Raw genomic sequence first — 144,179 nt, 5'->3', positions numbered from 1 at the left:
AGGCACGAAGCACACAATTCTGGGTATTCAATGCTTGTAGGGAGGAATAGATGAGACCCCTTCCTGCCAGCCTGGAGAGCAGGGATGTGATTCTGCCATTTTATCTGAAAAGAGAGTATTTATGCTTGGTATAAACATTGGGAGGTAGAGCTGGGATGGTCTATCTGGACACCAAGGTGAAAATCACAGGATGAAGAAAAATAGCCAAACTAGAAGTAAAATGAATGCCTGTAATTCAGAGGGGCTGTAAAAGAAGTGGTTTCCTCTGCTAACATGCTCTTACCTCCTCCTCTTATTGGGAGGTAAGAGCATGTTAGCAGAGGAAACCAGGAAGGTATTGGAGATGGTGAGAGAGAAGAGCAGTCCTGGGATGTAGATCTTGAAAGCCAGAATCTGGATGACTTTTTAGAAAGACAGAGTGAAAAGGTGAAATAATGGAAATGGGAATTTAGAAAGTCTGTCAATCACATTCCATTTCAAAGACTGGTTAAATAGGCATTTACTTATACCAAATAGCAGTAGGTGGCTGCAGCCAACATTCAGATAACCCCCAAAGCATTTTCTATCTATAGAAGTGTACAATAAAGTCTATTAAATATGGCCTTCATTTCAAATTGAGCAGATGAATTTAATAGACTGAGGCCTTTTGTCAAAGGACAAAGACAGGGAGATGTGTAAAGCTGAATATGAAATATTCAGGAGTCTACTTCTGGCTGGTACTTAAGGCTCTGTTTTACAGTCATGGACTTTGGAGGAAATGCTCTACGTAAGAAAAAAAAAAGAGCAGAAGGTGCTTTTCCCATATAGTCTATTACTTCCTGCAATTCATGAGAACTCTTTCCTTGTGCATAAAGGTCACCTTTCATTGATGTACATATCTGTTTGATTTGATGAAAAGGGTATCCTGAAAACATATTAAAAATATGAAAGGAAATGTAAAGTTAGGGGCAAAAGGGTGTGTCTCATGGCAGGACATCTATAAATAATGACTATTAAAGAGAGTTGGCCATTGAAACTGCTCGATACAGAAATATCCTCGTGGCACTACAAATCATAGATTCCTGTTACCACACAGTGACTTTAAAACCACAGGCCAACACTGCTGACTGCTGTTTGAATGTCCAAAAAAGATAAAGAAAGTGAGGGTATGAAGAGAGATTTGAAATTTTGCAGAAATGTTGTAACAGACAAATAACCAAAAGGAGAATCAAAAGCCTAGAAAACAAGGGAGCAAAGAGACTAATTTAAAATACTGGATGCATTCAGGAGCAGGTGTTACAGTATATTTGTTCCTGTCCCCGTGTCTTTTCTGTGTATAACTGATTCCATCTGAGGCAGACCCAAGATCTGGAATGACCCCAGCAGGACCCAGCACATGACTGGGTGGGATGATGGTGGTGTCCCTGTAACATAAGTGTATGAGATGCAAGCAAACAGGGAGCAAGGGCATGAGATGGGATCAAAATATCCTTACCTCATGCTCAGCACAGGGGATGTGAAGGGTCTGTCTGGAATGCACAGCAGAGAGAAGCCTGCACTGGCCAGCAGTGGGTACCCCACCTCTAGCAGCAGCAGCCAGCTGCAGAACTCCTGCCTGCCCTTGAGGGGCCATGGGCAGCACTGGTTTTCTTTTGACTGGAAATGAATGATGGTGTTTTCACTCTGATGATGCCTCTTTAGCAATTTTCCACCCCCCCCCCCCCCCACCTCAGTCCTTGCTCTGTGAGGGAAATACGTGATTGAAAGCAGTGGAGTGGTGAGTAGAATTCATAAGCCCTTCCACAGATAGGAGCAAAGAATTATATTTGCAACCATTCCTTGTAAATACTAAAAAAAACTTGAACAAAATATGGCAAATATGGCTTAAAACTAAACCTTCATCAGGTCATTTCCATCAGTGTTGCTAAATGCTGCAATGACTTGTGAACAGAATTATGTATCAAGCTGATGAGCATTGAGATGCTGCCACTGGAGCTGCTGGTCCTGGTCCTGGCTGTCTTCTCATGCACAGTGCACCCATAGGTGTGGGGGTTCTCTCCTTGACTTGAGGTGTACACAAAACTAAAGTGTCCTTCAAGTCCTCTCCAGCTTGCAATCACTGTCCAGAAGACCAGAACACTCAGAAATATTTTACACAGTAATAAACATCCTGATGACCATCAGGAACTGGAGTAGGGCTGGGGTGATGCCAGTGGGGACCTGGCAGAGCAGGAAGAGCTGTGAAGGAGAGCAGATGCTGCAGTTGGTCAGAACTGTGCAGAGCAGGACTCCTGGGGATGGAGGGAAGGACAAAGCACGAGTGGGTGGTGGGTGAGCAGATCTCCTGCACCTGCAACAGCAAAGCCACTCAGGAGGTTGTGGCAGTGTGGATGTGCAAAGGTGAGACTGCTCAAGTAAAACAAGTTAGGAAAAGAGTCTAAACCAGCAAGACCTGTAAAATCAAAATTAATATCAAGGCTATATATTTTAGAAAGTCCTGTGAACTGATTTCTTCAGTTGCAGCCACAGGGAGTGGACGTGGGAAAGCGACTCAGCTATTCCTATAGCCAAAGGTGCTACTAAGAGCAGGCAGCTGAAAGGGATCTGCACAGCAGAAGGATATAGGGGTGTGTCAGCAACGGGAGCAGAAGGACAATGCAGAGCTGCAACTCCCTTCCGCCCCTGCCCCTCTGCCAGACATCCGGATTCCAGGCACAAAAGGGCAAAGCCATTTTTTTCCCCTTGAATAGCTTTTTGGGACTCTGGGAGGCTGCCTGGGCACTGCCAAAGCCCTGCTGCTGCCCAAACAAGCTGCTAGCTCTCAGTTCAATTAATTATGCCCTTGGTGGTAACTGTAGCAGAACTGGAACCAGACGTGGTAGTAAAATATCTTGAGCCTGTTTCCATTTTCTCCCTGTCTCTTATTTTCCTAGAACAGCTGATTTGTCACTTGCAGGTAAAGAGCCATGGCTCTGCTGTCAGGGGGATGTATTTCTAGTGTAATGATGCATGACAGACATGTAACGATGCATGATGTGCATCCTAGCTGCATTTTTGACTCCTCTTGCTTTTTCTTAATGCATTTTCAACTAAAGGTCAGTTTCAAAAGAAAAACCAAAAAACAAAAAACTCAAAAAACAAAACAAAACAAAAAAAAAACACCACCAAAAAGCCACCCCAAAACAAAACAAACAACCCCCCCCCAAAACAAAAACAAAACAACAAAAAAACCAACCCAACCAACCAACCAACCAAACCCAACAAAAAACAACTTTTTTTTCACCCTCCAGTGGAATTTAAACAAACAAAAAAATCCGTGTAATTCAGTTTCCTGTTCAGGATTCCCCAAACAAGCAAATATGCAGCACTTCTCTATGGCATACGTATATGCTTGAATTTCCAACTTCCTGGAGACTGGTGCATGATATGCATGATATATGCATGATATGCAAAAATATTTGCCTGGAAACCATAATATTATTATTATTAAATTAATAGAATTGATAATATTAATATTTCTATATCATTAAATATTATTAATATATTGTAGTAGTATTATTAGTACTCAAAATCTTGTAGAGAATATCAGGTCCTGACCTAGTAGCAGGGGAATAAAACCACAAAGCAGTACCATGCCATTTTTTTTTCTTTACTTGATGAAGCATTTGGATAATAAGAACTGTGCATGCCTTTCTATTTGCTGCATTTCAAATAATCATTCAGCACTGCTTTTATTTTTCAGTTCATTTGAATAAGTTTTATGAGTCGATGTTGTGATGTGAATTTTTATTGCTGTTATCTCATGTCATTGTGTCTTCAGGGTGCGGAATTCCATAGGGAAAACATCTTTTGAAAGTGGGTTTTGGCTGGTTAGTTGACAGGTACTTGGTACTTAGACAGGTACTTGGAGTGCCGTAGCCCAGGGTTTCTCCTGGGCTTTCTGTAAAATCTACACACCCAGTCCATGGTCAGCCCACCTTCTCCTTGGCTGCACGGCCCTGGCTGGAGGAAGCTGCAGCATCCCCAGGGGTGAGTGTGTGCCTGCAGACACCTTGGCAAAGGGGGCACCTTGCAGAGATGCCAAGGAGCCCATTTAGTCCCCTGCTGCGAGAAAAGACAGCTTTCACACAGTTGTCCAACACACTAAAAACAAAGTCACATTTTTAAATAACCATGACTTCACAGTTACTAGCAGCAGAGAACTCGAGGATGGAGGAAGTATAGGAGGAAAGCTAGAGAATAATAAATTTTAAAACCTTTTAAAAAACTCCCATGAGCTGGGACTAGATGGCAAGTCCCAAACTCCTCTTCAGTTATCAAGTGTTGGGTGCAAAGGGAGTTAAGAAGCCTGTCTGTCCTGCTGGAAGGAAGCATGTGATTAAGAGAAATCTATTATTTTTCATTTTCATTTGTACTGGGCTGTGGCCTGAATCCAAGTCAGGGACCAGTTCTCAGCACGGAATTAGAAGGCAAAGCCAATAACTAAGTGCCAGATTAATTCTGCCAGCTCTGTAAGCATGCTACCAGCTATAACTGGGTGAAAACTGCCAGCACACCAGGAGCACCTTGCAGCATCCAAGCTCCAAGTGGAGACACCAGGCCCATGAGAACCAAACACAATAAAACAGGGTGGGTTATTAAACAAGACTTAGAATTACATTGAGCTCAATCAGACAGCTGGGACCAGAGCTGCAGTGAGAAGGCAGTGGTCAAGACAGCTGTGTGCCCTCTGAAAGGACTTCTGTTTGTCCCCACCATATTCAAAGATTGAAATTGATCTTACTGGCTTGAAGATCAGTAAGACCAATAAATCCAACAGAGGTAAAGAGAAAAAACAAGTCTCTCTAGCTCAGAATCAGGACAGTCCCTGCAATTGTCCATTTATGGGTATTTTGTTTGTAGACTGCCATCCTACAAAACTCTGAGGTCCCTGATTCTGATTTTAGGCTCTTAATTCAGGACTATTTGCTGAAAATTACAGGTCTAAACATTCTGATAATTTTGATTTGTGGTACCAAAAAACCAAACAACCACAGATTTATTTTGTTTTCTCCAATGAAAAATTAACTTCAGATAATAATCCTATTTTTAGGGTGGGGTGGGTTTTTTTGTTTTGGTGCTTGGGGTTTTTTTCCCTAAAACCTAGTTGCCTCTGATGGGAGATTCTGTTCCTCCAGAATTTGTTCTTACTCATAATCAAAATATCCCACATTCCATAACCATGAACAGAACAGCAAAGCTTAGCACTGCAATTTCCAACCTCTTGGTCTCATTTACCCACAGACATGAGGGAAGCCTGGGAAAAAAGAGATCTCAAGTTTGGCTGCTCCCCTGAAGCACTTCAACTTACATTTCCTATCTTCACATGTGGCCAATTCCCAAATGGTCAAAGGGGTCACACAAAGGAAACTGAGTACTAAAATAAGTTTCCTGTCTAACATAGCTCTGCACCTTGTGAAAACACATTCCACAGACAGACTAGTCACAGAAGAGGGAACAATGTCTTGGTAATTGTTTTAAAAGCATATCAACTTCCAAGGTTCACAGTGGGAAACCTGTGCCTAAACCTTTAATATTATTCCACGTATTGGCATAATTCACAAAGATTTTTGTCTGCAAAATTTTTCAGAAAATTTCATGGGATTGAACATCTGTAAATTATTTTTGACTACAAGATGTGCCTGGGTTGACCCTAGCTGAGAGGTTCCTCAGCAGTGGACTAGACACAGACCCAAGAGCCCAGAGCCAAGAGCAGCTGGGACAGGGCAGCAAGTGGGCAGGTAACCTCAAAGTACAGTTCACACCAGGGAATTTCAAAGAAAGATGGAGGCTTCTCCTTAGGGAGATGAAATCTAACTCCTTTTCATGTGCAACTGCTGGTGAGCAAAGAAATAAATAATGCACCCTGTTGTGTCCTGTTGGATTGTTCCGTTCCCCCCAGTTCTGTGAAGGTTCTGCCCTGGTTCTCCCTCCCCTCCCTGCTGCTGTCTGTTACCCTGACTCCTCCCCAGTTTCCGTGGCAGCCGATGTATCTTTTTTGTATCCCTCCCCGCTGTCCCTGCCTGTCACTCTCTGCTCCCACCTTTTTCTCTAGAATCTTCCATCTGGAGCAGTGGGTGATTGGCTCGGGAGCCGGGGCCCCTCCTTTATGTTGTTCCCATTGGTGTTTCCCTTATGTCAGCCCTTGGTACCCACTCCCCCTGGAACCCCTATTCGCTGAAGGACTGACTCCTCCTCTGTATCCCTTACCCTTTATAAGTTGTAACAACTGCCCCCTCGCTGTCTTCGGCTGCTGGTTTTCCCCTGGGACTGCAGTAAACCTGGACTGTACCCAGGCTGGAGAGTGCCGTCTTTATTCCTGCTGGCTGAAGCTTTGATGCAGCTGTGTCCTGCACGAGGAGGTGCCGCTGCTGTAACGCAGGGCATCATCCTCAGGCGCTGCCCCGAAGCGCTGCTGTTGGGGCAGTGCCCCCCGAGCTGCAAGCGGTGCTGGCCAGCGTGCCGGGACCTTTTGGGAAGGTCGAGCCTTCTCCATCTAGCCAGACTGCTTCAGCACCCAATGGAAGATGCTCATCTTCTGAGCTACCCTAATCAGCTGTGGCCATGTGCTCAGTGTCCTGGGAACTGCTGAGACCTGTGGAGCCCTGCAGACTGCAGGAAAGAGCAGGGATGAGCTAAAGGGCAGGTCCCCAAGGAGAAATCCACACACCCTTGTAGTCCAGCCCCTGTACTATGTCACCATTAGCACCTCTGCCAATGATCTCCATCTGCATCTTTCTCTCCACTCAGCTTTCTTACTGAAATTCCCTTTCTAAATCCAAAAAATATGTGTTCCTTGGTACCCATATTCTGCTGCCGCTATCACATTGCAGCAAACTGCCTCTCTTTTTAACCCAGGATCCCATTTGAAAAGGACTTCTTGTCCACTCCACTCTGCAAGTTTTCTTGTTACCTTTCTTTGCAGGCTTTCTGCTGCCTCAGCCAGGATCTCTTTTCTCATGGCCATCTCTGAGTGCAACATAAGAGAAAAAGACATATTTTTTCTTCATCTAAACAACACAAGAAAAAAAACTACATCTGCTTGCCACAGGACTATTCAGTGTTGTAACTGTCAAGCTTAAATTTAGTCTTATTTTCAATTGTAACTTGATATTCTGCCTAGTTCTCATATTTAGAAGCCAACTAGCAACCATTGAACAACAAAAAAAAAAAACTATAAGCTTTACAGCTCTGGCATAAATGGCTAATATTTGGGGAGCAAAAGACCTGCTGTAGTTACTAAAATAATTTCCTTTTTCTTGTTTTCTCTCTTGGTTTCTCTCTCCATATTCTGTCTCTTTATTTCCTTCTAGATCTTCCTCTTAATTCCCCTTCTCATCTTTTTAATTTGGGTTCTGGATTAATTTTTCTGAAGCTAAAAAAATAGGGACTTGCAGGTATTTTCCTTTATAAAGGTCACACAATTGTTTGCACTGGACTATAGTTGTAAAGTGAGACAAGTTGTGTTAATCTGACACCAGCAGCAGAATGTAAGAGATATGAACATGCACAACTGCAGCCTGGGCACCTTCCCACGTGGGCTGTGCACACCCATCCTTGGCACCAGCTGCCATCTGTTCCACCTAGGATACCTGCACCATTTAATGGAAGGTTTTGTGATAATTTGAACTCCCCCAAAACACCAGGCTATAGAGCCTCATCCACTGTTTATTTTAGCTTACTTGTCTTTCTAGGCAGTCTTTTCTTGTTCCAGACCAGTTCAGTGACATCACCTGCACCCTCTTAAGGTTGTCATTTCAGCTGCTCTGGTTTCCATGCTGAATTTCCACTTAAAACCCTGCTCCTGAGCTTCAAGATTTCCATAAAATTCCATGAGAAACTGGTCAGTGACTGAAGCTCTCACAGAAATTACTTTCTTAAATCCATTTAGCAGGATGTGATGCCTGTAAACTCTCCAGAGACTCAAAGACAGGAAGAACCTCATTTTTTACAAAAGTAAGGCCTACTGGGTAGATCAAGGAATATTTTCTTCAATCCCATTCCTGAGTAATGAGGTGAATATTAACAGCAGAGGCTTCAGGGACATTTTATGTTTGAATGCTGGTGGAAGAGTAACTCCTCTCTCATTCTAGAGTAATGAATTTTTAATTCAAAATGTAACTGCTCATACTGGGGAGACTTAATAGCTTGGTACATTGAACAGTCACCTGGGATACATATATCATGGAGTTTAGTTCTTTCCCTAAACAAGGAAAATATTTTAATGTGGTAAAGCCATAAGTTCAGCCTGGCCCTTTATTGTCCCAAAAGAGAACTCCAAACACTAGCATAGCATTTGCAAGGCTTTATGACCTCTGTAAAATGAGCAAAACAATAATTCACAGACCATTCTATATTCAATTAATCTTTGGTGGTTAGAAGATGAGAGGAATTGCAGAAAAATAACATAAGGTTATATAAAACAATTGTTTTACAAACTCAGAATTTTACTCTTACAGCTACAAACATTTTATTACAAATGCTGGCAATTCCTGCCAACTCCCAGCTACAACTGCAGTCAGGCATTAGCAACAGCTGGAGCCAGCAAGCATTCCACAGGCCATTTTCACATGTGCCTCACCTGCATGGAGGATGAAAGTGTACCAGCCTACCTAGGCAGTAGAGACTGCATTTCTCCAAAAGCATTTGAAAGGTGCAACCTTCATTCTGCATCAGACCAAAACCAAATGTCAAAAAAACCCCTCAAAAAAACAATGAGAAGTAAGGTTCTCTGCTGTACAACTGCAGGTGAAATACTCTCTCCTATGTAGCAATGCTGAATTTCAATCCAGGAGGTCCAAAAAAAATTGGTAAGTGAAAACATGAAATGGACAGAGAAAGCTATAAAAGAAATCACCAAGCAAAGCAGAGCCATAAGGGCCCAACACTATTACTCTTTCTATAATTGTGTTCACAATAATAAGCAATAATGAAGTACTGGAGCCAATAAATAAGGAAAATTTGTGAAGTCCAGTTTTACTGACACACCTAATTTCCTTCTAACTTTTCTATGCTAATGTCAAGGATGGGGAAAAAAAAAGTTTAGTAATTCTGAATACAGAACTGAAGTCTCTTTCCTCCAGCTAGAGAGAGGAAAAAATGGGATCGGCTGATCTCTGCCCAGCTCAGCTGTGCAGTGTTAAGGCTTAGGTACATGTGTGCAAATGCCTGTGCTGTCAAAACTGCCACCCCTGCTCTGCCAAACCTACCAAGAGCTCATTTCCTACAAATAATGACTGCACACAGTCTGGAAGAGAACGAGCACTTGTGCTTCACCACACACCCTAGGCTGTTTCTGTGCATTTGAGGTATTCCAGGTTTAAAGAGATTTAGCTGACAGGTCCAGACCAGCAGAATAACTTTTTACTGCCCAGTTTCATGTGACAATTAATCAATAGTGAATTTTCAGTGTGAAAAATCTGTGATCATTTTTCTGAGATGCCTCAAGATACTGCTAATTTAAACAGTGGTAGAAGTCCAGAGAATTTTACAAATTATCTGGAAGCAGAGACAAAATTCTTAGAGTGACTAGTGTGCTCGTGCAATTTCAGACACATTTTAGAAAATCATTTCAAAATCTCACTCTAGCATAAAACCTAAAATCTGCAGCAGGGAGACATAGAGAAAAGGCTTAAACCCCCTCTCCATAAACAAAAATGCACATTTCCAAGCTGACTTACAGGCAGTTGCACAAGGGAGCTGGGGTTCACATCTCCCAGCACATTTTTGCTCAGCTGAGCCTTTCTCACAGACATAAGCTCCACTGCAAATGGCTTTGAAGTCCTGTGCACACCTGCATAGATTACAAAGAAGGGAAGGCAGGTCCCTCCACACCCAAACTGTAAATTAACAATGCAACATGTCAAGTTAAGATATGCCCTCCGGGCACCTTGTTTTAAAGTCAGACCAATGGCTGACAGTCTCCTGATACACTTACTTAACCCTTTCCCTGGAATTCACACCCAGTTTTCAGTCTTCTGAAAGAAGAAACAAATTTATAGGAGTAACTGTGTGCGGGTTTTTCAGTTCAAACCTGGGCCATCTGGTTTAATTCAAAGCAGGAAGTTATTTTTTTTTCTGCACAAAACAGAAGAAAGTTCCCACTGTACTGATTTGACTTTTGCAGAGTGCTTTGGACAGCAATAGCTTTGGCTTGTGAATATGTCACAGGCTGAACAGAACCAGGCTTTGCTTTTCCATTTCGTCTGTTACTCCTGGAAGAACCCCCATCTATGGGCAGGTCATGGCAATTACTGTCCTTTATTTCACCAAAACCCTTCAGGAGGTTCTGCTCTTCCACCAGAGAAGTGTTTCACCAGTAACTACAGCTTTGAAACGTACTTTTAACTGAAGCAAGAACAAGTATAGTCACCCAAACTGCAAGATTTCCTAGTCTTACTGTACTCCTCTTCCTTACTTCCTCCACTTCGTCACGGTGGCTCGATGATCAATCACACTCATCTTGTCCCATCACTTCAGATCTAGTTGTAGGTGACAACTAATTCCTGTCCCATCTACAATACTGCCCTTCTCCTGACCTAACCTCCTCTTGACCCTATCTCATGTCACAGATCTACAGCCGTGGGGATCAAGCGTGTGGGACTGAAGGACCCTGCTGACCTCCTTGAAGTGATTTCTGCAGGGAGAGCCCAGTGCCTGCTGTGACTCCATGCCCCAGCTCTACCTTTATTTGGCAAGTTTGCACACAAGCAGACATACAGGCACAGAGCTGAGGTACTGAGGGGCTCCTGGGGCTGGCCAAGGGTGCATCTCCCATCTCTTTAGCCACCAGCACAAGGCCAAGCACATGCCCACTTACAGAAGGGCACAGGGCACCGCTGACTCGGTGCAGCCATCTCCATGTCACCCACCTGCTCTTCCAGGAAAATCATGCAGCCCACTCTGGTCTGTGGTGCTCCCTGGTGGCATCCCAACACCCTCCACCCTGAAGGTGAGAGGCTGGAGGCATTTAGATTGGGCTGCCATTTTATAGTGTGGAGCTGGTGGTCCAAACCATCATTGTCCCAGAAGTGAGCTGAGTGGAGCTGAGCCAGAGAGGGACCAGCCTGCAGTTCATCCCCTGAAGCACCAGAAGTCAGGGATGATTTCTGCACCCAGGTCTTGGTCCTTACATACAGCAAGACCTAAAGTACTCCTGACCAATGATAAGAAAGATCATCCAGGTATCCAGCTGTACTACAAGTGCAGATAAAAGCCAAGGACTGCAGTCTGTATGGTAAAATATGCTTTTCAAATCTCAACTGAAGTTTCCACATTTGGATATTCTTTGACTGTTTGGTTTTGTGGGAAAAATAAACAAAAGAATGGACATTTATTTATGTTCCTTCTCTGTCTCACACACACTCTCCTTCCTTGTCACAAGCCCACAAGAAAGGGATCCAAGCATGTTTTTGAGAAAGTAAGAACAATCTAATAAAATTCAAAAAGCTGATTTTTGGAAGTTTCTTCTTTTGGTTGAAAACAACTGTAACTCTGATAAACATTGTTTCTTCATGTGTCTGCTTTAGGTGGTTTAGTTGAAGTATCTAACTCCAAGCACCTTGGTACATATCCTTATCTGCATCAAAAGGAAATAAATATACTAGGAGTCAAGCAGAAAAGGAAGAAAAAAAATATAAAAAATGGAATGGCAACCACCAGCCGTACTAAAGAATGTGAAGAGAAAAAAGAGACAGAAATAGGACCCAGTTTCTTCAGGTGAAAGCTGAATTGTGTCTTTCATTCAAAGATAACCAGACAACAAGAGTAAACCATCAGATTGCTCAATGAGTGTCTGAAATGGAATAAGGGAAAAAACAGAGCTGATTAATAGGAGGGATGTAAAGAAGGACCACTGCAATGCAATGGTGGTGTCTTCACTGCTTTTAAGAGCATCTTGAATTCCAGGATGTTTCTCCATTGAAGGAACTCTGAATTCAGGTTTAGATTTTTTGTTTGATTGTTTGTTCTTGTATAATTATGCAGCCAAGCTAACAGGAGTAGTCAACACTCTGTTGCACTCCATAATGTTATCACTGTTGGGGAGCAGCTTCTGTAGGGAAATGTGATGAGAATCTTTTCAAAAAAGGACACAAGTGAGCAGCTCCCTAGACTCATGTCTAGGTGATATTGCAGGCACTTTCTGTCTCCTATTAAAAAAAAAAAAACCAACACAAAAGTCCGTTTCCTCTATAAAATGTACACAAAGAATGCAAAGGAGAACACACAACACAAACACCCTCCCACCCCTAGGGAAATCGCAGATAACAAGAGACCCACAAGGTCACACACCCAGATTGTGAGATCAAAAGGAAAAGGGCCCAGATAGGGAACTTCTGGTATCTAGTTGAAAAGTCAGCAAGCCAATGATTTGTTGCTTGTTGCTTGATAAATTTCTAAGACTACAACAACAAAGAATCTCAAAATCTGACAGGATGAGGAATGGCATTTCAGATGGTTCCAGAGGATTGAAGTTATCACTTGTCCTTCATGGGGTGTTAAGTGGATTTTTAGGGTTTTTAATGAGCACACCTTAAAGGCAACAACAGATTAAAAAGGGTGTACACATTAGATCAAAAACAAAATGTAAGATGGATGGATGGATGGATGGATGGATGGATGGATGGATGGATGGATGGATGGATGGATGGATGGATGGAGGAATGGATGGACAGATGGATGGAGGGATGGATGGAGAGATGGATGGGAAGAACAGAACAGAATTAATACAATCAGCATGCTCTTCCTGGTCAAAAAACTTTACTTTTACTTACTTTTAGAAAACATGCCAAATAATGCCAGCACCTGACCTCAGTCACCTTATTTTCCCTGCTTTCTGCTCTGCTTTTCACTTTCATCTCAAAAGCCCTCTATAATCAGCATCTTAAGAATCCAAACTTCTCAATTCCCTCAGTGAGACAATATTGTGCATTAGCCAGAATAAGCAGAACACTGAAATGACTGCCCTGATACTGATTTTCTCATGTTAGTAACATAGAATGCAACCAACACATAAAATTGATTACTTTCATTTCAAAGAAAAGGGGACCTAGATCTAATCTCAAAAGTGATTGAAAATAGCACTAGGGAGTGTCTCCCTTATTGTAATTCACTGAATTCACACTGCTTTGGCTTAGCTGGAAGAGAAACAAAGACTCTGTGAAAGTATTAGGGAATTTGAACTATTGGGAGGAGCAGCAATCAGTTCTACCCTGAGTTAATCTTAAGGGCAGAGTACCTACACACTCAGTACAGAGATACCTCATTAATTCCATGAAACATTGACACACAAACTAAGCAAAATGTAATTACTTTTCCTTTAAGGCCATTGCAAGTAAAGGCTTGGCGTTCCCACTGCCAGGAGTTTCCTTCAAATATGTCATGAATCTAATTGACCTGTTACCTCAGAGGTACAAAACCAATACCTTTTTTAAAAAAACATGGTTCAGAGGAAGAGATTGGCTGCTTGGGGTCCACCAGGCTCCTCAACATCCACTCTTCCATTTTCACTCCTCAGCCAAATTGCCACCCCTTCTCATAATTCCAGATATAAACTCCAGTGTTTTAAAAACTCTTCCTATTACAGAGACACTGAGAAACCAATTGGCAAATGCCCTCCTTGTCCTACAAACATCTCTATTCTGTATTTTAGTCACTGGTTAAATCTCATTCAGCTGCCTCCAGAAAACTAATTTCTGCCACCATTCTGACACTCAGTTGTGGGTACTCACATCCCTTGCTTCATATTTGAACAGAATTACTCTCCTGATCTTCTTGTTCTTCTCTGAGCCTGTCTGACCATGTAGCCAGGGGTTGCTGTAGAGTTAATATTACAGGGCCTGGTATTACTCATCAATACTGCAGAGGTGGCAAAGATCAGGACTTACTGGGCCAAGGACTGTACAAACAGTAAGGAACAGTGCCTGCCTTCAAAGCCTGAAATCTAAACACACAGTGCAAGCAAAGGTAGAGCTCCCATTTCCCTTTGACAGGTGGGAGGGGATGCCACCTCCCTCTGACCACCCCCTTCCCTTCCATCCAGCACTGATGATGAGGTTCTGCTCCATGGAGCTTTCCTGCAAGAACCCCCATCTCCTCTGGCAAGGAGAAATCCCACATTCCTTGGGGATCTCCCTTGACACGGCTGTGAGTTTCTTGCTGTGCAGCTTCCATACCTAGGAAGGGCTGACCCCTGCCCACATCACACACACACAGTCCCCCCCTCCATAGCAGCCCATGGACACCCATGCACCCATACACACACAGACACACAGGCAGGACATTCTGCCTAGCCCTAGGAAAACTCAGGACTGCCCACTTTGCCCTTGGGCAACAAAATTTCCTCACACACTGCACCCCAGCCTGAAACTACATCTGCACTCAGGTCCCACAGCACCTGCTTCTCAAGGGCCTCCAGAGCAGCTTTTTCTCTCACTGCAATATGATGTGATTCACACTCAGATTTGTGTGACATGACACACAATTCACCCATGTTATATTTAACACTAGAAACAGTCCAGTGTCCTCAGGCCCACATGTAGGATGCAGCAGTGAGCTTCTCTGTGTTGGTTAGGGTGATGGCGTCACAGTACTTGAGGTCACCATCCAAACTTGGTCTTACAAGTGACTCCCTCTTCAAGGCAGAATCAGTTCTCCATGTCTATCAGCATCTCACCTAACTGGCCACTGCTACAATGGCAGACAGCCTTTAAATGAGTCCAGTAAAGTCAAGAAAAAAAAAACTATGGATAGATATGAAGTGACTGATGAAGAAAACCAGAAGAGCATTTACCTTTGGGTGCTTGGTGGTACTCCCGAGTCATGAGAGCATGCTCACATCAGTTGCTCTGAAAACAAGAGAAAGCAAACATTAAATTGACAAATAATTAAGGTTAGCCAAGCAGAACTTTAGAATTTATGTCCAGAGGATAAAACCCTGACTGCTGGCAAGCTGAGATGCCCTTAAGGATAAAAAAACTACATTAATTCAACCCTCAGACTGCTATAACCCTTGCTCTGGGATTTCCCAGTTGGAAATATGTGTGAATGAGCTCTGTAGACCATGTGTTACAAGCTCAACATTTCAGGAAGCGTTCAGACTGACTGCACATTCTCTGCACAGAAGATCTGTGGATAATCAATAGATCTGGAAACTCTGGGACATGTTTGGCTTAGCATGCATGCTCAATTCTGTTGAATAACATAAATGAGGAGGGCAAATCTAGAATCCAGAACATTTCAGACTTATACTAGAGACTCACACAGGCAGAACAACACTATCTGAAATCCACAGGACTTTCAGGCTGGCTGTGCATGTACTGGGTAGCTAATCTCTGCATGTGCTGTAGAAACAGTGCAGGTTCCAGATTTATATCAGCTCAGGCAAGGATCAGTCACTGAGCAGGGCTTCCCACTGGCTGGAAACCCTGGGCCAGTGTAAAAACCCTGAGGCTCTGTTTAGGAGCATGTCTGCAAGGAAAATGGGGCATTCTTATGGGCACTCAGATCTGTGGGGGCTCTGTGCTAGCCCCATGGCAACAACAAGGGCTTGCTCCTGTCCACTTGGCCTCTGACATACAGATGCTTTCTTCTTCAGACAGCCTGTGCCTGCTGTCAGTATCCAGAAGGCTGTGCTTGTTTGTACTAGCCCAGATAAGGAGCCCATGCAATGCTAATTATTAGGTACCTGTTAAGCCATTTTACAGACAGTTGTGTGCCTTTATAATTTAAAGGGAGAAGTGCAGTGAGTTACATGTAAATGAGGTCTGGCTTAGTGTCACAGCATCTACAAAGGACACAAGAGAGTCAAATAAACCCGGGAGCCCTTTTCTTCTCTGCATTACTGCAGAGGAGGCAGGCAAAGCAGAGGCTGGTGCTGCCTGCTGATGGGAAACAGGGGTTTGTTAGCACAGCCAGAGGCAGTGCCCTGAAGGAGAGTGTACCTGCCAGGAACAGGGTGCAGCAGAAGCCTCTCCCTGCCAAACCCCAGCCAGCAGGCTGGGATTGGCACTGAAGGGAATGCTAGCAGCAGCTCTGGAGGGAGGGAAAGGCTGCACACAAGCTGTTCCATCCCAAACCCCTGGAGTCAGCTTCCCACCCAGCATCACTGCCTGCTACTCAGAGGATAAACCCAAGAAGAAATGTGCATGAAGGGAAAACCAAGAAAAGGAGGAAAATGGCTAGGGAAGTTCATTGTACCTATGGCCAAGTTCCCAGAGCTATGCAGTTTCCCAGGAGGTAATACATGATACCACAGCTTCAATCCATGAACAAATAAAGTGGTATTATTTTGCTCAGTGCAGTGCAACTTCAGTCATGATGCTTAATGAAGGCAAAAGCCTGGCACACTGACCTCATGTCACAAGACATCGATGATGGAGACAATGAAGGACTTTTCCCAAAAGGCTGGTATTCTTGTGTGTCCTCTCTTCCAGGTTCTTCCATCTTTCTACATTGATATTAGTCATATCTGAAAATCAACGCCAGAAACTGAACCAGAAAATATATTTCTTCTCTCTTAGTTTGGATGCTGATCTGAGGGGGTTGACGGGCTGACGCAACTTAACAGAGCCCTGAGATTTTTAACTCTACTGACTTCAATGAAGATATTCCTGATTTGCACATACAATGTGCTTGCTCACCTCATGGCAAAGTTTTGCTTTCACAGACATCACTTTGCCACAGCATTGGTGATGCTGAGGACAGTTCCAAAGTGGTGTCTGCTGGAGCAAATTACTGGTTCCCCCTTTAGATGGTTATTCCTGATCAGGAAAAAGTCATTTTGGGGAAAGATAAAATTTCAGCTTCTTAACTGGCCCATCTATAAACGTGAATGGATTTATGAATGAAGAGGTCTCTGGAAATCCAGTGCAATGCCAGATTGAGGAGTCAGCTCACTGCCTGTTACCACTGCAGGCAGGCATGGTACAGGAGGTGTTTCACAAACCAGACATGGCTATGGAAAGACCCACACTTCTCCCAGTGCTTTGCTAGATGAGCAAATCCTCCTGAGTTAAGTGCTACCCACCTGAGAAGCCACCCTTCTCTTCCCTCCCTGCTTTCCTTCAGGCCAGAGATACCTCCAGGGATTAGATCATCCCTTGGTGTCAGGATTTGTGCTATGCTCGGCTGCCAGCCATGGGTGGATGTGTTATTAGTCAGATTTACATGTCTAAAACATCATTTGTGCAACCACCCCAAGGCATGGCTATGAAGGAACTCAGGATGAAAACTGCAAAAATAAGTTCAATAAGCAGAAAAAGAGTGTCTGAGTTGATGCCCCCCTACAAGCTAGTCACATCTACTTGCAGCAAGTTACCTAATGTGATTTACTATCAGATTTACTACAGAATGTGTTTGCTATTGAATGCTTCTTTAGTTGCTTCATGTTGCTCTACTAGATGCAGTATGCACTTGGTATTTGTCTCTAAAAAGCAAAAAAGGAAGCTGAGGAGTCCCACACAAGGAGCACACCTCTAGGGCTCCCAAAACAGGCATTAAATCAAGGGGACTTCATAGGCTATGACCATGCAGAAGTTATTTATCTACCTAACCAGGGGCTTGCAGGCTGTCACTCTGTGTTCAAAGCACATCTCTGTGGCACTAGGATGCTGCTGTCCTCACAGAGTAGTAAAATCACAAGGAACTTCAGACAGCAATGGTAAAATATTAACCAAACCCCAGGGGGGTGTAACACATTACAATTAGCTGGCATGGTATAAACCTGTTTTAAATATTTTCATGACAAAAAAAAAGGAAGACTGTATTTTAAAGGATTTTACTCATGCTTTTCATTACCAACACAAAAAATGGCCACAGCCCAACACTCTGGGGAAACCAGGCATTGGAGGATGGGACTAGTGGAAAGCAATTTCGAGTCCTATCAATACCACACCACCAGAAGAGCAGGAGTAAAACAGCCAAATTGAAATAATGTCCAAAATGTCCTCATGGAGTGCCCATCCTCCTTATGGGCTGCCTCTAGATCAGTTGTCACAGGAAGAGCTGTGCTTTCCTCCTCCTGTAGCACTGGGGAGGAATAAAAAGCCAGGGCTGCAGCTCTGAAGGGAAGAAAGAGAAATGTGGAACCCACAAAAAAGTACAGAACCAAGGAACTTCCACGCGGCTTTTGAGGCATCGGGCTGGCAATGTCTGTTCAGATCTCTGGCTGCCATTTTCACACATTTGCTTCTCCTCAACCTCTGTGCACTCTGCAGCCCAGGCCACTGCAGGAACAGGAGTGATGAGTGCTCAGACACTGCCCATGCAAACACCATCACCATCCTGTAATCCTACACCTGGTGCAGCCCAGTTTACCTGATTACATCACTTCTGTTCACACTAAGTGTTCATTGTGAAACTCTCTCAAGACAGGAAAAACTAGATAACAGGGGAAGAGCTCCTCTGTGGAGATTGCCACAGATGATGCCTGTTCTCATTGTTCAAGAAATCAACATGGCATCCAAAATAAAAAATTTCCCTGAGATGTCCTAACTATGCCATAATTTTTCACAGTTAAGCTGTGCTAGGAATATTAAAATCAGACTTTATTTCAGTTTCCGTTCACAAAATGTACACAAATAATCCAAAGCAGGACACAGAGCAATATGCCCCACCACCTCTAGGAATCAAAAGTAACAAAAGACAGATTTTTTAAAAACTGTTTTGAAACAAATTTATTGTGTAAGAAAAAAAAAATTAAAGCAATTCACAGGAGTGGTGGGCACACCTGCTAAATTATTCAGACAAAATCAACAACCCCAAAGATAAATTCATGTTAAAATTCCTCCAGTTGCTACTAGCAAAATAAACTGACTCAACCCACTCTTCATGCCTTAACTCTAATCATAACCTGGGGCTATCCCCTTAGGTCATTTCTGTCCTAGACATGGGCCATTAGCCCTCAACACAGCAGCAGAATTCCAGCCCTGATTCCTGTCTTCTTTATTTCATCCATCAGAATGTCCTCCTCTCCTTCCACCCGGAATTGCATTGGCAGGTGTAGAGCAGAGGGTGGTAACTTGCCTTCCCACCTGCAGAGAGAGAATATTAATCCCTTCCTCTTCCCTGGAAACGTGGGAGCTGCCTACCATGCTGCAAGCAAAATCTGAGTTTATTTTTAAAATAATACTGTCTTGATTTCTGATGTTCCAGGTATAGGAAAGGCCTTGATTTGATTATGTCTCATGCTGTGTTCCTTAATGACCTCAAATTATGAAACTGTGATCCAGAAAAAGCACAGTGGTTGGTATCACTGTGTAGAATAATCTGCTTCAAAATGTTCTTAGATCTACATCCACACACATCACTAAGACTAATTAATTAATTTATTAGACTAAATCAAAACTTTCTGGTAGCAACTATATGTTGTTTATTGAATAAAAATAAACTACTGAAAATAAAGCCATAACCTTTGCATTTTGCTAATCTTTTAAAAGCCTACATCTAATACTAACAACAGAATTATTTGCCTAAAAATTTTCCTATAAAGTACACTAAGATATTTTATTTACCTGGTTTCTGTTGGTTTAAAATAACAAAACCATTTATAAAGTCCCTTTATGGACTCAATGTATGGGCCATATATTACAGTTTTTTCTCTGGTTTAGTAGTGTAAAATTTATAGATTTACACAGCTAAATTAATGACAATGTATAATTTAGGACTCTGATGGTCTACAGATGATTTGCAATTCTAAATTGTAATTGGCCTCACCAGCTCAATGCAGTAACTTGTACACAGCATCTGCATACAGGCTGTGACTTGTAAACTTGCACAGAGCAGATGATGGCCTTTTTATTAAATCACTAAGAACTGACACTGTGTGGTGGAGAGCTTTGATGTGATTTGTATTAAATATCACTCTTGATAGGAGACAGTACTTTTATTAAATAGAATATTTTTCTTGTATCTATGTAAAGTACTAATACAAAACATAGCAAACCAACAAAGCTATGCCAGCAGAAAGGATACTGTTGAAACATATTTCTAATTCCTTGAAGAGTCATGTTTTATTGTTATTTAAGAGGATATATTGGTAGAATTAGAACTGTTTTGAAACCACACCTAGCAACAGTTTAAGGAATTAATTTGTTGAGCAAAAACTTTACTTACAATCCGTGCACAATTCCTCTAAATTTTCAGTATTAAAAAGTTTTCAGTAAAATGTAGCTGAGTTTACTACTTAGATAGCTGAAGTATGCTGCTCTTTATCCTTAGTTACTGCACTGACCTCAGGCAGCCCCAGAAAAATGTCAATGGAGAATTGCAGCCAACAAACCACTAAAGCTCCATCCTGTCCTGTGAATGTCCCATTGATTTCTGCAGTGTGGGACCCATCTGAAAAGCTTTGATGAGAAATGGTCATGTGCACTTCCACTCTAGGATTCCTCTTTTAATTATGCCATCCTCAAAAATTGTTAGTGCCAACAGAAGTGTACACTGGCCTAGGGTTTCCTCCACGCTTCTTTTATCCAAATCTAAGGAAAGCCTTCTGCTCTGTTTCATGTGCTTTCCATGCAGAAAGTTTAACCTATAAAGCATACCTTCCACTGTGGGATCCTAATGCTTTAAAAATTATAAACCACTGCAAACTTCCACCTAACAGAAAGCTGCTATTGTCTTTAATAGGAGTAAGACTGGCACTTCATTAATGCAGTGCAGATGGCTTTTAATATCTTTCCAGGATAAAAGAGAGCTCTATCAGCATTTATAGGACGTTATTGTCAGTTGTGTGTGAAGAGGCAAGCGGGTCTGTTTCAAACTGTCCTTTGATGATTTATGATCCAGAGGGATTTCAGAAATATAATTTCCTTAACAAGTACTGAGCCACATCTTTGATATGTTTTCTCCTGCTAATGACAAGTCTCCCATGAAGCTCATCATACTCCAGCAATGTTTCTCAAATTGTGGATTATGACTCCCTTTGAAGGCCTGAAAGCATTCAAAAGAGGCCATGTAACATGAGCAAAGGGAGAGTTAGTCAGCTCAGTTCTTCCAGGTGAAGTGTTGTGTTTACCTGGCTGCCAACATTCACACCAGCCCAGCAACTATGATTTTCTTCTCATTGCTTATAATTGGCTGGCATTAGTTTGGTCCCTTCAGCACATGGGCAGGATTGTTTACACTTGCAAGCAATAATTACCAGCAATTCTCATTGCCACATCTTAAAAGGACTGACCTGCTGTCAGTTCAGGTGGTTTTACAAAAGATGGACAAACCAGAGAAGGCTGCATTTTCAGAAATTCTTGACATATAATGCTCACAGGAGAACAGATAATAAAGAGATTCCTAATTTCTACAGAGGTAAAAAATAAGTGGGCTTGAAACTGTGGAACAGAGAGAGAAGAGGAAGAGCATTCAGCTGGCCTCTACATCTGCAGAAAAACTTACTTACTTTTAGGAGAAAAGTGCACTGTATGAGGAAGGCTGAAAACTGATAAAAAAAGAGAGTGAAAATGGAGACTCAAAGAACAGTCATCAAAATCAAGATGTTGAGAACAAAATTAGTCATGAGCCCAAAGAATGCAAAAAGAAGAAAAACATAATTGCCTAATCATCAGCACCAAGAGCTGGATGAGGGACTGGAGTTACACAACCACAAGCAATGTGTTACAGAACCCAGCATGATAAGTATGTTAAAGCAAATTGCCAGGATCTGCACAGACACAGGGAATAGGAGAGATGGCCTTGCACATCATGTAAGGTGCATCACTGCCTGTGTGCAGCTCACAAACACTCACAACTGAAAAGCTTGGCAAGGATCTGCCCATTCAGTTTGTGTGCTCAGCCCAGCCACTGCATTCTCTCTGCAACCACGATGATCTCTCTGCAGACCTGTTAAAGGTGTGCCCTCCTACAACTACTCTCCAAGTTGCTGGAACTAGGGGAGAAAATTATTTTGAAAGGCTGTGAATTAACACTGTCACTTATGAAGTTCAAGATAAGTGAAGAGGTGGTCTATTTTGCAGACTGTCAAATCAGATCAGATTACTAGATCCATAATGAGCTATCTGTGGTGCCAGAGTAGAAAAACGCATTCTCACTCACATATTCCAGCTGAATGAAGTAGGCTGAATGTCTTCTGTTGCCACTAAACAAATGCAAAAGTACAGGCAATTTCCTAATTTGAAAATTAAATAAATCTATACTAGAACTGGATTGAAGACAGTTTGATGACAAAACTGTATTTTTGGTACAAGGGATTATATCCCATGAGTTGCATTTAAAGACTGTGAAGTCCAAAAAAGTAATCTATTCAGTTTGTGATACAAAAGGACAAATGTGTAAATGATTCTATGAAATTCTTGAGAAACTGTAGTAGATGTTCAATAAGCCACAGTTTCAAAGTGCCAAGGGCAACCATTCTTTCTCATAGGAAGGAAATATGAGGGCAGTGTTACATTAACTGCTACAAAAGGAAAAGGAAGATGATAATAATAATTACCAACTAGAAGATAGGGACTAACAGAGAAATAAAAGCACAATGACCAAAAAGTAGTATGTTGTGAAGAAGAAAAATTTTCTATAGTGGATAGATTCTACAGTGTCTCTATAACATATTGTGAGATGATAATGGTAAATTATCAGAAGCCGTATACAAAAGGAAGAAGTGTTAACTAAATCTTTCTATTCTGTGCAGGGAACTGTTCCAGTTGGTATATAGTCATATAAAGTAGTGATGAACGGTGAAGTCTTCAAGCTCTATCAGTCCCTCTGTTTGGCAAACAACAGAATTCAAGTGCCAAACTTTCATTCATATCTCAAAATCTTGTTAATTAATTCAAAGATTCAAAGCTTATGTATTTGTTGGGATCATCTACCCTGCCCCCCTACATAGCATAGTCCATAGGATTTGCATGAATCCCATCCTAAGCTACAGAACACCTACAAGGAATACACCTACTTGCAAGAGTAGAACTATGAAACTCAGATGTTAGTTCGTGTCAAAGCTTGTTTTAATTCAGCTTCTGGCCATCAGAGTCTCCCACCTATCTGCACTGTTCAAAGACTATAGCCAGATCCCTCCTTTATCTTCTCCCAACCATGACCATTATGAGGCACATTTGCCATTTCTCAGGAATTTCCACCCTTGCTAATGGAGTAGCATTCTTCCTGTCCTGTGAATATCCAGACTGAATACTGGACACTAGTAGTTGTTAAACCACTGTTAAGCATGAGACTAATGGCAGTGTCTGCATGAGAAAACTAAAGGTGGACACAAGTACAGGCACACATTTGTTCACACTATGTCATGGTTAGTTCCACAGCACATTTCGGGAATATGTGAACCAGCCCTCTGTCAGCCAGTGCCTTAGCACGGTTTGAGGGGTATGTTGGCACAAGTTGTTCAAGTATGAGTGAGACCACTTTGTGCAAGGGAATCCAGGTGTATGGAGGCAAGTTGTCTAGAAAGACAGAGAACTGAACCTGGCTCACTTTACTGATTAGCATAGACATAGATTTTATAAACTTCTCTAATCAATTTCCTCATATTTTTAAGTTCAAGTGTCACAGAAGTTTGTTTTTCGGTGACCCACACCACCAACTCATGCTCAGACAGTTATTCACCCTGTTTACCATGTCCCTCTGAACATCACTATTCCCCAGCCCAGATTTGTCCATGCCATCTGTATGACCTAAGATTTTTGCTCTCTCTCCAATGACTGTATATTCAACCGTGTTAAAACAAGCAATCAAAGGTCACTTGAATTATAACACTACTGATTTAACATTTGTTAGTTTCTTCACCATTAACATCCTCTGAAAATTCCATTAGCACTAGTTCTGTGTGTCATCAGAACAATTTCTCAAAAAAAACTTTGGTATAACAAATCTGTTTAAGGAAGAGGAACTTTCACACTAAATAATGCATTGTGCAAGTTTGCACCTGTGCAGTCATTGCAAAGTCAGAACGAGACCCCAAGCACCTTAATCTGCTGACACTAATACTGCTTTGAGGAAGGGGCTGGACTATATGAACCACAGAGGTACCGTCCAACCCCAAATGATTCCGTGGTCATTCTACATTTGCACTCCAAGACCTGTCAGCTGGCCAGCTTTCAATCAGCCTAACTCGTGCCATGTTAATTTTATATTGCTTGGCATTCTTAACTGCGGTCTCATGTGATGTTAGATCAAATTTGGTCATTTCCATCACACTTATCAAAATAATTTGCCATTTCATAAAAAAGGTGGCAAGTAAGATTTCCAGTATCAATTTATTTCCCATACAGTAATGATGATACAGCATTACTTGTATTTTTCTCCTTTATTTTTCGTTAATTTAGCCCTAAAGAGCTCTTCGTTCTTTTGCCCACGATTTGCAATAGGCCCTGTTCTATCCAGCAAAAATTATTCTGGATTCCTAGCTCTTGCGGAGTTTCAGGAATCCCTGAGCAGGCGAGCAGTTATCCACTCTTCAGAAGGACTCCGCTAAGCAGCTCGAACGCAGTTGGCCGGGTGCCTTGATTTAATGTTTAACTTCTCCTGCAGCTCCTGGGAGCACAGAACAGTTTCCCCGCAGCCCGGAACGCTCCCAAGTGAGGCGCTCCCGGAGCCCTCCGTGCCGGGGCTGGGCCAGGCCGGGCGGGGCCGGCGCTGCTGCCGCGGGCCGGGGCCGGGGCCGGGGCTGGGGCTGCCGGGAGCCGCCCGGCGCGGAGGCACCGCCCGCGCCCTGCCGCGCCCTCCTCCTGCCCGGGAACATCCCGGCCCCGGGGCGCTTTGTCCCTGTGACTGTCCCTGTGCGTGTCGCTGTCCTTGTCCCGCCCTGCCTCGCCCTGCCTCCCCCGGGCGGCCCGGCCTCGCTCGGCCTCGGCTCCCCCACCCGCGGCGGCGGGCGCAGCGTGGCCTCTGTCCTGAGGGCTTCGGCGGGGAAAGCGGCGTGCCTGGGATACTTCCTGCTCTTTCTGCAGCTAAAACCCTCGCCAATGAATAGTATGCGGTTCAGAACGACTTAGCACGACGTGGTGTTAACATGCATATCAAAAAGTCCCATTTGTCATGCATAGCCCAAATCTTATCTGTTTTGCTGGCCGATACAATGCGAATGAATTCCAAGAATTCTGACTTTTTTTCTTGCCTACTGTTTTTGAGTCATCGAGACACCGGCTTTTGTTCACTGTCTCCAGACACTTCCACATACTTTATATTTGTCAGTACCTATGGCAAATCCAGAGCCAAACACCAACATCCCTCTTTCCACCTACACCATCTGCCAGTAAGGCAGCGGACTGACATTCCCAAAACATCACTGAAAAAGGGCAACTGATATTTCTGCCTTTAGCATTGCAGTAAACAGAAGATAAATCTTTCTAGCAGTTTTTTTCCCCTGCCAAATACCAGTTAGTTCTGAAAGAAAGCTTAGTAGCCAGTATTGCATTTTGGTAACTGACCTTAAAAATTTAAATCATCATGCCAATTTCAAACTTGTGAGAAAACTTGTAACTATGTCTCACTACCAGTTGCAAAATCTGCTTTCAATTTTTCACCGTCAATCCTATGGGCTTTCCTGTGGCAAACAGTTCTGCCTTTTGGTCTCCAGACAACCAGTGTGTTTTGACTTCCAGTTATTGTACAAAAAAATAAACTGATTTTGTGTATCAGTACTCATCATCTGTCACTCCCTGGAAGAGAAAATCTACTCAAACCAATCCTTCTACTCTCATTTTAGTTGGTATTTGGAGTACAAAGCCACCCTCCAGAACACTGCTTTTAGGCTCTCCTGATCATGACAGATGTCAAGGAGGGAGCCATGGGGAGTTTTCTCTCTCCCCTGCTCTACATACCACCAGAAGTTAGGTGTCCTTAATACCAAGTTCCTTTTGCCTGAGATGTCTTTCACAAACAGTACTTAAAGACATATGATGAATCCACGGAGGATACACATCATTCACAGCCCCTGCAGCCATGGCTCACTCAATAAATCATTGCTTTTGGCGCTGGGACATCAATCCTCCCCTCCCTAAGAGACAGCCCTATCCTACACAGCCTATCTCCCATCTCATTGGGTTTCTTTGCCACACCAGAAATCTTCGGGTTGAAATGTTGCCCTTTCCTTTGTGAGGGTTGATCGATTGATTCAGGATTGTCTTCAGAAACAGAAATGCTGAAGTTTCTTGAGAAATCTTGTATTTATGATATTGTGTGGAGCAATATTGACTGGCTAACACTAGCTCTGCTTCTGCCAAGTAAAGGTATGTGGGACAACCAAGAGATTACAGGATGGACATGGTAATCAGCCAGCTTCAAGTGAGTAAGAGGCCATATACACTTATTATCCATGGCCCTATCCTGCAAGAAACTCAGCATATCCAGAAGAGTCCCTCAGGTCCTGCTGAAATCAAGATATGTCAATAGTAATAATGGTGATATAAATATGGAACAAAAAGGAAGACACAAACCCTGCCCAAAGGCTTACAAAGGAACAATCCAGGCATGGGGATCTGCTTAGATGAGCACAGGAAAGTATCAAAGATAGAGATGGATCTTCAGAGAGAGAAGAGAGCCAGATGGTCCTCTTTCAAGGATGGGATTTGTAAGAACTGCTAGTAGCAGTTCCCTCCACTTTCAGACACATGCTTTGGGGCTTAGGCAAAACACTGAGGGATAAATATGTAATATCTAGGTTTCATTCTCACCCTGTGGCATGGAGGCACCCAGTGTCTTTTACAAGTTCTTTGTTTGCCCCATAGGGAGATTGAGATGCTTGTGCAGCATGGGTGCAAAGATGCTGAACATGACCTAGGAAATGCCAGGAGAGGCATGAGTAGTAAGTTAGACTTCTCCTAAAGCTCCAATGCCTGACTCCAGGCTGCAAACAGACTCCTTCTTCCAATCAGAGGCAAGTAAACCAGGTCAGTGACTGTACACGGAAAGAGGAGGAGGAGGAGGAGGATGTAGTGCAGAGACGACGCCCAGTAGCCCAGTGGCAAGAGAACTCACCCTGGAGGTGGAAGATTCAGGTTTGGATACCTTCTCTTCTGCCTGACTTAGAGCAGGGATTTAACTTCAGGTCTTCTGTCTCCTAAACAAGAAAGCCATGCAGGCTCTCAGTATCAATGGCACTGCTTTGCACAGAACTTTTAAATGCTTCTTTGGCCAGAGAGGAAAAAACCATACTGTGTCATCCTGGTGTGAGATCATGCCCAGAAAGCACCAATCTGGGATGAACAGTCCAGCCCTCATCTAGTGAATGATTAAGTACTTTATAGAAACTGAGAGCTGAGTCTCACTGCAGAGTATCCTCTACTCTATTGAATTGTGCACTTTTTACAAGAGAACTGGGTTTAGACCCAGAGGAATCAGGATTTAAATTTCTAGCATCTCTGTGTGAGGTTTGGGGGGCTTGGGTTTTGTTTCTTTGGGGTCTTTTTAGTTTTCTGGTATTTTGGGACAGGAGACGCAGAAGATGTAGTCTCAGATTGCATGGCAAGGTGGAGACACTTGGAGCTGTGAATGCACTCAGTAAGCAGGTATTAGCAGCTCAGAGACATTTAGAAGGAAGGATTGTATGCATGCTGACAGCAAAAATGTAGGTGCATTATAGCCTTAACTTTTGTCAGCATCCATGCCAAAGGGCACCAAGTGCCTCTCAAGCTAAGCAGACCTTGTGCAGGGGGTTCTGATGATCTCAGAATATGCCAGGTCAGGTTAGCCAGATACCAGCCTAAATATCAGTCTAGCCCTTAGTCTGGAGCTCAACTCCACTGTGGTACAGCAGTATCACAGAGACATGGCTCCAGGCCATATCCACCTCCTATCCATCTGACTTGCCTGCAGAAGCACCTTCAGGGCATGTTCTAGGCCAGCCCAGCTGGTACTCACAGGAATGAACTTTATGTGCACCCAAACGCATTGAAGTGCTCTCAAGGGCACACTTATTCCCATGCAGTGCATGGCTCTGTGTCTCTGTGAAGCCTCTGCCTGTTTGCCTGTGCAAACATATCCTGTGACCTTTATCAGGTGGACAAGAACACCTGGAGTGAGACAGAAATGTCTCTTGCCACAGGTGCAGATGGGACTTGTGAGCTATCTGAGCTCAGGCCAACTACAAGCAAGAGGAGAACTCAGATGCTTTGCTGTCAGAGGACCACTGCTCCAGCCCACCCTGGAGCCTTGGCCTGGGGGTGCAGTACTCACAGCCCCACTGCCCCTGCTCCACTTGCAGTAGCTGTGATCATCCTCCTACCAGCAGCATCGTGAGGATGAACACAGTGGTGTGGCCTGTGGCCACCAAAATGGGGTATAGGCAGGAAAGCTGATCTGACAAAGCAAAAGTGGAAAAGTAGAAGCTCTTTCCTGGAAACACTTCTGGGAAGCACAGAATGGAGAATGGGGAGGAAGAAATGAACAATCATCATTGCCAAATCCTAGCCACGAGTCAGGTCTCAAAAGAATCATAGGATTGCAAAGAAAAATGACATTTTTGTTCCTTGTATTTTTCATCTGATTTTTTGAGTCTCTAGGGTTCATATGCAATCTTTTCCCTCATTAGAACAATCAGGATAAGATTTTGCCTTTGTCACTAATCTCCAGAAAACGTCTTTGTAAACAAACACACCAAACAGAACAAGGATGCCAACTGAAATGCTGAATTTTAGCTAAAAAAATTAGAATTCAAATGTATAGAATGGATAATCAGTGACATGGCTAATGGGTGCCTTCCACAATCTGTTCTCCTCCTGTGAAACGTAAGGTGATTTGTATTTCTGTCAACTGCAAGTCTGAAAGGAATGGAAAAAGAAACAATTGAGTATTTGCAAATATTGCATTACTTTTTTTATCTATCAGGGTGCTAGTAAGAGAAATATATTTGAAACAATTCACCAAGTTTTTTGTCAATGTGTAGGGCACACAGATGAGGGTGTTGTGGGAAAATGCAATTGACATTCATCTTGTCTTCTTCAGCAACATCTGCCACATCCGTGCTGTTTTCATGTCCCTACATGTTGAAGTGCTGTGCTCCTGTCTGGGAGAAGGCCCCTCAAATCACATAGCTGAAGCACAGATCTGAGAATTTTTATGAATGTGGCAATCCAAATGCAATTGATGGCTAACAGGAAGCAAAAGAGAGTTTTGTGTCTGTATTTACAGTGTGGTGAACAGGTGAGTTCAATATCAGGCATCAAAATAAATCAAAGTCTTACTGAGCTGGAAACAGTCTTTTTTCTAACTCATTTTCTAACTTCTTCCTTAACGAGGAGAATTTGTTCCTGTTATGAAAACTCATATTTCTCTACTTACTTTATCAATTTGCCAATCAAGTTTCACAGTAGAGCACTATCAGAAATTTAATCCAGTTTAAAAAATCAAAAAGGATAAGGTTTTAATAATTAGTTACTGAAATGTCAGCTCAAGTTCCTGCCATTTCAACCAGGATTCAGATCCAACCCTTCTTTCTTTTTGTGTGGTATCTAATACAGACATACTGCAGTATACCTTCTCTATCTACAGGTGAAATGCTTTGACTTCCTAAACTAAAAGATTGTGTGGGAAAATGTTTTGGTACCTTAAAAATACTGAAACAACCAGCTTCTCAGAAGCAGAAATTTTACTTTATTGGACTGCTACAAGTCTTCTGCAGCATGACTGCTAGGCGGTCTTCCCCCACAGAGAACTGAAAAGAGAGAGAACTAAGAAAGTGAGATTTATGGATAAAGCACATAAAACCTTTATGTGCTGCAGTAAAGCTGAGGGCATGTTGCTGGCAGCATGGCTTTACATGTCTGTGTGCATTTCCAGGGAAATGGAGATCCTTGTATGGGAGTCAGCGAGGAGCCACACAGCAGCAGGACACCTCCCATCAGGGATGGCTTCACCTTTGTGCCCGCGTCACCTGAGCAGCTCCCGCAGCCCCGCTCAGCTGGGGCAAGGCAGAGCTCATGCACACGTGCAGGGAGCACAAGGCTGAGAGCACTCACCTCAGTGACCCACCAGTGCACACTGTGCCCCTTTCCTTCACGGCCATTTGACCCATCAGGGACATCAACATCTGAAATTGTTATGTATCTGTAGTGCAAGTTTCTTCCAGCATCCTCACCTGGGAGACAGTCTCTTCTGCTAGGCTGTGACATGCCGGTGCTGCCATCAGTCAGGCCAGCAGGGGAAATATCTAAAAGCTCATCTATATTCACACCAGCTCAAGTTCCCTTCCCTACACCCACTGTAAGAAGGCTTTCAGCTGAAGGAAACCACTCCAGCTCGCACTTGCCTCGGCTCTTTCCCAGCCAGAGCCCTTCCTGACTGAACACAAACATAACTCAGCTTTTCCTTTGAAACAGAAGAAATTTGGTTCTCTTTGCAGTTCCACCGCGGTGTGGTATGACAGAACATAGATCTGTCTTTCATTTTCTTTAGAAGATGTGACACCAGTAGCAACTGTGGATTTAATTATATTTCAGCTGCAAGAGAATCTCAGTTATGTTTTTTATATCTCTTTTTGTTTCTTCTCAGAAAGCCAATTTTAAATAGGCAGAGCATTCTTTAATATCACTGATTGTGGTTGGGTGTGGCATAGGTCCCCATAAAAGAAATTACTACTTACTGTCCAAAATGTTCATTTTGACAGTTAAAAAATGTCTCTTTGACACAGATATATATATATGTGTGTGTGTATATATACAGACATATATATATGCATGTATATTGAATAAATGTCATTGTATAATTGCATCATGAATTGTATAATTAATATTTGAATTTCATAATTAGACTGCATAATGAATGTCTTGGTACATAAATATATGTCATTATCCAAAATGTCTTTCATATACATACACCAACAGTAAAACTTCTCAGTAATCCTTAGTCAGTACAACCATGACAACATAAAAAGAAAGAAAATATATTTATGAAGGCTGGAGTCTCCTAACTTATGTCTCTCCAAAGAAAACCAACTCTGATATTCTTCAATTTTTAAAAACATAATAATTTTACCATATACATGTTTCCTTTAAGCTATTTCTTAAGGATTCATATCTGTGAATATCACTCCCACCTTAGCTTAGGCTCTCTGCTCTATTTCCCCAGAACTATATAAGAGATGTTTTATTTGCTTAGTTCAGAACCAACACTCCTCACTGCTTTGATAAAATCTCCTCTTGGTGTGTGATTGATTTTTTATCACAATTTGTTGACAGGCCTATAAAAACACCTTGGAGCAGGAGGGGCAATGAGCAGCTCACATTGCATGCAGCAATGGAATGAGTGGCACATTACAGTAATGAGGAGGGACATGTAGCTATTAGAAAAAGAGGGTGAATAAACCCAGTTCAGCTCCCAGCTGCAGCAATGCCTCACCTATGGCAGGTATGGGTGGCTGTGGGCAGCTGCCTGCTCCCAGCCCCCCTGCACAGGGCTGGTCAGCACCTGTGCCAGCTTCTGATTTAGCACACCCTGGGGTTCCTGGTCCTCTCTCAACCTCTTCAGCCGCCCTCCAGAACCAGTCTGGGGTGACGTGTACCGCTTCACCACAGAGAGGTAGAGCTTCCAATGAAGTCCAGCAGGCAAAAAGAGCTTCTGCTCAAACCATTGCACAAAACCCAGTCCCCATCTTTCATTAGGAACAAGTTAACTTTTATCCATCACTCCTTTCCTCTTCTGCCTCTTTCCTCCTTAGTCTACTCCCATTCCTGTGTCAGCTGTGTATCTTTTGTGTGTCACTTAGTTGAACATCAGTGGAATGTAGTATACATGAAACATATATAAAACATTTCCTCTGCTGGAGAATCAACCCCCTCATGGGGGAGGTTGTTTTGTTTTCCTTTGTGGTTGTTCTGGGAGCAGTAAGGGAAAAGAGCTGACTCAATGGTATTTCAAAGATATAGTCCCACATAATAAAGATTGAATAAAACGAATAAAAATAAGCAAAAAGGAAATATCTTTATTTCTATATTATTTGTAGTACTTCACTCACAGTATCAAGCAGCAACATAGGGTTAGACTGGTCGGGGGCTTTTTCCTGTATAACCTTGCCGTGGCAGGACAAAGCAATACACCTGCCCTGAGGTCAGAGGGCTGAGAAATACAGCCTTTACACTGAAAGCTGTTACTGCTGGTATGAAAAAAGCTGTGTATATCTGGATTTGAAGAATATTGATTGGGATCACAAACTCCAAAACCCATCTGCAAAGCACTGATGTAGTATAAACTCACTCTGACAATTCAGCCAGTACCAAGAAATCCCTGATGGGTTCACTCGGACTGGTGAGGATCTGCAGGATCTATGCCTGACCTCCTCTAGATTTTCACCAGCCAGGCCAGCATAGAGAGGCAACAGAAACGTGCTTGGGGTGATTACACAGAAATGTGATCCTGCACCACACCTGATCTGAATCAAACATGTATTTCTGGGAGATCCAGTCAAACACGGATCCAGTGTTAGTAGTCATGGATTTACAGCCTGAGAAGTTTCCAGAGAAAAGACTACAGGCCCAGGAAACAGTCACAGATTAATGGAAATTGAAGGTGAAGCCAATCAGTATTGCAAATGGCTTCTTTACATAATAAAGCCTTTAAAATCGCGTTCTTTGAGAGCTATTAATTAAGAAATTTTTAATTGATTTAATGCAGTCAGGTTGTACTGTTTTTCTGTCAGGCACTTTTTAAAATCCATTTCACGGGGAAAAGTACTTTTCAGAAGTCTACCAGTTGTCTGGAGGAGCAAATTCTTAGCCCAGTTTCTAATTTGGAAGCGTAGGGGAGAGATAATGCCATCAAATTGAAATCTAACTACCATACATACCATACAACTTCATGGCTGAGCAGAAGTCATGCAGCTAACCTTTCTGCTCACTATTTGCATGCCACAAGAACCCCTCTAAGATTTTAACTGAGATCAGAGCAGTTTCCTGGCTCGATCTGCTGCAATCGTCAAGCACTAGCACAGATCTTTGCAGATCTCTGCAGGATGCCTGTGTGTGCCGAGTTCAGAGAATCATTCCGACAACTTTAGAATGCTCTGGGGGGAGATTTTGGAAAGTTCAACTTCGCCGGTCAGTGCTTCGCGTCCAGTTGGTCGGCGGGCGCCTGTTGGTGCCCGCAGCAGGCGGAGCCGGAGCGGCCGGGGGTGTGTGCGGGTGTGCCCCGGGCCGTGCCCATCCCGTCCCTCCCTCGGAGCAGCCCCGGGGCGCGCAGCGACAGCTCCGCCTGCCCCGCACGGACTCTGGGCAAAAGGCAGCCGGCTCTGCCCTGGGAGCGGGGCTGCTGGGTACCGCTCCTACGGCCCGGCAGCGCCGACGGCAAGCGCGCCTCGTTGTGCGGCCTGATGGTGATCTGCCGAGTCTCTCTGGGCTGCTGGAAATATTCGTGTTTCAGTGCAACACCCTGGCTGTAGGCTTTGGGAGACTGCTTGCGGTAATTACAGTCTGTCATAACATAAGTTTATTACAATAGTCTGTTCTTGTAATAGGCAGGAATGTTTTTACCCTTATGAAATACACAGATGCTGGAAGATTTATGTGGATAATGCAAACAATAACGCCTTTGCAGATTACAAACCACAGCTAATCTGCATATACTGTACTGAAGAAATAGCAAGAGTGGTTTATAAAGTCATCTGCCTAAAGCCAAGATTTCAGTAAATTATTTACCTTCAAGGAAGCAACATACTGTCTTTCAGTAATGCTTCTATTCATTGACAATTACAAGTTAGTTGCTGGCACTTAAAAACTTGGGGGAAGGGGATTTGTCTTCTCAGGGGGAGGACTTCTGTTGGCATTTAAAAAATACTCAGACCTTTCTAGGGGCCAGGTACAGCATTAGACTGTTGATGTGGCACCAAGGTAAGCAGGTTTTAGTGCCTGAACTCTATTATTACGGCTGCCATGGCTCAATACAGTAGTTGAAGACCTTGTCTGCCATAGAACAGGCAGATCATAGAATACAGCCATAGAACATAGGCAGCCAGATCTCTGCACTGGAGCTTGCTCACAATTATGGGAGCTGAAGGTCCTTAACTCTAAAACTATTTCCTTAGCATTTTCAATCAAAGAATCACCTAATTAAGGGGTGAAAAAATATCCTTTAATCATCCTCAATAGTATATCCACAAAGCTCTTTATAAACAGCTACAAAAAATGAGGTTAAGCTGTTGGGGTTGATTTAGAACATTTTCTCTTACATAACTTGTTTCCCCAGGCTTACCTGTGTGGTAGTGTGCAAGTTAAAAGCATTTTATTTGTTTGTTTCAACAAAGCTTTTTGAAGAGGTGTAGCTCAACCCCCACTCATTGACATGGTCTGTGACAGGCAGGCAGCTGCCACAGGAGAGGCACAGCTTCTCAGGCTGCTTATTTGTGTCAGTGTTATCCAGGAGATGCTCTCTGTGTCTCCTACCCAAAGAGCCAAACTGCCACAGGCACCTCAGCAGTAATAATCTGCACCTAGCCTTGAGAAAGATTCTGTGGCATGTGTAGAAATTCAGTTTCTTTAAAACTGATACGTTTCTCTTGAAAGTTTTTCCATGTGTGTGACAAGGTTTATAGCTCCATGCTGTTATTATAGCAAAATTTGCAAAGATACTTATTTGCATTTGGCATAATGGTTCCCTCTTATTGTACAAGCCCCAGTGACACCTCTTCTGTTCAGTCCCCTCCCTGCACATCAAGATGTCAGCAGGACATGCAAAGAAGACAAGCATAGCAGCAACATCACTGATTCTTGGATCTGCCGTTGATTCGACTCAAGGTATTTTTACTTAAGTTATTTTCCTTCTGAAAACCAACCAGGTACACACCAACCAGGCACTAGTGGGGAGACTAATCAGTATTGCTTATCATTTAGAAAGCACCACAAAAATACTTGTCACTCTACAGAACACCAATTCAGAAGTATTGAACAAACATGCAGGATAGTTCGTGTTCTGAGCAGCTCAATTTAAAAACAGGATGTAGTGGGGTTAACGATAAAAGAAGAGAAAACAGAATAAATGTGTTACTGAAAATGATGTTTAAAAGTTCTGTACTGAATAAATTTAATTGCTTCAGTATTGCTTTGGCTTGCAGTATCCTTTCAGAGCTCTCACTGTACTTGATGCTTAACTTTTTACTTTAATTTAATCTATTTTTGAAATCCCAGAGGCAACCAGTATCGATAATACCTGATACAAATTAATTCTTTTTAATAACATGTTACATGGTTTCATCTCCTTTTATTCATTTGTTTAAATTTCCCACCTGATGATTTCTTTTTATCCCACCTAAATCTTTACCACAAGAAACAGTAAGCAGTTCAACCCACATGCATTTTCTCCCTTCCACTCCATTTATCAATTGCTTGTTTATCCTCCCTCATTACCTCTCCTTGGGTTCAGGGATGTTGGTCTACTTAAGTGTTTCTGATATGAAAGCTATTCCACGTCTTAAGTGATATTTCTTCACCTTCTCTATACCTTTTATGATGTGACTGTACCCTATTTGAGAAGAGCACACTATTCAGAGCAGGGGTGTATCATAGATTTATACAGTGGGGTAGTATTGCTGCAAGCAATTTAGTATCTTCAGTTGCTAGTTTAATTACATTTTGAAAAGATGCACAAAGACTAAAAAGGAAATGTAAATCTTTTTAACTTCAGTCACCTCACACTGACTCTGGGACTGATATTCAAGCTTAAATTTCTGAAGACCAATTACTGATTGGTCTTTAGAAATTTAGAAATTTAGAAATTTAGACCAATTACCAATTACTGACCAATACTGGGGAATCTAACTGTTCTTCTGGAGCTTATAATGCTAAGTATTTTTGAGACTGTAAGAGACTCAGGTGCTTAGATTCTGTTTGAAAACTCATCTCTGGTTGAAAAAGAAGTGTAATATTTTTGTTTCCTTCTTTCTCCAGATTTCTATGTGAGACTGGAGCAGGAATGAAAGCTCCTTATCTTATAAGTTAAAACATTTAAAATCACAAATCTCCTCTCTGTCTCTTTTTTTTTTTTAACTGGCATTTTCTCTGTTTGTTCCTCAAGTATCCTAGAAGATACAACCTGTTGCTGTAACTGGCCTAAAAGAGGTTCCTAGAGCACTCTATAATGCAAATATACATACATATATAATTTTAATGATCACACAGTAAGGAAGACTTTTCTCATTATGAAACTAGTTATAACCTATATATAAGGGTATAATGCATAACTACTGCAGCACTTCTTATCACAGAGCATTTGGGTACTTTGAATAATCTTAAATCATCATAGGTTCTCTGAAGGTACTGGAGCCATAAAGGTTGAAATTAGATGAAATAGGATGAAGAAACTTTCTGACCATGGCAAAATCATATCTGTCCTGTCCCTTTTCAAAGGACATCCAAAGGCTCAAATAGCATGATTTACCTTCCTATGGTCCAGACAGTCCTTATACTGAATTTGCAAAGCTTTTTGGTCACAGCCATACTGCTGACAAAGGCATTATTTACACTGACAGATCTGATAAGAGAATGTAAACACCTTAAAAGTGCCATTCCTCTTGCACAATAAGCTCCTGGCTGCTGAATCAGCACTCTGGGGACAGCCCCTCCTGCCAACCACCCCTCCTGTTGTTCAGCCTGCACCTATCTTTGCTGCCATTGCACCATTCCTCTTCTTTAGGACTCCACACAAGCCTCAGAGAGTCCAGCAGAGTCTTTTGCCAGCCAGCACAAAGTGGTTGTGCCCCTTTTCTAATCCAAATATTTCATAAACTGACAAATTAGAAGATTAGTTGGGTGTGATAACTGGTAGAATCCTTACCACACAGATATTTTCTTTCGGTCAAGTGCACTTTTCTTGAATTACCCAACCAACCCCCCTAGATTAAAAATACAGATATAGATAATCATTGAGTGGTTAAAAATATTTTTTGCATAAGTTTGTAGGTTCCTCCAGAAGCCCCATGACTTCATCCAGATAGCAAACCACAGTACTGTCTGAGCAGAGACAGACCTACTGTGTTTGCAAAATGCACGGCACCATCTGAAATCCTTCATCCATAGTGGGCACAAATCAATTGATTGGAACCACAAATAAAGGTTTATCTTTTATTATCTTGTAAAAGATAAAAGCAGAGCTGATGATATGATGCAGCAAGTGTTTACAATCGTATTATTGTATTCCATAAGCTGCCACTCCACACCTGTCAGCACAGCCCTGAGCGGTAGCTGCTGTGCAGGCTGCAGGGCAGCAGAGTACACTCTGGGTGCAGCTAACTGGTTGAGATGCCCAGTGAAAACAGCAGCTGTTGCATGGGAGTGTGAGAGAGGACAGGATCAGGCTCTCCTTGGAGATGCACAGGGGCAGCATGAGCGACACGTGCTCCAACATGGGACATTCCAGCTAGATACAAGGAAATTGCTGGCACTGTGAAGGGAGCCAGGCACTAGCACAGGCTGCCCAGAGAGGCTGTGGAGTCTCCATCCTTGGAGGTATTTAAACATGGTCTGAGCAACCAGCTCCAGCTGACCTGCTCTGAGCAGGGCAGATGGGGTGAACCACCCAATGTCCAGAGGTCCCTCCTCAGTTACTCTGTGGTGCTGTGAGTTTGTGGCCAGTTGCTGTATTGCAGTTGAAGGAGCACTAATTTACAGGTTTTGAGGATTTTTTACATCACTCTAACTATCCAGGGGAAGTACCAAGAAGAAAATAACCATTACCTATTTAAATAAGAGAACAGAAATGTAGATGTTGGAGAGATGCTTTCCAACCAAATTACCAGCTGGCAGCACAGCTTCTCAGGAAATGGAGTTCACTAAGACATGGGGAATTTCCAGCATTCTAGAGTGTGTTTTTAACCAGATTTGAGATGAAAAATGCAGATCATATATTTTACAGGGATAATTCAAAATATTTCAATTAGTAAAAAATGTTAATAGTGTTAAAAGATCATCACACAATACAGACATGCACATACGTGCCTGAACACAAATAAAATATAAATACATATGGAAATACAACAAGAATACCAACACTAAAAAGTCAGGAAAAGTGATGTACGGGAATCAAAATAAAACAAGGAGAGAATATCCAAGTGGAATATCACGATTCAATTTTGAATTTCTTTGAAATTTTCCTATGGAAAAAGCCATTTGTTTTCAACATTCTTCCTTGTGAAATACCTCTTGTACCCTGTGGAGCAGCATTTTCCAAAGGGAAAGTTCAGTTTCAAAACTTCACATCAGTTCACTTCAGCTATTCCTCCAAGAGCCAGTATCTTTGAGGAATACAAGGAATACAACTATTTTCCTGAGCCACAGTTTTCCTTTCATCACAATAAAGCAGTGAATTCTTCACATTTGTTACACATTTCTGTAATGTTTCACAAAATGGCATCTACAATTTTTACTGCCCTATTTCTTTCCGGACCACCCTAACAAACAACTTCTGCTTTATTTTTAGAATTAGCCTTTCTTGCTGGCTTTTATTTTCCTGTGCCACCCTAGCATGATTTACTGCAATTCAAGTTTAACTATTAGTTTGCTGCACTGCACACCTGACTCTGTGGCACAAATAAAACTTACTGATTTCCCTCCGAGCCCTCATCACTCAGGCTATCTGAGTACCCCAAGTGCTGACAAACAAAAAGGACATAATTAATGCAACTTTCTTACTTCAGAGTATGGAGGAGAGGTAATGAAATTAGGTTCCCAGAGATCCTAGCAATCAGTCCTCACTACATTAAAAGCTGTGACACTATGTCCCTGGGTGTAAGCATATAACATTTATGGATGTGAGTTATGGCCCAGAAAGGAGATTTGTGCTTCCAGTGGTATAATGCCACTAAAGGTTATGGCAGAAGAACTGAAAGTCTCTGTATCACAAGACTATAAAAACCCATGATGTTTCAAACTCATGGTAGTAAAAAATGAGAATGTCTGGGGCGAATGCACAGTCAGTGTCTGAAGCAGCTGCTGCTCCACAGTTGGTCTGGAAAAGGTTAAGATTTTCTGGAAGTGATGTCTCCACAGATGGCAAATTCCTCTTTCTGTTCAAATAAGACTGTCAAAAACAAAACAACCTCTTTCCCAGAGAAAGAAAACTAATTTTCCACGAATTCAACCCTTCTTTCTTCCACCATTTCCTCCGCTGTTGGTTCACTGCCAGCTCACTACATCCTCAGCCCTCACTCCCAGTGGTTCTCAGAAAAGATTGTGTTTGCTGCTTGCTGTTGATTCCCAGCCCTGCTTACCCTACTCTTGCAGTGAACATTCTCCTTCTCTCTGCTCTAATTCCTACTTTTTTTCTCTTACTTGTGTGGTTCCATCCCCAGTTTGCAATATCATGTGCTGCTTGAGCAAAAGATGCTACCTCTCCCTAAAAAATCTGACTCATTCACAGCACTGAACTCTAAAAGTTAATTGCCGCAGGGATTTATTCACTTCAACAGCATCAAGCTAAGCCCCTTTTTCTGATGATTCAGTTTCAAATCTCTGTGTCACCAGCTTTTTTTGCAGATCTTCTCTTGTTTTCCCATGACAGTCTTCATTTGCTTCACTAAGATCTTTAAATTCAGCAAACTTCAAGAGCTGCAGGGATGGTCTTTTTTTCCCCTTTCAGCTTTCCTCCAAGGCTTAAAAGGCTTCTCTTACATTCTTCCTTTTGTTTTTTATCATGTAAGAAGAATCATCTGTACATCATAACTAGTAGGAGCTCAACCATCACAATTAAATGTCTTAATGAAGGCCTGTATTCTTTTGTGAATGCCTGAACACTCATCTGTGAGAATGTGGATGTACAAATTTTCCATTTCTATGACCCTGAAACTTTCTCAGTAGCAGACCCATTTCTCCAGGAGGTTTTGTAGTTCTGTTCATAGTCTATGGCCCAGGGCCATCGATAACTTAGACATAACTGGACTTCCAGTCAGCTTCATACTCTCACATAGTTATACAAATTAGGGGAGTTATGTTCCAGGGATTTATATAAAAATCTGCTTAATAACATAAATAGCCTTTACTAGGTAAACAAGACAGCAGGAGAACAAAATTTTTGTTACCATAACTTGAATGATAATGTGGAAATGTGGAAAAACATATTTATATGAGAGTGTCATATTTTTTAGGAATTTACATGGAATTTTGAAATCCCAGTCTTTCTGTAGGTCTTGGCTGCATGTGCATGCAGATGTTCATTTAGCTTGTGTCTACATACACAAATCAGATGGCAAAACTGAGCTGCACACTGGTGTGGCAGAGGCACTGCTAGTGGCATGGCTGGCAATGTTTCCATCATTTTCAAGGAGTGAAACCTCATATAATTGCTTTTTGAACACATACAAAAACTACAGCAGAACTGAGGAAGAAAATTCCCCAGCTGAGAAAAAAAAATCCCCAGCCAAACTATTCATGCAGATGGATCCCTCCAGCTCTTGCAAGCAGACAGACACCTATTTCAAGCCACCTAACTTCAGTGCTGTGCTAGCCCATTGGATATGCCACTTTCAAGCATATATTCTGCCTGTAATTCCCATGCACAACACTCACAGGGTCTCCTCTTCCAGTCTCTTTCTGCAGGCAGCTATACTGCATGAACTATGCAATGGGTACACTACAAAACCTGGCTTAGCTCTACATTGTTCAGCTGATGAGTAACTTGAGAGAGAGAGGCTGTGTGTGCTTCAGAGCTCAGCTGAACAGGGGAACTGCTCCAAAAAGTTGTACTTAGGTACAACTGTCAGGGCCCAGGGCCAGCTTTGATCTTAGAGCAACTAAGGCACCTGTAATAGAAAGCTCCACTTCTGAGAGAAGAGCCTGCAGAAGACACCTACATTCAGGAAAAGATACTTTCCAAAGGAAAATTATGAAATCCTTTTCTGATATTATCACATATTTTCTAACTATACGGCACACAAAAATTATTACTTCACCATCTATTCCTACTGTCTGTCTCTGCTTTGAACTCCACTTTCACTCCCAGCTAGTTCTAACCCTCCCTAATCAGCACCTCTCCCAAAATCAGTGACCTGTTGGTGCCTGACTGCCCGAAGTGCCCTGGGTGCCATGCCTTAGCTGGTTGGTTCACTGATGTCTGTGCCAGGTACTCCTGATGGGAGGGGCCTTTGTGGGCCAGGGGAATGGAAAGCAGTCTCTCATTTTGCTAATCATAATTCCAATTATCAAACGGGATCCACTGTTGTTTCTCTTAGCCCTGTTTTTATGGTAGTAGCCATGAATTTCCATGTAGCCTTTGAGTAAGCTGTGCTGGCTGCCCAAGTTCTTTCATTATAAATACTATCTATAGCTGTTGACCACTGGGCTTTCCCAACTCAATCAAGGGTAAAATCTGGCTTGCTCAGGCTCAGCTAAGGAGCAACCTGTTTCCCTAGCCCTCAAACAAAGTCAAGCCTGTCAGTTTTTACATTGGAAAATCCTTTAAAATTATGTCTCTAGTAACTCCAAGGAGTTTCTTAGTTGTTAAATCAAACTATCCCATGACAATTTCATACTTTTAAACAGAATACAGTCTCCTAATCCTTGCATTTCTGTAGATAAATGTTAAATGAGGACAATGTGGCAAAATTCCAGATATCTTGCTGGAAAGCAAAAAGGTTAATTAATCCTCAGTGTAGTTTCAATCATGAACAAATAAAAATGTTTAAAGAGCTCTAGGGTTTAGATTTCAGCAGAGGCTGATATGCATACAGCAAGACTGTGATGTTCTTCATCAGTGTCTGGTGCTCCACAAAGATTTTTCTGTATGAGTCCCAAAATTCAGGATTTAAGTATTTTTCACATAGCCAAGTTTAGGTTGAATGGCTGAGCCAAGCTTACCAAGATGTCAGGACATCCTTCTAGTTTTAACTCCTCATTTCTCTTCCTTACCATCCCTCCAGCACCTGATCTCTTTTCCCTTCAGAGATCACAGCTGTCAGTTCCACACCAGAGACAAGCTATGACCACAATCTGGCATTTCTAACGACTGCAGACCCAGGGGTGCAGTCCATGACAGGAATTTGCATGTTAAACTTTGTGTCCTGAGACTATAGTGACGTGAAAAACCCTTATTCTTCTACCATGGTTTCCTGACCTAGACACTGAATTTTCCCAAAGGTCTGACTATTTTATTTATAGAAAAAAAAAAAAAAAAGCATTTTGTGCTGTATTATAATTGGACAAACGCTGAGTGAAAGATCCTAATTTCTACACTGGTAGTTCTGATCCTACAGCAATCAGAGGAGTTTTTTGCCATGATTTTGGTGGGAATCAAATCAGCCCCCAGATCTCATGAATGATGCTTACAGGTGAGTTTGTACTTACTGCTGGCTGTTTGGGAGTGTGGCATATGAAGAATCAGACCTGCAGCTGCTGTGGGTGTAGAGCAACCGTGACAAGCACAGGGAGGTACAAAACAAGGTGGCACACCCAGCATCGTTGGTTAAAGAGCTGAAATCTGATGTCTTTGCAGAAGGACAGAGAGCACTATAAATGTGTATTACAAGGATGTAAATTTGAGCTGTGGAACAGAATTAGGAGATAAGCCACAGCCAAAACTATAGATGTGGGTTTTGTATCTATCTGCTGTGGGAAAATAGAACCTTAGCTACAAGAGCACTTAAATCCGGGGCTTAGGACTTTGGTCTTGAAACTCATTTTTTCATCTTTGTAGGTTTTTCAAAACTATATCCAGATTTGATCTAACATAAATTCAGGCCCAGACCCAAAATCTCAATTCAGACTCAACTCCACTGAAAATTATTTACCCAATTTATGCCATTTAAATCCAAATTTATCCTAATTTCTAGGAAGTTCAACCTCAGTTAAACTGATTCTGAAGTTCTATGGTGATGTTAAGGTTCATATACTGGAAACATTTGGAGAAATTAGGATATCTAGAGTAAGGGGAAAACACAAGGGTGAAAAGCAGAAGGAAAATATTGAGAAGACCAGCTGACTGCCAAGAGAGGAGAAAGAAGGGGACACTATTGCATGTCTGTGTTCATACTTCTATCAGGTAGGACATAGTCTGTTCTAGTGTGGAAGCTGTGGAGATAGCTTCAAATGTCTATATTATAATAAATCTTGGTTTTCAGGTTCTTCCTGGAATGAGAACGTTCCCATTCTAACCAGTGATGCAGATCTGCAACTGGAAGTGACTTGTATCTCTCTTGGAAATGATGGCACCTGACTGCTTTCACATTGTGAGAAGGTATTTAGTATTATAGATAGCTGACACACTGCCATGATGCTGTAGAAATATCATGAATATGGGGTAACAGAACCAAGCAGAAATAACTTAGTACCAGTGACATCTCTTCAATGGTGAAAGACCTTTATATTAAAAGTAAATTCTTATTTTAAATATGGTTTCTTCTAAATTGAAATGGTAAATTTTTTTCTCCAGCCCCTGAAAAGATCACTTCCATAAATGGAGACACATGTGGAATATTACTGTTTCAGTTTTGCTATTCTTGATAGAGAAGGAAACCACAAATCCTTGCTTGCTCTGTACTCAGAAAGACAGAAGGAAAAACACTAAGTGATCACTTGCTGTGCAAGCACAGCCTGAGATGTATGTAAAAGCTAGTGAGAAATAAAACCCTGTTTCATTCTCAGTGAGACCAAAGGTATAAACCTCCTCACACACAGTGTCCCCTTGGTCAGCAAGACCTACACAGACTGGTGAACTTGGCAGAAACTGTTCTGTGTTAGTGCTCACTCTCTCTCTTGTGTGCTCACCATTGAGAAGACCAGCTGACTGCCAAGAGAGGAGAAAGAAGGGGACACTACATTGAAAGTAACTCCCCTAGGTCTGCACAGAACCAAAAAGGTAATTATAATTATTCAGACAAGAAAAGAATACTCAGAGTGATATGCAAAAAGCATCTTGCAACTGCCTTTAGAAGGGCAGTGACATTGCAGAAACCCAACAAAATTATCATGTGACACTCAACATGATATTGTGGGTTTTGTCCTTATCATTATCCACATTTCTGTTTGCCAATTTATCCTGTGCATGTGTGAAACTGTGTGTCCAGCCTCAGCTGCAGTTGTTGCTGTACTGTTTTGCACACTCTGTGCAAAGCTTTGGCACACATGGATCAAGTGCAGATTCCATAAGACCCACACAGGACAGTGATGGTTGTGCTGCAGAAACACTCAGGGATAAGAGCAGGGCCATGCATGGAAAGGGAGCCCAGACTATGTGCCAGAGAAGCCTGATAGGATAAAGAAGTTTGAAATTGTAGGATGGTTGTAAAACTCAGCTAAGACTTGCATGGGACTGCTGTGAACAGCAGACTGAATGGGTTCTCTCATAAAAAAGAGAAGAAATCCCAGCAGTGTTAAAAATTTTTGTGAAAAGGAGAAAGCAAAAGCAGTAGCTACAGAAGAAATTGAGATCAAAGATGGAGATTTTTTTTTAAGGGGGAAAAGTTAAAGACTTGTTTGCATTATGCAGCAAAAAATCCCAGAACAAAGAGAAATGAATGTGGTAAGCAGAAGAGAGCAGAGATGGAGGGGTGCAGCCAGAGATCAGCCCCCAGCAGGGGTATATTCCCTGCTTCTCATGGCACACACTGCTACTACCAGCCATAGGGTGCCTGTAGCTTGAACAGCACCACCATTTCCTCTAGAGAGCTGCTTAACTGATCATATTCCTCTTTAACCATTCTGGAATGTATTTTTAGGACCTTTTGGTTGATCATTGCAGTGGGCCAAGGAGCAATAATGACAAATCTGACCTGAGCTCTTGCACCTGGGAGTGTGGGCACATGCAGACTCTGGGCACGGCCTGTGCTCAAAGTACACAGCTTTTTAAAGTCTGTTTTCTCCAGATTGATGGCATAATCTGGGAAATGAAATCTTGTCTCTGGAGCATTACACTGGGACCCACAGTGCATTTTTAATTCCATGCCTCATACAAAGCAATTTGTTGATGACTACTCACATAGTGAACTGAACAGTTACCCACACAGCAATTGCTGGGAAGTATCTTCCAAGTGAAAACATTAATAATTTTTGACACATATGGAAAAAGTTAAATTAAGATGAAGCTTTCTTGGTTTTCTTTTCCTTTTTGTGAGACATTCAACATTTGTCTCAGCCCCAACGTTATTTAAGTGTACTTGGTGCTCACACAAGAGTTTGGGGCTGTTGAGCATCCCAGAGGGCGGGGTACACAAGTCCAAGGCTAAACTTTCCTTAAGAAAACATTTCAGGTTACCTTTAAAATGATAGGCCAAATGGCAACAATAAAACAGGTAATAAATTACTATCACAACCAGAGCCCTGTATCTCCTCTGCAAGCAAACATCTGAACAAGACCAAACTACCGGCAGTGCAATAAAACACAAAGGGTGTGTGGAGTTTGTGTAACATGAAGACATAATTTCTGCTTCATGAATCTACTTATAGAAAGAGGAATGAATTTCTGGGAAGTAAGCAAGTTCATTTAAACAGAAAATAAACTTCAAAGAGAATCATAAAAAGGGGAGGGCAAACACAGAGATCACTTTGTTTTGGGCTCTGTACAATTGCTCAATAAAAATGTCTGCTATTCAAATTTAATTTTTGGTTTAAACATTGCAGTTTCTTTTGCTGCTCTTGGCAAAATTATGTTCTTATCCTGGAGGCACTTCTGTTATTACTCTCTTTCTTAGCCTCTGAGCTTAAGGCTTCACAGAGACACCAGAGCTCATTCCCACAGACTGACCTCCAGGATTGTGGGTTGCTTATAGCTTATCTGAAAGTGTGGAGTGATATTTTCAGATATGGGCACCCTATCTGCAAAAACAGTACAAGTTAGCTCAAAGTTTGAGAAACTGTATGTGTCACTACAGAAAAAAAATTTCTTCATTCTTTCTTTTCAAGCTACAATATAGATTTCAACTATAAGGAACCTATTTCTGATTTTTAACATAAAAATGCATATCTTTAGAGCAGCAGAGGGTTAGCTGGCAAGTCAGCTCCTGCTTTTTCCCTGTCTCTGATCGCAATTCCTCTTTTAAAAGACTATTTGTGATCCTCTTCAGCAAGGCATATCAAACATTTACCGACAAAAGAAAGATTTTAATTCTTATCAAAAGTTATAGCTATATTTTACCCACAATTTCCCTATTCTCCTGAGTGCCAAACCAGCTGACATTTATGGATTTAACTATTAGCATACTATACATGAAAAATCTTAACTTACATATGCAGTCTTTGTACAGTGACAAGGATTGCTGGTTTTAATAGTTAAATTTCCCATGGCATTTAGTGAACCTAGCGACCTAAGGGGACCTACCTCATTTTCCTGCCTTTGAAATTCCAAACCAATATTAATATCTGACAGTTTTTATAGCAACTCTTTTAATATCCAAAAGAACACAAATGGTATTTGCATACAACAGAACCCAGAGGTCCAAGAAGATAAAGAAAACCAAAATCACAACACAAAGTCCACTGCAGGCAGAGCAAGACATGGTATGACCCTAGGGGCATCAGTATAGTTCTGGTTATCTGCTACACTGAAAGCTAGGGGGAAAAAAATAAAATAAAGTTTCTTATTTACCCATAGGCAAGTCCTTCTTTTGTGAACATCAGACTCACCTGGAGCATGAAATGTTTCTGGAGACTATGGCATTGTTTTGGTCTGGTTAATATTTCTTTTTGTAAGGCTTTTTATCTTGTTTTTCAAACAGTGCTAGCACCAAAATGACCTGCCAGCTTTTCTTTTTAAAGAACTATGACTGGTCAGATTCCTAGGAATAACTATTTATGCCAGAGGGCATGTGGTAGCCAAAGATCCTCCCCACATATAAAGAAGTAGTTTTATAAAACTTTGCTGCAGGCAGAGAAATGTGGCAGATAAGGCACTGCTGGATGACAGCTACATTTTCCTCAAAGTAGGAAAAACAATGTCACAGCTCCCAAAGGCCCCATCTCTGTAGGCTTGAAATAGAGCAAAAAAATTAAAAAGAATGAAAAAGAAAGCAAGCACTCTTTTCCATTTCTCAAGAACTGCCAGTAATAAAAAGACAATGGATAAGCCTTTCTCCCACTGTATGTAATATTTTTGCATCTTTGTTAATGTTATGTGTACACAGCATACACAGAGATGTCAAGAAAAATACTACTATCAGTGGAACCACAGAGTTGAAAAAACAACCATTCAAAGGCAACGAAACACAGTCTTAAAATAAAATGCTATCCCTGAACTTTACCCTTCTATATTTATTCTAAAATATTGGATTTGTTATAGAAATAAAAAGAACTATTGGTGATTCCAAGAGCACAAAAACCATAAAACCATTTTTTGTACAATTCAGCATATTATCCTTCACCAAAAGTAACGTTTGGCCCTTGAACATCCATAGGATGTAGAACTTCACCTTAGCTAGTTTTGTGCAAGCCTGTCATATTTGAATTGCAAAAGTGTATTAATTAAGATAACTTTGGTTAAACTGTGTTATTGCTCAGTTATCTTTGCGCAATGAAGGCATGGTTTCATCAGGGGAAAAGTTATTTAATGTGTTTGTGATGCCTGGATAGGCTACCTGGAACAGAGGCTAGACAGTGCTAAAGGAATAAAGTAGGTATTTATTAAAAGGCCTTCAAAGGATACACCTTGGGCAGTGCAAGAACCTGGCCAGGGCTCTACCCAAGATGGACACAAGATGGACCCAGGATGGACAACCGGTCACAAGTTTCCACACTTTTATAAATTTTGGTCCATTTACATATTGGGGTTAATTGTCCAATTACAGCTTCAGGTTATGAAGTCCCATCCTCCCAGATTGCTCTCCTCAGTTCACTGTTGTTTATACTTTTTGGGCCTGAAGCTGCAAAGGTGTCCTTGGTTCTCAGGCTAGAAAAGTATTGTTTTGTCTAACTAAACTGTGAAGAGAACTTGCTAAATTCTTAATGAAGAATGCAGTAGAAACATTCTCCTTGCTGCAAAGGGACAAACTATAGAAGTCAAATTTAGTAAAACTGTACACCTTTGGTATAAGGATTTAGAAATTTAAACTAAAGATGTCCCTTTAGTACTCAGTATTACTACTACTACTATCCTTTTTTAACCCGACCCTAATTTAATGGTCTCATAAATTAGGCAACACACACTCTGAGTACATCCTTTTTTTTGTTTTCTTGTTTGTTTTAGTTTATGTGAAATAAAAACAATAATTAATTAATTAACTGTCTGCATTGATATCAGTCAGGGACAGTTAATTAAGTACTTTACAAATGCACCATTGAACAAAGTGTTCCTGTAGGTTAAAAATAAATTGAATGTAATATTAATTCCTGTGTCAAGGGATTAGAACCAAGGATTCCTGCAGCATGGTGGAGGTTATCAACTAAAACCACAGAAGAGAAAACAGAGGATACCAAGACCACAGGAAATCCATTAGACCCAAGTGCAATTATGAGCTAAGTAATGTGGTCCTGGGACATTTCAGATAAAATGTTTCCTCTAGAAATGGAACAATATTCATGGAAATATGCATTGCTTCACCTAAATTTGAAGTATTTTGTGTACAATTTTGGTCACTCATTGTTCAGAAGGGATGAATTCAGGATGCAAAAGCAGTGCAGATGACTGGCATGAGCCAAAGAATGGATAGGCTACCATACATGAAAATACAATAGGTTCATTTATTTAGCCTAGAGGAGTGAAGGTCATTAGTGAAAATGGAATCAAGCATAACACCAAAAAGCTAAAATAACTTTTTCAGTTATTTTTCAGTTTGTTTTTTTTTTCCATCACTATTGCATGATGCTGACACTTGATGGAAATTGGGATTCTGACATTTTTACAATAATGTAGATAGTTAACCAGCAAAGAAATACATTTCTGAAACACACTATGTGAAAATAGAAACCTGATTGCTTTACAGAGAGACACATCTTCTGAGGGATTGTATGATAGAGTTGTCTGCAACTGGAGAAACACAGACTTGATCATCCAAAATGTCTTTTTGAATTTTATTATCCTACCTAATAGGTAATAATCCTATAGGTATGGTATAGCCCATAGGTTTAATGGGGTTCAGCCATCCATAGAAGACTGGGCATCACCAAAGTTTCAAGGTCTGCCACAGCTGGCAGGTACTACCACCTCAAAATCACTTTTAAATTCAAATGGAGAGCTCTCAGGCAATGTTTACTCATGTTTACCATTTTCCTGAAATCCCTCGTTTGCTACGGCTACAAACATGCTACCAGTGGCTGTCCCTGCTAAAAGCAGCTTCCAGAGCACAGGTTTCCCAGACTGTGCTGCGTGGGGTCTGTTCCCTGCCCAGGCTCCTCTGCCCAGTGACACAGCCCTGCTGCAATCTGCCTTGCACTGAGCACAAGCACTCAGGGAGCTGGAAACCCTGCATGGAACACACAGTAAACCTAGAGGACTGTGGGAGGGACTAGCAGTGTTGAAGCAGCCAGGATTTGGAAATTTTGGCTTTCGGGAAGAGGACAGTTTGTTAACATGAACTGTGGATCCTGGAGCATTCCAAGCCTGGCCTTTTGACTTCAGCCTGTTTTTATCAAAGACCATTTTTCTGTTGAATGGGGTGGTCCCACCCAGGGGTCACTTTCTGGTGTATCTGCAAACTTATCACCACAAGGTGAAACTGCAGCTATTGTTTAACTGAAAAGAAGTTTTGCCCACCTACACCCATCGCCTGCCATTCCTCCTGCAATCTCATTAAGCTGTTTTGCTTTGCTGACACCAGCACTGCCAAAAAGCTCAGCTGGCGAAGGAGCCTGTGTTAGTAATGTGGCTGGCATTCTGCCTCCTGCAGCTGAGGTCACTGCTGAGCACTTCTGAGTCTCTACTGGTCCACTTGGATGGATGGCCTAAAACTCTCTCCCTCTGTTCAGCTTCCCAATGATGTTGTAGCAGGCTTGCAGTTGGACTATTGCACTGGCCTTGCTCTTTAGCAGTGATAACATCTATAACTGCTGTTCTTCTTGCCTTGTATCTTCCCTAGCCAGCCACCAGAGTTGTTGAAATACTTCATGATCCTGTGTTCCCATTCTACTCAAAAGCCCCAAGCAGCCCTGCAGACCATTCCCCCTAATTCATGGAAACAACTTAGCTTTGCTGGAAGATTTTACTTAAATTGTTTCAAATTTGCGCCAGAATGCTTCTTTTCTGGTTCCCTTGTGAAACACTCATCGCTCTCACTCATGCAGGTCTTTTGATTTCAGAGGCCAGAGATGTGAAGCACAAACTCTGCCTTCTTTGCACAGTTTATAAACAATATTAACTTCTAGGATGGAGTCCATTTCACTTCACCTTAGCCATTGAAAAGTCAGCCTAAGTCTATAATTTAGATTATCTCTATAAGGGTTGGAAAGGAGAAATTTTTTAGAAGGAAAATGTCTCCTACACTGACACATGGGGAGGTCTTACCCTTTGGAAAGGTCTCTCTCCATTAAATGCATGTCTAGGACACCTAACACTCAGAAACAAAAGGTAGATAAGTCTGATGATTGATGGTTTACGTCTTGACAGTATTTTGTAACAAAAACTAATTATTTCTGGCTCTTAAAAGCTAAGTAGAACTTTGTAGCCCATTTCAAAGAAGGTAAATAGAAGCACATAAAGAACATCTGACCTGTCAAAAGACAGACTGGCAATCACTGTCAAAGTCACAAGAAGAAGACAGGAGATCCTCAATCACAATCCTGTGCTAAGACCACTAAACCATGCCTCTTTCAACAAACACCTTTCTACTTGTTGCCTGCAAACATCAACAGCAGTTTTACATGGGTTATTAATTGCTTGTAGTGCCTTGCTTGGAATAGTGTGGTCACACTGAGTGGCCAGGCCATGTCCCTTAACCCCTTCAAGCCAGCTTGAAGAGAGCAGTCAGGTCCCACATCCAGAGCCATTCTAAGTGATACTTGACTGCTTCAGATTCAGTAAAATTCCAGTGGAGACACAGTTGTACCAGAAAAGTGTTGGTTGATTTCTGGGTTTTTTCCCCAGGAAAGAAGGGATATGATCAAAAGCAATCCTTCCTCTGACCTTAACTGTGGAAGGCTTGCCAGCTCCAAACATATTTTCTAGAGTAGAGAAGACCTCAAGCCTTCACAAGTGCAATGTCACCTTCTATACATAAAAGTCAGGCTAGTGAACCTTCAAGTTCTTAGGTTATCCAAGCCACTATGTGTGCATCTCTAATAATATACACATTTACATATATTTGAGTGCACCCACTCTAAAGTGAGTACACTCAAATATACTCACTCTCAAGAAGTGTTTGGATGAGCACACACATAATTTTATCATTTTTAGGAGTAACTCTTGATTCTGAAATACTTGTTCTCACTAATGAAGTATACAGCTCACCAGTAATTTGCATGCACCTGAAGGGGAACTCCAAAGAGATATCTTTCACTTTATCATGCTGGACTTAGCCTTCTGAAAAGACTGACCAGATCAGGAAGGGAGAGGTATGGCTATAAAGCCAGGGTGAATAATTTGTGGTGCAATGTAGTTGTAAAATCACTGGGCAAATACCTACTGTATCTCTAACCCATTGATCTGCTGGATGTGGAGTGCATGTTGTGGAGAAGTTCAGCTGTGTCATACCAGAGGCTACATGGAGTCCTGAATTTTTATTGTCAGCTTATCAGAAAGAGTCATAAGAGAAAGGAATTGCTCTTTTTCAAACAGTTCAGTAGCTGAGAGCAGAAAATAGTAGGTTTGTTTGTGATAAGGACAGCACTACACCCTGCACTCACTCTGCCACTGTACAGAAAGAGAAAATATAAGAATGCAAAGCAATAGCATTTTAATTTCAGGTTGTAAATGCTACACTCTGCTCTTCATGCCCATGCTTCATGCTAAGGAAAAGCTGCAGAATGCCAGACAGGAGCTCTTTTCAAACAAAACTGAGGAAAACAACACTGTTTCTCTGCATTTAACTCCCTTCTCATGGTAAGCAACAGCCACACCAGCAAGCCACAAAGCAAGAGACACCTTAATGGTCCAGGAAGTTCAGAGATCTTTGAGTTAAATATTGAGCAATGCAGGTGCAGGCTGCAGATGGGAGGTTGGGGTGTGAAAGCATGCCAAGTGCATAACAAAACTCGATTGAAAGAAGCCAGTATTAAGATCTCAGTCTGAATTCATTGCACATAGATGGCAGGAATTCCACAGATAGCCTGTGTGAAACAAGAGAGTTTTCAAGGTTCCTCAGTGTGCGAGCCACTGCCATAAAAAAGGACCAGCATTGCTTTGCTCCCTCTCAATTACAATTATCACTACACACACCCAAGGATGTCTTCTGCTAAATATGCAGGGGCAAATAACTTCTTGATGCAACACAGCTCAGGTGACTGTATTCCCAGCATCACTGTTTTTCAAGATTTGTGTCTAATTATTTCAGAATTAAGAACTGAATATTTTGCTGGTCATCATGCTATTTCATCTGTAAACTATAGGAGGTAATAACATTTAATACAGGTATATCTCTTACACATAAAGCTTAGTGAAGAGAAACCCTATCAAAGTAGCCCCTTGCATTTCCTTGGAACCATTGACATACTGGCATTTAGAATCTAGGTCATTGCTCATACAATGGTTTTGATATATAGAGCCTTGTGCCTACACTAACCACTCCATTACTGTTGACACATACTTAAAAGACAGGCTTTATGATTTATTCTTCATGTCTTACATTTCTTTGCTTAGGTTCCAATTCTTCCTAACCTTTACAGCCAGCATTTTAAGTTTACACATTATCAATTATTAGACCAGAAATACATGTAGTATATTAGGTTAGACTCATACACAAGCCTTTGTAGAATGTTGACTTCACAAAGACTGAAATTCTATCTCCTCAAGTATCTTTGAAATCACGCCTAAACTTCTATTCCAGCTTAAGGATGTAAATAGGATTTATGCATGAATTGGGCTGTTGCTGGCTAATAGCACATGGGTGAATTTGGTCCAGTGGGTGTGTATGTTGATTTTCCACTCTAGAATTTCTGATCCTCCCAATTCTTCATTACTACCTGCCAAGATTGCTATTGTTAGGTTTGGTTTTTTTTATACACATGAAGAAAGATTTATAACCTTTATGGTCAAAGTATTCCACAACTGATCCTTTTTCCATTTGCCTTTAACTCTCTTCCCCAGCCCCGATCATAGCTGCTTTAAAAAGTTTAGATGGACTGATGATGTTTTTATTAATTATTCATGTAACTAAAAGCTAGTTTATTAACTGAGTAGGTCTTGGTTTCTGGAGTACTGGGGAAAAAGCATGTCACTGAGGACTTCTCTAAGCTGATGGTGTCTATAGAAGAGGTTCTAACTTTCTAAAGTGCATATTTCTGAGAACTTCTACCTCCAAAGGACTGGTGTTTGCAACAATTTTCTCTGGAAGATTTGAGAGTTTAAACATTTCAGACTTAGTGGCAAATTTTAAAGCATTTTTTTCTTTTTGAGAGAGATGTTAATTTGTGTTTTGAGTTATATAATTATTTCCCTAAGGTAATAAAACTCAGCTGCTTTTGAAAATGAATGTTATTTTACCTCTCTTATTTTTTAAAATAGTATTTCCTTAAGCTTGATAGCTTGATTCTTAAATTAAAGTACCTTTTCTATTTTCACATTGCATCTTAAATAACTGACGCATTTTATGATCCTCTCTGGAACCCAATAAGTAAAGCTCTGATTTGAGACTTCTGCATTATGAATTTATAGTTCTTGCCTGGCACAAGCACACTTCAAAAAGAGATGAAACTTTGTGCCAGAATATAATGCTATTCAAGCATAGAAGAACAAAACCCCAAAAAGTTGAAAATTGCATTAGAAGAGCCATTAATATTACCCAAGAAAAATACCTATATTCTGTACAAAACTGGAGATTCCACAAACCCTAAAATCTAAGTTTTCAGCTATTCATTGAATACCTGTAGCAGATTGTCCAGGCCTTTTATTAGAAGTATGCACAATATATTGCTCTCTCCAGATGTATTCTGCAACTGCTTCATAAAGAGGAGAAATGGCACAATGGAAGAGGCTAAAGGAAGACTTTGGACATTGTTTGCCCTGCAGAGATGACAGAACAGATTTGATGCCTGCAGAAATAAATACAGCTTATGTATTTTATTTGTAAATACAACTTTTATTTATTTTTAAAAATAAGCTTCAGGATTTCTACAGCAGATTTTTATGATGGTATTTCTAAGTAACTGTTCACCAAAGGCTGTTTCTTCACTGATGTGAATCTGCTTTTGCCACGCCTCACTGGTGAGGTTTTGCTGAAGCAGTTCCTTTGAGAAGAAAGGAACTCACTACAGGAATAACTGAGTTATTCCTCACAACAGGAATAACTTTGCTGTTCATAAGGGAAGAAGCCTGAGGAGAGCATGCCTTCAGTGTAGACAGAGGAGAGTAAACTGAAAAGCCATCTTCATGTTCTCCTAATCTTGTTCATCTTAGTCCCATGTCACTCAGACATCCCAGACGAACTCTTCAATATGCACATGATCAGCAGTGCTCTTCCAGCACCAACACACTTCAAAAGGCAGCCATTATTAACATTCCCATGACTCTTCCCACACCCATCCCTACTAAAACCCTCTTACCAAGTTTCTGAAAGCATCTTTGGAGCTTTGGAAAGTGCCACTTGGCTATGCCTGTTCCAGGTCAACTGTCTCCTCTCTAAAGACCTTTTCCTCTCTTCCATCTCTCTTGCATACTGTCAAAGGACACAGTAAGGATAAGGTTTCATCTACAGTTTGTATAGATCCAACAACCCATGTTTTGATGTGACTCAGGAGAGGTAAAATCTAATTTCTGGATAGATTTTAGTAATGTTTTCCTGGTTTGGGAACTGTTTTATTTCTGTTTAAATGTTACTATAGATACTGGAACTTAGCCTTACAAAGTTACATAACCAGCCTCTGCAAGGGTGTCTGGTGGGATATAACACCCTCCTGTGCAAATCTGACACAGAGAGCATTTGGTGCAAAAGTGCTGGGAGGGGAAGGTACCCTTCACACCTCTCTCCAGGTCTGGGAGGCTGTGTGCCTGCCCAAAGGCCCAAAAGGGCCAGAACATGGCTGAAGCATCTGGGAACAACTGGGTGAAACTAGTCACAGCACAGTCATAAAAAATATTGAAAGGGTAACAGCAGATAGTGTTCAGACAGAGAGAGACAGCAACACATTCCAATAGACACTCCACAGCTTGGAAACAGGAATGAAAGTACATTGCATTTGTCTGGACTATTCAGGACAGTGATGTATATAGAAACCAACCTAGGAAGAAGCTAAGTCCAGGCCCAGAGTGTCAGAGTGGCCAAGCACACCAGCTAACTAGCCCAAAAAGCAGAGCTAGTCAGTTGTGTCACTGCTGTCTCTGTGCCCAAGATCTGTGGTGATGGCTGGATAAACATAGTTCAAAAATCAGCAGTTTCCTGAAAGCAAACTGAGCAATGTTACCATGGTAGTATGCTCATGGCCTCAGGCATTTTTCTACTACTCATGAATATTTCTTTGTCATATGGTAGGGGAAAAGAAGTCTCTAAACCAACTTACACATTAGTTTGGCTTTTTCATCCTGTTCATAATTTAGGAAATTGTTAGGAAAAGTCCACTACCCTCAAAGCCCAGAAAATCTCTTGCTCCACCAAATACAACTGAACTCCAAGTGGACACCTGCATGTTAGAGGGGAAGGTTGGTGCATTCCTTTCCCAATGTTTTCAACAAAGCCAGGCTCAGCTCTTGACCTCTTGAAACATTGAAGCCTAAATCCACAATTCTAAGCTGAGATAGACATTTGAACATTTAACAGAATTTCTACTAATTCAGACACTGTAATTTTCACACTTCCCTGCTCACACTACCGGTTTCCTGAAAATGGGGATCATGCTTCCCTGTTTCACAGAGCTGCAGCAAAGAAATTCCCTTAGCAAGTATGTGATGCTTGTCATCAAAGTCTAAAGGAAAGGACTGAAGAAGAGCTGAAATAGAAACTCCCTGCATCCCAGGCACATAAAATGCTCAAATGCTTTTTATTTAAATTAGTGTCCATTGTAATCTTGCCTTTCTTGGCAATTGCTACAAATGCTCCCTTTAAAACCAGTGAAGATGCTGCTGCTTCTTTAGTGAAACAAGGAGAGAGCTCAACCAGACAGAGACGTCAGGCACAGCCATTTAGGACCAGAAGTAAGAATTAATCAACATCACATGGCAATAATATGGGCAAGCAGATTTTGTAAACAGAAACCTCGTTTCACCTTCCCTGCACATACCTGCTACCCCAGTTTTACATCTCATAGCTCTATCTCAATTATACTGATACCAGAGCTTTTAACCCATATGTAGTTTTTAATTAAATAAAGACGATTTAGATACTCTTCACAAGCTATGAGTATAGTGCTGTACTTGAAAGTCTCCAACACCATTTGAAATAAGTACACACTTAAGTTAGCAGATTTTTCCCAAAGCATGGAAAACAGGTCAGACACAGGTCCACTGCCTATGTATGTTTGAAAAACAGGGTTTATGTAAACACAAAGAGGGATAGTAAATGGTCCAGCACTGAGAAGGCAAGCAGGAGGTTCTGACTGCAGTGCTTGTAGTGCATAGATATATATAGATATAGATATATATAGATATATATTTTAATATAAATATATATACATACACCGATATTTCAATTCTATTTCCACCTTTTGTTACTAATGATGAAATGAAATGAAACCCCTCACAAAAAAACCTACAAAACAAACAAAAAAATTTTAAAAGCCTGGTTTGCCTTGAGAAATGCCAATAAAGAACAATTTCTATGATGTACTTCCCTACTCTCCAGGTTTTGGCTGGGATAGAGTTGATTTTTTTCCCTAGTAGCTGGTACAGGGCTGGGGTTTGGGTTTAGTATGATAATAATGTTGATAGCAGACTGATGTTTTAGTTGTTGCTGAGCAGTGCATACTCTAAGTCAAGGACTTTTCAGCTGCCCATCCTCTGCCAGCAAGGTGGTCCACAAGAAGCATGGAGGAAGCATGGCCAGGATAGTTGGCCCAAGGAGGCCAAAGAGATGTTCCATACCATAGAGTGTCACACTCAGTATAGAAACTGGGTGGGGGAGAGGTCAGTCACTGCTCAGGGATAGGCCTGGCATTTGTCAGCAGGTGAACAATTAGTGTTCATCACTTGTGTTTCTTGGGGTTTATTTTGCTATCTCTTTCTTTTTGTTGCATCCCCTTTCATTTAAAATATTATAGTATTATTATTATATTTTATTCCTATGATTAAGCTGGTCTTATCTCAGCCCACAGGTTTTATCTCAGCCCCCTTTTTCCCCCAGTTCTTCTCCAACCACACTGGGGGCCAGGTTGCAGCAAGCAGCTGTGTCATACTTAGTTACCAGCTGGGCTTAAACCATGACTCCCACTTTTTAACAACCTGGTTCCTTCAAAACTGTTTCAAGATGCACTCTGAAAACCTGAGGACTTTAAAAGGACCTGGTCTTTTTTGAAAATGTAGTACTGGTATGAAGTGATGTAGATTAAGGAACAGAAATTATGAGTTTTCCCTCAAAACTTAGACTTGAAGATGTTTTTCTGGTGATGGCTTAATCTGATTCATGAAAAATTTTGAAGCTGTTTGGCAAAACATACTGTACAAATGCTTTCCTATTGCACTGGAGAAGCTATGAGCACAACTGAAAGACTTGCACATATTGTGAAATAGTTTCTTTACTTTCACATCATTTTAATGTCACTCACTTTCTGGATGAAATCCTGAACCATAAACTGAGCTGTAAGCAGGATACCCGTGTAGTAACCCCCCATGTTCTGAATGGAAGTTCTGAATGCCACATACTCTTCTACCTCAGTACTTTTGCTTTTACAATTCCATAGGGCTTTGCCTGAATTATAACTTCTGCTGGAGTATTTCAAATAAATTCAGGCCACTTTAACCGATCAGTTCAGTGTCATTCTTTGCTCAGAAATGCCAGTGTGACCTTACTATTTGCTGACTCTGTAAATAAGTAATTATTTGGCTTACTTATTAAGGTAACACACCCTACCTAGTTTGAAAAACCAGACCTACAAGATAATCCTCATCTCAAGTTTCTGGTGGCTGTACTGTCCCAAAGAATATGCCCATATTGAATAAGTGAAATTTCATCTAGCCTTCATACTGCAGTCAGACGTGTGAGGCACAGTGATGAAAGCAATAGTCATCAAACAGGCATTTTGTCCCATTAATTTATGAGTATAGAATATTGCTCTGCAGATAGAGAGATGTATTTTTCTTCCTGCAGGAACTGCATTGCTAAGCATGCAATTAAAATTTTCAGTCAAATCACTTTTTATTAAAATATGTGGATCAATAATGACATTATTAGATATCTGTGTAGAAGGCAAAGAAATTAAATTTCATAGAAGAGGTCTCTATTTCACACTATAGCTGATATCACCCCATTAATCATTTTTTTATATACACTAAGGTTCTAAATATCATTGCTTTACAAAAGTAGCTTGAAAGTATCATGAAAACAGCAAATATGTTTTAAAAAAGAGACATACTGATATAATTTTCTAAAAGTTTTCAAATTATGTATTTTCTTAGATTTCTTTTTTTTCTTTTTTTGCTTTTAATACTTAGAATATGCAGAAAATTTTAAAAAATATATTATTGCTGGTTAAAATAGGGAACAGCACTTGTTCTCTGTTTTTAACCAACAGATGCCATTCTTGCTAGAGCATATAGTACTACATAGGTAGCCACTGGCTATTCCTTTACTTTGTTCTTAATGCCTGCATTATGATAATTTTAACCTGTAATTTGTTCTCATGAAGGTTTTGTTTTTAACAAGTACAGCATTTTATAGCTAGAAGTTGCCATGAACAGCCTGATTTTAAAGTATATAATGATCTTTATCTTCCCCAACAGTGGTACTTAATGCAGAAGCAAAGAAATCACAGGGTTGGTCAAGCTGGAAGGGACCTCAGGAGGTCAAACTCCTGCTCAGAACAGGTTCTGAGTTTAGAATGGATTTGTCTAGACTTTGTCCAGTCAGATCCTGAAAACCTTTTGAAAACATTTCAGAGTTTCTCTGGGCAACTTGTTCCAAAACTTCAAAACAACGTTTATCCTTGTTTTGGCTAGAACTCCCCTCCCCATTTCCTCATTTTTAGGAAACCACTGTCTCCCAATTCCACGCTGTGCTCCTCAGCTTCAGTTTCACCTCCTCAGTAACCTCCAGTGCTCAGGAGGCTGCTCTGAGATCTCCTGACACCATTTCTTCTCCAGGCTGTCACAGCCTTTACTGAAATACTTTCTTCATATTGTGATATTTTTAATTTATGAAAATCAGCTAAAGATGGCAGCTAGTTCAAACTGGTCAGAGTCTGCAAAGGTTTTTCAAACAGCAAGAGAAGGAACCATTATCTTACCAATTTCAGTACATTCTTCAGTCAAATGTATTAAATTTTACATTTTGTCTGATAAGTCTTTTCAGGGCCTCACAATTCAGCAAAGAAATGTGCTAACTTTTCCATAAGTATGCAATAACATTAAAGAGATACAACATTCTTTGTTCTATATTAACTTTTCAGTTTCTTCTAGTGTATTTTTTTCATACAATACCAGTTTGCAAGGGAAGAATACCCGAAACAACAAACCAAACCAAACATTGTTTCCCAAAATTGCATGCTTTTGGAGTTTGTTTTTGAATATTGAGCATTATGAGTCATTTGTGACTGTGGAAATTCCAGTAAGTCAATGGAGTTATGTCAGACCTGAATTGGACTCTTTAATTCCTGACAGTACCTCCTAAACTACACAAGCAAACAATGTCCCCAAATGTGAAAGGAGTGTTAACATCCTCCATATTTTAAGACAGCTCTCAATCACCCAAATTAGACCCAAAACCTCCATTCTTGCAGGACACATAAAAACCTGTGATCTCTGGATATATGAAATCTCCAAAGATCAATCTGTCTCCTACTCAAGTTATATAAAGCCATACATAATAAAACACATCAAAATGGGGAAATAAATTCTTAAATTTAAAAAAAAACCAAAACATAAAACAACCCAGTAAAACCAAAACCAAAAAAACTCAAGAAAATTCTTAAAATGTATCTATTTTCCCATCAGTCAAGCAAATAAATAATAACTGAAGGTCTAGCAGCTTTAACTATAGGCTACTATAGTTAGATAGCCTTAACTATCTCCTGGAAGATCCAAGACCTGGTTTTCCCCTAGGAGTAACCTGGCATCACTCCACTGAGTTGCTTAACTGAGCAAAGTCAAATGACTTTTACATGATATGGACCCTAAATAGACATAAACTGACACATCTAAATTACTTTTTTGCATAGCAAAGACAACTTCCATCTGTTAACAATTCCACTTTTTATCTAACTGGTGCATTACAAGATTTTCTGAGAACAGCAAAGAGCAGAATTACTTCTCTTGATTTCCCACCTACCATGGACTGATCCTGGTTGGATGCCAGGCACCCACCAAAGCTGTTCTATCACTCCCCTCCACAGCTGGACAGGGGAGAGAAAATACCATGAAGGGCTCATGAGTTAAGGACAGAGAGATTGCTCACCAAATACTGTCACGGGCAAAACAGGCTTGAATTAGAGATGCTAACTTAATTTATTGTTAACAAAATCAGAGCAGGATAATGAGAAGTAAAATAAGACCTTCAAAACACATCTCCTCACCCCTGCCTCCTTCCCAGCTCTACCTCCTCTCCCCATAGCACAGACAGACAGGGAATGGGAGATTATGGTCAGTTCATCTCATGTTGTTTCTGCCACTGCTCAGGGAGAGCAGTCCTTCCCCTGCTCCCTCCCACAGGAGACAGTTCTCCAATGTAGAGTCCATCTCACAGGCAACAGTTCTCCACAAACTGCTCCAACATGGGTCACTCTTCCATGGGGTGCAGACCTTTAAGGACAGGTTGTTCCAGTGTGGGTCCCCAAGGGCTCACAAGTCCTACCAGCAAACCTGATCTGGCATGGGCTCCTCTCTCCATGGGTCTGCAGATCCCTCCCAGGACCCTGCTCCATGACAGGTCTCCCATGGGATCACAGCTTTATCTCAGGCATCCCCCTGCTCCAATGTGGGACTCTTCCATGGGCTGCAGGTGCATCTCAGCTTTCCTGTGGTCCTCCATGGGCTGCAGGGGCACAACTGCCTCACCTCACAGCTGCAGGGGAATCTCAGTTCCAGTGACTGGAGCACTTCCTGCCCCTCCTTCTCCACTGACCTGGGTGTCTGCAGAGTTGTTCCTTCCACATATTCTTGTCCCACTCTTCTCTGGCCACACTTACATCGGCACAATAACTTTCTTTCTTCCTCCTTAGATATGTTATCACAGAGTCACTATCACCATTTCTAACTGGCCCAGGCTTGGCCAGCAGCACGGCTGTCCTGGAGCCATCTGGCATTGGCTCTGCTGGACAAAGGGGAAGCTTCTGGTAGCTTCTCACAGAAGCCACAGCTTTAGCCCCCTGCTACCAAAACCTGGCCATGCAAACCCAACACACCATAATTTCAAGGCTTCCAGAGCACAAACAAATCCTTATACAGTGAAAGTCAACAGAATAACTCACTTTTTATCCATGTGTTTTCCATTGCTATCTGTTGGAACAGTCAATATAGACTGAAAGCAACAGACCTTTTATAACAAAACCACTGACTGCATATATTTTTGTATGAGAGAACCATGTCATCTTTCTGTTTTCTGTTATACACTCTGGAGAGAAATTCCAGCCCCAGTACTGAGGAAAACATCATTATAGAAATAAAGCTCAAGAACAGTATTAAGAGACAAGGCACCTACACAAGGTCATTCTCAATTATAACATCATTTAGACATTGTCTTGAGTTCACATCAGCAAACACTTGATGAAGATTTGGTCTCAAGCCCATCAATCTTCACATAGACGTATTTGCCCTTGCTTCCAAAATTGTTGTTATTCTTCCTGCTATGGAAACTTCAAGTGTCCCTCATCCACATCTTGGACATCACTACTAAATTCAACCATCATTCTACAATTCAAATAATGAAATTCAAGTTTAGCAGACTTCAGTAGTCATTACACCTGCAACAAAATCCTGCCTGTTCTTAAAAACATCAACATATGGCAAGAAATTCAACGCACACACCCCAGTCCCCACACATTGCCTCTGCAATTCTGATTGCAGCAGTGGGCTTGAGGGCTGGCCCTCAGAGAGCTGCTTTTTGTTAAAAGCAGTCAGGTGTGACTTGTTGCTTTTAACTAGAAAGAGCAGCCATCCATCCTTTCCTTGTGTGAGGCATGAAGAAGAATACCACAACAGAAGAACCTTGTGTTGTGGTGTTTGAAATTTGTTTCTGCACAAAATGTAAATTCATTTCAGGGGTGAGGAACTATAGTAATTGTCTTGGTCCATGGGCCACAGGAAGGGACAGGCAGGAGGAAGAACCCAGGCCAGGTCAGGCAGCAAGACTCGTCATCCCTGTGTGGGCAGGAGAGAGGCAGGGAGGGGTTCACACAGTAGCCTCTGCCCTAGGCCCCATGCACCTCAATACCAGCTCTGCCCAAGCTCCTCCAGTGGTTTCCTCTTGTCCACACCTGTATGACAGAGGCAGGAAGCCTGGCTACTCACCCTCGCCTTGCCCTTCCTCCAAGCAAACAAGAAGGACCCAATTATGCAAACACACTGACTCACGAGCTGCTCACGTGCTCACGAGAGCCCACCGTTACAACACAGGACATCTCAATGCCATAAAGTGCATCTTGGGCTGTGCTGTGAGCTTTTTAATACCTGCAAAGGCCTTTCCCATGGACCACTGAATTGATACTAGCCACAGAACTCCCAGAAGAGCTTGGGAATCATTGCCAGAAGACAAGGCTGAGTCACAGAATTCACAGAAGGGTATGTCTGTGCTATAGCCACAAGTGATGTGACTGCAATGCTGTGGACACTCTGCCAGGCAAGCTTTAAATTACTTGTCTAGGGCACTGGTAGTAGTCTGGCCATTGAGTTCAGGCCAGCCTAACCACTCAAGTATTTACCCAGCTTTTTGGGCATGTTTTCCAGATAGCTACAGGGTCCACACTGCCACAGCCAGATTGCTACACAGCCAGTCAGCTCCCCAGCTGACTAGTTTTAAACCAGCTCAGGTATGTACATCACTGCAGTGTAAACATACCTAAGCTTTTAATTCAATTCAATTTCTTACTGCCTCCATGTCTGTATTTTTAACAACTTGGACTTATAGCATGTATCCTCACTGTACTGTGGAGACTAAACATTTGGTGTGCAATAATTTAATAGCATTTTAAGTGTAAATTTTATGGTTCTTCAAAAATATGAACTGTGTTTAAGAAAAGTAATGAGTATTGCTGGCTAGGTGATGATCTCTCCCTCTTCCTTCCAGCAGCTGTTCAGTGAGTACTAGATGTATGAGGTGACTATCTGACCTGAAACTCTGCAGAACACAGTAAGTTTATACACAGATATTGAAATCCCTCAAACATGTATCTGTAGACTAAGGAAAAACCCACTGGTTGCAGTGGACATTTTCCCTGCATAAATACCACTCACTGACTATATTTAGAGTACATTTTGTAACACAGAACAACTTGGAAGAAATGCCAGCTTAACAATTGTACTGCCTGGATCCAGCAAACTACTTTCAATTAGCCTCATAACCTGAAGTTGAATTAAGGACTGAAAAAGTGCACACAATTTTTAAGTATTTCCTTTATTTTTTAACTGATTTTTGGAAGCAGAATTTGTCAGAAATATTACAGAACAGTCACATTTATCGCAATGTCAATTTGGCTGAATGCAGCAAGGGTTCATTTCAACAAATGGCTGGATTTGGTCTTTCAACAGACATCTGAACATATTATACCCATTCATTTAACATTTTAATACTGATTTGTTCACACCAGAGATCCATACCTTCCCCTCAACACACTCTAGGTAACATCTCCTGTCTGCTTATATCAGAAATTTGTAACATGTTGCCAACACACTTCCTAATGCTTGGGATTATGGATCCTCAAGGCCCCATCATGTTAAATGCTCCATCTTGTTGCAAGGGCTCATGGCAGGTGCTACAAACCAAAGGACACCCAAGCAGCATTCTTTCTTTTTTTCAATACCAAGGACTTGCATAGCACTTCTCTTCCTTCTGTTTTGAGACAGGAGTCATTCTGTGGGGATAATGGGTAGAACAGAGATGGAAGAGGTGTTGTGCTGGAAGATGTTAAGGGCTGCCATCAACCAGTCCTTTGATCTAGAAACACTTCCAGTCATGGTTACAACTGCTGGGTCTGCTAACCAGATGGCAAGGACTCTCTCTGCTCCCAGCTTCTCCCTTCTGGTTTTTCAATTCCCACTAAAATCAGTAAGATTCTGCTCCCTTCAAACTTGGACTTACCAAAAACAAATACAGGAAGGCAGCAAAATGCTGAAAGGTATACAGTCTTGACAGTGCAAAAGCATCATTCTCAATCCTCCCTCTCCTCTGCTACTTCACAAGAAGACAGTAAAATTACAGCAGATTAAAACAGGTTCATCTGAGGCCACAGCTAGATAATAGCAAGAAAAGACTTCACCAGGAGCATGCTGGCTACTACTAAATATTTTGGCATTTCTCACGATTTGACATCAGAACAGCTCTGCCTCTGACCTAAGGGTTTCAGTTGCTGTTTAACCTCTGCTAGTTCCCAGAATAAAAGAATGCAAACTGGGACATACCTACTTTATCTTGAGCATGTTCCTGCAAGAAAACTACAGCAGCTCCTTTTCACAGCCCTAATGAAATATTTTGTGCCCATGTGTGTAACACAGCATTCTGTTTATTTTATAGGCTTATAATAAAAAAATGACACTTTATGAGCTACATGATAGTATTTCAACAATACCTTGTTGTGACATGATATGGTGTAATTACTTAGCAGGAGATACTACAATTTATTGTTATGTCACTGAGTCATACCCTTCAGGGCTTCAGATTGGTGTCTTAATTTGTTTTTTTAAAGCCATACAGACTAGCAAGCTAAGTAAAGGGATTTATTAAAACATCCTTGGAATAAAGACATGAATGCACAGCCCTGTGTTTGAAAATACTTTCCCCATCCTTTCCCCTTCCTTCTTTTCTTTGTTTTTACAGCATTACCAACTGGGTATATTAGAATCAAAATGAACAGAAATTTCAACCCAAACATACTAACAGGTATGTTACACTAGGGTCCTATTAGACAGTTATATACATAGACTGGTCCTGCAGAGCTGGAAATACTCGGCCCCTTCCACTGACTTTACCCACAAAACAAAGCATAAATGAAGACCTGACAGGTAACCTGTCTATCCATGAGAAGTGTAAGTGGCTTTTCATCTGTCCATGCCATTAGCACTGGACAGGGGCTTTGCCAAGCACAGCATTTGCCTCTTCCTTGGTTAGGTACCATCAGTACATTCATGGTTAGGTACATCAGTAAGGAAAGAACATGACTTCATATGGCACGCTACAATCGTTGTAAGCACACTGTATTTCAGTGATTAAGAGGAAGCACTTTTCCTTAACCAGTGGAATTGATACAGTCAGCCAAGATACATTTTTTTAAAAAGCACTGCTCCCAGTGAAGTCCCTCGGTCTCCTTCTGTAGCTGTGAGTGCCTCCCATTTTATAGAGGGCGCGTACAGTGCGCTCCGCTGAAAGCCGTCTCGAGCAGCAAGCGCAGTCCCGGGGCAGAGCCGGCGCTCCGCCGCACCCCGCACCCCCGTGCCGGGAGCGGCCCCCGGGGCAGCGCGGCCCCTCCCGTGGCGAGCGGAGCCCGGAGCAGGGGCGGGCCGGGTCACGCACACACACCTGCCCCGGGCCGGTGCCAGACACAAGGCTGGGCAGGCAGGGACGGCACGGGTGAGGGAGGGAGGGAGGGGATCGCCGCCTCTGGCGACGGGGGTCGAGTCGAGGCAAGCTGGCAGCGCCTCTCCCCGCCGGCCCCTTTTCGCTCCGGCAGGAGCGCACCCGAGGCAGGACGGGCTAAGCGCAGCCATAAAATCCACCCCGGCACGGGCCTCAGCCCCGGCGGGCTGGCCGCCAAGCCGGGGCGGAGCCGGGCCGACACCTCTGCCCCACGCCCGCCGCGCTCCAGCCCTCGCCCCGCCCGGCCCCGCCACCTCCCCCGGCGCGCCGGGGCGCGGCGCGGGCAGCCCGCGGCGGCAGGGCCGGGGAGCCGCCGCCCGGCTCCGCGCCTCCCCGCGCCCTTTCCCAGCCCCCGCCGGCGAAGCCGGCTCGGCGGCAGCGGCCCAGAGTGAGCACCTCCCTTCCTTCCCCCCGGGCGCTGGGTGTTGCTGTTGTTTTGCTGCCGCCGCAGGTCGGCCGGGGTGGACGCGGAGGGAGGGGAGCAGGGAGGGGTGCGCCCTGCCGCAGGGCCGCTGCCAGGTGCACGCCTCTGCCTGACACACGGGCGGGGAGGAGGAGCTGGACCGGCAGGTTTGTCGGTGGGGCGGCCCCGCTCCCCTCCCCTCCCCTCCCCTCTCCTCTCCGGGCTGCTGGGGATAATTAGTGTCTGTGCGAGGCTGTCTGCCCCCGGGAGGCAGGGCGGGCGCGCAGTCAGTGCGTGCCCGGCTGTTTGTGAGCGGTGACTCGCCCCGGCCCCTCGGCGGAGCCTCCACCCCGCGGGCGGGGACCCGCCCGGCCGCGCTCCCTGCCGTGACCCTCCCACCGCCACTCACCCCGCCGGCCCGGGGAGCCTGGCAGGGCGAGCGGCGCCGGCGTCATGTGACAGCGCGGCCCGGTGCCAGGAGCCCGGGGGGAAGGCGAGCGGGCGGAGGGCGGGAGCGGGCAGCTCCTCCTCGCACACAGACCCGGAGACACCGCCGAGGCTCCTTAGCCGCGGGGACGCGGGACACGCCGGCCTCGTGCCTCGGTCCCACCGGAGCGCCCCCGCTGCCCACCGCGACCCCCGGCGCTGCGGGAGCCGACGGAAAATCGCGGCGCGCTCCGCACCGCCTGCCGAGCGTAAGTGTGAGGGCGGGGGTAATGCGGGGGCCGGGCTGTGCTGCTGACTGCGGGATGGAGGTGCCGGAGGAGGAAAGTTTTCCCGGCGCTGCGAGCAGCGCGGAGCCCCAGGCGGCAAAGCGATGCCGTGGGAGCCACAGCCACGCCGGGGGTGGCGGGAACTGGGTCTCCGTCAGGCCGCGGTTTTGGGGAGCGGGGAGCAGAGCTCGGGGGGTTCCCCGGGAATCTCGCTGTGCGGCCGGCGGGAGCCGGGGGCGGAGGGCCGCCGCTGTCCGCCCAGTGGGCAGCGCACCTGTGTGGCCGGCGGGGCCGCTCGGGGGGCGCCTTCCCCGCGCCCTCCCCCCGCCTGTCCCGGCGGGAGGGCCCGCGGGCCGCCCGCCCCTCGGGGCCGCTCTCCCGCCCTGCGCGGCCGCAGCCCCTGGCCTCTCGCCGGGGCGGGACAGGCGCGACTTCGGGCAGAGGCTGAAGTGCCATCGGATCCCGGGCGGGATACAGTGCCCGACCAAGCCGAGGTGGAAAGTGTAGCGGGTTCGCTCGGTAGTTGGCAGGGCAGGAGCTGGCGTCCGGGCCGTGTTCCTCCCGGAGGGGATCGGCAAGCGCCATGGCCCCCGTGTAACTCCTGGCGAAGTCTGGGATGAAATCGGCTCCCTGAAGCCTGCCCCTCGTATTGTCACGTCACCTTAGCACCGCTTGGCCGCCATGCAGGCGAAGGTAAAACGTGGGACAGCACGGCAGCGAAGTGTGGAGTTAGAAATAACCTTTCCTTTGCTAGATGCCTTTTGTTGGTGGGTTTTTTTTTGTTTTAGGTTTTTAGTTTGTTTGTTTTTTAAATTTTTTGTGTATTTACTTTTTAACCGAAATGGGAATAGGAGTTCCTTGCCTCGGACCGCTGTCAGGTGAGTGCCTGGCAGAGCGAGGGGAGCCCTGGCAAAGGAAGGCTCAGCAACGCGAGCCTGCGCTGGGAGAGCACAGCACCTATCTGGAGCTCGAGAGAAAGAAAGACCTAGTTCAGAATAGCTTAAGTGGTCATTCAGGAGTCACATTAAAAAATACCTTAAAGATGTTCTGTGCACTTCCCTGTTGCTTCAGGTACTGTACATGCATGGTCCACTGTTTTATTCACTTCCTCACCTTTGAGAATTCAGGAAGTGTCACTGTTTGTGGAACTGAACTCTGAAGATTTAATTGTTGGGAAAAGCTGAATTTGAGTAGCTGATAGGAGAGCTCTGAAGACTTCACTTCATTTAAACTAATATTCATAAATATACATTACCTGTATTGAAAAGAAAGACTTACATGGCTTCTGACTAGTGACTTTCCATCAAATACTTTTAAGATACCGGTGTGATAATCACATGAGCAGCTGGTGCTTGTGTGAGAGGACTTATATCTGGATTTGATAATCTCACCTGACCCAGAAGACACCTATTTCAAATTAGCTTTCACCTTGTATTTTTAGGAATTTATTGTTACTGCCTAGTATTGAAATATAAAAAACCCGAAGCTGACTTCAGTAGCCTTTTTTTCACAACCAGGCATCTGTTTCTGGGTGTTTTTTCCCCTGCACATGCTGTTATAGCTATGGTACAGATCACAAGCGAGACTGGGGGTAAGGGTGAGGGGGTGGGGGCAGGCAAGAATGCTAAATGGTCTTTCCCTGTCCAAAGAATCCAAGCAAAACTTCCTCCAAGTTGCAGAGCTTTGAGGGAGCCATTAGGTACTGTGAACATTTGACCTAGTCACCATCTGTTTAGCCAAAAGAGAAGCCTTCAGATAAATAAAGATGTGTGAGTGAGATGAGTTGAAGACTCAGTGATAATAAAGATGTTATACAATCACCAAACTACCTGTATTTGCAGTTATTCAGTATGAAGAAGTAAGGAGCTGATACTATTGGCATAAAACCCACACCTTGCTGGGTAGGTGCTATACTAGCCAGTTTTTACCCCATGTTCATTATTAAACTCCAACCTTGGAACCCCACAGCATTCATTGGTGTTGCTGTGGTACTCATCCACCTAATTTGCTGTAACATTTTCACATTTGATAATATTAGATGTCCCACCCATGGTGTATAAATAACTAATGCAAGATATCTAAGAGAAGAGAGAGTATTTGAAACCACAGCTGTGAAGGAAAACAAGTGTTGAAGTTATTCTACTGCATAAAATTTAGACACGTTGTGGTATTCCTCTGCTTCAGCTTCACTTATTCAGCTTTTTATGTGGGTGCTTCAAAAATAAAAGTAGTAAATTCGTTGGAAATCAAATTCTGAAGTCTGAGTGCATATGAAAACAGGGATGTGTTAGGCTAAGCATGTAAGTAATGGCTTAGAAAAATATTCTTGGGTGATGTCGGTGCTCAGCTATGGAGCAGTATTGAGCGTGAGTGAGCCACTGTCCAGGAGCAGCCCCAAGCTTTAGAAATCCTTCCTGCAATTCTCATCCCCCAGCTCTCTCTGGGAAGAAGGTGCTTCTGCCAGGCTGGGTGCTCCCTCTGAAGTCATGAGGCCAGAGCTCTGTTTAGCTACTGGCATAAATACAGTAATAAACCAACTGGTCTAAGGGAAGGTTTCAGCAAATCCTCCTGACCTGTGGTATCTTAAAATCTCCTGCTCCCTCATGTTAAGGGAGCCTGTTTGTAAATAGGGCAGGTCCCCTGCATCAGGACACTGTTTTTATTCACACCCAATGAACAAACACCTCCACCCACTGTTGTTGTTTTAAAAGACTCCAGCTGCTCATGAATATAGGGTCAGGGAGGGCCGCCTAAATGTTTCTCTGTGCTTTCTCCCCAGCACAGCCAGCAGAGCTGTTTCCTGTTCTTTGTTTCAAGGCTGGGGTTTGCGTCACACATTCCAAGTGGCATATGTGGTGCTCTTTCCTCTTTCAGGCTGTTTTCTGGCAGTTCTGTAGCCTGTCCAGGCCCCTTGTCACTGCCCCTCAACTCCCAATCCCCACCCGATGAGTTATCATGTCTCTACACACTCAGGATTGCTTAAAATGCCTGTGTTATGTCATAACGAGGTTTCCAAGTTAACCTTTAACACGCCCCTTCCACTCCAATGCACTTCTGGGGGTGAACTGGAGTTTTGAGCTCTGTTCACTGAAAACTTGAACTCAAGTCTCCAGAAAGTTGTGAGCCAGTTTTCTGCTCTCACTTGCTCATCAGCTGATCTGGAATAGCTCCATTAAAGTCACAGAGTTGCACTGATGTATAAAGAGTATATGTGAGAAGAAAGTCCACTTCTGTAGGCTCATAGTTGTGAGAGGGTTTTGACTTCAGCCCTTACTCAACCTGAATGGCTCACTATGAGCACTTTGTATTTCCAAATCTCAAAAGAAGTAAGTATTTTCCCCTTATGCAAGCTAGAAAGTTCATTGTCTTCCAGATGTAATACAGAAAATCAGGCACTGCTGTCTAACTTTTCTTCGGCATTAATAAGTACTGCTGTCCCACATTTTACATTTTTGAAGGCATAAAAGTAATTGTTTTACTCCTGTTTTTATATTTATCTTTCCCCCTCACCCTGTTGCAGGCAGACATAGTGAGAAATTGAGAGGAAATTGAGAAAAACATAAATCTTTCTGTTACTGTGAATCTGACAGAAGAAGAGCTAAAAGGCCAGAGCTCACTGAAATAGAGAGAAAAACTTGCATTAACTTCAGTGTGCCCTGGATGAAAATGCAAGATAGAGTATTTATTCTTCTGTGTTTCTTATGGCCTGGAATATGCATGGTTACTGTACACACAGAATTACTTCCACCCTTTCATTTTCCTCTTTTTTTTTTCCCTCCAGTCATTTTTAAAGTAGTTTTCTCTTGCTCTTCTGGATGCTACAAGTTAGCTATTTGAGATCACTGAAGGTATCTTTAGGAAGTATCTAAGTACACACTTAAAACTTCTTTCAGAGCTTAATTGTATGTGAAAAAAAAATTTATTGGATTGTGTGCACATATTAACAGCAAACTGTTTTTTGTCTGTTCAGAAATCCAGATAAAAAGAAGTATTTGGCTACACTGTTTTGGTAAGTTGTTTATTGATTATTTTAATGTGTTGCTCTCAGCTGTTGTTATTTTGTTGTTATTTCTGTTTGTTTTAGAACACCATGGACGAGTTTACCCATTAGAACACAATTATATATTTTAATTCTTGTACTGTTAATTTGCCAAGATTTCAAACAGTTAATCTTTTTTTCCCAATGACAGAGGAAAAGAGTTGCATTTAACTGTGTTTAATATTGGAAACGGCTGTATAATAAATGCAGTAAATTTTGTGGTTCACACCTCTTTGTAGCCAGAAGTTCTGTAAAATAGGGAACTGAGGTTAAAATTATAATAATTTTTGTAAACCAACTTTTAAATATTAATTAACACCGCTAACAGGAGGTCTTTTAGAGTTCTTTTATGCTGTCAGCATTCAATCTTTGTGTTTTCATTCTGAGGCTAGTTGCTTCCAATCCAGAATATGAAGTTTGGCAGAGCTGGTTTTAGGAGAGCTTTAACTCTTCCCTGTGAAGCAGTCACTTGATGCCAAAGCTTCCTTTGAGGATTTTGTAGCTGTAGGTGATATCTCCCAGGGGAAGAAAGTGTAAGTGTAGATCAGCCAAATAGAAAGACAAAGCTCCAACAGGTTTTAAATAGTAAACTAACTCAGAAGGGAGAAACCCTCCCACCAAACACATGGTCTGTCTGTCATGCAGTCCGTGTGTGTTACCAACCAACCAGCTTGATCCATGAAGACATGACAGAGTTTCCAATTTTTTTTTTAAGAGTCTAAGTGATCTTGATCACTGTCCCATTTGTACTCACTACACTGTCCAGCTCTTTTTCCTGGTTGGTTTTTTGGTTTTTTTTTTTATTTCCATAGGTTCATAGAAGTTCATCACCATTTGCCCTGTATTTGGATTCTTGTTCAAATCTATCATTTAGGCTGTTATTCTTAAATGTATACTTCCTTTTTCTAGGATTAGATTTTCTTTTCTTTGCCATGCTATAAAAATGTTGAATCTCTTTTTCACATTTCCTGAAATAGCAAAACCCTTCACATAAGAGAACAGTATTTTCTGTCATTTTCCCCTCACAATTAAAAGGTTTAATATTTCTCCTTTCAAATTACCTTAAAAATTAACCTCTTAAGAAAAACACAACAAGGAAAGCGAAGCTCAGTTTGGAAGGGAAAGATTATCATACCATTCCACATACTTCATTTGTTTTCAAAAGTCTGATCTTTTATCCTTACTGGACTGTTTCTCCTTCTAAGAAGTAGCTTGAGACAGGAAACCAGACAGCAGTCTGCCCTGATAAAGGAGAATATTGTCTAATGGAGGTGCCTCAAGAGGTTCTCCTCTTAGGTTCAGTGAGTATAGAACTGAAGGTTGAACAGGGTTTACATGGGCTCAATTTTTCCTTGGTAAAGAAGGTATTTCCTTAACAAGCACTTCAAGAACATTTTTTCTCGAGATTTTTGCATACAAGAACGCCATTTCCAGACACATGGTTTCAAAAAGCCTGCAACAGTATTAGCAGAAATTTAATTGAAATACTAATTGGTCAGCTACGTGTCAAAGCAGTCCTAGGTCAAAAAAGGTGACATCAACAAAGTTATGATGCACAAGTTGTGCAAAACCACAAGTTTTTCAGCCTGCTTGCAGTCCTGAAAATCCTGAAAGGATTTTCAAGTCTTTGCTAAGAAACAAATGGAGTTTGAAATACTCAATACCAGAATTCTGTAGAAATGCTCTTTTTCTTAATGCCTATCAATAAAACTTTGAGGAGAAAATTTTTGCCTAGGTACCATTTTCTTTTACAAAATATTCTAACATTTTCAACAATTATTATTGTTACCCAGTGGAAATCCAGCAAATAAACACAGAAAGCTGTTGATCAGTAGAACATTTTCTTGGCATGCTGGTTCTTCCTGATTCTCCTTCCACTCTGTTCCTCATGGTCTGGCTGCTCTGGTCTCTTCCCACAGCACCACGTCTGGACCTTTGGTGCTTTGGCTGAGTCTGACTGCTTGGCTGAACTGGAGAGCTTCTTTGTCTGCTGCTATTTTGGGGTCAAGTGCAGTTAAGCGCTTGCTTACTTCCCATTAAAGTTAATGGAACATTAGAAACACTTTTTTGCTGACTCAGGTCTTGACGAGCAACTGGTACAGTAAAGTGCAAATACCTTATGAGCTCTGGAAATCAGCTTTTCTACCTTCCCCAGGGAATGTTTGTCTCAGAAACTGGTTCCTCTCTGTCAAACTTTTTCGAGGTTCCACTGAAAACAGCTTTTCACCTGGGTTCAGAAAACCTCCCTTCCCTTTTGGATTTCATCAGTGGAGAATCCTCTGATACTATTGTTTCTCCCTTGGATCAGAGGAAGTTTGGGTTGCGGTTCACAGAAATCATAGGTTCAGAGCAACGCGTCTGAGTCCCAGAGTGCTTGGACTGAAGAGCTTCTGCAATGTGATAATGTTTGCTGCAGGATTCAAACAGTGCTGCAAGAGCTGCAGTTCCTTGCAGAGGGCACTCGTGCAGTGCTAATTTAGCAGATACCATTACATTATTCTGTAATTATACTGACAATAACAATCATACCTTGAAGCTTCTAGACTAAAACTTGCTGTGCATGGGGCAGCATTCCTTTGTTTCCCCCGGGCACAAAGATTGAGGAAATAAGCCCTGTATATGTTCTCAAGCAGAGTGAAGAGGGGCAGAGTGTATGGTCACCCCCCCCTGTCTGCAGCAAAAGTCAGTTTCTGGGCTGCTCTTCCAGGTATTTCATGAGAGCACAGGCCTTATATTAGAACAGACCTTTGTTGTTGGATGTGCACAGTCAAAACTGGTCCTCCACCCCACCCTTTCCTTTCATAACAGGTCTGCAGAGTCGGTGGACCTTGAAGGTAGATGTGCAGGGCTGCTGGGAGTAGCTGCACTGCAGTTGCCCTTTTCCAGCTGCTCTGCAGTGCAGATGTGAAGTCTGAGTGCATTCTTTAACCACTTCGCACATTTCATCCAGGGTAAATAATCCCTATTGTCAGAATACACGTTTAAGTACCTTTCAGCTTTCATTTAATCTTAATTATGTCTCTGAAACAATAAACCATACACCTGTCAGGAAGTTAATATTGACAAGTGTTCCATCCTGACAAGGTGATGAGCTCTAATGATAATTAACTTCCCTCCTGGAATGGATGCCTTGCTGTATACTGGATCATAAGGACAGAATTTGTGTTGTTTCTGGCTTGCTGTCTTCACTGGACTTCAGATAGGGGAATACTGAGGGACTTTGCCTGGACTTTACCTTGCACCTGTCCCTATTTGCATACAAAACCCAGTTGCTTCATTTGTCTTTCTGAAGTACAGGGTGTGAGCAAAATCTTATCAAAAGCCGGGTCCTGTTTGGACAAGTTGGACTGACTTGGCAGAGATCCACTGGGTGGAGTGAATGGGAGGAGGCAAGAAAGTAAAACTGGGTGGCTTGTTAGCAGAAAAAAAGAGGGAGAGCAAAAAAAAAAAGAGGGTGGAATGTTTGCTTACCGGATTGCAGTTAATTATTTAGTTTCAGATTACATTCATATTAAATTCTTTTACCTCGCATGAGAAAACCCTTTAATGCAAAATAGTTTACCTAATAAAGACAAAAGTTCTTATTTTTAATACATTTAACATGAATATGTTGTTGTCACCTCACCAGTTTTTCTAGAGCACCTCAGGAATGAGGGATGGTATTTTGATTTTCCAGAAATTATTTGTATATACTAAACAGTTTGCAGGCCTTCATGCAAGTAGATTCTGAAATCACTCTGTAAAGTAGAACCCAACTGTTTTTTCATTCCTCTGTAATAAAAACAGATAAGACTATTTACCTTCCCTATTGCCCCCTTCTCAAATGTTTAGGAGAGAAAGACTGAGAAGTTTTGAGTTAATAGGCATGATTTTACAAATATACTGGGAAAAACTACCTGCTTCTTAGTATAGTACCATGCTTTATTTGTGTGAGTGTACATGCACATATTTGCTCACGAGTGTGGTCCAAGCTATCAATTTGGAGATTATTTTTAAATACAAAGAGGAATCTTCTGTGAGTTTATTTACAGCTTTAGAAATACATCATTTTGAGCTAAATTTTAAATGCCAGATCCAAAGCTGACTTGTATTGACTCTGTAGCTGTCCTACAGGACCAAGTGTTGCAACCTAATTAATTTTCTGTTCATGACAATTGGTTTCCAGTCACTATAAAATGGGGAAAAGAAACCTGCTTAAGAGTAACATGATAAAGAAGTGCTTGATTCCTGTACTCTGATCCACCATAATAAATTTACATAAAAGTAAAGTTTTCCTCTGCTGTTCTTAGATGACTGCACTTGGGAAAGATTGAAAATTACTTTTCACTTTTGTTCAGGGTAGTACACTTCCTGTTGTCTATGTCAGTTTAATTCCTGCACAGTGATTTAGAGCTATCTCAGGAAACACTGAAATCTGTAGCATGACATGTGAAATGTGTATCAAGTGTCTTTTCACACACTTTCTTGGAGCAAAAGGTTAAAATGAGTAATTCTTGAACTGAAGAAAATACGGGTTTAGAATTACAAAAATTGCACAAAGGATGAGCATCATTGTATTTACTTAGGACAACCCTTCCTTCCTTCCTTCCTTCCTTCCTTCCTTCCTTCCTTCCTTCCTTCCTTCCTTCCTTCCTTCCTTCCTTCCTTCCTTCCTTCCTTCCTTCCTTCCTTCCTTCCTTCCTTCCTTCCTTCCTTCCTTCCTTCCTTCCTTCCTTCCTTCCTTCCTTCCTTCCTTCCTTCCTTCCTTCCTTCCTTCCTTCCTTCCTTCCTTCCTTCCTTCCTTCCTTCCTTCCTTCCTTCCTTCCTTCCTTCCTTCCTTCCTTCCTTCCTTCCTTCCTTCCTTCCTTCCTTCCTTCCTTCCTTCCTTCCTTCCTTCCTTCCTTCCTTCCTTCCTTCCTTCCTTCCTTCCTTCCTTCCTTCCTTCCTTCCTTCCTTCCTTCCTTCCTTCCTTCCTTCCTTCCTTCCTTCCTTCCTTCCTTCCTCCTTCCTTCCCTCCTTCCCTTCCCTCCTTCCTCCCTCCTTCCTTCCCTCCTTCCTTCCTTCCTTCCTCTGTTTCTCTTCTTTCTTTCCTTTCTTCTTCTACAGATTGGTGTGTTACTTTATCTATGCACATAGAAGCTAAAAATCAAAGGTTTCTGGAAACCTGAAAGGAATTAGTTCCAAATTCCTGCATAGGAGCTCTGAGTGGCTCCATTTTACTGTAAACTTCTTTCATGTCTAAAAGTACAACTTCTCTGTTTTCACAATGCAGATGAATGTGTGAGAATATGGGTGATGAAGAGATATGTATATATCCATATTTCTGGGAAGTCAGTATTCTGAAATGTTAGCTCTAGCTATGTGACTTGTTGAAACCTGAGAAAGATAACTAGGTAACAGTTATCTAAATGATAACCATTCAAAGAAAATAGTATAATTAATAACCTTCTCATGAACATGCTTAAGGTATTTACGGAATTACCACAACTTTCAGCATATGGTGCTATCTTACACCACTTCTCCCAAACTAAAACTACATACAAAACTGGAAATTTCATTAAGCTGCATCATTTGTTTCACTTCAGTTTTGCAATTTGTTTTTGTCAGGCCTTCAACTTTTATAAGGTGAATTATGAGATACTATAATTTACTCTGAGACTTGTTCGTTTCCATTATTCAAAGTGCACACTGTTGTAATGAATTTCCAAAAGTCTTTAAACTTTATTTATGTACCTGAATAACTAATAGTAGACTTGTAACAATGCATGCTGTCTCTCTTAACAAATTTTGATCTATAAACACATGTTAACTGCAAAATTGTTCATTAGCATAGGCTTATTAGAATTGTTTTAATTTGAGCAGGTACATCTTTAAATGTTCATTTACATTTCTGGGAGAATTTCCCAGCCACAGGTACCAATCTGTTGGTGAGCCTTCAGCCTGTCCTGCTGAAGGGGGTGAATTGCCGGTGCTGGAGTCTGGCTGTATTCGCTTCTTTCCAGTGCCATCTACTGGCCACATTGAATTTGTGTCATTTACTTTTGTCCTCGCTCTTAAAAGAGGTCGTACCGCCCCCAGGCAGGGCTGTGAAGTCTGCAGGGGTACGGTCAGAACTTGCTCCTTTGACATCAGTCATATAATGTATAACCTCGAGTGATTTATAAACAGCCTGGCAACATCTAAATGTCATTGTGAGCAAATTCCCTTTGCTCCCGCTTAGCTTTATTGTGTACCCTTATGGCTTTACCCAGAAGAGGTATCTCCTTTCCCTCCCAGTATCTTTCCAAGATGACCATGGCAAATGTGTAGTATGAGAGCTATGCCATGCTTTATGCTAAATACTTTTATTTCAGGCATTTGGACATTGGCCAAGTAAGGTTGAACACTGTAGGAAAAAAACCCTGAAACTGCACAGAATGCAAGCAGATTTTTTTAAAGTGCTTTTATGTTGCACTGTTAGCACAAATAGTTGTTGAATTGTCAGTAAATCTATTATCCTTAATAATAACTAATATCTAATAACTGATCTATTATCTTGATAATAACTAATATCTAGTAACTGATGCATTTTTTCTGTTAAGTCATTGTAGCATGTTGAATGTAGTCCAAGTAAATCTTGATTTAAATTAAATTTTAGTCTTTTTCTTTGCATTGATATCAGTGCCACTGTATGTGATCTATTGAGTGTTTCTGTTAGGACTCTTAGGAAAGAGATCCTTTCCAGAATCAGTTCACTTGTATAAACAAGATTATTCTGAGGTTGTAATGCTGATGAGAAATGTGTGGTGTAAACTCTGATGTGTTAAAACACTTGACAGCTAATGAAAGTGAAAATTCTGTGGTCTTGGTGTGCTGACATGCACAACAAAAATTCAATTTGCCTTTCATTAAAGTGAAAGGCAAATTGATGTCCCTTTGTTTCAATAGCAATTTGGAAAGAAAAATCCTGCAATAAATTCAGTCAAAGATTTAAAAATCTCTGTTAGAGATGGATAAATATTCACATTAATCTGACAAAATAGTAAATTTTCTACAATTCAGAAAGTTGATTCAGGTATTTCCCGTGGCTTTCTAACACCTTGTCTTTCCCCAGCAGGACAGAACCTCAGAGGCATCAGAACAGGTGAATAAAAAAGATGCTAATGTTTGACCCAGTCCCTATCAAGCAAGAAGCCATGGAGCCTGTTTCAGTGGTAAGACTTTACAAATATATTAGCCCTAAAGATGACTTTAGTTTTTCCACCTTTAAATTCATAATGAGATGTAACTAAGATATGGACTAGGTTAGGAAAGCATGTGAAGCTCTATTTTGCTCTTAGTGCAATCAGATTCACGTTCTAGGAAAAGTTTCTGTAGTTTATTAATTTATTGCCTTAGACAACCTGAGCAGTTGCCTGTGAGAGGAGAGAGCATCCCTGTGTTCCTGAGCCACTGCTCTGTAAATATTATCTCTCTGGCTCATGCTGCTGATGGAGGTGGGTTGAAATTAAGTTGCCACGCTTCATGGTGAAGTGGCAATAGCCTGTGGTTTCAGTGTTACACCCTTGAACTAAGTGAACAGCTTCTTGCTGTGCCTTTTTTTGTTTTTCTCTTGGTTGTGGTGACAGGTGCCTGTGGCTAGCTCTGCTCTAAGCAGCAGGAAATTAATCCTGCAAAAACCCAAACCAACAATGGCTTTTTGCTGGGTAAACTGGTTGCACTGCTTTACCAAGTGAACAAATGAGAACTAGGACAGGGGGGAAAAAAGGGGAAGAGGAGACACTCCTCTTACTTACACTTTTTACTTCTTTAAAATTGGGTTGATTTTCCATGAAGTCCGAGAATAGGGCCCATCAGAGAAGAGTCTGATAAGCAACAGCAGTGGGACATGTAGGTGGGAGCAGTACAGTGAGAATTGTGATGATACAGGCTGAAAGGAAAGGCTTTGACTTTGCCCCCTCCACACCAGCTTTGTGTCTCCTTTGCGTGACTGAAGAATTGTGTGGTCCTAGAATGAGTTGGAACCTTTGGATCAGCTCACTGAATGATCAGAATTGCTAACCCACCAAAAATACTCATCTTTTGGTCAGATCAAGAAGCTGATCTGACTCATTCTGTGCAGCTGCTCAATATTAGAGCAAGGGGAGAGAGGAGCATGAGAGAACCTCCCCTTTCAGCTTTTAGCCTGCAATAACAGATGAAGTGTGACATGAAACCACACCCCTAGAAAGGCTGATCCATTAAAAGGGTGAAGTCAGTGTACGTAACTCAGAGTGCATTAAACTTGTGCTCAGAATGGCATCTTTCAGTGAAAAGTTTGTTTCCTGTTTTATTTAAAATAAAGAGTAATTTTCATAAATTTAAATGCATCTCTAAGCAGTCTGATTTCTTCAGTGTTATTAACAGCACTTCTGGGAGTTAAGTTTATATGTATTTTAAAATTACAGTTTGACTTTTGTGGGGTCTATTTGCTGGAGAGTAATGATAGAAGAATAACTCACTAAAGTACGACAAATTCCAATATTTGGGTCAAGAAAGAATTTTAGTATTGGCCAGCCTGTCACTTTAATTACAGTTACAGTGTAACTGTATTAAGATTAGTGGTGATTATCTGCTATAATCTAAGATTATTCATGGTGTCTGTTGAAATCAGAAAAGAGGCTGGTTTTACAGAAGAAGTGTCATTGCTGTCTTTTGGGCTGCCTTTTGTGCATGTCTTCCTTCATCTCCCAAAGAAGGTTCTGCAATGGTTGGGGCTCTGCACAAGACACACAAGTGCCCCAAACAGTTTTGTGCTTCTGCCAGATGGGCAAGGTCAGTCCCTCAAAAAGCTCACCAGCAGAGGAGTGAGCAGTCTTTCCCAGACCAGCAGAGAAAAACTGCAGTGGGAAAACAAGGGAGTGTTTCTGAGCCAAGTGCATTTCAAGGCTGGGGTTCCAGATACTGGCTATTCTGTACCATATCCTTCTCCTGGTGATGTGGTGTCTTCTATGGCATTGGACCTTTGGAGTCTTCTCATAAGTCAGTGTAATCACTCTGACCAGCTGTTAAAGACTACTCAGAGCATTTTACCACATCTGATGTTTTTCTTTTTGCCATTGCATGAGGGAAGAAAAAGCAGAAAAGAAAAAGCAGAAAGTCCAGAGGAAAGTATGGTTTCTGAATGAAATTTCCATCACTGGACACTACTTCGTTTTCCCTCAGGCTGAGGACCACGTGTGTTTCAGCTTCTGTACACACAGAGGCTGCTTAGCCCCAAACCCTTGAGCTCCCCACCTCTCTTGGTCTTGTGGCTTCCTTGGAGCCCTGGTGCCACAACAGAAACTGCTCTGAGACACCTCTAAAGGGAGGTATGGTGATATGGAGAGAAAATGAAAAAGGATAGCAGCCACTGAGTGAGTTAGTTTTCTTGACCACCTTTTAGGGAGGTGGAGTGAGAGAGAAACTGTCATATTGATGTTGAGAGGTGCTAAGCAGAGCAGACTGGGCTAATGTGACCTGGAAGTCTGCAATCAGGATTATTTGTATTGCATCTTTCATTCTGATAGGATCATTAGAGGCCAAATTAAATTAAGCCTCTTAAGAATATCTCACTCTTCTCTCTGAATGTAGGTGTACTCTTTACACTGTAGGTGTGAAGTCTTTGTGTCTCTAAAACATCACAGTAGTTGGAGGAAAGGAGGAAATTAGTAATGGTTTTGACACCACTGCATTTCAGGGTGTGTGGCTGAAAGGATTAGCTATACTTCTCAGGTGACTGAAGCTTGCACCCACACTATTTCATCACTCTCCCAACAGCTCATGCCATTTATTGAAATGAATTATTGAACATATATTATGATGGTTCCTAATGAACTACTGACAAAGTCATCCAAGTCCTACCTACAGGACTCCCTGTTTGCTGTGAGGACTTCTAAAGGACTTTTTAAACATTTGGACCAGTTACCATTTGGTGAAACAAGTTGATTTTTTGTTTGAATTGGAATAAACAGTTTTTCTCCAGTCTCCAGCATCATTTCTACCCTTTTGCAGGCTGTGCACCAGAATCAATCACAATCATCATCACTCCCCCATCAAACAATGCAGAAGCTATGTGAGCATCCAGGCAGTTGTTCCTTGAATTCCCACTGGGTGTTCTCAGGATAAGGTTACACCTAGGGATGCTTGTTCTTTAGTAGACTCATTGGCCAAAAGCATTCCTGGAGATTTAAATTTCACAGGCTTTTTCCTTTTTAGCATTCTTGCAATGGAAGAGAAGTTCATAGGCAATGACATTGTGATCATCCCTGACAAACCTGCAGCACTGTAAATGCACTGATGCTTAGTGGTGGAATGTTTACAGTTCATTAAAGCTGGGTGAACTCTACTGTAAACCAATAACGGGAGTTTTAATGGAAGTATTTAATGTTCCTTACCTGTTAAAATTATGATGTTTTTGGCTATGCCCATAATTTGATCCAATTTAATAGATACCAAATGCTGTTAAATATTAAATTATATCAATATTTAGTGGTCTCCATCACTTAGAATGCTGATAATTTCATAGCTTGGCTCAGCAGTTCTGGCAAGTCTGCAGACAGTACTTCTTGCAATAATGGCATTTAATAAAATTCTGATGAACCAATTACCATCAAAGATGAATGTTTGTATAGATGGAATTTGTAAGAATAGTCATAAAGAGAATATATAACTTGCAGCGATTTTACTGTAATATTTACTGTCTGGAGATTAATCACCATTTTGTGTGCTGCTTTATTTGAATCTTTAATGGACTGAAGGACTCAGCTTTGTTGTTCTATCACAGTGCTATGAATGCAGGAGGAAAATTTAATATTTTCTAAACTCAGTGTTTCAAACAGTAACTGAAAATAAAAAAATTATATTTGTGTCATTTTGCAAAAATACCTCCCGTTACCATTGACATTTAAAATGAACCAAGCACTCCCTCACAGGGAAGACAGAGGTAGGAAACCAGGAAGATGTATTGACAGCAGTGTTCACCCCAGGAGGAAAAATAATTGAAATGTTATGGAAATAATTTTATAAAAATTCAGTAGTTTTATGCTTCTGATGTTTCACTTTATAGCATTTTGAACATTTTTAATCCCACTCATCAAAATACTTTTGGTGCCAAGGAAGTAATTAGTATTTTATTTTTAGTTTACTTACCTAAAAACCAAAGATAGCATTTTATTTCAAAAAGTTGACAACACAACTAAAAATTTATGTGTATTGCATTTTCTGTGTCTCACTTTTGTGTTAGAGCATCACATCAGTTTCCATTGTGAGTTAGCTGTTAGTGAACAACCTCAGTTTTTAACACTTTTTAAATACAGTATTGGTCTGGATATTTGTTCAATAATACTGCATTCTACAGTTCATGTTAATACTTCTTGGTTTACAAAAATCACTAGATATGTGTGTTTTATAATACAGATGTACACACATACATATATGTAAATATATAAATTATTACTAAATTGTGGAGATCATCACATAGGTCAAGATTAGCTTTGGGGTTTATATTGTAATGGGAACTGCTAGCTACCACTAACAGGAACATTCTTCCAACACACCAAATGTTTATCCTTGTACTCATTTTCCAAAATTAGACTGGCTAAATAGCTGCTTTTTATCTCAAAAAATCATTTAGAAAGGTTTAGGTTTTACCTTTTGCACTCTTGAGTTACTCACCCATTACTTATATAGTTCAGCTGAGTATTTTGTATTGATTGTAGGGTTCAGATTCATAATTTCTTTCTTTAGTGATGATTGGTTTTCAATTACTTTAGCAGTTGATTGGGACCCATTACTTGCAATTCTAAGCCCAGCTGAGCTCCCCTGTTTCCAGAATTGATGATCCTCAGTACACAGTTATATGCTTGGCATAGCAGATTACCTCCCAGGTCAGTTAAGAAATGTACAGGCATGAATATATGACAGGCAATTTTAAAGGGAGAAAAGTAGTTGAATAAGCCTTGAAGATTTGTTTTCATAATCTGTCTTACATTGCTTCTGAAACAGTTAGTGAATCAGAACTTAACTTCCTGTGTGGAGAATCTGAGGCTTTATTTAATTCCATTTTATTTAGAAACTACATCAAAGTGCTTTCTTAAAACTTTTTCATTTTGCCTGTTTTATTGGCTGCCTTCCTTTTTCAGCAGCAGCTGCTTGCATGTGTTGATTTATTATTTGATTTTCTGTATTTCTTTTCCACTCCTTCTGACAGTCATACCCATCCAATTACATGGACCAAATGAAGCCAAACAAATACGGCGTCATTTATTCTACACCAAGTATGTTGCACAATAAGTTCTACTCCAGCCCTGAAGGACTATCAAATGGGATCCAGATGGAGCCAGTAGACCTTACGGTAAATAAACGGAGCTCGCCGCCTTCAACTGGAAGTTCTCCTTCCCCACTAAAATTTCAGACTGTGCACAGGAGAAGTTCACCTGGATTGACTCTGTCCTCCCCCAGCTCACCTCTCAGTAAATTCACACCATCACCCCCAGGAGTGCAGCCTCTTTCCATGCCAATAACAATCCCTCCTGTAATGGCCGCTGCTCTTTCACGCCATGGACTCAGAAGCCCTGGGATACTCCCGGTCATACAGCCTGTTGTGGTCCAGCCAGTTCCTTTCATGTATGCTCCCCATCTCCAGCAGCCCATCATGGTGTCCACAGTTCTCCCGGATGAGATGGAAACTCCAAGTAGCATGCAAGGTTGGTGTTGTCAGAATTGCTTTTTATGCTGTCTCATCCCCACAAAATAAGACAAATATCCAAGCACTTGGTTTCTGTGGGTTGTTGATATTTTAGGAAGTGGAACGTAATTTCTGTTCTTTCAGAATAAACAGGCATAGAATTTGTTGTGTAAATATTTTACCAGACTTACCAAGGTCATAGGATCACAGAATCAATTAGGTTGGAAAGACCTCTGAGATCATCGAGTCCGAGCTGTGACCCAACACCACCTTTTCAACCAGACCATGGCACTGAGTGACACAGCCAGTCTTTCCCTAAACATCTCCAATGACTCCACCACTCTCTAGGCTGCCTATTCAATGTTTAAACACTCTTCCTAATGTTCAAACTAAACCCCCCCTAGTGCACCTTGAAGCCATTTCCTCTTGTCATCTGAGGCAGTTGCAGAGAGTGATGAGGTCTCCTCTGAGCCTCATTTTCTCCAGGATAAACAATCGTGGCTCCCTCAGCTGCTCCTCACAAGACTTGTTCTCCAGACCCTTCACCAGCTCTATTGCTCTTGTTTATCTACATAAACTATTGATCTACTGATATTTGGACTGATAATAACATCGGACTGATAAAAATGAATAGAAATGTTTTGAGTCATAGTTCATCAGGAGATAACTAAAACTGAAAGATTTTGTATTTAGTGTAAGTTGTCACAGTAAATGTAGAACTGATGGATTTATTTTAACTATAGGGGTTTTTTGTATATTATTCATTTCCATAACTCTTCATAATTTTCATGTGTTCCCTTCCCTCTCCTACCCTCTGCCATACAGTGCCTGTCATTGAGTCTTACGAGAAGCCCACACTGAAGAAAACAATCAAAGTAGAGCCAGGAAGTGAACCATCAAAGACTGACTTCTATCCTGAACAAATGTCACCTCCAATGATGACCTCATTGTCCCCTCAGCAAGTAATGTTGCAAGAGTAAGTAGCTAACAGTAGTCCCAAGATCAGCAGAGCAGTGGAAAGCAGTTCATTGCAGCAGTTAGCAGTTCTGAGGAGTGGGAAGGATTGTTGCTGTGCTTTAGAATGTGTAATAAAATACACGTTCATCCCTCCCACCACTGCTACTGTGAAATGTGATTTCAACTTTCTTTCCCCCCTTCTTCAGCAGTACAGGAGTTGATACATATTTATACCGTGCAATAGATCTGCCTTTTCTGGAATGCATTTCTAAAGTGATGATAGGTTACAATTCCACAATTTACTGAAAGTAGGACTCCCAATAAGCCAGTGATAACCTACTTATGTAAAACCAGCAGCAAAATTGAAAGAAACTTAAAAGACAGTTCATACTGATATCTCTATCCATGTTCCTTGAAATACCTTTCTTTAAAATGAGTGTTGTGACTTTCTCTTCTTGGAGGACCTCTTTGTCTTTTCAAAAATTTTGCCTGCTTGGTGGGAAGAACCTCTTCAGCCTTACAAGTTCTTTGTATATAAGTGAACCTGAGGCCATTGTTCTGTTGGTGATTTTTTTGGCACCTCAACTAGTTTCTGAAGCTTTCTTCCCTCACAGCCACTTTTTCCATCCCAGTAGTAACTCATTGTGCTGGCATAGCTGTTACTGGGGTCCCTGTTACTGTTACTGCATGAGCTGGGTCACAGATCTAGTGGGTTTTAAAACAGTGCTGCTTGCAGAAGAAATGACAAGGGCTAGAAAAAGAAATTAGGTCTGGGGCATAAACCTTTTAATTGAAAACATTAAAAAATTCTCAGTTCTCCTCTCATGAGAAGCCATGGGCACCCTTCCATTTCCTGTTTTTCTGGGGAAAACCCTGTCAGCTTGAGTAAGCCATGGAATGACCCAGAGCCAGGCTCATCCTTCAGCAGGCAGTCCCCTGGGTAGGCAGGCAGGCTGCCAGCATGGCTCTGGCAAGAGCTGAAGGTGGGAACTGAGCAGGGCTCACAGCACAGAACCTCAGAATCCATTTCTGCATTTCCCTCTTGCTCACTGTCATCCTTGAGGTGGTTGTGTTTGACCTCACCTCACAGAGTAAGGAAAGAGGGCTTCAAGTCACACACTCAAAACCCAGTGTGAGTATGGTTCAGAGAGAGAAAGAAAAGCATGGGATGGATGGGTGGTCTCCTGTATTTCCTCCAGAACGCTGCCTCTTCCTCCTGCAGGTGGCCATGGGGTTCAGAAGCACACCACAGCACCAGGGCTGGCTGTATTCCAGCTTTCTTGTGGGCACCCCTCCTTGTCTTCAACAGTCTAGGTGCACCTCCTAGACTGCAGGCTCTTGGCAATTGGTTGCCAGCTAGCTTTTATAAACTATATGCTGTTTCTTTTAAATCACCTTATACATGTTTATTACATAAAATAGTAAACATGCTTGTTTACTAGTTAGTAACTTACCTTCCATAATGGACCTACCACACAAGGGAGTAAGGTCTTTATGGAGCTGGAACTACTGCTAGGTCAGGACTATCAAATGGTTCAGTTTATTTTTTGTCTTTGTTAAGTCTCTTTAACAAGAACAAACCAGTAAGTGCTGTTCCTGGCTGGTACCACTCCCTTCCTCCAGGGCTGAGACTTCTGCAGGCTTGTCACCTGCATTAGTAATTTGCATTATTTATTTCCCAATGGGTGTAGTTTCCCCAGCAAACCCATCCACTGAGCAAAGAATATAAAATTTGGTATCATATGCAGATAGCTTTGTTACAGAAAACATTTGTGTGTCCATGTTTCCTAAGCATCAACTCTGCTTGCCCATGTACAGTGTGATGTTCATGGAGATTCTGTCCTTGCACTGTAACAGCTTAAATTGCATTGTAGCTTAAATTGCATTGTAGCTGTCCTATGGAGCTCTAGTTCTTGCTTCTGGAGCCAGCCCTTTCAAGTTCACATTCTGCTGTATCCAAAACAAGTTTATAAACTGTATTTATCATTAAAAAAAAATACATAGACAACTCACACAAGTTACAAGATGAGATACTTAAACCTTTATTTTTAAAGAATACTGTTGTCTCACAGCTTTATGAGCTATGGTTAGGCATTGATTTTATCACTATTCAGTGGTTCCAACTGCCCAGAGTGTACTATTCAGTCACCTAAGCTACATTAAAGGGGCATAGGAAACCTTTAGTCTCACTGAAGTGACTTTAAGTGACTTATTTTGCTTTAGTGTTCGCTTTTGGCAGTACATCTATCTATATCTGGATATTTATATCTATCTATCAAAATAATGTTGGTGGCAATTCTAGGGGGATGGTCCTGGATGGTTTCTAGAATGTTTGATAATCAGTGTAACTGTGCAGTTATTTCTAAAATCAAACTTGAGGTAATAATAATAGTATAAGGAGCCTCATTAACATATTTTAATGCAAGTTTCAAAGTCTAACTCATGCTGTGAACATAGTGTGGTCTGTGGTAAAGAAGAAAAAGCTGTTGGAGTTTTAACGTAATTTTTAGAAGGTACTCTTACCTATTGAAGAGTGCCAAATGGTACCTACATGAACTTACATCTAGTTGTAAAAGAGGGAACGAAAGAATTTGGCACTTACTTAATATTTACCTCTGAGTTTGACACCACCCTGACCATTTTTAAAACTGCCACACCCTATCTAATTATTGATAACATTCTGTTGTCTTGCCCGCCTCCTCTCCCATAAGGGGGAAAGGAGATATTCTCAGTGCTTTTTCCAGACACTTGCAGATTGAAAATCTAAATCACAAATGGTGTATGGCCAATATCCTTTTTCTCCCTTTTCCCAGATGTGAGCGTGTCCAGGACTAGCCTCCACATATAATAATTTAAACCAAGTCTGTTTGCTGTCCTAAGCCTGAGCTTCTCCAAAAAGACTGGTATGCAACTGCATTGAAACTGAGCATTGCTTTGGAGAGCTGTTTCTTTGGAAGCTAGAAGCCTGCCTTCTTATTTAAGAGTGTGTGTGTCTCTAACATTACCATCTGGGGTTTCCTGCCATTATAATATTTTTAGCTAGACTTAATGTGTACTTGAAGAGTACATCACCCAACAGTCACAGAACCACCCAAGAAAGAGAATTTGGTTCCCAGTTTCCAGCTTCCGACTCTTAAGAAAAGAATCAATAACAGAATTCATCTTTTCCCACATTGGTAATCCCCATCCTGCTGCTGTGGGGTCAGAAAAATCTTTTCTTCTTAAGCCACGCACAAGATTCTCTGTCTTCAGCACGTGCCCTTTATTGTGCCGAGGGAAGTAGGAATTCAATGTTTCTGAAAATTAGGCTCTAAAGGAACTTGGAGTAAGTAACCAATAGAACCCAGTGCTACAAAACATTAGTTGATTGGTAAAAACATGTGAAATACATTAACTTAGAAAAGACAGGAGTTCTAGAAAGTTCCTTTCTGTTGCATGGGGGAGCTGGTTTTGCAACAAGGAATGCTAATATCTGCATGTTATATTCTACGCATACCTTTTTGACAAACATGAGTTTTTTAAGATTGATATGGAAGTAAGAGTTAAGGTTGTCCCCAGTTCTACAGTAGAGGTGTCATTCAACAGTCAAAGACTCCTCTTAAGAAGCCTGTATGTTTTCGCACGTGTGAACATTTATGGGTTTGTTTACAGCAGAAGTCCACATTTAGTTCATATATGTCTTACCTGCACTGTACCTGTGGGCTTCTAAAGTGAAAAATTATGTTTAAGAAGGTGGAGGGACAACTTCAGACATCCTGTGGGTGTGCCACACAGGCTAAGCTCTACTTTTAGGAATTGACGTCAGTGGTACAGGGAGGCCGCACCCTGCTGCCAGCACCAAACAGGAAATTCTTAATTACATTCTAAAGGAGTGGCTGGGACAATAAAGATTGAGTTCTGCTTTGAAACCCTAAAGATACAATTTCTTTAATAATATGGAATAGCTGTTTCCAATTACAATCAAATTAGTTGTATTTGAAGGGAAAAAAAATAGTGAACAAATCCAAGAAAAGTTCACTCAGGGTTTAAGAAATTGGGTTTGACTGAAAAACACAAAGTTGAATGGGGTTTTTCCTGTGAAAGTTTTAAAAAAGATCTAGGAAGTAGTAAAAATGGCTACATCATGCCACAAAGTGAGTAAACATTTAAAAATATTACTGCTAAAACACACAAAATTTGCTAAGCCCTTCTGAATTTTTCGACTTGCATGTAATGTTGTTCTTTCTGCCAAGAGACAGAGTGGTAGTGAATAAAAGGCTCTGTTATGAATCATATTAGCTGAGGTTTGCTGTGCTAAATGTTTTTGATTTTAACATTAATTTAACTTTGCAGGAATCACCCTTCAGTTATAGTTCAGCCAGGAAAGAGACCTTTACCTGTGGAATCCCCAGACACACAACGAAAACGCAGAATACATCGATGTGATTATGAAGGCTGCAACAAAGTCTACACTAAAAGCTCCCACCTGAAAGCTCACCGAAGAACCCATACAGGTCTGTGCATAGCTGTGCTTCTCGTTCATCAAGTCTATGGTAAAATAGTAGGCTGAGCTTGTAACTTCTGCTAATGGCCAGGTGACCACAGGTGCAAATAACTAAATGACAGAAGGTAGATCTGGCATTGTTGTGAAAATAATTATAGGCTGAGCAAAAGACAGAGGACATAGTAGGAAAAACCTACAACAAGAGACTGTATGCCAGAACAGGTTCACAGTGCATGCTGATGTGTATTACATTCACTGGCTCTTCATCCATTTTGTGTCCAGTTGCTTGCAGTTTACTCAATCTGCACAGCCTGTAAACACCAAATCAGTTCAAATTGCACTGGCTCATCTATGACATCACTGTTAAATTTGACTGTAATTTCTATGGGAGTAGCCCATTTGCAGAAGTTTGGATTGTGTGCCAAATGAAAACACATCTGCTCTGTGGAGATGCTAACCACTGGTGCAGTGGTGCTTTTTATCTGAATGAGTGTTCCAGTAAACGACAATATCCCCATCTTTGCTCTCCACAGAAGTGTTCATCTTTGCATGCTGAATGAAAATATATACCTCCAAGGTGTTTACAAGGGTACCTCTTTTAGGAAAAACAGAGCCCAGTTCACGTCTGTTGTGCATCAAGCCATTTACCTGTTGGGCAATACAGTGGTGTTAAAGGAGGAGGATGGCATATTAGTAATGATAGAGAGAGAGTTTTAAGTTGAGGTACTTGAGACAGTGATGCCAGTCATTTACACTGCATTACATTTCAGAAATCACATGATTTCTGCCTGTTGTGCTTTATGGTAGCACAGTCCTTTCAAAGCTAGAAAATGAGATCCCAGTTCTGAAAATACCTGAACAAATGCTTAAACCTTCATCCTTCTGGGTTTCATAATACAAAACAAGTGCTAATATGGCAGAGAGAGGAACAGAGACAATAAAAAATAAGTTGTGGCAGGTAGCAATTTTTTGGTCAGTTAACTTTGACTACACAGTTTCTAGCACAGAGTACTCTTCAGCTTTGAGCTGTTTAGAGCTTTTTGAGTAAGCAGTGAAGTACTTACTGAAATTCGGCAAGGCAGTAGAATAAATCTATCAGATTTATGTGTGAACTTACATTATGAGAACTGATGTGTTCACATCTTAAATCCTCACTTCTGTGTTTCCTTTTCCAGGAGAAAAACCGTACAAGTGCACTTGGGAGGGGTGCACGTGGAAGTTTGCTCGTTCTGATGAACTGACGCGGCATTTCCGCAAGCACACAGGAATCAAACCCTTCCAGTGTCCAGACTGTGACCGCAGCTTTTCACGCTCAGACCATCTCGCTCTTCACAGGAAACGTCACATGCTAGTCTGAATGTCTTCTCTCCCTGACTCCTGCCACACTTTTTTGTTTTTTACACATGCATTTTAATTTGGATTCAGCTGGTCTGGATCTCTGAGTTTATACCATTAAAAGCTTACGTATGGTCAGTAACAGATGTTATCTAACCCTTCTATGTCCTTACCACGGGTCAGACCTAAAGAATGTGAACACTTCTTTTATTCTTTGGGGGATGCTAAGCAAACCCTTTCTGCATTCAGTATGTTTATTGTATTTCATTTGTGAATAAGGGAATTTTTAAACTAACAGCTTTTGTTGGTTTCTTCATATAATCAACCCAGCATATACTGATAAAATAGTAAATGTTATTGAATATCCGAAATGCTAGTCCTTGCCAGAGACTATTATTTATGTGCCCCTTAAGGGATACACTCTCATTTTATGCTCAACAATGCAATGAATGGACTCTGCCAGCTGTGTTGATTTCTGCAACGTGGTTCATACAACAGTTTTTGGAAGACACCTGATTTAGAAATCCCCTCTGCCCAAACAGTGAGTAATATTGAGGAAATAAATCTAAACAGTGTAATTACTTTACAGAAAGACTGAGTCATAGTATCATTTACCCCAGTCAAGAAGAAAAATGGGCAGGAATTGGTCCGTACACAATACTGTGCATCTAAACCAATGCCATCTGTCATCTGTATTATAGTGTAGTATATATCCTTGTTTTTCTTGCATAATGCCCCAGTGAATTTGTTAAAGGAAGACTTTGTGTGACTCTGTATGTCTGGTTTCTGTGCAAGTGTATGGATGGAACAGCTTGAAGCTGAGTCAGAGGTTTACCATCAGGAAGTTCTTCACCCAGAGGGTGGTTGGGCACTGGAACAGGCTTCCCAGGGAAGTGGTCACAGCACCAGCCTGTCTGAGTTAAGCATCTGGACAATGCTCTCAGGCACATGGTGTGACTTTTGGGGTATCCTGTGCAGGGCCAGGAGTTGGACTCAATGATCCTGATGGGTCCCTTCCAACTCAGCATATTCTATGATTCTTTGAGTCTATGGTACTCTCCTGTGATTTGGAATTAAATGACATTCATGGAAACCTACTGCACCTCATTTCAGGGATATAGATTATCCCCCTGCAATCATGCCCCTGCATTTCTTCTAAATAATTTATTTGTCTTTGCTGTACTTCAGAAAATAGCAATCATTAAGTCAAAAATGCTCTGAACTGTACTGTTGGGAGTACCACTGTAATACACTACAGGATTTAAAATTACTGATCCACAATATTTTTATGAGAAGATGGCATCAGATATGAAGTACTTCTGATGATAAATTGAGTCATGGATCTGTTTTGGATAAAAGCACATACCAAATCATCCAGTTCTGGTTTGTGCGTCTGGTAGTCTCTCCATGGTAGGTACAACTGCTTCCCTGTGGACATGTCTATTGCATTAAAACCATGCCCATTAGCAAACAGAAGTCCATACCTAAAAGAAACTGAATTCAAGCAACCTGCAGCTGCCCCTAGAAATGTTCCTGTCTGGGATCCTCTGAAAGGAAGGTTTCTGTCTGTATTGGCAGACTTTGTGGCACTGCAAGGAAACAGGATGTATTTCTCTACACTCTCACACACAAACACATTTCCTTCCTTGCCCTGTGTAAGGTAACCACCATTCCCTGTATGTTAAACATACTGAAGTCAGCTTTTCCTTTCCTTTGGAAAAACCCAGTGAACAATGGAGGTGTGGAGGGAGGAAGAGTTTGGTAGAACCCTGCAGGAGACAGGTGGAGTGTCCATCTGCAGGTGGGTAATTTTGAGCTTGTGGAGCAGGTAGGCTGTGCTTCTATAACCAATGGAGCCCAATGCCAAACAGTCTTGGAGATGCAAGAGTGTGAGTGCAAAGAGCCTTTATTTGGTGATAGGACTTTACCAGCTGTTCTGCTGACATCCACATGCCTGTGGAATTAGAGAAGGAGAGGTTTGTACTTCCTGTAGAAAAATGCTCTGACAGCAATTGCTCTGTTCCAGCTCCATACATCCTCACCACCTCGGTAGGGCTGCATCTTGTGTCTTACAGCTCTCCCTCATCTGCTCACCTGTGGCGCTGAAACACCCGGCACATGAATCGGCCTTTTTTCTTTCTTCGTAGGGCAGATTGTTAGTGACATTGAGAAACTTGCAGGAAAGAGACTGATAGTAATGAGTAGCTGTTCCAGAATGTGGACTTCCTATTTTTTATTTTTTTGGTAGCAGAATTTGCTCTAGGTTTTAATGGCAATTTTGTAAATCCAGGCGTGTCACTGGCTGGGAGGCTGTGTGGAGGGAGCTCTGTGGCATCAGTCACAAGTCTACAGATGTTGAGTACCCTGGGATGAAAACAATTCTCTGTTCTGTTGATGAGGGGAAAAACAGATACTAGAAAATAAGCACCTTAATGGCAACTGGTCCCATTTCTACCTTAAAAACGCAAATTTATAAAATTCAGGATATTTAAGGAACATTTCTTTCTAATGCTCTGTTTCTCTTTTGAGGTTTACATAAAATGTTCTCATTAGTATGTTTTTTAATATTTTTTAAATCAGTACCCTAAAAGCAGACCTTTTTTTGTAACTAAGAGTTACTTCAGATGATTTAGTCTAGGTTATTTGCTGTGTTAATTCATTAGCTTATGTACCTTTTTCCTGAAAGTATTTCTGCACTAATGATGGGGTCTAATACAGTGGAAATTGAGCAGAACTTTCAAATTTCATCCATGTGTCTTGCGAATTAGGACAACAGAAACTTCAATATTAAATATAAGTATTTGAGATTATTACATGATAATGCCTTCCTTATAGGATTTTTCAGTTGTGTCTGTGGTGTCTTTGTGGGATGTCTAAAAGGTCACAAACAAATACACTTCTAGCTGAATGTGAATTCACATCTTAACCAGCTCATTGTGTAATTTTAGCAAACTTTGATTTGAAGGATACCTTGCAACTTTGAAATGTACTCAATTAAATACTTAGCAAAACCAGTCATTCCATCTATGCCCTAAAGAAAAGCCAGTTTAGACCAAATCCTAATCCTGGAGAATGAGTATATTTAAACCCCTCCACTTTCTCTGTAACAGTATTGCACTGTGCACTGTGTAACAGGTAATACTGTTTTACTAAAATGTGTCTGTTTAAGCTATTTGATTATAATAAATTACTAGTTAGTAGTACAATTGCAAGAAACGAAGCAGGTTTCTTGTGTGGGTTTATTTAAATATACACATGGCATTCTGCAGTGATACTTCTAATGCCACATCTTGTTCAAATATGTTGTCTCTGCCAAGGATAGCAACATGATGAATACGAATCCTTCCTAAAAAAATTTACAAAGCTTTTTACATCTCTTAAGAGGGCTAGACCATTTTTCATTATATTTTACAGATATTAGCACTTAATGTACTTTAGAGGGTCAAAATAATCTTTTTGCTTAGCATCTCTCACCTGCAAATATAGCAAGGATTTTTATTTACTTTGATACTTCTATAAACTATGCAGAATTTTTAAAATAAAATGTAATATATTTTATAAGCTAATAAGACAAAATGGCTAATTAAAGGTTTCTAGCATGCATTACTATAACTTGCAAATATGGAGACATTTTGGTAATCTTTTCTTACTAAAGATGTGAATGTTTAATGTACTTTCACTGTTTCTACTTTGGTAGTCCAATGGGAACTCAGTAATGACATTTTGTCATGTCAAACTGTGAACATAAAAAATTTGTACTGTACAGTCCTCATACTATATTTAGTATATTTAGTGCACAGTGCATATGTATTATACTTGTTAATAAAACACTCAGAATGTTGTTTGTGGTCATGTTGTCACATGCTGGGTGACAAGAGCAGTGATGCTGTGCTGGGGTCAGAGGCAGGCCTGGAGGAGACCCCAGTGGCTCTGGGTGTGTTTGGGTGGCCCTTCTGCCACCTCCCCTGTGTGCCTGCCCCACACGGGGCCCAGGGCAGCAGCACAAGGAACTTGTGCTGGAGGAGCTGTGTCCTGCAGCACGCTCAGTGGCAAGCAAGCTCATAAAAATGTTTTACTCACCTCTAATTAGGTCATTCTAATTAGGGCATTCTAATTAGCCCATAGGCAGGTGTGGAGCACCAAACACATGAGTTTGCCTTTTTTAATCACTCACAGGATGACTGACTGGGCCTGCTCCCCACAGCCTCTCCCAGAGCAGGGTGCCAGAGGCTGCTGACACATCTCCACCTGAGTCCTGCACACTTCCAGACACACCTGCAGGCTGTGCTGAGATAACATGATGATGATGATGATGATGATGAATGGGGTTTTATTTCTTCACACCTTATCAGATGCCTAAGAAGAGGGAGCCTGGCTGAATTCACTATGCATCTCTAACTCTTCCCATTCCTGCTGAAGTGTTTGCATCAGGATGTTGGTCTCTCGCTGCCTGGGATCCTGCAGATCAGCCTGGTGAGCGCCTGTGCTATGCCATGGTGATGTACAGAAGGGAAAGCAGGTACAGCAGAAGTGAGGCACAAAAACAAAAGCCTGTAAACAGCAATCAGAATATGAGTAAATTACTGGCTTGTATTTCTTGGCCTCCTGCACATTGCAAAGCCAGAGACTGCTCGTTATCATGCTGCTGATTTCTAAGATTTAGGAGGAGGGACCAATGGCAGGGGGAGTCACGGCCACTGACCAGCGTGGCAGCTGTCGCGGGAAGAGCTCATCCTCACCTGCCCTCTCGAGGGCACGCCTGCAAGAGGCTACTCCAGCTGCTGGCTGATGAGATTCATCTCTGTTTTCCAGTGAGTCAAAAAGCATTGCATACGTTCTAGACTGAGTGATCACTTTCAGGCAGCAGTGATAATTTCATCGGCCATTGGGTGTCCCTCTTAGCCTGAGAAAAAGGCACAATTGAAGTTCATGAGATTGTAATTTAAGATAATATTCATTTTCTCGTACTTGAGAAATTAGGCTGTTCCCTATGTTCCCTCTGAGCTCAATCCTGTCATACACAGAAATCTGCTCAAGGATTTAAAACTGATCTCTGTGTCTTTACTGCGATTTTTAGTGATAAAAATGATTTAAATGTATCCTTTACAATTAAAACTCTGGTCTGGCTGAACACTAACTAAGCCAACACAATGTTGCTTGATGAGAAATACTGTCAAATGCTTACTTAGAAAAGAAAACCAACCAACACACCAAACCACGACAAAATGAGTCTGCTTTATCAAAGGAATTCAGTCGTGTATTTTAAGAAGCTGTAGTGTATGGTATGTACGTAACCAAAATATTTGGCATCTGCATGAAAGATCTGTGAGGTGGGAAGGACAGAGTATAAAGGGCTCTTACAGCATTAATATTCCAAAACAATATACATGGCAGACTTGAGAAATTATTTCTTTCACACCCACCTAAAACTTACATTTCAGAACAGTCTTAAAGGTGAGGGACTCCTCCACAGCCCAGTCTGTACATTATTTAGGACATAACCCCCACTTTGCTGATGCATTAAATTTACAGAGACCAGAAAGCCTGAATTAAGAAATTTTACTTCCTCTTTTCTTGTCTAGTAAACAGGATAGACTACGTGTCTTTTAGCCCACTAGCACTAAGTGTGACTGCTAATCACGTTAGGCTGTAATGCCTGGGAGGGGGAGGAGGCTTTCAGGAAGAAGGGTCACAGGATTTCTTGATAGCATTCCCCGCTTTAATGTGTCAAGTCCTAGAGAGGTAAAATTGTAAAATCATGAAATCATAGAATCACAAAATAGTTTGGGTTGGAAGGGACTTCTAAAGGTCATCCTGTCCAACTCCCTGCAATGGGCAAGGACATCTTCAGCTACTTCAGATCACTCAGAGCCCTTCCCAACCTGACCGTCAATATTTCCAGGGATGGGACATCCACAACTTCTTTGGGCCATCCCTTCCAGTGTTTCACTACCCTCATTATAAAAAATTATTGCTTATATCCAACCTAAATCAGCCCTCTTTTAGTTTATAACCAGTACCCCTTGCCTTACCACAACAGGTCCTGCTGAAAAGTCTGTTCTCATCTTTTTTATAAGCCCTATCTAACTACTGAAAAGCCTCAACAAGATCTCCACGGAGCCTTCTCTTCTCCGGGCTGAACAACCCCAGCTCTCTCAGTTTGTCCTAACAGGAGAGGTGCTCTGCCCTTCTGATCATCTTTGTGGCCTCCTCTGGACTCACTCCAACAGGTCCACATTCTTCTAACGCTGGGCCCCCAGAGCTGGCTGCAGCCCTGCAGGTGGGGTCTCACCAGAGCAGAGCAGAGCAGAGGGGCAGAATCCCCTCCCTCCCCTGCTGCCCACGGGGCTCTGGATGCAGCCCAGGACACCTTTGGCTCTCTGGGCTGGGAGTGCCCATGGCTGGGTCATGTCCAGCCTCTCATCCACCAGCATCCCAAATCCCTACTAAATCTTGATTTCTGGGTAAGGTTTTGACATGGTCGCCCACAAACATCCTTCTCTAAATTGGAGAGATACAGATTTAACAAGTGTGGAAATAACTGAGAGATAATTAAGATGTAGTAGGGATTTTGAGCTCTTCTCTCCAAAGCTCAGGAGCCAGGCACCTGGCATCCTACTGCCATCCTACCCAGTTAACCTGAACTGGTAGGTGAGTGCCAGCAGTGTCATCTTTGGACACCAGGAAGCTCTCCCACAGCTTCAATTTCACTGTTTCATCTAGCTACCACTCCTGGTGTGTGCTTGGTGAGCCATCTCAGTGAGTGTTAAGGATCACATCCTCTTACAGTTTGATCACCTCATGTGCTGCCCACAGTTGTGATCTCAGGACTTTACATTTCCATCAAGCTGTAAGTACAATGGCACAACTCCATATCGCCGTTGAAATGACACATGAAATTTAATAACAGATAAAGAATTAGATGTTTATTAGACTCTCGAATCCAAGCCCAGCAAGTGACTAGATGTCTCCTACTAACAAACACCATTAGTTTAATCAGTAAGATTTTAGCAGAGAAGTTATTTCCTAGGGAAAATGACTCTTTTTTCACCTGTGTGATGACCCTCAGCACCTGCTCATTAAATGAGCAAGGTAACAGAGTTCAGTGAAGCCTGGAGATAAAAGTGCTTCACTTCCAAACATCAAGTTTCTAAGTACTAGGAAAGAGAAAAAACATGCAATCCAGTATAGCTTGATAGAATCACAGCAGAAAGGAGCAATTTACAATACTATTTTTAAAATACCATAAAAAATACTATACAATACTATAAAAAATAATAATTAGAGGTATTAACTGTGAATTTGAAGACAGTGAATACCAAATTCTATGAACTCATAGCTTGGCAGGTATCTATCTCTAGGCAATTGGTAATGTTTAATACAGCAAAGGAAGAAGAACATCAAACAAGAATTAATGGATTCAACTTTTCACATACCCAAGAAAGTCTCTCTGTGATGAAAGATTTCCAGGAAGGGAAAACAGGCTAAAAGGGTGTGGATACTGTACACTTAACACCTACTGTACCAACATACTGGATGGGATTCAAACAAGAGTTTTCTTCTTTGTGTTATTTAATGAAAACCAAGAAAGCAGATCCCTACAATCTTAATGTCACAACATTCACATCAGAACAAAGATGAAATGTATGCCTTGGCGGCCTGATTACACTGAACAAACCATATTCTTATTACTTTCAAACATAGCTTTCAATGGGAAAAGTGAAATAAATGCAACCTGAAAATAAGGTAAATGATTAAGAAAATTTCTCTCTCTTTCTCTTTGTTGATGATAGGCAACTGCAGAGGACTTCTGACTACCTGGATGGCTTGAATAAGCAATAGCAATTTCTTTATGTGCCACATTTCGCAACAAACTGGGAATATTGTAAGAAAACAGAAAAAAAATATTAACAGAGTTTAATGCAAAAAAGTCAAGTCAGTTATTCACACACTTATATTACCAGTAGGTGTAACATCACTCTCCTAATCATTTGCTTCACTGGATATTGGCAGGTTAATGCTAATGGCTGCCCTGAGGTTGGCCCAGAATAGGGTGCGCTTGCTCCTCTCCTTCGGCCACTCCATGTAGGTGCGCTTTGCCATGAGAGCTTTCAGCTTGTGATACCTGGCAGGGATAAGGTACGGAGGGATGGGCTCCAGTAAAATCAGGATTAAGCTGTTGGAATTCTCACTGAATAACTTGTGATGGGCAAAGTACAGCTCATAGTGACACCACTCACTCTGCACAAAGTTGGGAGACAACACAAAGATCGACCTGTAGCTCTTCTCAATGCAGTTAATGATGTTCTCCACAATGCTCTTGCCGGGGATAAAGTTTCTCTCGTGCTGGCACAGTTGCACGCTGCCCTCCCCCCTCTCCAGGTTCGGGATCAGCTCATTCTTCACCCACGGCGAATCGCGCTCGCTGTAGGAGATGAAGGCGTGGAATTGCAGAATGGCCTCCTGATCTGCGGGGGGGTTGTGCCAAGCTCTGCGCTTCGTCTGCGTCCACTGCCACGTCATCCGCACATACCACGGCACATCCAGGTAGATGCACAGGAAGGCCACCGCAGCCACCAGCAGCAGTGTCAGCAGCAGAGCTGTCACAAGCAGCAGCGTCGTGTTGCAAGCCAGCGGGCTCAGGTGGAAGTCCTTGAGCTCCGTCCCTCGCAAGCCCTCTGGGTACTCGCACACGTAGGCCGCCGGCCAGCCAAACAGCTTTCCCCCCGAGTGCCTCTCCAGCTGGATAAAGGCTTGCAGCTCACAGGAACACTTGAACGGGTTGTGCCCGGCCTGCAGCTCCCTGACCCTCGGGCAGCTCTGGAAGAAGTCAGCAGATGGGGTGAGGATCGAATTCATCTCCACGTTCAGGAACTGCAGGGACGTGAAGCCGCTGCAGCCCGGCAGGTCGGCCAGCCTGTTCGATGCCAGGTTCAGCTCCTCCAAGGATTTCAGCTCCGCCACCCCGCTGGGGACATTGCTGATCTGATTGTTTCGTAGGCTGAGTTTTTTGACGTTGGCTGGCAAGCACTCAAACACAGCATCCACCAACTGATTGGAGGACAGGTCCAGCTCTGCCAGAGACTCGGCCCACTGGCACTGCACGCCAGCTCCATCGTGGCGCAGCAGGTTGTTGCTCATGTCCAGGTATTGCAGGGATTTCATACGGCTTGTCATGAAGCTTACTTTGCGAAGGCTCTCAAATTTATTCTTCTGCAAAATAAGTAATTTAAGATCCACGAGAGTGCCGCAATTCTGGAACAATTCATCTGTCAGGGCGTTGTGAGAGAAATTTAAATACTGAAATGAGCTTGTCCTATTGGGGCAAAGCATATGTGGCATATATGCATCAGCTATTGTCAAATTGGCAATATTCATCTCTGAAAACTGTCTGTATAGAATCTCCTGGTTGAAATAATAAACCTTATTACGAACATGCTCCAAAGTTAATGCTTTCATGGAGCCATCCAAAGAGATTAATTTTTCCACAGAGCTTAATAAGGGTAGAAATGCATATTCAGTCAGCTCCTCCAGTGGTCCCCTAAAAGTCAAATTTCTCACAGTCAAATGTTCCACAGGTGAATACCAAATAAGCATGAAAATTTGTAGGATGATAGCCCATTGTAAGTCCACAGCATCAAGTATGAGAGTTGTTGTCTTGATTTTCTTCAGGAGCATTAAAGATGGAGAGGGGAAATCTTTGTAACTCAAGGTATATCTTAAGTTAACTATTTCTAAGTTTTCTGAAGTGCTCATTCCATCATACAGGAGGGGGAAAATGAAGTTTTGGTCTTCTGCAAAAGCAATGTGGAGATTCCTTGTAGTCAAGACTGTCAGACTCTGAGGCTCATACAGTGAAAAGTTTCCCAAGTTCAGGAAGACAGTGTGCAGCTGCAAATGTTTGATATACCTGAAGTCTGATGCTCGTATCATCGTAGCACTTAATCCAAGGTACTCCAAATGAAACATGTTCCCAAATTCCTGACAGATGGGCAGGGCAGTAAATTTATTGAAAGAAAGATCTAAATGTCTAAGATATGCAAGAGTTAGACAGGAAACTTTTGAAATGTTATTATGAGATAAATCTAAGTATTCTAAATTTTCATTAAAAATGAAGACACTAAAGTCAAGCACTGCAATTAGATTATGAGAAAGATTTAATACTTGAAGGTCAGAAAGATTAATAAATTCTGAGATACTAAGTCCAGAGATCCTATTATGTGATAAATCTAATACTTGAGTACAGACTGGCATGGTTTTTGGAACATTAGTTAGCAAACTGTTTGAATAATTTGCAATAAATTCATCTTCTACAGTTGGCTGAATATTATTGTACAGTGTGAATGTAAAGGCACAGGTTAAGACATAGATATTTGTGAGGGATCTCATTATGCTATCCAGCTGTATCTTGGTTTTTTGCAGAAACACAGAAGCATATCTTTGTTTTCATATATCTTTGTTTTCTGTTCAATATGTCCCACTGATGAGTCCAGCCCTATAGAAAAAAATACATTAAATTTAATGAAGCTGTTGAATGATTGAAGTTGCTTTTTTATTGTGAAAATAAACTTCAATATAAAATCTATATAATAAACTTCAATATAAAATCTATGTAATAAAAAAATATTTTTACATACTCCTGTTTTCAGTTCTTACCAATTGTCCTCACTCCCATTCTTTAACTCTAATTAATGACTCGGTCAAATGTAAATTAATTCTCTTATAATGGGTGGGATGCCACTGGTATGTTACAAACACATAGATGTTAAGAAATACAAATTTCTTAATCATGAAAAAATACAAAACTGGTACAAACCAACACCAATACATTTATGAGAAGAAACATAAAGGAGAACAAACATCAAAATAAAGGAGAACATCCATCTGCTGTTTCTGTACATTCCAGGTTCACACAAATTTGGAAACAAATCTCCAATAAAACCACCCTCACAGAAACTGGTGCAAAAACAACCTCTTCACTCAAAGAATATTCTTCACACCCCAAAGACCTGGATATTGCCATGATCCTCTCAGGGTCAGATTATCAGCTTTGTCCTTACTATTGCACAGAGATATAAGAGTCCATTTTTAGAATAAGCCAAGAATTCTGAGGAATTATACAGTCCATTGCATTGGGTTTGCATGGCAAGGTTTTGGTAGCAGAGGAATACAGGTCTGGTTTCTGTGAGAAGCTGCCAAAGGCTTCCTCTGTGCTCCATAGAGCAGCTGGATTCAAGGCCAAGCTCATCCACAACATTAGTAGTGCCTCTGGGATAACATGGTGAAGAAGGGGGGAAAAGCCCTGAGAACAGCAACTGCATGAAGTATAAACAACTCATAAACAGTTTCAGGAGACAAACATCCCCGGTTTCATTTTCTGTTCTGATTTTTTTCTGTTAAAAAAATCTAAACCCAAAAGTTTTAAAATTCTATCCCTGTGTAATCTTTTGTTAAATAGAAACCAAAACCCCTTTTATTTCAGTTCTAGTTTATAATGTGTGCTAGGCCCTAATAATTTGACTAATTGATGGTTAGTCAAAACTCAACCCTCCCCATCCAAGTTTCCTATCAGGCTTAATCTATTTTTTTCTTAATTAAGTAAAGCAAAAATACATGCAATTAACATCACCAAAACCATTAAATGAATACATCACTAAAGTATTTCTACCTCCATTGAATCCTAGAGAGGCCCAATTACACCTTCAGAAAGTTGTGCTAGAGGACACAAAAGAAGTGAAGCTGGGATGGTTGGTCAAAGTACAGTATCAATTGCAAGACAAAATAAGACAAGGAAATCTGACCCAGTTCCTTCAAAGTGCAGTTGGCTCTGCTCTTCAGAGTCCAGGCTGATAAACAATCTAACTCTTGAATCAAACAAACTTTGATCTAAAACTACCTGGAGGAACTTCCTCCTGGGCAAAAGGGATGTCAGTAATAACGCAAGAAATGCTCTGAAGGGAGGAAAAACCAGAGATATATTCTCTGTCCATGTTCCAGTGCCAGATGAGTTTTAATTTACTGTAGATGCTATGCTAGATACTGCAACAAGGGACAAGCCACACTCTATTGCCCTGCAGGGTGCCACAGTCAAAGAGTAAAGCAAATATATCTAGAAAAGCAGTAGTAAGGATCAAGGGTTACCCTTCCAATGCTGTTTCAGAATGGCATTAAATTAGAGTCAGCTGAGAATTAAAACTGCCATACCAAATGATTTTTCTCCCTTTCCTCTTTGCTGAAATTCAGATGAGTGTTTTCCCTGAAACATCAAAATGCAAGAGTATCTTCCAACATCAAAAAAACATCAGCACCTGAGATTTGATGAAGTCCAAGATATTCATATATCAAAGAGAAAATTATTAAAAATAATGAAGCAAATATAACCCACCTTTTGTGCATGGAATTCATCTTCAAGTTGAAGAACCGGCAAAAGTCCTCTGCATACTTGGTTAGCATCCTCAAAATAGAATTTCAAACATTTGTAATCTTCAGGCTGGGGAAACTCACATGAGATGCTAATTCCTCAATAATTACCTACCTCAGGAAGCAAAAAAACCAGGTCTTTTTTAAACAAGATATACAATTCTAAGAATTAGTGAAAGCTCCTTACAATGTGGGTATTAAGAGCACAATGACAGGAAACTTTTACCAGTTCAGACTAAAAATACATTTACTCCTGTAAAATTTACATAACCAGCTGGTCTAGGAGGAAATAAGCCTATCTGTAGTGCAGAATATTTCCCTTGGCAAGACTGTTCAATTAATTCTGCATTTCTAATTTCAAGTCTGCTTCTGATGTTACACAGATGTCTAGAAATCCGTCAACTGCATCTCCTCTTTGCACACACAGAAAAGAGGAAGCAGAACTCTCACTGTCAACTTTTGTTCAAGATCTCTTGCAGAATTCTACCCTACCAAATTTTTTTGCTCATCAAGGAGAGTAATTAATGTAATCCACTGATGGATGACAGAAGTTTATATCTCCAAAGCTAATAACAGGGGCAAACTGGCACAGTTAAAAAACCCTTACAGGGCAATCATCTTTACACTAGAATGATTATCAAGGATACCTCACATTGTGGCTTCCTCCAAAAAATTATAAAAATTAACAGTGAATATTCCCTGTGACAAGACAGCTGTAATGAAGCCATAAAGAATATGACACAATATAGGGCAATCTGGAGCTGAAGGATGTCACCGTTGAGCCAGAAATAACACAAATTCACTCGAAGGCAGAAGTGTGTTTAATACGAAAAATCCTCTCTTTTATAGACAGATTTGACACATTCTACTTGATTGGCTAGCTAACAAAAACATTTTTCTTATAAACACTCCTTGAGAAGAACAGAAAAACAGAGCAGAAAAACACCACCTGCAGGCTGTTTATACTAACAAGTTATCATCATTTCTATGACTCCCTAAATAGTCTCACAAGTCCACTGTGAGAGAACGAAACCCTTTTGCTTACTCTCTGACCAGGCTGTTGCATCCACAGAAGGAATCCAAGAAAGCAGCCATTCAGTTAATATTGGGAACAGGGACATGAGCCTGGGAGAAAATCAACATCTGTGACCCAAGATAAGACCAGGGATCATGAATGTTTCTCAATAAAGCAGCAAGAGTGTTTGCCAGCTGATACCATCTAGACTCCAAGTTAAAAGAGATGCTCCTATTGGTAGGCATTAATCCATGATACTGAATAGAGTAAGGCACTTGTTGTCTGAATAATGATAGCACAATTAGCTAAAACAGTGGCAGCTTTATGTTGAATATAATTCCTAGAAAAAAACCTGATGCATGGATAAAATCAAATACACCATCAGCTTTCATCAGAACTGACTGTAGTACACACACAACTATTAAAAAAACACCTTTTATTTCTAGTATGTTTAATTTTTTACCAACCTTCTTTATGAAGCTTTAAAAGACATCCACATAAACAGTTTGCCCTAAAGAAAAATTTGCAGATAGTTAAAATAAAACTCATATTCCTGAATACCTCTAATAAACCATTAGGAACCTTGCATAATTTATTTTTACAAACCAATTCACCGAAGTTTGTTTGGGGCTGGTTTCAGTTTACTGATTCAGTCATTTTGCATGACAGGAAAAACCTAAAAGCAATGTATTTCTGTTCATGCATCTCGAAATGCACCAACTACATACCATCTTTTCCATAGTCAGCTCACACATGTTCATGCAGATACCTTGTTCCATTTCTGAATTTTATACTGCTGGGGTTTTTTGCAGTTTTTGCATCAGTGTTTCATTTCACATTTCTGCCTGTATGTCATCATTATTTACCCAGAGAGGAACCAGAATCCTTGGCCAGGTATGAAAAGCTATTCAGGACCATGCCAAAAGAGTGAAGAATCTCTCTGACAAGAACTGCAAAAGGCAACTTAACATGTGCAAGACATAGGGTTAAAGCACAGTCACAGAAGATGAACTCATTGAAGCACTCATGACAATACAATAATTAAAGGTTCTCAACGTTGGTGTTTGGTCACATCAAGGACTTTAACTGTAATTGTCATTGTCACCTGTATGTCAAGTCGGTGGAAAAAGGCCAAATTCCACCACAAGTCAAAGTGGGCAAATACTGTACCACATTTATGCTCAAGCCAATTTTGCTTTGGTATAAATAGACACAAGGATCAAAGCTGTGGAAATCAAACTGGTAACCCAAAGCCACCTTGCAGAACACACAATTTCCTCACTTATTGATTATAAATACTGTTTTCTCTTGACAAAATAGTGACTACAAATGAACATTATAGTCAATCTCAGCAAGTACTTCCAAAAGAAAAAACAGACTAACCAAAGCCTTGAGTAAAAACACAGATTTCACAGAGGTTTTGAACCTTCCTCTCAGCAGAATCTCCCAGAGTCCCTTTATTTTCCCCTGGGTGCCTTTCCTTCCTCAAACTCTTTGCAGCTAAAGTTCAGTGATGATGTTTTGTAACATTTCTAAAGCTAAAGAAGAGCTGAGCTCTCAGCAGGCAACTCACATTGAGTCAAGTCTGCCTGTCTGCCAGTTTCCTTTATACTATACAATACTTAAATACAAATAAAAACATTTCTGTTTTCCCTCTTGAACTTCATTCTGCACATCTTTTATGTTTCAGAGGGTGTTTATCTCCTATGTTATCAGTTTTGCGTGTTGATATTTTTATGTATGTAAAAATAGCATTCCTGCTAGTCATCAAGATGACTAACCAAATGCCAGGAATCGCTCTGATACAGTATCTGATATCAGAACACATTTACACACTCCTTTTTCCTGATAACTGGAGTGCAGCAGCAGTTAGACATTTCAGTGCAGGACCAAGTGCAGGCACACATCACCAGGCTGCACAGAAAAGCTCAGTCCCTTCCAAACTCCGCAGATAAATTGGCTCACATGCTGGGAGACTATGTATGGCCCCATGAACATGGAAAAATTTCTTCATGGATTAAAGCTGGTTCTATAGAAAGGGTTGAGAGTATGACAGAAACTGAGATAATTGTTTGAAATATTCTAATTACACTTGAGAAATTCATTCTGTCTTGTGGAATCAGAGAAATTAGTTCTAACAATTCATTGCACATTTAGCTGTTTAATCAATTATTTGGCACATATGGAAAAAAAAAAAAGATAATAGTATGTGGGCTTCTGGCTCCAAAGTACAAGTTTTAATTAATGCCCATGCTCATTAAAAGCCACCCTTTCCAATTTATTCACTCAAGGATTTTGGAATCCAGAAACTGTAATACCATAGAACTGTAATTATATACTTCTGCTTATCATAACATCAGCTACATTCCCTGAGGTCACATAGTTCCAGGTTCTTTCCAAAGTGGCAAACAAACCTTGCTTGCCTTGTTAAAACCTTCCACGCCTTAATTTCTGGTAATGGCTATGGCTCCCACATGAGTAACAGGAAGGTTTCTTGGAAACTCTCTGACTTTCAGAGTGTTTCTCTGTCTTCCAGCCAACAGAAGAAGCCAGATGAGTTCTAAAGGTTACACACAAGGGGATGTTAATTGTATCACAGAGGTTTCAAGAGTTACTAAAACTCTTGGCCTAAAACTCTGAGGCTTTTGAAGAACATTTTCAAGCAGGGTATCACATAATCCAGCTGTCCATGGTTGTGAGAAAGGGATAGGCAAACAAGCTGTCTGATCATCTTCAGTTTTCACACTGAAGCAGCAATGGGAGGGGAAGGACGAAGCAGAGAAAACATTTATTTCCACAGTTCTGAATGAAATGTCTGCAATTTGATAACAGGTGTGCTATATTAATTTTGAGGGTAAGTGGGATGAGCGAGCTAAAGGTGTTAAATTTGACCTTTTTTCTACAGGTCATAAACAGTCACTCACAGTTCAAGGCTTCAGGTCAAGAAATCTCAGCCTGCTTAAACCTCAGGCAAAAAGAAGCATCAAAATTAAAATGTTTTGCTAGTAATGGAAGACAGAAATAAGATAAAATGTAGACATCCTATACTACATGAGGATTTCATCATAACATCCCTTTTTCTCTCATATACATGTTGAAAAACATTTTTGAAGGGAAACTTCCTGCTTGATGGTCATCTAGCTCTGGTATTTCAAACAAACTTCCCTTGCTGGGGCAAAGAGGAAGTTTGCTGTCATCATCTTCAGCAGTTGTGAAAGTTTGCCTGAGCCCAGCCATGCCTTCTTCAAGCTAAAACAGTATAAGCACAGACAGAGGGGGCTGCTATGTTTCTGTAAAGGAAAAGCAAATATTGTAAATGTAGTTTGTTTTTCAAACTCAGTGAATAAACCATTAAATTACCATCTGTCTCAAGACCTAGGAAATTTTTTCAGGCTTTGACTGGTTATTGACTTTCTGGCCAGAAGTCATAGCCATGCTACAAGAGATACTGTTTCAGCAGAAAAGGACAGATTCTTTTAATAATAAACATAAAGTAAGATATATGGATGAGAAGACAAGAAGTAGAAAGCTAGGGAGGGAAAAGCATGGTTTAGAGATGTCAGGAGTTTCTCAAAACATAGGCAATATGATGAAAGCAGCTCTGTTACTGCAGATGCCCTCCTACCCCCTCTGGTCAAGGTATCTCTCAGGATCAAAATGGTACCAGGACCATGGTATGAGACCCATGGTCTTAGAGCTCTGTGCTTCTCCCTTGCTGTAATGCCAAGCTAAAAAGTGAAGTACCTCACCTTTTTTTTCCTTAAGAAAAAAACCCCAAAACTTTTCTTCCTTGCTCAAACCTTGGTTTTGGCAAGTTCAAAGTTCACAAACTTCTGTGTCTGGGTTCTATCCTTTTATCCACCAAACCTGAACAAAGACTGTTTAGCAACCATTTTGAGCTCTGGCCTTCAGGCATCTTCTCAGGATCCTTAATTTTCTTTCACATGAACCAATTTTAGAGAAAATCTCCTTTGACAAAGCTGTATAAATTTTGTGATTAAAGCAGCTCTGCAAACTATCCAGCAGATGAAGCACTCTTCCACATTACTATACTAAACTGCTCCAGATTTTATCGTGCTGAGAATAACTCACTATAATATTTCAAGTCGTATTTCAAAATCCACATTCAAATTCATTTGCAATTTGCTATTTCAAGAGATTTGCAATAAGATGAATTGAATTTTGACTACAGTTAGGAAGAGACACAGGCAAGCTGGAAACAAGATTGTGTAACAAAAAGTTAAACACCTTACAATGAATGGAAATCATATTTATTATTTCACAAAGAAAAAACAGATGAAACTCCATTAGAAAGATGCTTCATCTGTTTCCTCATACAAGTTCTCATCAGCTTTTTGCAGGTTAATGCTAATGGCTGCCCTGAGGTTGGCCCAGAATAGGGTGCGCTTGCTCCTCTCCTTCGGCCACTCCATGTAGGTGCGCTTTGCCATGAGAGCTTTCAGCTTGTGATACCTGGCAGGGATAAGGTACGGAGGGATGGGCTCCAGTAAAATCAGGATTAAGCTGTTGGAATTCTCACTGAATAACTTGTGATGGGCAAAGTACAGCTCATAGTGACACCACTCACTCTGCACAAAGTTGGGAGACAACACAAAGATCGACCTGTAGCTCTTCTCAATGCAGTTAATGATGTTCTCCACAATGCTCTTGCCGGGGATAAAGTTTCTCTCGTGCTGGCACAGTTGCACGCTGCCCTCCCCCCTCTCCAGGTTCGGGATCAGCTCGTTCTTCACCCACGGCGAATCGCGCTCGCTGTAGGAAATGAAGGCGTGGAATTGCAGAATGGCCTCCTGATCTGCGGGGGGGTTGTGCCAAGCTCTGCGCTTCGTCTGCGTCCACTGCCACGTCATCCGCACGTACCACGGCACATCCAGGTAGATGCACAGGAAGGCCACCGCAGCCACCAGCAGCAGTGTCAGCAGCAGAGCTGTCACAAGCAGCAGCGTCGTGTTGCAAGCCAGCGGGCTCAGGTGGAAGTCCTTGAGCTCCGTCCCTCGCAAGCCCTCTGGGTACTCGCACACGTAGGCCTCCGGCCAGCCAAACAGCTTCCCCCCCGAGTGCCTCTCCAGCTGGATAAAGGCTTGCAGCTCACAGGAACACTTGAACGGGTTGTGCCCGGCCTGCAGCTCCCTGACCCTCGGGCAGCTCTGGAAGAAGTCAGCAGATGGGGTGAGGATCGAATTCATCTCCACGTTCAGGAACTGCAGGGACGTGAAGCCGCTGCAGCCCGGCAGGTCGGCCAGCCTGTTCGATGCCAGGTTCAGCTCCTCCAAGGATTTCAGCTCCGCCACCCCGCTGGGGACATTGCTGATCTGATTGTTTCGTAGGCTGAGTTTTTTGACGTTGGCTGGCAAGCACTCAAACACAGCATCCACCAACTGATTGGAGGACAGGTCCAGCTCTGCCAGAGACTCGGCCCACTGGCACTGCACGCCAGCTCCATCGTGGCGCAGCAGGTTGTTGCTCATGTCCAGGTATTGCAGGGATTTCATACGGCTCGTCATGAAGCTTACTTTGCGAAGGCTCTCAAATTTATTCTTCTGCAAGATTAACGTCTCCAGCTGAGGTAGGTTGTCACATTTTTGAAAAAGAAAATCTGTTAAATCATTCTTTAAAAAATTTAGGTATCTAAAGGGACTCTTACGTGAAGGACAGAGCATATGAATCATCTCTGAATCAGCTATTGTCATGTCTGCAATATTCATATCTGCAAATATTTTGTATAGGTCATCCTGTGTGAAGTACATGTCCGTGATTATAATTTTCTTCATTGTCAATGCTTTCATAGAAGTACCTGAGTAGTTAAACTTATATCTTTCAATGTGTGACAGCTGTGTTACATTGTTAATATTGAAGTATTCAACGGATGAGTGCCATACATTCTGAAAAATTTCCATGAGATGATTCCAGTTCACTGACACATTTGTCAGTGTCAGATTTTGTAACCTGGATCCTTGTCTGAAATTAGATAATAAAGCTATCAAATTTTTTACATTTTCATTTAGGATTTCTGACAATGACAGGCTTTCTGTTGTATTTTGTATCACAACCCAATCACGATTAGCTTTGGACTGATGACTCTTTGTATACAGGAGTGGCAGGCTTGTGATTTTTTGGTTAGAATCATCTTCTGGAAAATTGTTAGAAACAGATGAAAAGAGTTCGTCTTCCACAGACAGGCTGACATGGTTCAAAAAGGTTAATGCAAACAGACACTTGTACAGAAAAACATTTCTGAGAAAGTTCGTATTTAGTGTCATACTGTTTTCTCTTTCCTTTCAGGTGCTCAATACTTTTCTTAACTGTCCATCTTTGTTCCAATCCTGTGGAAATTAAAGAAACACAAGCAAAAAACAGATTGTATTATTAAGTAGCTGTGCAGGAACCATCAGAGAGAGAGATTTTTAAGGTTCCAATTTATCATTTCTCCATTTGATTCAAAAAGCAACAGTTTTCTTCAATCATTCAGGAGAGACATTCTTTATTAACAGACCACTGAAATTTTTATTTGGCAAATAAGGTGTATTTAACAAATAATGAGTCTGTTTTTTACAAACCATGTCTGATTTCATAGTTGTCCAAAATTTGCTGCTTTCTTACAGAATTACTGCTGTGATACGGTGCATTATGAAAGTTTCCTAAACTGTGTAATAAGCTTTGATTAAAATGTACAATAATTGGTGTCAACACGTCATCCTCTCCTCAGATTCTCTCTTAAGTGACGTGAACTGGCCTCAGAGACATTATTTTAAAATGGTCTTTTGACAGTAACACTTGGATTGAAACATAGGATGGAGATTTCAAGAGCATGAATCAAAAGCTCAATGTCATTAGATAGCTGAGACTGGATCATAAGTGCTTCTTTTAACTAGGGAAATGAGGGTGAGGGTAGAATGATCTATATTTATGCCTTGGGAAAGCCCATAGAAGGGTTCACTTCTTGTCTGAGCTTAAACATTTCCTGAATTTAGACTCTGAAAGTAGGGTGCTCACATCTGGTCTGACAAGTGTACAAAGAGAACACCAGACACACTGGGAATATTTGCAGACTACACAAAAATATACACAAAAATAGATGTAGAACCTCTGTACACAAAATCCAGCCCTGATCTAAGGACACTGACCTCAAACATCTCTGTTGCGAAAGAGAGGTTTATTTAAACAGACTTTAAAAGGAAAAAATCATAACTGTGTCTTTGCTTTGGTTTTCCCGATTAGAGGTCACTTTTTCTTTCCAAATGTAGGAGTTTAGGATAGCCAGCCTCCCTTTGTTTAAGTCAGCCATTGAGAATACTGTCTTAAATCTCCTTTTAGCTATTGCATAAATCCATTAGACTGCCCCTCTGAAAGAGGAACTGGTAAGAACTTGGTTAACAATTTTACATGTGTAAATATTATTTAAAGCTGTTTTCCAGATTTCTAATATCTTTTTATTTCCTCTTCTTTCCCCTTCCCTCCCATTAATTTTAAATCATAATGTTGCCTGAGGTTTCCCTCAGTACTTTTTAATGACTGCACTGGCCTTTAACTTTCCCTTGATATTGAAGGGGTTAACTTGTGATTTTATATTTCTAATGACTCTACAATGAGACAGTAGCTACCACCTGAGAGACTGATTTACAACTTCAAGGACTACATTCACTGCGCCATTAACCATTCCATAAGCTTTCTCAGAATTACTGGGGCAAAACACATGTTCTCCTTCATCTAACAAAAAAAACCCAAAAAACAAACCAAACAAACAACAACAAAAACCAACCAAACAAACAAAACCTACAAAAAAAAACTTCCACTGAGTTCTTTAGTAAAGAATGCATGAAACTAAGCTTGGAAATCATCTAGAAATAGTGGGGCAATATGGCAAAACTTTTCCAGCCTTTTTCCAAATTCTCATTTGGAAAAATTATATGCATCACAGCCCTCAAAATGCATTTGGGCATATTCAGTTCTGTTCTTCTCATTGTTTGGGCAACTTTACTAATGTGTTTATAATTAACCAAAATACATAGCTTCAAGAGAAAATTGAAAAAAAAATCTACTTTTAAATCATTATTCCTTCTTTGGATGAAATTTCAGCAATATCCATGGACCAGATGAAAAAAGGATAGGATTCTTCTACATGTGTTTTATTTTCTTTCTCTTTCATATATCCTAGCATTTAGTCAAATTATTTATGAGTACCTTCAAAATTTCTTTGGAATATCATATGAAGCAACACAAGTAAAAACTTTTATAACATATAACCTGTGATTTGGAGGCTAATACTGTAGAAATTATTCTTCATAGCCATATCACTTAATTCAGAAGTATCCTCATGTCTTCAAATGTGATAAAAAAAGCTTAATCAAGAATAGCAATCCAGGAGGGTAGGCAAGCCAAGAGCATAGCAAGAGAGTGTCCTGTTGTTTAAAGAGCAGGGGGAGAGAAAAAAATTAGGTTTTAAGAGTTTTTCCAATATAAAACTGGTACAAACTGACTAAACTTCCATATAAGAAATAAACATATAGCTAAGACAGTTCAGTATTAAGACATGCACTTCGCAGGTTACCAACATAGCAAAAATTTAATGTTACAAACATGCCTTTCACAAGGATGAACCATATGATGAGGTTAGACCCAGTTCCTGAACTGTAGAAAACTGAAGAAAAACTACTGCCATCACTCTGCCCCCCTTAACTATGGGTGTAGTGCTAATAATAAGAGACTGCTACTTGGACAGGTTTTTTGGATAAGTATTCCAAACACAAGCAACTTCACCATCGTTCCTTACCCATACATTTGGAAAGAACATCGTACACTTGCTACAAAAAACAAGGCTCATTTTCAATAAGATACAGAATATAAAACAATTACAGCTAACTAGCAATAGCACAAAGTCAACAAAATTAAAACTTTTCTCACCAGAAATCCCTGCTGTCCGAAAAAGCAGAAAATGTTCTCAGGAAAACAACAACAAAAAAGAAACTTCCTGTAACTCTATCCTACTGAGTAACAATACTTAGGAACACCCAAATTTTTATATACATGTTTGTGCCATCTACTGACAGCTTGTGAAATGGCATTTGCTTTTCTCTGGATGTATTTTTCACATACAACATTACTGTAATATCTCCACTATTCTATTATTGAACTTTATGTTTTTATGCTTTGCAGTATATTAAACAGGAGAAAAATGAATCTTTTTACCACTTTCTACCTTCATTAAATTAATATGAAAATAAGTACTACTTTTGAATAAGAAATTCAAACACCTTTCTATCTGAACTTAATAATGATCTAAGTCTCTATGCATTATTGTAATTTTTTGTCCATTTTGCTGCACCAATTTAGTTGTCAGACTCTTCTCAAGGCAGGTTTATAAAAGTACCATTTGTCTTAGTTTAATTTCCATTTAATAGGAATGGAATAATAATCTCTCTCCTACTCCAGCAGTGTTGTCATTGGGTTAAACAGTGAACATGGAAACACTGAGTGGAATTTGGTTTGGTTTTTTTTTTTTTAATTAAAACAGACCAGTGACTTTGGCACTGAAAGCCCAAACACAGGGTTATTGTCCTGGCAAAGACATAAACCAGTCTCTCTTTATTTCTGTATAATGTGGGTCAGAAAGGCCACCATAGCTGAGATCTAAATACAGAACTGCCACACTATAACCTACCTTTCTGGGTTAGCATATCATAACACATTCATTATTTAATATTTCAATGATTCAGGAAGCAGAGGAAATAATCTAAAAAATTACTTTTTCACTTTAAGGCTTATTCTGTAGATTATATTTAATTTCTCAGCCTCAGGTGAAAAGAGGTCATCCAAAAATGAAATTGAAAGATAGGACAGGTAGTAAGCAACATAATATGGAAAATTCACTGCTATACTGCTGATGAGCCTTACAGTAGTACTGTATGATTTCATGTGACCTCTTGGAGTAGCTCTCCTCAGTGGCTCACAATGTGCTGGTTTGGCTCCTGTATCAAAAGTAACTTCTCTCGTTGGCAGACTAGTGATAGAAACGATGCTGTGCTGCCTTTCACGACTGTAAAGGCCATGCTTCGCTTTAAAATGAGGTGGCAAAAAGAGGAACGGGTATGAGGAATTACACAGAAACAAGAACCACAGGGGCTCCCAACAGCCTGAAACCCCTTTGCTCAACCAAGTGTTTTTCACCGACTGGAAATGTGTGCACGCACCGCCGGCTTCTGTCAGGGGATTTCCTGTAAACATAGCGATAGGAGGTGCCGAGCGGTGTCTGAAACGCTACATCTCCGTTCAGTTCCGCAACCCCACGGGTCAGTAAGTGCTCACTCTGAGGAAGGATTACTTTCTTAAAAAAAAAAAAAAAAAGTTTTATGACAGCTCAGCAACTAGATTAATTTGGACTTTTTCTCTCAGAGGACGGGTGAGCACTGAACCGGTTTCCCAGCGAAGTAGCCACATCCCCGAGCTTATCTGAGTCCGGGAAGCGTTTAAGAGACAACGCTCTCGGGCACGTGGTGTGATTCTTGGGGTGTCCTGCACACGGCCAGGAGCTGGACTCGTTGATCCCGATAGGTCCCTTCCAACTGAGCATATTCTATGATTCTATGAAATTCACCCCTTTTCCGCCTCATCGCGGACGCGGGGGTGCCGCCGGCCCTGAGAGAAGCGCTGCTGCAGCCGCGCCCGACGCTCCGGGCCGGCGCTTCCAGCGAGGTCCCGCCGGGCCCCGCGGCGTCCCCCACGCCGAGGGCCGTGAGGGGCGGGCGTGGCGGCCGGGGCGGCTCCCCGGGCTGGGTTAGAGAAGCCTGAAGCCTGGGGACGGCTCGGCAGCTCCGTGGCGCTGCCCCTTTACAACAGACGGCCGCCTAACAGAGCCGGAAGAAGAGCGAGGGACAAAAGCCAGCCCTCCCTCCTCCCTGGGGCCGGCCTGGGCTGCCGGGCCCGCTCTGCCTCCTCCCCCGCTACTGCCGACGTGGCGGGGCGGGGAAGGGAAGGAGCCGGGGCGCGCCGGTCGGGGCACTGCTGAGCGGTAAGGAGCGCGGCGATTTCTGCATTTTCTGCCGCTTTTGACACTGGCTGCGCCACACAGCTCTGTCCCAGAGGGGAATTTCGAAAAGGGAAAAAAGGAAAAGGAGAAGCGGGAAGTTGTGGCCGCTGCGGGCTTGCGGGAGCGGCGCCCCGGCTGCTCCTGCCCCGCCTGGGGCAGAGGGCAGCGGGGCAGGGGGAGCTGCCGGCGGCGGGCGCCTGGGGCGTTCGCCTGTGCTCGCCGTGCCCGCAGCGGCCCGCGGAGGAGCAGCGACAGCGGGCGTCGAGGTAGAGGGGAGCAAGGTGCCGTCGCCAAAAAAGTTATTCCTCCCTCCCGCTCGGGGACCGTGATTCGTGCCCCAAGGCGCCCGGCGGCAGCTGGGCTTTGCTTTCTAGGGGAGATGAAACTCCTCAGACAGGCTCGGCAGGTGCCGCCACCGCCGGCCCCCTCAGCGCGGTCCCCGCCACCGGTCCGGGCTGGCCTTAGCATCTCCCTCACAAACTCCCAGTAGAGTAATTCCCTTTGGGCGGAGCTGTCCGAGTTGATTTGGATCAGGACAGTCTCACGGATGAGAGGTTGAATGACGCTGGCCCCGGGTGCAGCCCGGCTCGTGTGTTCTGCCAGACGCGGTGATTTGCTGTTATGTGCCGCGCTCCTGGAAGGAAGGTTCAGCAGGCAGCTGCAGGGACCGTGGCCCGAGTGGTACCCAAAGATGATCCAGTAGTGCAAAAATCCGTGTGCACTTCTGTGTGATCCTTTAAAAAGTGCTGGGCTTACTCAGAGCTAATGCCCATTCAAAATTATGAAGTTTGTAAAGGTTTTACAGGTTTTAATAGAGGATCCTCATCTCTTATGATGGAATTTGACTTACAAATACAAAAATTTTCCTTAGGTGATGCTGTCCATCACACAGTGAGTACTGTTACAACAATAGCACTACTTCCCTACAATAAAACATTTTATAATATTTGCTGTATTTTTAATGGAAAGCTGTCAAATGCAAAGATTCTGACTTCAGAATTCATGTTTTCTGAAGATATTAAGGTACGGTGTAAGCTGAAGTAATACAAGTGATAGCAAGTGCTTACTTTTTTACTTATGTTTCTTGTTCACTGATCCAAAGTGCTGCTCTTAGAACTATTTAAAGAAGTGAGCTACATTCACATTAGATAAACAGGCTACTGAAGCTATAGATGTATACAGTTCTATAGACTTTAATAAAATATGCTAATTTAAATACATGTTTCTTAGGCAGATTTCTCCTAAATCCCAGTTATGTTTTGCTTTTTGCCTTTTTTCTTCCCTGTTCTTAGTCTGTCATACAATCTCCATTCTTCCTGACTGATGCAAACCTTTGAGCCATATTTGATTAATATGAGAGTCAATGAAAAGGCAGCATCTACAGAGAGGACTGTACAAGTCTTTTTATGCCATGCAACTCAACATTTTGCAAGCTCTCTGTCAAGGATTGTCTTCTGAGTGCCAGGTTGTTACCAACAGATAGATGTTAGTAATCACAGACCAGCAGTCCTTTTGGACTCTGGCAGTGCCCCTCCTTAATCAGCTGCAGAGCGTACTCTGTGGCTTTATCTTTGCCCATCAGCATCCTCAGCCTGATGACTGCACAATGGTGGAAAATACCTCCAAAATTACATTGGAAGATAAGGAATGAATAAGACCTGGTAAATAAAAACTGGTTCATAACTTAAAAAAAAATCAGTAACAACCTCATACAAGTTTACCTTGGCTTCAAAATTGAAGTTTAATCACACAGCTGGAATTTTAGGAGATGATGAGAAGTGTTGCACTCTCCAAAGAGCAAGACTTTGGGACAAGTGATGCAGAAACAGTGTGAGCAGTGACTCTGTGCTGTGGCTGTGTCTGTGAAATGGCTCTAGGGCCCATGGCCTGTCATGTTCACAGATTATGCCCCTTCTCAAGCACATGAATGTCACCACAGTTGTAGCATTATCCTCCCCTCTGTCAGTCAGCAGGCTGTAGGAACCCGTCACAGCCATGGAAGGGAGAGCAAGAGCTGCTTGGCTATTGCAGCCTGGATTATTTTGTTCTGCAATGGTCTTTCACACACACCTGATAGTGAGTATAGAAATTACCCATGTGGAAACTCCTACATTTAACTTCGCCAGACATATTAATACCCTTTCACTAAACCATATTTTGGAAAGCAGTAATGCTGCTCTTTGTATTTGAGTGGGATCCTGCAGAGTGAGTGGAGTTACAGTATTATCCTGATGCCAGTGCCAGCGTGAGGCATGTGCCACAGGGCTCCATGCTCCATGCTTTTGGAGAACTTACATCAAGGTTGTATTGTTTTTCAGCAGTAGGATATGGTAAACACTGTGTATTTTATAACAAACACTCAAATGTTTATGGCACCTAAAAGACTTTACTTTCTATATTCAGAACTGAAAATGTCTGAAGACGTATCTGATGGCGTCCCATCTGAAGAAAAACCTGAAGTAATGGAGATGCCCAGCAATGAGGTATTGCCTCATGAATCAGTACCACACCTTGCAGAAGCTGAGATCTCGCATGAGTCTTCACAAGATCAACATGGACAGGTCACTCAGAATGTTAGTAATGGAAAGGAAGGAGACACAGTCATTAATGAAAACCCTTTGACTGAAAATCTCATTGAAAGCCTGCCTTCCAGCCTGCCTTCCAGTGAAGACACAACTGGAGACAAGCCCACCGAGTGCATTGAAACTGTAAGCCTTGATGCAGAACCTGAATTGGAAGAAACACTGCATGAGCAAAGCAATCCAGTAAGCAATACTTTCTTTTCTGTAAAAGCCCTCCTCTCCTTGCATTGTGAAGATGGCTTGTTTTTCACAAAAACCTAGGAAGTTATGTGGAAAACCTACATAGGGATAAATTAAATTTCAACACCAAGCTTTTGAAAACTAGTAATAGTTTAATTTCACTTTTCCAGTATGATACTAATTTGGTCTTTCAAGTGTGGTTGCAATGAAACTTGCATTGTGTAAAAGTGATATGTTACTGGACACATTTTTGAGACAACAGTTTCTTAACATGATTTAAATATGGAATACTGATAATGGCTTAGCACTAGCCATCAGTGTAAAAGGTATGCAGCACATCCTCTGGCTGTGTTTTTATTGAATTCAGTTGTTAGGAGTTCCCTGTGCACATCTACTGAATTACACATGTGAGGAGACTTTGGAAGAGAAGCCTCCAACTCTGGCTCCTGCCTCGAACCCAGGAAGGAGACAGATTCCTACCTCTCCCTCATATTAACCTCAATAAACTGGTATGGCTTTATAGGATTGAGTACCTGAAGAAATATTAGGACATCTGTAAAGATATCTCTGGAGATTAAAGCTCTTCCAGGAACAGATGATGTGAACTATGCTTCTGCTTTTTTTGTGCACAGAAGTTTGAACTCCACATAATACCCAATCTGTCATCATCTATTAAATGCCAGACTTTGTTGCCTGACAGGTTCTTTGTGTTTCCTCCTGCCTCTTGAGAACAAGATTTTTAGACAGTGGAGTAACATTTTTGTTCTTATAGGCTGCAGACTCCTTATCTAAAGCAAGTAGATGGGGAGCTTGGGGTACCTGGGGAAGGTCTCTCCTATCATCAGCTTCTGCCACAGTTGGTAAGTGTTCAGTTGGTAAAATGTGTGGAAATAATTAATAATTTTCATGTGTCATTAGACAGATTAGTGTTGCATCTTAAGGATTCATAGACAATTTTGCCTTGATAAGCTTGAGAACCATGATTTTTTTAAAGAGGAAGATGGACCTTCCTAATTATTCAAATTATGGACAAGGTATTAGGCTTGTTTGTAAAGTTAATGAATTACTTGATTGTGACTTCTTCATAGAAAGGATCCATAATCCAATACAATTTCTATCAGGCAAAGGCTTATGGTTTCTCAAGTCAAAGCAACCCAGATTTTCACGCTCACTCGTGTTAATGGTTTGTATGCCAGGTTTGACTCCTGCCTACACATGAATTCACTTCTAGTAAATCATTCCAGCTTTTCTTGCCACCCAGTGAAACATTCACACTGTCACACTAGATTTCAGACAGTAGAACAATGTATTAAAACATGGGCCCTGTACTCCCTCTCCCTATACTCTCATTTCCAATAGTAGGTCAGACAGAGTGTCCTTGTGAGGACTTCAGGGGAAACTTAATTATTGCTCTTTGAAAACTCACTGTCAAAAAGTAAAGCATAGAAATATGTAGTTACCAGTGGGAAATAATTTCTCACAAACCAGAAATGTTTTGTAACAAAACAATCTGTTAGCTAGTCAGTTCTCATAAAGGATCCACTGAACACTTTCAAAAGATGAACCTAGGAATTAAAATTAATTGCTAGTTACTAAAAATGAGTTCAATAGAGATACTGGTTTTATGATGCCATATGAGGCTAAATAATTCTCCTCCTTATCTCCTCTTTTTCATGGACAGTAAATGGTTTCTGTCTGTTTCTCAGAGGAGGGAAATTTCCTTGTCCTCTTTTTTTTCAGTAACATCCACAGTCAGGAGTAAATAACTACATTTTCTTTCAGACAACAACAATTAACATTTCTAGTTACATTCAGAATGGGTTTCTAGGGTGTGTGGATCAAGTTTGTTGTGTAGGCAGTCTGACTTGATAAGGTTGTGTGATGACTGTTTTGAACAGGCATGTCATCACCCTGAATAAAAATTTTTAGGGTTGTTATTGTCTAAAAATGAGCACAGCTGGAGCAAGTCAAGTTGCCTTGGAAAAAGAGCATCCACATGCAGAAAAGGAAAAGGAAAATTTTAGAATAATTTTAATTCAACATCAGAATGATTGCACTATTTCACATTGAAGACCCATCTACTATTTAGGTTCTGGCAGTGACCAAGAACAGCTAGGAAAGCACCTAAACCCAGATGTATATAAAGCAGCAGTTCCCCCTGTTTTCCTGTTTCCTAGAATCTGCAGCATAGACAGACTTCCTGACCCTGGGATCAGGGTAGGTTGAGTTTCCATGTTACTATCTAATAATTTTGAATCTAACTTTGTGAATTTATTTAACAAAATTGACTTTGAATTAAACAAAAATCAAATTTATGGTCTTCCATGTTTTGTGAACCCAAGGTAACTTGGAAGACCAAATAGCTAGTCTTAGATTTGTTACAGGAAATCAATGCACCAGGTAATATTTTATATTCCTGATACAGAGGGCTTATTTCCTAGTTGTTTATTATGAAAATTCATCCTTGATCCTCTGGAACACTTAACTGTCTCTCACTGTCATGGACAGGATATGGTTCTGAATAGACCACGTATTTCCTTCAGTATGATAATTCCCTAGTGAGATATGTGGAAAAAATTCTAAAGCTATTGGGAATTTCTATAAGCTTTATTATGACTATTATTATTATATATTTATTATTCTCCTCAAAGTTACTCCATTCAGTATCTGATCAGTTCAACCAACACTTCATCTCCTGTTCCACACCAGAAAATAGTTTTGCTATGGACCAGTCCATTGTAAAGTTGCTATTCCTTCAGTGTAGCAAATGCTGTGAGTAAAACTGCCTTCTTGGAGTTAAGATTTAGTAGCAACACATTCAGTCTGTGATTTTTCTGTTGTTCTGTCATCATATTGTACAACACAGCTGCTTGTCTGGTGAAATATGACCAATATCTGCTATTCCTAATGTTTTTCTTCAAAATTGTACTTTGTAAAAATAGCAAAAACAGTTTGAGGTGGACTAAATAACATCTTAAAAGCTTAAACAAATACATTCTGCTTTTAACAAAGAGTATAATGGACCAGCCAGGGTTGGACAGTACCTTGAAAAGTCATCTAGTCAGGGGTTTTGTGGGAAAGGCTTTATGCCTCTAGATGAGATTATCTAGCATGTTTTCCAGTCACATCTTGAAAACCTCCAGCAATAGAGACTACCATATCCCTTGGTAGGTTTTTCCAGTGAATAATTCTTCTTACTGTAATTAATTTTTCTTGCATTCCTACCTATTTAAGACTGAGTTAAAATGTTGTTCCAGTGATCTCAGTTTCATTATCCTTCAGACACTGATAGAGAATTCACAAACACATGAGCATTTTTAATGCATAGCTATAATTTATTTAGGACAGCTGATTTTAGTTCCCAATAATACCTGAGTTTCCAGCTGATTTTAGTTCCCAGTAATAACTCGGTTTCCATGTAGTTTGTATCTCATCCTCCTTTAACTCTGCACATACAGCCATGGATTGTTTTGGTGGTGGTTTTTTATTCCAAAGAAAATATCTGTTGTCTTTGAACTGATTTTGACATTATTTGGATCGAGGTCCCCACGACAAGACAGATGTGATACTCCTCTACACAACAGAATCTGTAATGCCCTTGGAGTTTCAGTCACTGCCTGAACCATATTTGGGGTCTTGACACTAGATGTCACACTAAGCAAACTATTGAATCAACTTCATCAATGAGGTGAAGAGATTTCTTTTGTTCTTGAAAGGTGCAAGGAAGTTGGTTCCTCCTTATAGAACCACAATGGAACAGAACCACTGAAATAGTTGCTGGAATGATGAGATGGGAGAAGGCTCACTGTGATATGGAGGAACAACTTGTACTAATTATCACCATTTTAGTGTCTTTCTTTTCAATTGTGTTTTTTAGTGGGTCAGCCATTACACAAGGCAGTCTTTTGACAGTGTTGATAAAACTATCCTGCTTGAGAGGGTGACTGTTGCAGCTAAGTCAATCAATTAATGGGTAGTAGCCACTGAATTGTGTAGTCCCTCACCTGTCTTTTCTTTGTGTGTTTCTTCCTTCTCCCTGTACCAGCATTCATGTTCCTCTGAGTTCCCTCTAATCCAGTTTAGGAAGTGAAACTGATGTAAGAGTAACTCTAGAGGAAAGAAAAATCCATTTTCTGCCTCTTCAGTTCCTTGAACCGACTCTTTGAGACCAGTTTTGGGGCAAGCAGAAGGGACAAGCGTGGAACGTGGGGAGGAGTAGAACCTCCCATAACTGCACCAAGAAGCCATTAGGTTAGCTTAGCTGTAACAGCAAACTCTTCATCCCCAGGGTTTATGTGAGGCAAAATATATTTTCAGTCCTGGCAGCTTGGGACTTGCATTTTTAAAACATCTTCTATGCTTAAAAGCTTGGGTCTTTGGTTTTTCTTCCAACTAATCTATCTGCTAGCTTAATTAAAGTGACTGCCTTCTGTAAGCCTTGCCTTTCATATGCTGTGCTTTGAATGAGGTATGGCATTCAGAAGGTGCTGAAGTTATGGTGCTCATTGAGCTGCATTTCCAAGAAAAGTCTGTTCTCTATCATGCTGTATACAAATGCTTCACTCTGTGTAAGTTTAAGGTATTTTTTCTTTAGGGCCATTGCTAAGACTAGCACCTGTCAATACATTCACACAACAAAAGTAATAAAAAAATAACCCAGCTGTTTGATTCACGTGATCCCTGAAATTTATACTATAAGGCTGCGTAATGCATCTTTCTAATGTATTGTTTGTAATTATTGTTCTGCTATCTTGATTATTTTGTTCTTGTGTATATTCTCATCTAGTTCCTCAGCTATGAGAATGGCACATGAAAATATCAGACACCCATACTTCTCCCTGGTATGCTGAAAAGCACTTTTTGTCACTCAGTGTGACAGAATGAAATGTCTCTTTAGATGTCACTGTGTTCATGAGCTTGGATATTATTATGCATGGGTATGTGTAATAATCAGCATTACATAGTTGACTTCTCTGTGGAACAGAAATGCCAATGCTGCAGATAATGTGAAACTAAAGTATTCAAATATTGCAAATGTCTTTTCTCTATAGGTATTGCCCTGTTGCAAAATAAAGTACAATATTAAAAAAAGAAGGCTGGGTGTTATGCTTGTACTTTATGTGATCATAAAGAGGATAGTTAATCTCTTCAGACCTTTTTTGATTTCATAAATTTGGCTGACTAAGGGAAAACTACTTTGGGTTGGAATCACATGGTGTTCACAACTGTTTTGTAAATAACACTTTTCAGCTGCTGTAGCAGCAAGCCTGGCCCTTTGCAGTTATTCCTTTTAAGAATGCTGAATGGAAGTAACAGATGGAAGGAAATGTGGGTGCATTTTGGGTTGGCAATCTCTTTTGCATTCTTTATGTCTTTTAACATGGGCTTATAGTCTAGAAGAGACTGAGAGCCAATAAAATGGTGTAACAGCCCTTTATGCTTATTGCTGTTATTGAAACCTTTTATGCTTGCAATAAGGAGATCTGAATCTAGTCTCATTTACTAGATTAATTGGAGTGATTCCTGATTTATAGACAAGATAGCATAGGTGTTACAAGAATCTAGCCTGTTTTTTTTGTTTGTTTGTTTTAAGTGGCCGGAAGAGAAGTTTTGTGAAGGCTTGAAGTAAATGGAGTGCCAATAGGTTAGCCTAAAATGGAGCGAAATGGGGTCCCACTTTTTAGTGTACAAAACCAGAGCATGGCTGGATTGTCCACATCTCTATACTACATGATGTGGAGTGATTCTCCTCCAGCCAGTTTCAGGTTCCTCAGTTTCTCATGTGGTGAAAGATGCTCATTTAATGCCTTGCTCTTCCTCTTTAGCTTGAGCTAGATGAGGCTTCACTCATGTTAATAGACTAAATTTTGATCAGTTCTTCATTAGATGTGCTCCCATGGTAGGACACAGGTTACAAAGGCAGTGTGTTAGCCAGGGACAAAATATCAAACTCCTCCCCATCTGTACCACTGAATCAGAGAGTCCATTTGCCTGTGAGTACTAGATGGACAAGGGATCAGTGATTCCTATACAGAGTGGTTTAGGTTTCAGACATAGTGAACTGCCCTCCAGAGGTGTCTGTTTGCCTCTCTCAGCTCTGCAGGGAACCCAAAGCTACTAAGCTGGGAGGTAGAAGATAAAACAGCTTGCAGTGAAGTGGGATGGGATCTGACTAAAGCATTTGTGAGTGCTGTAATCTGGCCTTGGCAGATCAGGCAAACCAAAAGGCAGGTCATGTTGTTAGGCAGTGTTAGCAAAACCTTCCTTTTAAAATGAAAGATCCCAGCTAGGAACATGAACAATAATATTCTGTAGAAATTGCCAGCCAATAGAAAGGCAAGGAATCATGGAGGCAAGAGAAACAAAAGCAATAACACAGGGGAAAAAAGAATGCTTTCTTCCAAAAGCTCACAGTTAACAATGCCTATTGCATAGCTCTTCTGTCTGCTGTTACAGAAGAGTAAATGGAGATGTCAGAGGTGTCAGCTCGGTTGCATTAGCACACCCAGTGTTACAAAATGAGTGCATCTTTAAATTGTAGGCTACTCTCCCATGATCCCTTTTATTTCTGTGCCTTTTGAAATTACAAATAATCATTTTCATTTCCAAGGCTACAGGCATTTCTGCCCTGTTTGTGCACGTATGGTGCTTCAGTTGTGGTCTTCTGATCTCATCTGGTTTTGCTGCTGCAGTCAAACATACATGCCATATAGCTTAGTTCAGCAAAGCCACCCTTAGGTGACCTGGAGTATCTTCTTATTATTCTAGGACATTTAACCACAGCTCCAAAAATGCTGCCTTTTTTAGGTCAGTAAATACCAATACAGCAACTGTGTGCTTTCTCTTCTTAAATGTGTTAGCTTGTCTGCCAAACTATGGGAATCAATTCAAGGCTATAAAAAATCACAGGAAAAAAGTGGGAAATTGATCTGAAAACATGTAAGTTTTGCAGACAATTCAAATTTTAGCTCAATATTTATAGGATTTTTATACGACTACAGGACCATTGTATTTTGTTACCAAGTCAGGTTGATTAAGTCAATGAAAAGAATAAAACTCTGGCTCATTTAAAAGGTTGTGAGCAGAAGCAATGGAAAGGAATGTGACATGCAGTGTGTATTATATTAGTGTAAAAGCGCAACTAATAGTGATTTGAGTCCCAGGAATATGGGGATTAAATAACGAATTTGTACATGCTAATATTTTCATTGAGCTCATTAAAATATGTGGGAGATTGAGATTAGACCATGCAGTACACTGCTCTCCAGTATCTGCATTGGAACAGACTTTGCAAAAGTCAGGAAATTATCCAGCAATGACTTAAACATTGTGGTGCATTACCTGGTATGAGTCACACAGTTGGATGCACTACTGTTTTTTGTAAGACACAAGTAAAATAGATAAAGGTCATATTTCCTTTAGACAGGTAAAAGCATTTATCTGCCTAGGCTGTTACAGTGTGAAACATTGGGACCTTGTGCAGCCTATGAAATTCCTTGTTCTGCAGGTCTGTTCCATAGGCCATATCTGTTCTTTATGTTTACCTCCAGATACTGCAGTTTTCTTCCTGTGTGATCTTTCAGAAGTGCTGCTTCACATATGTTTTCTACAGTATATTTATTCATAAATATATATAGTCATAAATCTAAGCTTTCCTTTTTCCTACTCCAACTAGATTTGCTGCATCTTTCTTGAATGAGATGTTTGAAAGCATATTTGTATGACTACACACACAGATGTATATGTTTATTCAGAATGCTGTAGAGCACTGGCAAGTGATAGGCTGTTTTGCTGTAATTAATGTAACTCAGAAAAGATGCTTTGAACTTCTCTAAAATAGAGTGCACAGAGTTGTGGGAAATTGTGGACAACACAATCATTATGCATAACTTTGCACCTTAGATGTCTAGATATCTGCCTGACCATCTGTATTAATGCCTTCTCTGAAATAATTTATCTATTTACAGTTCAGTTTAATCAAAGAAGTATGAAATTGTCATTAACATTTCTCATAAGTTGTTAGGCAGGTAGTTGAAGCACTCTGGATTGTCCTACTGCTAGACATGATCAGTTTCATGCAAGATGCACTGTACAGTACAAGATAAAGATCAAATCCTGTCACTGAAGCTATTTAATTTTATGTTGGAAAGAAATATTGCTCACCTGGTTTGTTGTTCACCTGTTGCACCTTAGCCGATACACAGAAACTTCCAGCAAAGCAAGATTAACAGGTGGATTGCTTGTAATGAGAGAAGTATATCATGGACATACTTGTACACATAACCAGAAGCAAAATAGGCAGACAGTTTTAGAGTACTCTTTTTTAAGGGCAGCATTTTTCAACTACAGTTGATGCAGATTAGGAAGATACTGCGTCCCCTAGACTGACTACAGGGACTCACCAGTCCCTGTGATCTGCTAGTGTAAATAAACTCTGTGTAGAAAACCAGTAAGGCAATGCTGTTCTGTCAAAAATATTCAGATAGAAACAGTAGCAACATGTATACTTCATATTAAAGTAGACCATTTTAATAGAGGCTAGGGAGTCACTGCAAATGAATAATATAAAGGTGGTAAAATTTCTGTAGGAGATCACCTGCCACTGGAGCAATAGTTCTGTTTGTGTCATTTGATATCAGGAGACTTTACAAAGTGTATTTAAATAGTAGCTTTGGGGAGAGACACTTCAGAATTTTACTTCAAATGAGAAATCAAGGAGCTTAAATCCTGAAATAACTTTGGGGACTGGAGTCAGTATCCCTAAAAACATAGCACCTCTGCAGAGGAAGAACAATTCCTTGCCTCAGTCCTGCAGTTATAGACAATCCATTAACTTTGGGTTAATTGTTCTAGAATACTCAAACTATGTGAGGTGATACCCTATGGCCATAGGAGGACTAAGTTTCCATTTAAACTGATTGCAATAGAATATTTAGCATTTTGAAAATCAGGGAACTAAACTTATGTGGGCCACTGAAATAACTTTTACTTTTCCAGCATAATTTGTGTTATATTTCAGCCTTATAGTTTATATTCAGTTAATATTAATATAGTAGAAGTGAATTATTAACCTAGAGAAAATTAAGCAATTGAGGTAAGTTTAATAGATATTTTGTTTGTCATAATTCATGAAGTATAAGAATACTATGTGCTGATAGTAATGAGTTTTCAAATCATATACTCTAAAATATGCCTCTCCTACAGGTCATGGGATAACAGCAGTAAAGGAAAAAGCAGGAACTACCCTAAGAATTCATAGTGGAAGTTCAGCATCTCTGGAAACAGCAGAGCCTCCTGCAGCTGAAACATCAGTTACTCGTAAGTTCAAGTCCACTGAAATTGGACAAAACTCTTTGACCCTGCCAAATCAGTTCCATTTAGAAAATGTTAAGATTTTGGTCACATAAACCAGTTTACTGAAATTTTTGACTTGCAGAGTTGAAATTATGCTGTAACCTGCTTGTTATCTTTTGTTAGAAGCAGAAGATTCTTTGGCCCAAAGCTCTTCTGAGAATATTCCTTCTCCTTCATCTGGATCTCGTGGCATGCTGTCAGCTATCACTAGTGCTGTACAAAACACAGTGAGTCATTTTAGTTGGTCTCTCTGCTCTAGTTATTTTTCATTGTTTTTAGGTTCAACTTCACTGTAGGTCATGTTTTTTAAATTCCAGGTCTTTGTAAAAACACTTCTTTTGTAAGTCTGTTTAGTCTTTTCCATGACAAAATAACTTTAAAATTAAACTGTCTAATTAAAAGATAAAAAGTCAAAAAGAACTAGCTCAGTTACTATGTTTTCACCAGTTTCAGTGAAAAAATATGGTCTTCTCCAAAACTATGTAGAATTCTGCAAATTTTTGGAAAATCTTTTTCATAATTGTACCATCATCTGATTTTTTATTTTTACAGTTAAGTCCTTCCAGAGAAAGTGTGATAGGACTTGTTACCATTTTTGAAGGCAGATAGCATAAGAAAATACTCAATTTGCTTATTTTAAGGCTTTTACCAAGCTCTCTATTTTTAGTTCCTGTCCTTTACCTTCACCTCTTTATCTAATCTCTCATTTCATATTAGCCTTCCTAGAAGGGGGTCTGATTAAAATGTAGAGAGGCAAAATCTTTTGTTCACAGTTATTTCCTATCATCCTTATATTTTGTGTGTTGAACTTCATCCTGTACCGTACCATTTCCAAATAAATTTTTGTGTCATCTTCTTCCCCAAATTTTTTGAACCTTTAAAATTTTGTTGCACCTTAAATTTTGCACCTGGTGTTTCACTTGAAATTATAGAAGTCTTTAAACATTTGCTGTAAAAGCATAGAAGATTAATTCCCCACTGAGCAAGTTTTATGAAATGGCAGTTATTTTTTATTGTATATCCAGTTCACTCTGACTGCCTCATCACTCTAATATCAAAGATTTTGGGAACAGAAGGAGGAGATTCCTATAGATTATTCCTAAGACTGTTTCTACAGAACCTGGAACATCATATGGCTCGTAGAGCTGGCCACCAGTAAGATTACTTGAGCATTATACAAGATTTGTAAATAAGAGAAATGTGCTTGTAGGCAGTCTGGAGAGCTGCTGTACCACAGTGATCAATGTGGTACAAAAAGAATCACTTAAAGTCTCAGTAAGTCACCTGTAATGCCACTTGAGACTTTGGAAAGGTTTTCCATTATATATTAGGTTACATCAGCATTTGAGTGTCTGCCACACCCATAATCCAGATGGAAATGGAAATATTTAGTTAGTGAAATTTCTTCAGTGTACATAAAAAATATGAAGACACAGAAAAACATATGTATTTAAATAGACAGTTTCAGAATCATCGCAAGTGTTAAAATCTTAAAAATCAGATAAGGCAGAATCTTCTGTTCATGATGGGCTTGGCTCCATATTATTCATGTCTAAAACAAATTCCTACAAACCAGATGCCATTGCATGAAATTAAAGTGGAATGGAATGGAATGGAATGGAATGGAATGGAATGGAATGGAATGGAATAGAATAGAATAGAATAGAATAGAATAGAATAGAATAGAATAGAATAGAATAGAATAGAATAGCAGAGACACAGAATAGTTAGGATTGGAAGGGAACTTAAAGATCATCTAGTTCCTATGTCCTGCCTTGGGCATGGACACCTTCCACTAAACCAGGTTGCTCAAAGCCTGATCCAGCCTGGCCTTTAATACTTCCAGGGGTGGGGCTTCCACCACCTCTCTGGGCAATCTGTTCCAGTGCTTCACCATCCTCATAATGAAGAATTTCTTCCTGATATCCAATCTAAATCTATCCTTTTCAAAGTAAAGCCATTCCCTTTTGTCCAAACACTGCTTGCCCTTGCAAAGTGTCCCTCTCAAGCCTTCCTATATGTCCTGTTTATGTACAGGAAGGCTTCTGGAAGGTCTCCTCAGAGCATTCTCTTCTCCAGGCTGAACAGCCCCAGTTTTCTCTGACTGTTTTCACAGGAGATGTGCTCCAGCAGTTTTACTTTTTTTTTTTAATTTACAACAATTGTTACATTTCCTCTGGTGTAAGTAGTTCAATTAACTGGAAATATTTGTATAGGGTTTTTTTTGTTTGGTTGGGTTTTTTTTAACTTATTCAGAACAACGTAAATGCATCAATCCTATTGTTAGTTGAAGTATAGGAAATTTAGGGACCTGAATGTTCAAAGATGGTGTCTACAAAAACAATCCTCTTTACAGTTCATATTACTCTAAACGGGGAAGAAAATAACCACAACACGTTATTTTATACAGGGGAAAAGTGTATTATCTGGAGGCTTAGATGCTTTGGAATTTATTGGGAAGACAACCATGAATGTCCTTGCAGAAAGCGATCCTGGATTTAAGAAAACCAAAACACTGATGGCAAGAACAGTCTCACTATCTCAGGTTGGATATATTTAAATACTACTCTGTCAAGGCAATTTCAGATTCTTTTTCCAGAATTTCACATGCCTCAGGGAGAGGCTTTATTTATTGCAGTAGATGCTGTCTGGGCTTATGGAAATAAATATTAAGCTTTACAGTTGCTCTACTTTATTTTTCTTCATAGAACCACAAAAGATAATGTAAAATCATCTTTTCTGCATAATCATATATGCAATTGCTGATTTAAATAAGATAGTATATATGGTGATAAATCATTACACTCTGGAGGCAAAATAAAATTGTTGGTGTTTTGGTAACAGCTGTAGATAGATATCTTCCAGCATAAACTTCACTATGCTGTTTTCCTTGGAAATCAGTAATACTGGTATATAACTTATGTCTCATTAGGAATTAAACCTATAAAAAGTTGTATCTCAGTGTCCATCTAACTTAATGGTATCCTTACACAGTTGTGATTCATATTTTAAAGCTCAGAGATGAGATTAAAACAGAAGTATAAATGCTGTCAGTACAAAATTATTTTAGTTCTCCAGACCCTGAAAAGAGGATAAACAATAGACATTGAAAACAAAGTATATTTACTGCATGTTTACTTCCTTGTAGAGAAGAGTGTGGTATTTTTTTTAATGAGATGTTTCATCTTTAGTATTTGTCATTGGAAGAGTTAACAGATTTATACTATTATAGTAGATCAAAAGCAATTACCTCTTGTTGAGGCCCACAGGGTTGAAATGAGCTTTTGAGAATGCCTCCTTTAACAACATGCATGGATTTGCACGTAGAATCTGAGGCAGCATGCAGCATAAATCAGTTCTCAGGGGTTGCACTGTTGCTTTTCAGCAATTTGTTCATAAAACTTTGTGAATTAACTTTTGAAGATGGAGACTTCAGAGGAAAAATGTACTGTAGTGTAAATTTTAAGTCTTTTGTACTAAAAAAAATCACTGAAGACAATACTGTAGGAATTTTGAACAGTGGAGTAACATACAGGGGGGAGTTCACCTGTATTCAGAGACTGTCATGTGACCTAACATGTGGTTCAGATATATTTACCACCTTTACTGTAGGAAATTCATGAGAGACCACTTCATCCAGGAACAGAAGGAAGGAGGAGAAGATCCTATTGGATATCCTATCCTATCCTAGTCTATCCTTCTTGTACACTGATGGAAGTGTTTTAAAAGCCCACCAAAATATACCCAAGGGTAGTTCTGCTCCATCTTTGGTATAAGTCATTGATCTCTTTTGTCAGTCCCTCTGTCACATAAAACTGACTTTAGTATTTGCTAAGAATATTTTATAGAAAATATTTCTGTAGGTGCATTTTTTATGCAAGTTGGTGGATAGGTCCTGAAAATAATACTCTTCCCATTTTGTGATCTGTAAAAAGAATTGCATGGCTCTTTAAGGCTGCACATGAAATAATCCTTTCTCTTTCATTATAATGGGTGAGGAAATGTACTGTATAGTATCTGTAGCTGACATTGCTTTTGAAAATACAAGCAGGATTTTTTTTTTCATTGTGTTTTAAAGAGAGATAGCAATTACCATTGGGAAAACCCTGCTTAGAATATTATATAAATATTTTATCAGAGAAAATTATCAAAAAAGAAGTTAGCTATTTCACCTCTAAAATTTTAGCTCTTCAGGTGTGATATAGTCCCAAATTTTATTACTACTTCTAGACACACAGAAGCAGATAGTAATAAAATCTGTCACACTTACAGTACTATCAATAAAACATGGAATGATGTATATTTTTACAGCTGTTGCGAGAAGCCAAAGAAAAAGAGAAACAGAGGCGGGCCCAGCAAGTTACAGTAGAAAGAACAGCACATTATGGACTACTTTTTGATGAATTCCAAGGTTTGTCTCATCTTGAAGCTCTGGAAATCCTGTCAAATGAAAGTGAAGCTCAGGTACAGTATGCAGACAGCATAAATCAATATGGTTGGTAAAAAAATTTATCTTTACATTAATTTTATTCTGCAGATGCATGTAGAATGAACAGTAAGTTTTCCATCAAGTTCAGAGAAAGCTGAATTGATCCTTGGGCTGGCCCTGGGTTTTGGAACTCAATACATCTAAAATATAACTACAAGATTAACTCAAACTTCATAACTGAGAGGTATTTTTGTTAGGACCATATGTAGTCTGCCATACACAGCTTGTAACACTGCAGATGTCTTGCAAATTCCTTGCAGAATTTGCAAGGTTGAAATCCTTTGGTTGAAATCAGGTACAGATACTTATATTCAGGAATTCCAGACCTACTACCTGTGGAGGATGCTGAATTAAAATTAGTTCCAGATCACTTATTCAGTTCTTATTGTGTTACTTTTTAAAGTTGCATAGAACTACACCAAGATATTATTACTGGAAGTATACAACTGTCTCTCTGAAAATGGTAATATTAATAAGGCCTATCTGATAAATACGTATTTCAATTTCACTCTCAACTTATTTGCTCTGCTAGTACATCAGTAGATCACTGACAGTGGACTAATAGAATTCTGTAGATTAGATTCCTAGTGGTGGTATTTTTGTATTGAAACAGTTTTCTAAATAAATTTCTTAAAAACAAGTTTTCTTTTTTGTTTGTTATTGTAATTAGCATTCTTTGTCTGTGGGGTACTTCTTAAAATATAACCAACTTATGTTTTAAAATATTTTATTTGCTCTCACAAATAAAAGAAGCTTATATTAATAACAGTTAGGTGTATACTGTCAATGTTTTTTTATTTTTTGTTATTATCTAGATGAAAAACTATATGTTCAAACTACACATGTAAGGTTCAAGGGCTCTGCTTTTGGGAGCAAAAAACAAAACCAAAAATGGCCAAAAACCCCCACCCACTAAACAGGAATGAGATAGATAGATAGATAGATAGATAGATAGATAGATAGATAGATAGATAGATAGATAGATAGATAGAAAAGAAGTTCAGGTTAATTGCATGTGTCAATAATATTTTTATTTTACTGTGAAATACCACAGGGTAAGCCAGACATGTGCAGGTTGTTACCATGAGGTTTCTGACGCACTTCATTTGTGTCCTAGACACGTACATAGTCCTACTCAGTCCAACAGGATTGATGATGACTGTGTGGGTCAACAAGTCCAGTACTCAGATAAATGTTCCACTTACCATGCACAGATGCACCCAGACACAGAATACAGAAAAAGTACTGTAGAGAAACTTGAGACTACTTCTAACAGCCCAAAAGCCACAGGAGGAGTGCAAGAGGTACTGAAAACATGTGTGTTTAAGCTTTTATTTTACAAGTTTCCATTAAAAGAAGTTCCCAGTTAGACCTTGAAATGGATAGTGCTATAGAAAGGGAGGAAAAGGCTTTATGTAGTCCTTCCCAACCAGACTGGAGTGCCACAGCTGTGTCTTGGGTTTAACCCTGAGCACAGGAGCTGGACACAAGGACGCACCAGTAAGAAAGTAACAGCTGTGTCCAGCCTTGCACTAAGGTAGAGTGCACCTCTGTCCAACAGGCTTTATAAAAGCCCCTTGAAACAAACATAAAGGTAAAACTTTGTACCAAGGGGAGAAAGGGCATTTCTCCTGGCTTCCATTGGCAGAAGGAGCACTCTGCTCATGGAGTTAACACCATCTAACTGTAGTACAAACAGCGATTCAAAGAATCTGTTTCCATCCCTCTTAGGTGTGCCATCCTGTTAGATATGCAGGGACTTGCAGATAGCTGAGACATGCAAAGACCTGCCAATACATTCTTCAGAACAGGTAGACTGTCAATAATTTTGGCTGCATTTTGAAGGCAACCTTTTCCATCTCTTCCCATGAGTGCTCAGACTAACCATTATGCCTGTGCTCTTTTTGCCTGCTGCCTTCATCCCGGCAATCCCAAAACAGTTTGCAGTTAAACCATAGATTTATAGTTCAAAACTCATGTTCTGGAGGAAGGAAGGGACCTGATGATGTGGCAAGACTAGTGTAATTTTTGTGATACTCAACAAATTCTGTTGACAAGATCTAAAAATATGTCTAAGCTGGGAGATTGGAGACAAGATTTGAACATAATAGAAGTTTCCATTTCTTAGTCTATTTTGGATTCAGGTCCTAAATTAGCATTTAGTAATACTTCCTTTCTTTTACAGATTCAGTCACATTTAGCAACACTTGATGGAGAACAGTTGGAGACTGTGAAAAATGATTTAATTGCTATAAAAGAGATCTTTGTTCCAAAGGAATTAGATGATGAAGTGGTGCAGGCGCAAAAAGGTAATTAGAATTACAGAGACTTAACCATATGAATAATTGCTACTTCTTTATCCAGTAATTAAAAAAATTCCAGTCCAGACTGTAATTTCTGATATCCTAATAGTCTTCATAAGGTAGTTACTAAAATGAATACTCTAAAAGTTCTGGAAGCTGATCAGTGCTTAATTTTGAATTTATATTTTAACTGAAGTGTGAATTATGCAAGCATAAATAAATATTAAATTATTTTGCTATATCATCAATGAAAACAAAAAATTGAAAATAATAACTTTTTTGATAACTGAACTTTTCTTACAGAAATTGTATAATCTGAAAGTTTTGAAGTACTTAGAAATTATTTTCTGTTCGGCAACTTCATCCTCACTCTGCACCCCCTTTCTAGATGGGGGAAAAGATTTGAGTATCATAAAGAAATTTAAGAAGCCTGAATTTTTTTGAATGAAAGTGACTTTGAAACACAGTAGCAAGCTGCTTTATAGGTTTTGCTTAGCAAGATGTGGCACGTGGAGTGTGAGAAGGAGGTTAGAGCAGCATAAGCGTTTCCATAACTGAACACAGTTATGGCACAGCATTGAAGAGAATGGGATGAGCTCCCAAAAATACAATACAATGGGTGGGTGCTTTGGTTTGGGGCAAAATATGTGTCTTAAACGGGTCAGAAATGTTAGCAGTTCCCCAAACAGGTTAGAACCGAAGGGTAAAAAGTCAGCTTAAAGGCAGCATGGTTCATGTCTCCAGGCCTGTGAGATCCATAGCAAACCTCTTAGAGCTAACAGCAGAAATCCCCTTGACCTGACTGAAGACTGAGTTATGCCATTGAAGGCCATATTGCTGTGTTTTGGAAACAAAGAAACATAAAAGGATATTTCTTCCACATCCTCTTGGTCTTCTCAGGGTTACTATGCCCATAAAACCTCCATTTTGCAAGATGGTGAGATAAGATTTCTTTAGCCTTCAGAAAAGTTAGCAAAACTGTGTTAACATTCACATATTCTCACAGGAGAGTAATTTCTTCTCAGGCTGCTCTTTCTGGCAGTGCTTACTCAGCTTGCCTGATCCCTCTCACAGGAAACTCACTGTTTCTCATTGAGGGGAACAGGAAGTGCTCAGCATACAGTCTTTGTGTGGTAAAGTTTTGTGCTGTTTTTTTTCCCCTCTTATTTACTCTTTAAACCCCATACCTCTAAGGAGTTGCACAAAATAGAAGTCAAGAAAATGTATTACCTGCTTAGGAGTGAGGATTCATGAGATGTCTGTTGTTCCATAATTTTTGTGGAAAGTAGTTCCTTGATTTGAAACCAGCTCCCAGGAGAAGCTCTGTTTCTTGCACAAAGTGATGTTTTCTCTGAAGGTCAGAAGTTTGGTTTTTTCCAGTAAATCACAACAGCTTATCCTGCTCCTTGAAACATTTGCAAGGGTTTTGAATGGGTTGCAATCAAGGCAGTGAGCACCTTAAAAAGAGAGACCAAAGCAAAGTGTGCTGCAGATTTGTCCTTGCAAAAGCAAACCACTCATCAGTGAAACACATTCCTTCCTCCTAAGGCTGCGGAAACAGCTCTGACTGTTTTCTAGTACAAGTAGCAGAATGCCACACACATACCCTTCCCTCTAATGTTTCCTCTCACTTTGATTATGCAGCCCTTTCATGCATTTTTCACTGCAGCTTCATTTCAGTTGTTTATGAAATAATGAGGAGAATGTTTGAAAAAGTGGCTTTACCTACATTTTGAAAGCTTTTAACACCAAAAATTTCATACATGAGGTTAAATAAGAGAGTAATCACAGTGAACAGTCAATTCAATATCCCAGCTATCAGTAATTTTGGTGCATATACATGCACACCTCCACACACTCCTTTCTTGTGCCACAGTCACTATTTTAGTGCTGGAATACTTGGTGAAACTATTTCACTGGATGTATTTGATCATATAAAATACTATAGCAGTAACACTCTAACAAAAACTGTCTTGTTATTTCTTGCAGCAGATACAGGAGAAGAGTTTGTCAGCATGCTCACAGAACTGCTGTTTGAATTGCATGTTGCTGCTACTCCTGACAAGCTAAATAAGGTTAGCACCTGTTACTGAGCTGCCTTCAGTTTCTTGAGCAAAGAAGGAGGGCTTTGTTCTGAAGTCTGACACAGAGCAGTAGCCAGTTCACTTCAGACAGCTCAGAGAGCAAAGTCTGGTAGACTGAGACTAAAATGCTGAATATAGAAAAGCTTTCACAGAAGTGAGATGAGTAAGGCAGTGCAGCTGGATGAGCCCTTTCCAGTGTTAGAAGGCTTGAATCAGGGGTGTCTCAGCAGAACAGAGTTCATGAGAACAGCAGATTTGATCTTACAGACTGGGTTCAGTCAGTAAGATCTTACAGTCAGGTTCAGAATAATTTTTCTCGCTCTAAAAGTGAGTTGTGTGCTACTCTCTGTAGCCAGAGACCTACTAGAACAAAAGTGAGATGTCTGGGAGCTAGTCACATAACTAGTCACATTTGTACTATCAGGTCCCTTTAAAGCTGATTCATCTGCTGGTCTTAAGCTCAAATGAGTGTTTGTCTCTCTAGCTACATAGATAGACTATGGATAACTAGCTTAGGCTTAGGCCTTAATGTGTTTTAATTTGATTTCATGTTAAAAAGAGTCATCATAAATTTCCTACTAAGCATAGCAGTAGTCTGAACTTGTATAAAGTCTCAGGACTCTTCAGCTTTGATCTATTTGCATGCCAGGGAAAGCAGCTCAAGTTACAGTGGTTTTATATTTATTTTTCCTTTAAGAATGTAATAAATTTCTCTTATTTTTAATAAGAGAATTAATAAATATCTCAATTTTTTTTTCTTTTTTATACACACTTCTTATTTTCTTGTTTGGAAAACTGTGTAAAGAAAAATTTCTGTGCAAATTCTTTTGAATGATAAAGGTGAAATATTAACTTTGGAATTAACACCAGCTGTATATGTTGGTTAGGAGTATTATACCTTTAGAGGAATTATCCCTGGATGATCCATCTTTATGCAGTCCAAAATGATTCTCCCTACAATTTCTTAAGTGTACACTTCTTAAATGCCACTCTGAGGTTTGATACATTCAAATTTCTGAGTATAAAGAGGAAGTGATTAAATGTATTGTTAACTGATGTTCAGGAATGTCATTTCAGTCTCTTCTCAAGCTGAACTTTGGGGTTGGTTCTTTGATTGGCAGGCTAGGAAAAAAGCTCATGAATGGCTGGAAGAAACCAGTTTGTCCACCCCAGTAGACATAGAAGAGGAGCTAAATGAAAAACCTGAAGAACCTGGTGAAGAAAAGACTCAAAAAGACAATACAATTGAGAGTGATAAAACAGAAGTAGACAAAAGCAAAACTGTGGAGGTAAAATAACTTTTGGAGGATAAGTTTCATTAAGTGATTAGATTGTTTCTTTGTGTGTTGGCTTTATATGTTATTTAATTTTTAAATTCATGGAATAAGAAATAATAATACACAACTATTCACTGTAGACCCAGTTGAAGACTAAATTACATAAATATTCTTACTGTTATTCTGTTTCCATAAGTAAATATCACAGTGACAGGTTCTCTATCGCATTGTTTTTATGGTTTTATATCTGTGGTTTTGTGTTTAAGCATGTGTATACTTAACATACAGTGAGCTGAGGGATGCTGAGGTGTAATGTCAAACATTACATGCACACTGAAAGTTGTATCTCAGTGTTTCTTAGTATCTCCTTCTCTCAGTGACAATACTTGGGAAAATGTTCAAACTATTTAAAGTTTCAGTCATAAACAGACAAAACAAATATTATTTAGGCAACTAACAACTGTTCATTCTGTTTATGAAAGATAGCTCTTAAGGCTAAAAGTGTTCATTTAGACAGTTCTGATAAGGTTAATTGTGATTGAGTCTTTTCTGTCAAGTTAATGGCAATACTAAATGTGGTTGCTATCTTTGTTGAGATTATTTCTAATTAGAAATTATCTGTCGTGTTTCCTTACAAAAAAGTCTAAAGAAGCAGACAGAATATGTACACTGTATATATTACAGATTTTTATGTGATTGCAGATTACCAGCTGGCATCAGCTTGTGAAAGCTGTAACCTCACAGTGCTACGTACAGATTTCTATAATTGTTGATAAAAGCCAATTTTTTATTGGGCATGTTATCTATTTCTGCTCTAGAGATTCAGCTAAGGGATGGCTCACTACTTTTGGCTCCCTATGAAAATAATTATGATTGTGACTTATTCTAGAGATTAAGTACCTTTCTGTTTGTTAGGACAAAGTTCAAAAGTGGTATATTGGAAAATCCAAGAGCCTGACCTAGTTCCCAGCCAAGCAGACGGTAGACTTGATCTTACTAATTTTTCAGAGCAAGTAGAATGTCTGTATTTTATAGTCTGTGGATATTTAATTTTCCAGTATTGTTTGTGAAGATGGCTGATTTTACTTCACCATGTGTGTGTTGGTATTTCCAGTTGGGGTAGGAAGGATTCCTACGTTTGAAGTTCTTTTATATGTATATATCTATAAATATATTTATCAGTGTTGTTATTATTGGTTATATTATTTCCATTTTTAATTTAAGGAAATCTACATGCTGTCCATTGAAAGTCTGGCTGAGGTAACTGCTCGTTGTATTGAACAGCTTCATAAAGTAGCAGAATTAATTCTACATGGGCAAGAAGTAGAAAAAACAGCGCAAGATCAAGCAAAAGTACTGACAAAGTGAGTAATATGTACTTCATATATGAACATTTGACATTTGCATAGAACTCATGAAGTTCCATTTAGCTTGAAGGCACAGTAAGTTCATGGATCAACAAACAGCACTGCATTTAGGGGTCCTGGTCCTGTATTTTCTCATAAAATCAGGTTCTATAGGCTACCTGTCATTTTTTGACATGGCTGACATATGTATGTGTTACAAAAACATGACCTATACACAGGCTAAAAGTTATTTCTGCTCCAGCAAGCAAATGTGCCAACTTGGGTTGCATTTCCTGTTCCCTCTGCAGAAGATACTGTGCCTGCATATATGGAATTTGTTTTTAGAGTGTATAATGCAGTCCTATTATCTGCCAACAGAGTTTCATTATGTAGTGTTTATCTGCCAAAAATATAAAAAATCAATTTGTAGTTCTAAACAGTAGACCACATTTGTTAGCAACTTTGTAGTTAACCATAGTGAAACACCCAGAATTTCAAGAAGCCAGTCTGTCTAGTGGGACTACAAACTCAAATATCAAGCTCTCTATAGTTATTAAGTCTACTGATTTCAGTAAGTTTTCATGTTAAGATATTTTAAACAATTGACCCCTAAGTAAGTAAAATATTTAACCAAGTGCTTGTCCTTAGGAATGCTACTAAGAATAGCAAAGTCCATAGGAACACTTCAGTCTAAAACAAAGCACTTATTAAGTATTTTTCAGAATCAGAGCTAAGGTGCAGTGCACCTTGCAGGATGAGGCCCTGTGGGATACACTTGGGAATGTGTAGGAAAACAATTAAAGATCTCAGATCAGAATTGTTCTCTCATATTTTAAACCACAAGTGGTCTTTCCCTTTTAGCACAGAGTAGATGTTTTATTGTTCAGTAGAAAACTTCTCACTGTTCTCATTCAAGTTTGATTTATTTCCAACAGTATTCCCAGAAACTGTGTTGTGCAATCATCAGAAAAAACATGAACTGGAAGTTCAGAATTTAAACAAGTGAAACATTGCACTGTCAAAAAAAAACCTGGTGTGTGCAACAACACGTCATTTTGCTGCTGTAGTCACCAGTGGATTTTTCAGTGAAGGAATATAAAACCTTTATCATGAACAGTTTTGCCTAAATATTTTAAAGATATTTAGAAGCAAAATTGCTTTAAGAACATCTTTCGTTCCAGGATAAAGTTTGTCATGGGGTTTTTATCTATTAATAGGTCAAGAATGTATTTTTATATTTGTCTCTCTTGTTTTTTTAAACCAGTTTAACAAGTGCCATGTGCAATGAAGTTTCATCTTTATCAAAGAAGTTTTCTGATTCTGTAACAGCAGCTGGGGTAAGATGACAGCATTTTCTGTAGCATTTGGGTTTTTTTTTAACAAAGTTCACCTCTTGAAAAAGAAATTCTTATGTGGGTCCAGAGGCTTTATATCAGCAAAGAAGCCACTTCTTTCCTCAGGTCAAGAACACAGAGCATTTTTACAGCAGGGGAAGTTTATAAGCCTTATAAATTCTCTCTTTCTAGAAACCACTTCCTGTTTTTCCCTATCACCACTCAACACTTCTCACATTGAAGGGCCCCACATTTGAAGTTACACAGCTTGATGATATTTTCTTCTCCAACTTAGCCTATCCCTTTTAAACACATTTGTGTAAAAGTCATTAACAGATTGTACTTGCAGTACCTTAAGATGGTTTCATGAGTTGTCTTCTTAGCCTTTACTAGATCCCCTGGCTTAGCACTGCAGTGTTTCAAAAGGTTTAAAAGATTAGAAAATCTGTTTGGTCCAACTTAAAAAAAAATCTCTCTGTCTTCTATCATAAAATATTCTGTTTAAGAACATCCATTTATCTGTGAACATCTTTGCTAGAAATAGTGTCCTGCCTTTCAAGATGCTTCAAGGATGACTGACATCTCAGTATTATAGCAGGATTCAGAGGTAAAAATTGTGCTGTTGCTGAAATCTTCTGTAAACATCAGAGAAGAGCAAATTCGGGTTTTCCTGATTGTTCCATGAAAACATGAATGTAATTCAAATGAAATTTTTCCAGTTTTCCATTAGCTCTTCCAGCACATCTCTGAGCATCTTTTTTCATAGTTATTTGCTAAGGACGTGATTTATGTCTTTCCTTTTATCATGAATAATTTACATAACTTCCAATTACTGCAAGGAAAAAAATGCTTATTTTACATTTTGGGATTGTACTTTAGCATATATCTGTGGGACACTTGAAATAAATCCATGCACAAAAATATAAAAAAAATTGCACACCAAATACTAAACTGGGCCACTAAACAGTGCATTTTGTAATGGATTTTCTAGTAACTGAGAGTAAAAATGTAATTCTTTTCTCTGACCATCTCTCCTTGGTTCTGCCATCTTTCTCCAAACTAAAATTAAGAAGTTTCATGTTTCTGTAAATCTGTAATATGAGAGCTACAAGGTTGTAAGTGGAAATCCTTCAGTTAAATTAATTAGTATTGTGTTCAGTGTTGAAAGAAAACAACTCTTGCTGGAGGTTACTGTTGTTCTAAAGAACCACATTGCAAAGAACAGTGTGAATAAAAAAGGGAAGAACTTTTGCCATTTTAAAAAGTAGAGGAGCTAATGAATCTTGATTTTCTAGCCTCTAGTAGTGTCACTACTCATTGTATCCATCTGTCTTCCTATCTGGTGGTTGAGAGGAAGGTCATGCATGCTGAGCTGTTTCACTGGGCAACCTGCACTGCCCAGCTCATGTGCTGCCTCCAGTTTGGGGATCTGAGTTTCACCTGGTTTTCCTTCTGTCAGGGACCTTTCATCTGGTCCTAACCACAGATATTTGTGTAACTTCTAAGAACTTAATTTTTCTTTTGACATGTCTTTTTCCTTTTGGTGTCCTTGAAAATGTGCAAGGAGTTAAAATTGTTGTGGGATGTGAAAAGGTCACTGATAGACAGATGGACAAACAATGTCATTACATAAACCTCACACCTGTAGGAAAGAAGCAATTTGAAACTCTGTGGTACATGAAGTAATGAAGAAGTAAAACCCTGGGCCTCAGGGTTCATTGTACTCTGTGGTAGAAATGCATAGGGTGTACTGAGGTATGGTTGAAATGCAGACAACAGTTACTAGCAATACTGAGATAAACAGGCTGGGTAAGAATCAAGGTGAAAGAAGACCTCTACAGAATTCATAAAATCACATCTCTGATATCAGTATGTTTCTGTTAAGTGTATTTCTTGACCTGGCTTTTCATTCTGTTTTCTGATTTACAGAGCAATATGAAGGCAGAGGTTCTTAACCCCATCATTAACAGTGTGCTATTAGAGGTAAGCTCCACCTCTTCACATTAGAAAATGTTCTAATAAAATTATTTTAAATGAGACAGGCACATTTATTTCCAAAGGCAAAAACTATTTAAAAAGTAATGACAATATCATTCTGGCTGTTTGGTGCCAGAACATAAATTTTGTGCTCAGCCTCTCCCACAAACACTTCAGCAGTCAGGTTGCATTTACTGAGGATTCTTAAGAGCTGTATGACTGAAGTGAGGATGGCCAACTCTGAAACTTTGCTGCTGTACTGGTCAGAGCACAGTAACAAATTGCACCTTCAGACTATTCTTTCCTTTAAAATTTGGATTGTAGGTATGCTACAGTGTTTCTCATCTGCAGGGATTTAGATTTTTACAAAGATTCACAGTCTAGCAACAGCCTTGGTCAGCACATGGATAACCATGTATCAGACCACAAATATGTTCATGAGTGACTTCTTTTATTTGACACCATGTTCTATTTTTCTTCAGAAAAGCACAGTGAATAAAACATACTTCAATTTTACCAAGAAGAGGTTGAGATGAAGTAATATCCTCATAAAGTCCTAAAACTCATAGGAACTGCAGCACAGGTTTTTAACTCTGTTAGATCACAGACAGAAAGAAACATATAGTAGTGACCATATATTGTCATTCTGTATTTAATAGCTGCATTCCCTTAAAAATAAGGAGAAGATTGCTTTACAATAGGCAATTTTGCACTGAATTAACAATACCTTTAAGGAAAATTAAGGAAAGTTGAATAGAGCTGTAGTGAAGACTACCATGCAGTTCCTTTTGTTATAGGGTAAATATGCTGTAGCTGCTGACTTATCTTCCTGTGCTCCAGGAACTGCAAAATCTAGGAATATTTAGAATTGTGGAATACAATGTTTTCTACTTCATAAATCCCATAGCTGTATACAAGTATGTATTAATACAGTCTAGGATCATGGAGAATTACAGGGCACTATACTGTTCAGTATTAGAAATTCCAAAAATAGTACTACATGTTAAAACCATTATAATTTGAACTGTTAATTTCAGTGACACTTCTCCCACCTACAGCAAATTCAAAATTAGTTCAGTTGATGGAAAGCCTAGCTGGCTTGTGTTTAAAAGACAAATCTGCTTCTCAACACTGTGGCATTTTATTCTACTCATATTACCAACAAAACTTAGAGTTCAAACTTAGTGGCAGTCAGATTTTCTATATTTATTCAGGCTATGCTATCTACAGATTCTAAAGTCTTGTATGAAACAATGCTAATATAGCATGATGCAAAGGTAAAAAAAAAAAAAAAAGGAAAATAAAAAGTCCAGTGTCCTTCCTGAAGTACATGGCAGCTGTACTGATGACCCACATGTTTTCTTCCCCTTTTAGGGCTGCAACAGTACTACTTATATCCAGGATGCTTTCCAGTTACTGCTTCCAGTTCTGCAGATTTCCCATATCCAGGCCAGTTGTTCCAAAGCCCAGGAGATGTCAGCTTGAGAGCAACCACAGACTTCAACCACACTTGAGCTGTGCCCAGAGAAGAGCTGGTACAAGAGATGTCTGGCCACTAGAGTTCTTTGAAGACCCTAAATGCTGTTTTGCACACACAGTACTGAACATTTTAAAACTCTTTCAGACTTTAAGACTTTAGAAGTAGTTAGTAAAGTGAATAACTTCTTTTCCAGTGTAGTTCATGCTTTGCATTAATTTAAACAGAAGTTTATTGATTATTAGCATTGACTTAAATACAGATTCTAAATGTTGACCCTTTCCGTTGTAAACAATGTATGAAATTAATTGGAATGTAAAGTTTCTAAAACATTTAACTTCAAATTACCATTTATATTGTTTATATTGTAACTACAGTTAAAAAACTCTGTTTCAGAAGATGGTTTCAGTATTTAATTTTTGCCAACATGAACAAATTATCAAAGTGTTGAGCTTGTTAAGTATTATTTCGAGTAGCAAATAATGACATCATATTAATATATACCACTAACATAACACTTTGTATTGAAGGAGTTGCACAGCAATAGGTATTAACTTTACTAAGTGAAAATTATGGAGGTTATGCATAAAGAATTATACTGAAAAGAAATTTTCTGAGCCAGTTAAGATTACAGGTATAGCTCTATATTTGCTGACCCATAAGTTTATATTAATTTAGGTCCATTTCATCATTTCAATGGTTGAACAACACAGGAAAAAAAGTAATCTTTTTAATATGCAGGGGATAGAAAATTTCCCTTTTGTTTGGCAATCAAAACACCTGCTGAACAACCTTCTCTCTGTATTACTGGGTTACCACTTTGGGGTTTACTGATACTTACAGTTCAGAAATAGAAGTTGTAGCAAGAAGTTATGAAAG

At 40.7% G+C, this 144,179-nt stretch overlaps 4 protein-coding genes across 6 annotated transcripts; 2 read left to right on the top strand and 2 right to left on the bottom strand.

Moving 5' to 3' along the window:
* The first annotated feature begins 66,580 nt into the window (after window positions 1-66,580).
* KLF3 (KLF transcription factor 3) lies at window positions 66,581-94,259 on the top strand. Of its 2 annotated transcripts, none has more exons than XM_036382997.2 (7): window positions 66,581-66,922; window positions 70,911-70,949; window positions 78,055-78,151; window positions 83,167-83,662; window positions 84,469-84,619; window positions 88,933-89,093; window positions 90,259-94,259. In XM_036382997.2, the coding sequence occupies exons 3-7, from the start codon at window positions 78,095-78,097 to the stop codon at window positions 90,438-90,440; spliced, it is 1,047 nt and encodes a 348-aa protein (XP_036238890.1). In that variant the 5' UTR covers window positions 66,581-66,922; window positions 70,911-70,949; window positions 78,055-78,094; the 3' UTR covers window positions 90,441-94,259. The 2 variants fall into 2 exon arrangements, with proteins under 2 accessions (XP_036238890.1, XP_036238891.1); XM_036382998.2 differs by having other exon boundaries at window positions 78,052-78,151.
* Window positions 94,260-98,401: 4,142 nt separating this feature from the next.
* Window positions 98,402-100,822, bottom strand: LOC118686664 (toll-like receptor 6). Its single transcript, XM_036382978.2, has one exon. It carries the CDS (start codon window positions 100,805-100,807, stop codon window positions 98,402-98,404), a length of 2,406 nt encoding a protein of 801 aa, XP_036238871.1. The 5' UTR covers window positions 100,808-100,822.
* A 7,286-nt stretch (window positions 100,823-108,108) lies between these two features.
* LOC118686195 (toll-like receptor 1) lies at window positions 108,109-112,820 on the bottom strand. Of its 2 annotated transcripts, none has more exons than XM_036382264.2 (2): window positions 112,776-112,820; window positions 108,109-110,197 (listed from the first exon to the last, which is right to left on the bottom strand). In XM_036382264.2, the coding sequence occupies exon 2, from the start codon at window positions 110,132-110,134 to the stop codon at window positions 108,161-108,163; it is 1,974 nt and encodes a 657-aa protein (XP_036238157.1). In that variant the 5' UTR covers window positions 110,135-110,197; window positions 112,776-112,820; the 3' UTR covers window positions 108,109-108,160. The 2 variants fall into 2 exon arrangements, 1 of the variants encoding a protein (XP_036238157.1); XR_008508331.1 differs by lacking the exon at window positions 112,776-112,820 and adding an exon at window positions 112,119-112,198 and having other exon boundaries at window positions 110,139-110,197.
* Window positions 112,821-114,826: 2,006 nt separating this feature from the next.
* Window positions 114,827-143,747, top strand: FAM114A1 (family with sequence similarity 114 member A1). Its single transcript, XM_036383135.2, has 14 exons — window positions 114,827-114,879; window positions 117,301-117,662; window positions 118,432-118,519; window positions 126,864-126,977; window positions 127,137-127,240; window positions 129,424-129,558; window positions 131,325-131,477; window positions 133,688-133,811; window positions 135,795-135,880; window positions 137,011-137,178; window positions 138,391-138,530; window positions 139,777-139,849; window positions 141,776-141,829; window positions 143,198-143,747. Exons 2-14 carry the CDS (start codon window positions 117,309-117,311, stop codon window positions 143,306-143,308), a joined length of 1,704 nt encoding a protein of 567 aa, XP_036239028.1. The 5' UTR covers window positions 114,827-114,879; window positions 117,301-117,308; the 3' UTR covers window positions 143,309-143,747.
* The last annotated feature ends 432 nt before the right edge of the window (window positions 143,748-144,179 follow it).

The sequence above is a fragment of the Molothrus ater genome, chromosome 4 (genome assembly GCF_012460135.2).
Source record: "Molothrus ater isolate BHLD 08-10-18 breed brown headed cowbird chromosome 4, BPBGC_Mater_1.1, whole genome shotgun sequence".
Taxonomy (NCBI): domain Eukaryota; kingdom Metazoa; phylum Chordata; class Aves; order Passeriformes; family Icteridae; genus Molothrus; species Molothrus ater.
The sequence above is the reverse complement of the archived record's forward strand: the minus strand, read 5'-3'. Positions and strand labels throughout refer to the sequence as shown.

What these genes read in the sequence shown, in the direction of transcription:
- KLF3 (XM_036382997.2), top strand. Translation starts at nt 78,095, where the DNA reads ATGCTAATGTTTGACCCAGTCCCTATCAAGCAAGAAGCCATGGAGCCT. An exon ending in AACTCCAAGTAGCATGCAAG is followed by an intron (nt 83,663 to 84,468) that starts GTTGGTGTTGTC and finishes TCTGCCATACAG; the next exon opens with TGCCTGTCATTGAGTCTTAC. An exon ending in TCACCGAAGAACCCATACAG is followed by an intron (nt 89,094 to 90,258) that starts GTCTGTGCATAG and finishes TTCCTTTTCCAG; the next exon opens with GAGAAAAACCGTACAAGTGC.
- LOC118686664 (XM_036382978.2), bottom strand. Translation starts at nt 100,807, where the DNA reads ATGAGATCCCTCACAAATATCTATGTCTTAACCTGTGCCTTTACATTC.
- LOC118686195 (XM_036382264.2), bottom strand. Translation starts at nt 110,134, where the DNA reads ATGACACTAAATACGAACTTTCTCAGAAATGTTTTTCTGTACAAGTGT.
- FAM114A1 (XM_036383135.2), top strand. Translation starts at nt 117,309, where the DNA reads ATGTCTGAAGACGTATCTGATGGCGTCCCATCTGAAGAAAAACCTGAA. An exon ending in ATCAGCTTCTGCCACAGTTG is followed by an intron (nt 118,520 to 126,863) that starts GTAAGTGTTCAG and finishes CCTCTCCTACAG; the next exon opens with GTCATGGGATAACAGCAGTA. An exon ending in AGTGGTGCAGGCGCAAAAAG is followed by an intron (nt 133,812 to 135,794) that starts GTAATTAGAATT and finishes TATTTCTTGCAG; the next exon opens with CAGATACAGGAGAAGAGTTT.